Source organism: Pleurodeles waltl, chromosome 9 (genome assembly GCF_031143425.1).
Source record: "Pleurodeles waltl isolate 20211129_DDA chromosome 9, aPleWal1.hap1.20221129, whole genome shotgun sequence".
Classification (NCBI taxonomy): Eukaryota; Metazoa; Chordata; class Amphibia; order Caudata; family Salamandridae; genus Pleurodeles; species Pleurodeles waltl.
The window spans coordinates 395,623,335-395,767,513 of record NC_090448.1 but is presented as its reverse complement, the minus strand read 5'-3'; the positions used below and the strand labels follow the sequence as shown (position 1 = coordinate 395,767,513).

At 45.1% G+C, this 144,179-nt stretch overlaps 1 protein-coding gene across 1 annotated transcript; it reads right to left on the bottom strand.

Moving 5' to 3' along the window:
• Positions 1-24,537: 24,537 nt before the first annotated feature.
• On the bottom strand, positions 24,538-113,366 carry SNX15 (sorting nexin 15). Its single transcript, XM_069207098.1, has 8 exons — positions 113,199-113,366; positions 106,296-106,331; positions 95,163-95,283; positions 94,711-94,826; positions 87,669-87,942; positions 44,479-44,613; positions 30,410-30,694; positions 24,538-25,315 (listed from the first exon to the last, which is right to left on the bottom strand). The coding sequence occupies exons 1-8, from the start codon at positions 113,349-113,351 to the stop codon at positions 25,209-25,211; spliced, it is 1,227 nt and encodes a 408-aa protein (XP_069063199.1). The 5' UTR covers positions 113,352-113,366; the 3' UTR covers positions 24,538-25,208.
• Between the last annotated feature and the right edge of the window lie 30,813 nt (positions 113,367-144,179).

Here is a 144,179-nt window from a genome sequence, read left to right as displayed (position 1 = left end):
AATCCTGAACCCTGTGTGTGATGGTAGTATGTACGCCAACTGTGGTGTTGGTGCTGTAATTGACCTAGTGTTCCCTTTCTCTCTCTCCCCCCCTTTTTTCTTCTGTCATCCTGTCCATGTGTGCCCTAGCATCATCTGGCGGAGGAGTAGGGGCACTGGCGACTGAGAGAGCTGCATCCCACTGGACCCAGGAGGCAGAGTTCACCGACGCAAAGGGAACCAGTTGGACGGAGGGCGAGAGGAGCACCACGGCGGGGACAGGAGGTGACAACACTGACTCAGATTCCTCCTCCGATGGGAGCTCCCTGGTGGTGGCGGACACCTCTGCGACCACCCCAGCTACAGGTACAGCCGCTACCCCCGTACCAGAACTGCCCTCCCAATAGCCCCTCACCGACTTGCCTGTCCCACTCACCCAGGAGGGTGTGTATCTCCTTCGCCCCAGGCACCTCAGGCCCTGCCCCAGTGAGCCCTGCATCCCAGATGCAGCAATGCAATAAATTCCTGGAGGGCATCCACTTTAGATTGGCGGCCCAACAGAGATCTGTTAGACCTGGCAGCTTTTTGGCATGTCTCCCCAGTCCTTTTGCCTTCTGACCTCCTGGTTTTATGGTGTACTGGACTCTGTTTTTGCTGGCTTATTGTCAATGAGCACTTTACCTCTGCTAATCAGTGCTAAAGTGCAAGTGCTCCCTATTGAAATTGTACTGTTGATGGGTTTGTCCATGATTTACTGGTAAGTCCCTAGTAAAGTGCACTAAAGGAGCCCAGGGCCTGTAAATCAAATGTTACTAGTGGGCCTGCAGCACTGGTTGTGCCACCCACATTAGTAGCCCTGTAACCCATGGCTCAGACCTGCCAATGCAGTGTCTGTGTGTGCAGTTTTAAACTGCCAATTCGACTTGGCAAGTCTACCCACTTGCCAGGCCTAAAACCTCCCTTTTACTACGTCAGGTACCCCTAAGGTAGGCCCAAGGTAGCCCCAGGGACAAGGTGCAGTGTATGCTTAATGTAGGACATATACTAGTGTATCTTAACAGTGAAATACTGCCAAATTCAATTTTCACTGTGCAAGGCCCATCCCTCTCATAGGTTAACACGGGGGATGCCTTTAAATATCCTTTTTAAATTGTCTGTTTGGAAATGCCACTTTTAGAAAGTAGGCATTTTCATGCTTAAACCATTTTGTTACTCTGCCTGTTTGTGGATTGTCTGTCTGGGTCAGTTTGACAGTTGGGCTGTTTTGCACCTCCCTAAACAATAACACAAAAGGGAGTGGGGGTGTAGCCTGCATATCCCGATGAGCCATCTGAGCTAGAGGGGAGGGAGGAGTGGTCATTCACACCTGAAAGGACTGTGCCTCCCCTCACACAATTCAGTCTCCGACCCCCTGGTGTGTGTTGGGGGTCTGGCCTGGACAAGGAAGGATCTGGCAAACACTTGAGACTTTGCTTTGAAGTTTGCCAACTTCAAAGGCAGAAAGGGGTATAAGAAGAAGACCCAAACCCCCAGTCTTTTAAAATCTTTCTGGAATCAAGAGGAACCTCTGCCCAGTAGAAGAGCTGAAGAGCGGAAGGAGGAGTACTGTCCCTTTGCTGTGTTGCTTTGCTGGACTTGCCTGCAGCTGCTGCTTCGGCCTGAAAAGAGTGCAAATGGTGAAATGTGCTGTGTGTCCTGCTTGAGAAAGTTCTCCAAGGGCTTGGAGTAGAGCTTGCCTCTTGTTGGAAGTCTCAGGGACACCAAAGACTTCAATTTCCTCAACCTGCAGCACTGGGAACTGTGTGTTTTGTGCTGTTCAAGAGGAAAAACAACTGCGATGCCGCCAACGAAGCCGCTGGCCGCACTGTGACCTACCGCCACCACACGAAGTTGCATTGCCCCACTTCGCACCGCGACCCTGGTCTCACTGATGCCATCGTCAGACGACTTCACCGAGCCACTGCTCGCACCGCGAGCTGTGGGCCTGCACTTCGTCATCGCCTGCTCACACCGCAGCCTGGGCCTCCCCGACACGCCACTCGTGCTGACACCGGTGCCGCTGCCTGCACCGGGGGTCTGTGGACACCACTTGTGAGGAGCACGAAGAACCTTCCAGTCCCGCACTGCAGCCCCGGTCCACCGACGCCAGCACCATCAACTCTGGGGTTGTCACTAGGCATCCCTGCCTGCAGCATGGTCTGTGGACACCACTTGTGAGGGTCACGAAGCACAGTCCCATCCTGCACCGCTGGCTTGGGCCTACCGACGACAGCACTTCCACAACAACAACACCACTGCCTGCACCGTGACCTGTGGACACCGCACGTTGCACCGCCACGCTTCACACTGCAGCCCTGGTCTCACTGACGCCGCTGGACGCCGTCACCGAGCCTCTGCCTGCACCGTGACCTGTGGGCACCGCACGTCGCATTGTCCTGCTTCACACCGCAGCCCCGACACCTTCCACGCCAGTGCTCCTGACTTCATCAGCCCAGAGTTCGATCTGCAACACGTGTGACTTCAAGGGCCCAATGACTCCTGCACCGACTCTGGAATCAACACCGCGACGTCAGCGATGCCGCTCTCCGGAGCCCACCGCAAGGATCACGACGCCCTACAAATCCAAGGTACTGTTTGCGGGTCTTCCCGACACTGTTGTTGGCCTGCGATGCCACTGCCGGCCTGAACTGTTGGTTTTGATGATCACGATGTCGTGATAGCCCCAGGTGGACCTATTGACTTCAAGCAACTGTATTATTGAGTAAATCTTGCAGAATTTATATTTTTATTACTGTATGTTGGATTTTTATCACATTTGGTCTTGTTTTAAATACATAAATATTGGCTAATTTTCTAAAACTGGTGTGGTGTCTTTCTGTAGTGTTTCCACAGTGATTGGTGTACACTACTACCATATCATGCCACATACAGATTTTTGTTTTTAATTTTTTCTCTTTGACCTATTATTGACCTTGAGTTCAAATGAACTCCAACAACATCATGTCTCAATCAAGAGCATCTTCAGTTACATCCCAGGATTTGGTTTTTGAGAAGGATAGGTTGGAAACCTATACCATGAAGGAACTGAAGGCAGTTTGTAAAAACCTCAAATTCAGGTCAGAGGCCTCACCAAAAAGGAGGAGCTACAAAAGGCGCTGAGGGCCTGGGTAGCTGCCAGAACTGCCAGTGTGCAGGCTGAGGATCCAAATGGAGAGTCTGCTGACACAAATTCTAGGGAAGATGTACTGAGGGTGCAGGAGCTGCCAGGAAGGAGGTACCCCCTGTGCCAAGCAGCAGTGATGGATCAAAAGGACTGACTCCAGAGGAGCTGGAGGACAGGAGAAAAGCCAGGAGGCACTAGTTTGAGTTGGAGAGATTAAAAATGGAGGCTCAGAGGGAGCAGTGAGCCATGGAGGAAAGAAAGATGCTTTTGGACCATGAGCTCATAGTGAAAGAGATGGATGTGAGGAGCAGGTCCAGCCAGGATGGTGGCAGCTATGCATCAGTGCAGTCAGACATAATTGTGCACTTTCCTAAAAACGTAGGGAGAGAGTACAAGAAGGGAGATAACATACAGAGGTGATTTCAGGGATATGAGGCATCCATCCACATGAATGGGGTCCCTGAGAAGAATTGGGGCGGCAGAATTGTGGAACCACTTCACACAGGAGGGATGGGACACTTTGCTAGCTTTGGGTAAAGGGTTCAACCTCACCTACGCTGACATGAAGGAGACCCTTCTCACTTGGTATGGTCTCACTCCTGACAAGTACAGGGATCTGTTTAGGCAGAGTAAGAAAACTGAGCCCCAGACCTGGTTAGAATGTGTAGATTCGTTTTGAAGAGCACTGGGTGGTTGGGTGAAGGGCAGCAATGTGACAGATTTTCAGGGGTTGTACAACTTAATTGTGTGGGAGCACTTGTCTAGTCTGTGTTTTGCAGAGCTGCGCCAGCATTTGACTGATAGTAAGCTGACTGACCCCAGGAAGCTTGCTACGGAGGCGGACCACTGGGTGAGTACCAGAGTCCACAAAAAGGTATATGGGGGAGATTCTGTCAAAGGTGAGCAGGGTTTCCAGTAGCAGAGTTGGGGGGACAAGGGTAAACAAAAGGAGTCTCCCAAAGGGCCCCAATCTGGTAACCCGGGTAATAAATCCTACCCCCCAGGAGATAAGAAACCATGGGCCTCTTCAGGAAAGCCTGCAGAGGCAGGGCACCGTAAGTGCTTTGCTTGTGACCAGGAGGGTCACATGAAGGGAGATCCCAAATGTCCCAAGTGGACACCACCACCCAGCGGTGGGCAGACCAAAGGGTTGGCCAGTGTAACTAGCGCTTGGGGAGGAGGTGGTCCCAGGTGGGTGTGGGGATCCCATAGAGATGACCATTGTCTCACTAGGGGGCAGTGAGATGGTCTAGAGAAACCTAATGCCTGATAACACTAAGAAATACAGGCAGTGGGTGACCATCAATGGGCAGAGGGTAGAGGTTCTCAGAGACTGGAGCCAGTGTGACCACGATCCGGTGTTACCTGGTGTCTGAAGAGCACATAGTCCCTGGTGTATTCCACCAAATAGTTGCAGTAGACAGTTCAGAGCGCCAATGTAAGGTGGCGCAGGTTCCCTTTGAGTGAGGAGGGGTCTCAGGTTCCTTGAGGGTAGCTGTGAGTCCCACCATGCCAGTTGACTGTCTGCTGGGCAACGACCTGGAGACTTCCTCCTGGAAGGATATGGAGCGCAGGTCGCACTAAGGGATATTGGGGTTGCCAGAGTGGGCATGCGTGACCACTCGGTCCATGGCAGCCAGTCAGGGTGATCAGACAGACCTGGAGCCTGAAACAGTGGCCAAGGTGACTGCCGAAAGAAAGGGCAAGGGGTGAGGGAAACCCACCCCAGAAGTTCCCACAGGCTGGGAGGAGGCTGACCTCGAGGGGGAAGCCCGGCACCTACAGGGGAGCAAGTGGCTGAACTGGGAGACCTACCTGAGCTGACCCATTGGCAGCAAGAGGCGGGTCCCACCAGGGAGGATTTTTGCACGGAGCAAAAGGTGTGCCCTACTCTCATGGGTCTCAGCAGTAGGCCGAAGACCAGGCAGCTGGTGCTGAGCCCAAGGATCACCTGATATACTGGGAGAATGATCTCCTGTATAGTGAGCCTCAGGTTGCTGATCTTGGGGCAGCCTGTGTGCTGGTGGTACCCCAGTGCTTCAGAGCCTTCCTACTGGGTTTTGTCTCATGATGTGCTTCTGACAGGACATTTGGGGCAAAGCAAGACCTTTGACAGTCTTGTCACCCACTTTCATTGGCCACAAATGAGAAAACATTCAGATAAGTTCTGTAGGTCCTGCCAGACTTGCCAAGCAAGTGGCAAAAGTAGAGGGAAATGTAAGGCCCCCCTCCGACCATTTCCTGTTGTGAGCACCCCTTTTGAGCGGGTGGGCATTGACATAGTGGGGCCTCTGGACCCCAAGACAGCCCTAGGCAATAGGTTCTTCCTGGTCTTGGTGCACCATGCCACCCGGTACCTGGAAGCTATCCCTCTGAGAACATTGATAGTGCCCATTGTGGCCAGAGCACTGACGGGGATCTTTACCCGAGTGGGTTGCTCCAAGGAGGTGGTATCTGACCAGGGTACCAACTTTATGTCCACGTACATAAAGGCCATGTGGAAGGAATGTAGAGTGAACTACAAATTCATAACTCCTTACCACTCCCAAAGTATCGGGTTGGTTGAGAGATTCAACCGAACCCTGAAAGGCATGATTGGGGATCTGTCATGAGACTCCCCAGGGGTTGGGCAGTCCCCACTACTCTCACCTGGCGGGGGCATGTGTTAGACCTGGCAGCTTTTTGGCATGTCTCCCCTGTCTTTTTGCCTTCTGACTACCTGGTTTTATGGTGTATTGAACTCTGTTTTTGCTGGCTTATTGTCTCTGTGCACTTCACCACTGCTAATCAGTGCTAAAGTGCAAGTTCTCCCTATTGAAATTGTACTGTTGATTGATTTGTCCATGATTGGCATATTTGATTTACTGGTAAGTCCCTGGTAAAGTGCACTAGAGGTGCCCAGGGCCTCTAAATCAAATGCTACTAGTAGGCCTGCAGCACCGGCTGTGCCACCCACATTAGTAACCCTGTAACCATGGCTCAGACCTGCCACTGCAGTGTCTGTGTGTGCAGTTTTAAATTGACAGTTCGACTTGGAAAGTGTACCCACTTGCCAGGCCTAAACCTTCCCTTTTACTACATGTCAGGCACCCCTAAGGTAGGCCCTAGGTAGCCCCAGGGGCAGGGTGCAGAGTATGTTTAAGGTACGACATATACTAATGTGTTTTATATGTCTTAACAGTGAAATACTGCCAACAAGGTCCATCTCTCTCATAGGTTAACGTGGGGGATGCCCTTAAATATCCTTAAAGCGCACATTCCTTTTGAAAGCAGATAAAAATGTGGAGTTTAGGGACTCTAAACTCACAATTTAAAAATACATTTTTCAGTGAAGTTGGTTTTTAAATTGCCTGTTTGAAAATGCCACTTTTAGAAAGTAGGCATTTTCTTGCTTAAACCATTCTTTGACTCTGCCTCTTTTGTGGGTTGTCTGTCTGGGTCAGTTTGACAGTTGGGCTGTTTTGCACCTCTCTTGACAGTGACACAAAAGGGGGCGGGGTGTAGCCGGCATATCCTGATGAGCCATCTGAGCTAGAGGGGAGGGAGGCGTGGTCATTCACACCTGAAAGGACTGTAACTGCCCTCACACAATGCAGTCTCCGACCCCCTGGTGTGTGTCGGGGGCCTCGCCTGGACAAGGAAGGATCTGGCAAACACTTGAGACTTTGCTTTGAAGTTTGCCAACTTCAAAGGCAGAAAGGGGTATAAGGAGAAGACCCAAACCCCCAGACTTTTCGAATCATTCTGGAATCAAGAGGAACCTCTGCCCCAGAGAAGAGCTGGAGACCTAAAGGAAGAGTACTGGCCCTTTGCTGCGTTGCTTTGCTGGACTGGCCTGCAGTTGCTGCTTCTGCCTGAAAAGAGTGCAAAGGGTGAACTTTGCTGTGTGTCCTGCTTGAGAAAGTTCTCTGAGGGCTTGAAGTAGAGCTTGCCTCCTATTGGAAGTCTCAGGGACACCAAAGACTTCAGTTTCCTCGACCTGCAGCACTGGGAACTGTGTGTTTTGTGCTGTTCAAGAGGAGAAACTACTGCAATACTGCCAAAGAAGCCGCTGGCCGCACCGTGATTTGCTGAAGCCACACACAGTCGCATTGCCCAACTTCGCACCGCAACCCTGGTCTCACCGACGCCGTCATCAGACTCCTTCACAAAGCCGCTGCTCGCACTGCGACCTGTGGGCCCCGCACTCCGGCATCGCCTGCTCACACCGCAGCCTGGGCCTCCCCAACGCCGCCGCTCCTGCTGACACCGGTGCCGCTGCCTACACCATGGCCTGTGGACACCGCTAGTGAGGAGCACAAAGCACTGTCCCGTCCTGCACCGCAGCCCCGGCCCACCGACGCCAGCACCATCGACTCCAGTGTCGTCACCAGGCATCCCTGCCTGCACCATGGCCTGTGGACAGCGCTCATGAGGGTCACGAGTGCCGTCCCGTCCCGCACCGCTGGCTTGGGCCTACCGACGACAGCGCTTCTGCAACGATGCCGCCGCTGCCTGCACCGTGACCTGTGGAAACCGCACGTTGCACCGCCCCGCTTCACACCGCAGCCCTGGTCTCACCGACGCCGCTGGATGCCGTCACCGAGCCTCTTCGTGCACTGTGACCTGTGTGCACTGCACGTCGCATCATCCTGCTTCGCACCACAGCCCCGATGCCAGCCATGCCAGTGCTCCTGACTTCATCAGCCCGGAGTTCAATCTGCAACACGTGTGACTTCAAGGGCCCGACGACTCCTGCACCAACTCTGCAACCAACACCGCGACATCAGCAACACCGCTCTCCGGAGCTCACCGCTAGGATCTACAAATCCAAGGTACTGTTTGCGGGTCTTCCCGAACCGTAGTTGGCCCGCGACGCCACGGCCAGCCTGAACTGTTGGTTATGTTGATCACGAGGCCTTGATAGCCCCAGGTGGAGCGATTGACTTCAAGGAACTGTATTTTGGAGTAAATCTTGCAGAATTCATATTTTTATAACTATATGTTGGATTTTTATTGTATTTGGTCTTTTTTTACACAGATAGATATTGTCTATTTTTCTAAAACTGGTGTGGTGTCCTTTTGTAGTGTTTTCACTGTGTTACTGTGTGTTATGTGCAAATGCTTTACACATTGCTTCTGAGATAAGCCTGGCAGCTCGTGCCAAGGTACTAAGGGGGTGAGCAGAGGTTATCCGAGCAGGTATCTCCCTTATGCTGACTAGAGTGAGGGTCCCTACTTGGACAGGGTGCAAACCGACTGCCAGCTAGAGACCCCAAGGCTAAGAAGAAAAAAAGATTGTTCTAGGCTCTGGCCTCCTCGCTGATGTCCTTGTCAGGATCAACCACAAGTAACTATTATCAACCTGTGCATAACCCTCTGGTAGCTTGGCACAAAGCAGTCAGGCTTAACTTAGAGGCAATTAGTAAAGTATTTATGCAGCAAAAAACAGCAATAGAGTAAAAATATATAACAAAAGAAAACAAACCCCAACCAATTTAGATAATTAGAGTTAATTTTAATAAATAAAATAATACCAGAATGACAAAAATCCAATCAGTAGAACCGGAGATACTCAATTAAAAGGTTTTTAGTGAAAATAGCACCTAAAAGCACAAAACATCACTTGTAGTCATCTGGTCACGCTGAACTGTGGGAAAGTCACAAGCTCAGATAATCCACAATGAAGCGCAGGTCGGATACAGGGACCAGGTTAGTCCTGTTGAAGAGTTATCTTCTCAAGTCTGGCTTACAGAGTTCTGTTTGCACTGGAGGAGGCCACAAGGAAGAGACTTTCAGCACGGAGAGCAAGTAGACCATTGCTGACCACTGCAGACGCTCGTTGCAATAGGGGGAAGATACGGTCATCGCCGACTGTAGTTGCTGTAGCGTGAAGTGCAGGTCTGGCGTTGCCGGGTATCATGGTGATTGCTGTTGGCACGAAGAGCAGGTCTCACTGGAAGTCTGCATTGGTGGTTGTCGCAGGCAGCAGATCTTTGGGGCGAACAGGCCCTTTCAGAGTTGCTATGAGCCCAAACTTAAGGAATTTCACCTTTTCCTCAGGAGGAATACACTCTGGTGCCACCCAAGGGTCCAGGACATGGGGCAATCACCTCTTGGGGATCAGGGCACACTCCAGCAAAGGCCAGCAGCAGGGCTCAGGCACTTCCAGTTATAGCTGGCCAGCTAAGCAGTTGCAGGTAGGCATCGGAAGCTTGTTGTGTCCCTGTAACTCACACAGGTCAGCCAACTGATCCCTGAAGTTACTGTGGGTATCCTGGGAGCAAGGCAAGCAAGTCCTTTCTTCCTTCTTCAGACTCAAAGGCAGCCCTTCAAGCAGCAGGACATTCCTTCTTCTGAAACTACCATAGGTCTAGGAGTGTTCTCATGAGTGGCTCTGGAAGTTTAATATTTATAACTAGTGCCAGCCTTTGTGGGGGCAGGGCTCCCTGTCCCACCCCCTACAACTGATTCTGGAAAGTTCTTCCCCTTCCCCTGATGAAGACTCCAAACTGTCTGGGTGTCAAAAGACAGGGCAGACCTGGCACCAGGTTCCTTTGTGCGTTGTAGGCAAAGCCCTAAAGTGTTAGTGGGGCTGGGTACAGAACCCCCCGCCATCCTGTCAGGATGGCCCATTCTGTCCACACCTAAGCACCCTTTGTCACACTTTCTGGAAGTAATACACAAAGCGCAAGAGCAGAGCCATTTACACTCATGTGACCCAGGGTACTGGGAGAAAGACACACTTGGGCCCATATGTATACTTTTTTAGTGCCACATTTTCATAATGTTTTGACACAACAGCGGTGCAAACTTACAAAATATATATTTTGTAAGTTTGCACTGCTTTTGCGTCAAAAAAGTACACAAATACAACACTAAAAAAGTATAAATATAGGCCTTAGTTGGGAAAAGAAAATACCAACTTTCTAAAATAGCATTTCCAGAATTGTTACTTGAAACCCGACCTTACTATTAAAGATGATTTTAAATCACAATTGAGTGTAAAAAGCGCATCACTATCTGCTCCAAATCTAAAGTTACTACTTATTGTAGGACATTACCCTCTTTCTTGGCATGGTTACCCCCTTTTTTTCTGCCTGATGCCAGTGTGTTTGACTGAGTTCACTGGGATCCTGCTAACCAGGACCCCACTGATTGTGCTGTCTCCCAAAACTCTGTATTTCATCCCACAATTGGCACACTGGTGCCCCATTATAAGTCCCTAGTATATGATACCCAGGTACCCAGGGCATTGGGGTTCCAGGGGATTCCTGTGGGCTGCAGCATATATTTTGCAACCCATAGGGAGCCCAAGCAAAGGGTTCTGAAGGACTGCCATTGCAGCCTGCGTGAAAGGGTGCAAACACCCTTTCACAGCCACTTTTCACTACACCAGGTCACTTATACGTCACCCCTATGGCAGGTCTTTCACCCATAATGCAGGGTGCAAAGTACTAGTGTGTAAGGGCACCCCTGCACTAGCAGAGGTGCCCCCACAAACTCCAGGCCCATTTTCCCAGACTTCGTGAGTGCGGGGACGTCATTTTATGTGTGTGCTGGACATGGGTCAATACCTACGTCCAGCTGCATAATGGTAACTCCGAACATAGGCATGTTTGGTAGGAAACATGTTGGAATCATACCCGAATGCTTTTGCAAGCATTCGTTGTATGATCCCATGCACCTTGGGGGCTCCTTAGAGTACCCCCATTATTGCCATTACAGCCTTCTGAGGGTTTCCAGGCAGCCCAAGCTGCTGCTACCTCCCAGACAGGTTTCTGCCCTCCTGTTGCTTGAGAAGCTCAAGCCCAGGAAGACAGAACAAGGGATATCCTTTAGGAGGGGGCTTTTACACCCTCTCCCTTTGGAAATAGGTGTTACAGACTTAAGAGGGGTAGCCTCCCCAAGCCACTGCAATGCTCTGAAGGGCACATTTGGTGCCCTCCTTGCATAAACCAGTCTACACCAGTTCAGGGACCCCCAGTCCCTGCTCTGTAACGAAACTGAACAAAGGAAAGGGGAGTGGCCATTCCCCTGTCCATCACCACCCCAGAGGTGGTGCTCAGAGCTCCTCCAGAGGGTCCCTGGGGTTTGCCATCTTGGATTCAAGGTTGGCAGAGAACTCTGGGAGCATCTGAGTGACCAGTGCCAGCAGGTGATGTCTGAGCCCCCTCCTGAAAGGTAGTCACCCAGCTAGGTGACCAATCCCCCTTTCCAGGCTATTTAGGGTCTCTCTGCTGGGTGATTCTTCAGATTTGGAATACAAGACTCCAGCAGGAATCCTCTGCAACCTCCACTTCGACATCTGACCGAAGAAACTGCATCTGGACACTGCAACAAAGAAGCAGGACGTCTCCTGCAACATTGTATCCATGGCTCCTTCCAGCAACTGCAACATTTCCCCGGCCATGCATCCTCTGAGGACAGCCCGTCTTCAGACTGCATCAGAAGGAAGAAGGAATGTCCCTGGGGTGAAGGCGTCACTCCTCTGCTTCTGCAGGCACCATCTGCGACGATGATCGGCTGTGTGGATCCCCTCTCCTGCTGAGCTGCATGGATCCTGCATCACGGATGGTAGACTGAAGTGGTCCCGACGGTCCTCTCTTCCAGCTGTACAACTTGGGTGGAGGTAAGCCCTTGCCTGCCCATGAAGGACAGGAGCCCCGTGCACCGCGTCCTTTGTAGCTGTCAAGGCTTGTTGGCAACTTTTCCACAAGATCTTCAGGCAAGCACCAGCTCCCAGCACACCATCCTGTGACGCATAGCTCCCTGAGTGGTTCTCCGGTGGCGTGGGAGCCTTTTTCGTAGTGCTGCGTGGGCCTCTTTCTCGACTTTCGTGTCCCCGTCCTGTGGGACTCCTGTGGGTGCTGCCTGGTCTTCTGTGGGCTCTCTGTGTTGCTGAGGGCCCCCTCTGACTCCCCCCTCCAGGGTAGAGTCCACATGGTCCTCCCTGGTCCCCGGCAACTCCACTTTCCGCTAACTGCAAGTTTTGCGTGTGCCAAGGCTTGTTGGCGGAAACCGAAGACGCAAACCAGACTGCAATACTCTTTACGGCATGGGACATCACCTGCATCCTCCAGGAACTCGACTTCGGCTTCTTGGGTGCAGTACTGACTCTCCTTCTTCACCATCGACTCACCTCTTGCACCTTCAGTCTGGTGGGTAGGGGCTCCTGCCCTTCCTGGACTCTGCTGTGCTTCTTGGGCTTGGTCCCCTTCTTCCACAGGTCATCTTGCCCAGGAATCCACTGTTGGTGTCTTGCAGTCTCTTGTGGGTTTTGCATTATTCTTCTTTTCTTCTAAGTTGGTGTTCGGGGGAATTTATAGTGATTTACTCTTGCTTTCCTGGTTGCTGGGGTGGGTTGTCGTACTTACCTTTGGGCTTTCCTAGTACTCCTAGCTCCCCTCTACACACTCCACTTTCTAGGTGGGTGGGGCTGACTTTCGCATTCCACTTTTTTACTATATGGTTTGTGCTCCCCCTACGGCTATTCCTCTCGATTGTGAATTTTCACTATTTGAACTGTTTTCTAACCGTTTTTATGCCCATTTCTGCATACTAGTGTATATAGTTTGTGTATTACTTACCTACTAAGGGAGTATAGCCTCTATGGTATTTTTGGTATTTGTGTCACCAAAATAAAGTACCTTTATTTTTGTGACACTGTGGCCCTCATTATGACATTGGCGTAAATCCCACCTACCGCTGTGGTGACAGCCACCAACATATCGTCGATGAGTTGAACATCCGTTCGCCTTATTATGACACACACACACACTAAACCGACAGAATACTGCCATAAACACATTTCCCCGAGACCAAAGGTAAGTGTTAAACTGTTGGTACGAACACCCATACTGTCATGCCAACAAAACATTGCACTCCACATTATGATCCACGAATCACCACAGCCGATATTCAATGGCGGTAAACCATTGGCGGTACACAATGGCGCGGTCAGAATGGCCACCCAAATACAAAACAACACAACATTGGCCAAAACTAAATTCACACACCTGGCACTGATACACACACACACACACACCCACAGCACTATAAAACACACACCCACATTACCCACAACCCTTTACGAACACAGAAAATAGCCAAGAGATAACCACACAAATCATAGACAGAACTACAAACACACCACAAATACCCATTCATCCGTCACACACCCCACCACATTACTCAACACCCACTGCACAACATACACCACACAACACCCATGTCCCCAAGAAGGCACCCCCGTTTCACTGATGAGGAGTTGCGGGTCATGGTGGAGGAAATAGTCAGAGTAGAGCCAAAGATGTTTGGAGCACAGGTACAGCAAATCTCTACTGCAAGAAAGATGGAGCTATGGTGTGGAGTGAACGCCGTGAGACAACACCCAAGAACAAGGGACGACACCAGGAAGAGGTGGAACGACCTACAGGGGAAGGTACATTCCATGGCAGCAAGGCACCAGCTCGCCATCCAGAGGAGTGGCAGGAGACCCCCACCTCCTCCCCCACAACTGACAGCATGGGAGGAGCAAGTCTTGGCAAGCCTGCATCCTCAGGGACTCACTGGAGTTGCAGGAGGACTGGACACTGGTAAGTCAATATTTACTACCTATCCCCTCACATACCTGCATGCCACCACCACCCCTCTCCCTGATACCCATCACTCCACTCAATTCCTCCCACAGTGCACCACCACAACATACTAGCCTGAATGCCAAGCCCTGCATGCCATACCCACTCCATGAACATCCCTCCCAGCCCTGCATGTACACCCACCACCAATGCATGCACAGCATGAAGAACTAACAATCCCACAATCCATCACCATACACAAACAAAGGTGGCAGGGCAACAGCAACAATATAGGGGAAGCTAGGGGTGTAAAATATGTCAAAGACATGTAGCATAATACACCACTTGCATCCCCACAGGTGCCCCAGCCAATCACAGCAGGGAGAAGGTGCCACGGCTACCCCAGTCCCCACCAGAAGATGCCCCCAGTGATGACAGTAAATCTGGACTTCTGGATCTGGATGAACTTCCTGGCTTATCAGGGACCACTGGTCAGTCGGATACCCCAGCCCACACACACAGCACCACAGAGCCTCCCCCATCAGTATCCAACACCACAGCAGCCACCCAACGTCCCCACACCTCTGTCCCCAGGACACGTCAATCAGCAGTGTGCCCACCTGTACAGGGACCCCAGTCCACACCTCACAGCCAAGGAAATCAGGATCCTGGGGTCAATGGCATTGGGCACACAATTCAGGGGACACAGGGACAGGGGGACAGGGACACTCGGAGGACAGCTGTGCGCCAGGGGGAGGACAGGCCCAGGGAACCGACTGTTTAGGAGGCACTCACTAATGTCCTGGGGGCTTACCAACACTCCCAGGACAAAATGGGTCAGATGTTCAATACCATGCAGGAGAACCAGCGGCTCCAGGAGGAACACCACCAGGAAATCAGGAAAGAATTGCAGGCCCTCAACACCACCATGGTCTCCATAGCAGGGGTGCTGGGTGATAGGCCAACATCATGAGTGACTACACAGCACACCAGCGAGCCCCTTCCACCAGCCCTTCACATCTGCTGCAGCTAGTGGACAGGTGGCCCTGCCACAAGACCCAATGGCCACCAGCACCCCTCGCCCTGCAGAAGGTGAACCACCCTGCAAATGTTCCCTGCGACCCAGACAGACACCAGAGACACTTGCCAAGACCAAGACCGCTGCCAGGAAATGAGACCCTCCTGAATGTTCCCATTGTGTTCTACTCTATCACTGTGTCCACTTTGAACTGCCATTGCTCCTCTTCCTATGGCCCCTTGGACACTAGACCTGTGCTATAAACAGACTGGACCAATACCCTGGACTTTCCTCTACCACCACCCCATTACACTGCACCATTCCTCCTATATTTGTCACTTCAATAAACACCCTTGAACACAACTTGAGTGATAGTGCTTTATGTAACATAAATGTGCAATAATGTAATAGTTTCATCTAGTGCAATTGTCCAGAACTTTGTGATTCCATACACAAAATGGCCTGTAAGTCATCACATCAGTACACAGTTGTATCCACACCAACATCCGCAACATGAGAAGGCATAGGAGACAGTCAGTTAAGATGCTAAGGAAGTAACTGCCATCATGCTACAGCCATACAGAAAAGATAAATAATCAGAGGAATGGTCAGTTCCACGGTCTTACCTGCGTGTCATTGGAAGTACTGCTATATGACTGATGTCGTGTTGTCCACATCCTCGTCCTCTGCCTTCTCATCCTCACTGTCCTCAGGGCCCACTGCTGCCACAGGAGCATTTCCATCCTCCTCCTCCTGCAGATAGGGCACAATTCGTCTGATGGCCAGGTTGTGCAACATGCAGCATACAACAACTATCTGGCAGACCTTCTCAGGGGAGTAGCAGAGGGATCCACCTGTCAGATGGAGGCATCTGAATCTGGCCTTCAGGAGGCCGAAGATCCTCTCAATTATTCTCCTGGTTCGCCCAGGAGCATCAATATAACTATTCTCAGCCCATGTCCTGGCACTCCTTACAGGGTTCAACAGCCATGACAGGTTTGGGTAGCCAGAGTCACCCACAAGAGGTGAGGGACAAACATTAGCCTTGCACAATGGTATGGGGGAAGACTCCTGAAGCCATACACTGATATGCATTGGGTGGGGACTCAGGCTCACCTATTAGCCACACCCTGTGCCTCTGTAGTTGTGCCATCACATGTGGGGTGCTGCTATTCCTCAAAACAAAGGCATCATGCACCGACCCAAGATACTTGTCAGTGACGTTTTAGATGTAATGGTCAGCCAGGCACACCATTTGCACATTGAGTGAGTGGAAACTCTTTCAATTCCTAAACACCTGTTCATTGTGCCGGGGTGGGGGGCAAATGCTATATGTGTGCCATTGATGGCCCAAATAACATTTGGAATATGTCCCATTGCATACAAACCAGCCTTCACATTGGCCAAATCATCCACTTGGGGGAAAGATATGTAGCTGCACATGTGTTTGAGCAGGGCAGACACAACCCTTGCCAGAACTATTGAGAACATTGGCTGTGACATTCCTGCAGGCAGGCCCACTGTCACTTGGAAAGAGCCAGTTGCCAGGAACTGGAGCACTGATAGGACCTGCACAAGAGAGGGGAGCCCAGTGGGATGATGGATATCAGATATCAGATCAGGCTCCAATTGAGCACACAGCCCTGTGATTGTGGCCCTGTCCAGTCTATAGGTTAGTATTATGTGCCTGTCCTCCAGTGTAGCCAAGTCCACAAGGGGTCTGTACATGGGGGCTTGCCTCCTCCTCCTATTCCTCTACAGTGGTAGATACCTAAGGGACACAAGAGTGAGAAGGAAGTGACAAACTGAACAATGGAACCACCACTTCAGTGTACATTGACTATGTATGTTACTGGACTATGTGATTGCAATGTATGTACAATTGACAGTAATGACGCAGTTTTCAATTTCAGAATGTCGATCTGCACCATAAAATGGCGCCTGCCTGTCCTGTAAGTAGCGTCATGGCGAAAGACGGTCTTGGACCACCGTGCTATTCCTCATTGGCTTACATGGGGAACTATGGAGTATGGTGTCTAATGAGGATCACCGGCGGTGATGATGGTGTACACCGCACAGACGTGACCTCCATTTTCTGACAATAACCACACTTGATTCCTGACTTTCCACAGGACAACACCTCCACTACGTGTGCTACTGTGACCTCAGTCTGGAACCTGCCATGGCCCATGTGAAAGGGGAAAGGGCCCCTGCCTTCACTTCAGAGGAGTTGGAGCACCTGGTGGATGGGGTCCTACCCCTGTATGGACAGTTGTATGGGCCTCCAGACCAACAGTTGAGTACAGCATGGGGACGATGCATGCAACAAGGTTCAATGGAGATGTGTGTGTGCTGGCAGTGTCATTTGGGTTTGGGGTATGGCTGGTGGTAGTGTACATGCAGGGTTCCAGGTGATGTGTGTGCCATTCGAAGGGAAATTGTATTTGTGGGACATATGTGTGAAAGGCTGGATTGTATGGTTAATGATGTCCTCCTGTCTGTGTTTCCTCTGCAGGTCAACGCCCATCATTAAAAAGGGATTGTGGCGTGCCATCGCCAAGGACGTGCAGACCCTGGGGGTCTATAGCAGGTGGAGCACCCACTGCAGGAAAAAGTGGGAGGACCTGAGATGCTGGGCCCGGAAGACCGCGGAGGCCCAGCTGGGAATGGCCTCCCACGAAGGAGGGGTGCCCATCGGAACCTGACCCCCCCGATGGCCCACATACTGGCAGTGGCCTACCCAGAGCTGGATGGGCGCTTGAGGGCAGCACAGCAGCCATAAGGGGGTGAGTACAGTGTGTGTAACACCCATCTTTGTTTCCTGGCATAGGATGCTGGTGGTGGGTTTCAGTAAGTGGGTGCCCCTTCATGCCAGCTCATACATTGCTGCGTGGTCTAGCTCAGGGTAAATGGGTGAATGGCAAAATCTTGTTAGCTAGCTAGGTGGCATTCCATATCAGACAGGGCTTAGTAGGTCCCAGGAGGGATGCAGATGGTGTTGGTGGCTCTCATCTTGCTGAGGTACCTAGCCAATGGAATGCCAGTGCAGTGGATAGTGCTCAATTTTGATCCCTGTGTGTGATGGTAATGTGTCTGCCATCTGTGGTGTTGGTGCAGTAATTGACCCAGTGCTCCCTTTCTCTCTCTCCTCCCCTATTTTCTTCTGTCAACCTGTCCATGTGTGCATTAGCATCATCAGGCGGAGGAGCAGGGGCACTGGCAAGGGAGGGAGCTGCAGCCCACGGGACCCAGGAGGCATAGTCCTCTGATGCCGAGGGGACCAGTGGGATGGAGAGCGAGGGAAGCACCATGGCGGAGACAGGAGGTGACAACACTGACTCTGATTCCTCCGCCGTTGGGAGCTCCCTGGCTGTGGCAGACATCTCCAGTACCACCCCAGCAACAGGTACAGCCGCCACCCCGGTACCAGCATCGCCCTCCCAGCAGCCCCTACCAAGTTGCCCTTGCCTGCTCACCCAGGAGGGTGGGCATCTCCTTCACCCCAGGCACCTGAGGCCCTGCCGCAGTGAGCCCAGCTGCCATCAGTGAGGAGGCTACTGACCTCCTGAGATCCATCTCTGTAGGGCAGTCAACCATAGTGAATGCCATCCAGGGGTTGTCCGATTTCCTTCTGTGCATGTTCCTCTCTGACAATTTGGAAGTGTTGTCCAGTGTTTTCGACATAATCTCTAACCGACGCGCTCTTCAGTCCGGAGGGTCTTCTTAGATCAAAAAGACCTACAGACGTTGCAGATCTCTTCCTTATGTTCCTGGGACAAGCACAAGTTACACACCAGGTGTTGATTGGTGTGTGGAAATTTGGAATGACATCGAGGACAGAACCTAAATGGAGTCCGTTCCATCGGTCCTGCATATCGCGACAGCACGTAAAGGAGTAGGCCCAAGAAGAAAGTTGACACCCCGAAGGGAGGTGAACCGACTCCAGATGCAGAACTTCGGTTTGAGTACGTTAAGTTTACAAAAACGCGATTGATATACTATACAGAAGCTGAAACCAAGATGGAAAGGAAGAGTTTGGGATACACCGAGCTGAGGAATACCGGAGCGAGAGGAAACACATCCAAACCCGAAAGGAGAGAGAAACCATTCTAACAAAGGACTAGATGCCCACTCTGGACAGACTGCTTCTCAGATGGAGGCATCTGCTCCTGAAATTACATCTTTGGAGGTTGTACTTTCTCAGGTGCCCTCTAGCCTGCCATTTTGCTGCTGTGGAGGACCGCCCATGGAAAGCACTAAAGAGGCACCACCATCTTCTCTGTTGCTAGCTCCATCCCCTTATTAAATTGTTCTTGAATTGTTGAAATGTTTTTGTCAGCTTTGAAAGCTCATGATATGTTGGGCATATATTGGCTATGGGAGGACAATGTGTATACACCTATAACCCTACAGAAATTAGTGTATGCTTTCACGATATAAGGGTAAATGATGTGCATATAGAGGGGTGTGGATTGGGGCGTCAAGATGGCAGCAGCACTCTGAGAGTGCTCCAGACCCCTCTGTCATCCGCCACCATCTAAGCCGCCTGGAGACCCATCTGACCTACTCTGCTGGCCTTGTCTTGCTGCAGAGGAGCTGCGAACTAATGGGGCCTTCCTTCGGACACTGGGGTCCGGGTGTCCGGTGAGGCTTGGTAGCAGAGAGACAATATGACGGGCGCCCGCTAGGCCCCTCCTGCTGCGGCCCCACATTCTGGGTAGTGGTGATACTCCTGCACCGTGACTACCCCTTAGTGGTGCAACAGACATGGTCGGACCCGCAAGGGAGGTTCTTTGCCCTGCCAGACCCGGTGGACAGGCACAATATCAACCTACTCAGTATGTATACCCCCCTACAGCACTTGACAAGTTTTTCTCCACACTCACAGCCCTGCTAGCTGCTAGCTCAGATGCCCTTGGGTTCCACAGTTGTTAGAAGGGATCTGAACATGGTCCTAGATCTGTGGCTTGACATCACCGGCCCCGTATCGGATGCCCGTCATAGACACTCTACACCCATCAACAAATGGTTGACGAGCCTCGGCGACGTGTGGCGGATATGACACCCACACTTATGCCACACACCATATTCATGCCTGCATAGACACGATCCTTATGCCTGCCACTGACCTTGCCCTGGTTACCCAAGTGCAGATACTTGACCATGGCCTCTCTGATCACGCCTGATCCTCCTTAACACTGGCCACTGTGACCAGAGTCGAAGGCCCATGTGTCGTATCAATGCGTGGTTCTTGCAGGATGAGACCTACTCTACTGACCTCCACAAAGAGATTAAACACTACTTCTGAGACAATGAGTCTACAGTTGTCTAACATCACACTCTGAGCGGTGGGCAAGGCTACAATCCGCGGCCATGCTAAGGCCCTCCTACAGCAGCAAGAACAAGAGAAACAGGCACACATAACGACTCTTGAGGTGGGGGCACTCAAATTAGAGCGCAAACTGGTTGAGACGGGAGGGGAGACAGATAATAGTGCCTTAGAGATGGTGAGAGAGGAGATTAAACTCACTCCCTAGAAGAGGCGAAGCAAATCTGGCGGGCATCACAGGCGCGGGTGTGTGGCAAGGGTGATAAGAATAGCAAGCTACTTTACTGGCTAGTGAACAAACCATTGATGGGGAGGGTGATCCCCGAGATAATAGATGAAACGGAGACGACCTATACAGCCCCCCAGGACATTTATATATTCACTCAATACTATGCTGCTCTATACACAGCGATGCCTAGACCAACCATTGAACAGCAGATGCCACTACTGAATGAAATAGATATACCTACTCTCCCAGCCCCCGTTATTAAAAGTCTTGGTGATCCTTAAACCATAGAGGACATCAGTAAAGCTATTACGATCTTGAGGTCGGGCAAAACTCCTGGCCCAGACAGCTAACCTGGCGTAATACTACTCTAACTTTCGGACATACTGATACCTCAGCTTCTTGGTCTCTACAAACAGCCTATGGAGAGAGGCACTCTTCTTCACGACCTCCATCAGGCCACAATAGTGGAACTTCCTAAGTCCCGCCCCCCACTCTACGGCCTGTGCAGACTGCCGGCGATATCACTAATCAATAGAGAAATTAAAATCTATGCCAATATACTAGCTACCCATCTAAGGACAGTTTTGCACCACCTGATTCACCCCGATCAGTGCAGCTTTATGCCAACCTGCAGCACTAGACACTGCCTGCAAAGGCGACATGTATCCCTGCCACATAGGTGCATACTCCCCTCCCCACTGGCCCTTGTATTAATCGACTTCAAAAAAGCATTCAACACAGTGGACTGGGGGTACCTGAACCTTGTCCTTCAAAAAGTGGGTCTGAGGCGCTCTTTTTGACACATGATCCAACTTCTCTACCAAACACCAACAGCCTGTGTCCTAGTGAATGGGATGCTCTCGGAGGCCTTTCCTGTCGGGAGCGGTAGAAGACAGGGTTGTCATCTGTCCCTACTTCTCTTTGCCCTAGCCATAGAACCATTCGCACAAATGATCCACCGAGATGCCTTCTTTCTGGGATTGCAATGGGTGGGGCGGGAGGAAGATTGTATCGCACTTTATGCTGATGATGTGCTGCTCTATCTGCCACAGCCGGCGGGGAGTGGACTCAAGTGCCTCCAGCTGCTGCACATATTTGGTGAGGCCTCCGGCCTCCAAGTAAATAATAAGAAATCTCTCCTTGTCCCACTTTCGGACTCCCATGACCTTGTTGACTGGCATTCTAATATTCCCATCCGGCATATAAGTTTTACCTACCTTGGCATCAGAGTGGCGATCGACCCGACTATGACTTGGGCTCTTAACCTTACCCGTCTTACCCGTAGGGTGAAGGCGGATCTGGGGAAATGGCAGACACTGCAGCTGAATGTTATGGGCCGTATAGCACTCTATAAAATGCTCATCCTGCCCGCTTCCTCTATATCCTTCAAAATCTCCACCGCCACTGGTTTCAAGAGGCAGACACAGTGGCTCGCTCCTTCATCTGGCGTAACGGCAGACGAAGCCTATCCTAGGATACATGACAGCGCGTCGTCTATGATGGTGGTCTTGCTATGTCCAATTTATACTTTTATTATTTAGCTGTCCAGGTACTCACCGCCAATGAATGGCTCACTGGGAGCTGGGATGATCCAACCTACTGCCTAGAACTCTCCATGATGGGGTTCTCACACATTGTGGACATGCACTATGGAAGTCACATCCCCAGAGCCACACTAGAAGGAACAAGTCAGGTCCTATACGGTTGGAGCACAGCTGAAAGAATGACAGGGTGGTGGGGGCGGAACACCCAACACACCCTTCTATGGCAGGAAACATGGCTGCTGGAGGTTGCAACTCTAGAGGGCTTCTCACGATGGGATGCTAGAGGCCTCATGGTGGTTGGAGATGTCTGGGAAGGCACACAATTGATGTCCTTTCAAAAACTCCACAAAATATATGCACTGGCCCAGACACAATTCCACAAGTTTTTGCAACTGAGACACACACTGAGGGCAGACATTTCCAAAGATACCCCATACCTGAATTCAGCCCTATGGAGGCCAAGGCGATGATGGGGGCACTTGGGGTGTGGGGGATCTCACAGATATAATATTCCCTCCTATTGAATGCCTCACCTTCTCTCCAACCCCTGTGGTCTTGTTGGGAGGCCTGGACCGGCCTGCTGGATGACAGACTGGGAAGACGCACTGATGGCGCCATGTGTTATCACAATCTCTGTCAGACTCTGATTGGTGCAAATGTACTACCTACATTGTGCCTATCTAACCCCAGCTAGGCTCTTCCGTGCCGAGCTAAAGCCGAACACTCAGTGCAACAGATGTCCCTACTTACCTGACGACTTTTTCCATGTAGCGTGGTCCTGTCCCAATAGCCAGAGGTACTAGGTGCAAATCCTGAACTAACTCTCCACGCTGTTGAATCTCACCCAGGAGCCCTCCTCAAAGATGGTCCTATTGGGGGTTATGGAAGGTATCAGAGGCTCTTGAGCACTCCGAACATTTCTGGGCACTGGCCAACTTATATCGAAAAGAGATGTTGCCGGGGATGGACATCCAAGACCCTCCTTCACTGCACCAATGGAAGAGAGGGATGGACTGCTGCGTCCAAATGGAGCGCCCCGCATATATCAGGCGAGGGGTTGCTTGGGGAAATACACCAAGATCTGGGCTGCATGGTTGGGCCGTGCACGAGCAAAAATACTTTATTTATCAAGTGGGTTTGTTCATCTGTAAATTGACATTTGATTGTGACATTGAAATATGCCTTCCTCTACACGTGACATGTTGTGTATACAAATCAATAAAGTTGGTTATCAAAAAAAAATTAGGTGCATATGAAAGTTCAAATAAGTAATGGAAACATCTAGTAAAGAGCTATAAAAAGTAAGTTATTACTCAATTTATAGTATGGTACAAAATGCTTTAATCTTGGGTGCCAGAATTCCTGCATTAGAAGATACTGTGCTATAAAATACCCGCTGCAAAATTAATATGCAATTGTGTTTGCAATGATGCAGCTATGGAGCAGAATAGTTATTCCCTTGAATATGGCCAATGTCAACCCTACACCAGAGAACATGAACATCAAAGTTCACTGTGGCAGTAGAATATGCCTTAATGGGTTAGAGGAGTGGCTCCCAACCTTTTGACTTCTATACCCCCCACTTTATCAATACTGGAACCTGGGGACCCCACTGAATCATTATTGGAAAACGGGGACCACCCCACTGAGTCATTACTGAAAGCTGGGGCCCTAATAATTTAGTATTATTTAATTTTCTCAACAGTCACGGACCCCCAGAGGAGCCTTTGTGGCCCCTCCCAGGGCCGCGGATCACAGGTTGGGAACCACTGAGTACTAAAGAATGTGCTAATTAGAACATCAAAGCCACTAATTTCCCCATGAGAAATACTGCATGCTAGAATCATTGTACCCTATAAAGTTTCTCTTGGTATGAAAAAACTACCTTTACTGTAAATCCCTCTTTCGTATCCTTTGAATCTCTCCTAGCACAAACTTATGGGAACTGCTGATACGTTTTAGCGGACTTAAACTGATTTAAGTATAGAATAGCATATGGTTGACACTGTGCATGCGAACCGTCCTCTCTGCCTACCCTACCAAGAACCTTCACTTCAGCAATACTGATGTTAGCAGAGTGGAAATACCCTGTGCGTGGGGGTGCAGATACTTCCAAATGTTGGTAAAGCCACTGAGTCCAAGGACTTCGAGTGCAGCACATTATGGAGTTAACTTGTTCTTACTTTCCCCTCCAAAGACCTCAGCATCTTTATTGGCTTTTGAGGGCTTGCTGTACTCACATCCACCAGCATCTAGCAAACTATTATACATTCATTCAAAGACATTAACTTCCATAGCGCAGCCCTAACCGTAAGGCTGGTTATCCATAGTATTTTCCAAAATGGTAAGCAAGCTCCGACATCAATAGCCTGGAGTGGCTCTGGTAATAAGCGTACCACTGTTGGATTTTCAAACGTCAATTATATTTAAGAGGTAGTCATGAAGGCTGTATTGCAGCTTTTTTTTGGAAAGGGTTCTCTAAACGTACGCTCTGCCCAACAACTCAAAGACTGAGAACTGTGCAAAACTTAAGAATTTGTTTAGAAAATTTGAAAAGAGACCAGGAGTATAAAACTGCCTGCTCTGCAGGCGTGTTTGCATGCAGAAAAACGTTTCTTCATAAAGTTCAGCAATCAATTCATATGTACAAGTGGTTTGTGTATTTTATATTCCTTTCATCAAAACAGTGACCAGAAAGAAAAAAGGCAAAGACACATAAAACAGAAATAGACGTTTATCTGTTTGATATCAGTCTCGTAAGTATCACAATGACTCAAACTTCAGTTCAGATGCATCCTTATTCTCGAAGCCAGTTGAACAATATTATGGCAACTTGCACTGGTATTTGCCAGTACAAAATCTCGTCTCAGCATCTCCTAGCAGAGGCAACGAAAAGCATCCCGTGGGATAGCCACTTGTGAATGCAATTTCTAACACAGTAGCTGACACAGGCATCTCCTAACACAGTGGCCTAGTCTGGACCAGCTCAAACTCTCCGTATGCGTTGACCTCCAATACACAAACTTCTCACAAACGGCCCCTTATCGGACAGGCATATTTTGCCAGAAGATTTGATGTTCAGTCTACGATCTAGCGGAGGAAGGTTTAAATCGGCAAAAGCAGGCTTTGAAGCTGTTATGCAGACCCACCTTTTGTGCTTTTCGCAGATGGCACCGAGTAATGATTACAATCTGGTAAAAAACAATTCAAACCTTTGAGCTTGGCCAACAACAGAGCGGACAAGTGGTGGTTCTGCCAACATCACAAAACGAGGAATGAGTTTTCTCCACCCCAAGTAACAATGGAATGACTGCTTTGATGACAGCCAGACTGGTTCAGCCTTGCTGACCCCGCAGGATGACATCACATGGGTCACTGGCCCAGCAATCAGGGCTGATTCCCCTTTAAGTGTAGTTGGTAAAGACCTTCAGCATGCTTCAGGTATTCCGCCATTTTCATTTTGACAGCTTCTTTCCGGGCTGCGTTTGTATCACCTGGGGAAGGATCGTAAAAAAGGAACAGTTAAGGAAAGAGAGTAAAGATCTTTTGGAGTTATATTTTTTAGATTTGTTGCTGACAGGTTCAGCTGTGGGTTGTGTTATGCAGAGCTAGTGGGGTGCGAGAGAAGTAAAAAAAAAAAGGGGACAGAGTCGGAGGAAAGAAACAATGCTGGCAAGAGATACACAAAAGAGAAGGGAATAAGAATAACAAAATTAAAAACGAAAATAGGAAACGTGGGGAGAAAAGAGAACAAGATGGAGAAAAATAAATAGACAGACAAGGGACATGCACAAGAAATAAGTAACGATTGAATAAAGAAAGCCAAAACTGACACAAGAGGAAATAGCAGAGAGAGTGAAAAAGAAATATTGAATACCAGGAGAGAAACAATGGTTCTTTAAAAGATGCTACGTTCTAGAGATGGACAAGGTTGAGTCTGGTTATATTAAAAGCTTAAACTACCCCAGTAAACCATTGATCCAGCAGAGATAATTTGATAGCACGGACATGTCCTCTTCTCCCAACAGGCTATCAGGGAAAAATATTAGGACTGGCAGGCCTGGTATTCTTTGCCTCTAGTCAGAATAAAAAAAGATGGAGTAGGCCTCATCAGAGGGTACATTTGAAAGAGAGAGATTTAAAATGTATTGCAGGGATGGAATATTTTTACTTACCCGAATCAAGGCCAGATGGGGGTTTTAGGAAAAGAACTTAACAACCCTTGATTAAACTGTGGAAGTTAAGGAAAAGGTTTTAAAATGGTAGCAACTAGTAAATGAGGCAAATTGGGTATAACCACATGGCATACAAGAGTAGTTTGCAGCAAGGTTTTCAGGAGCATGAGGCAAAAAAAATGGAACCTTTTCCACAGTATACCAGATTGACGGGTGTGTAGTGGACTCGTATGGACTATGTTGTTTTACCTCTCAAAGCTCAAAAAGCTGTTGGACATGTTTGGTGACCTTTTCCAGAAATAGCGCTGAAACAAGAGGATATTTGTGGAAATGTCCTCATTTCAGTAAAAGGCAAGGTTGATGATATCCCTACAGCTAATTTTGTTTTAAAATGAGGAAAAAGGCAGAGTTTTCCTTTCTATGCTTGTGCTTGCAATAGTAGTGGAACCACTGGCCTGTTCAGTTGAGGAGAATGTTCAGCAGCAGAAGATCCAGTGTGACCTCTTCGTTTTCACTGAACATAGCCTTATGTACTTAATAGACCCGTCAATGTCAGTCCTAGAAGTAGATCCAAAGAAAAGGACCCCTTTTACGACTTATCATTTCTTAAAGATCTTTCTCTTTCCTGTCATCAACAGAATAGAACACAAGAAACATTTGGAATTTTCTTAGAGTGACAAGCTATAATATCTAGGAGGGGTCTGGATTCCTGGGGATGTGCCTTGACTGTATGCAGCAAATTATGGTTGCAGCTAATGGCTTGCAAAGATGTCTTTCAAAGATGAGCCTGCCTAGCCATTACGTGGTCAAGTCATTTGCCTTCTATAAATATGAAACTATGTTTGGGTTCAACTTTCTTATAAATGTTATCCGGTATCCTTCTTTACAATGGCACAGTTTATCCTACATGAAATGGCAAAAGAGTCAGCATGGCAACAACTACATTAATGCATGCCTAGTCTGAGTGTAGCTTGTCATTCCTAAGCTCACAGAGCTTTAGCCATGCTGTCTACATGAGGAATTAAGTAGCCCACAAACCAGACATAATAGAGGAAGTATTTTGACTACTGCTGCATCGTCCTGTAAAGAGTGAAAGACTGGACCAGGGCACCAAAAAACAGATTCCAATCAGTACTGTAGCCTATATCCCTTCACCTTTTATGGGCTAGAATTTCTCCACCTAGCCCTCTGTTTACATTCTACAAGGATGAACCTGCACATTTTCAGAAGAGGCTTCACATGGAAGACAAACATTTGTGACAACTATTTGGAGGCACAAAGATACTTTTACTGGAACAGGAAATGGGTAAGAGAGTATTCTACGTCTTTCAGCATCTCTGACTAATAGAAGAAATTTTTGATCGATGGTATGGAGTGAAACTCCACACCTCATCTAACTAGAAAAATTAAAATACCACAAGGACTAACTGGGGGTAGATTTCAAGGCTTTACAAACTTATAGGCCCTCATTATGAACACAGCGGTAAAAACCGCCTGTTTATGCTGGCAGTCAAAACACTGACCACCAGCGTCCCTGGATCCCAGCCGGCCGTATTAGGAACATTCCTGTGGAACGGTGGGCGAAAACATTGTTTCCGCACGCCGGCCCACAGGAAGGCCTGGCCGGGACATTGACGGTTGCTCCATATGGAGCCGCCGCCAATGCCTCTGTGCGGCGGGTGCAGCTGCACCCGTCAAGCAGATCAGTGCCCGAAAATCGGGCAGTGACTTGCACGATAGGGCCCCTGCACTGCCCATGCCAAGTGCATGGGCAGTGCAGGGGTGCCCCGCTGCACCCCTTCCGCCAGCCATTCCCTGGCTGGTGCCTGAGGAAACATTATCCGAGGGGCAGCACCGATGCCCTGTCGGCTAATTTTTTCTGACCGCCGCCAGGCTGCCTGACAGAGGCAGCCTGGCGGTGAGTGAGGGCTGCCAATGGCGGCCCTCATGGGGTACATTATGTGGCGGTGTGGCCCGCCATGCCGGCTGGCGGTTTTACCCACCACCGCCGGCATGGCAGGCCGCACCGCCATGTTCATAATGACTGATGAAACCGGCACACCATATTAAGTTCACACAATCATAAAAATGTGGGAAACTGGCAAGGGTAGAATACTTCTTGGCAAACTGAGAAAGAAAAGATGGGATGCGATATTAATCTCTAGCCACACACAAGAAGACACAGGTTCAAGATACTGCATAGGAGGCGGCATGATCTGGTGAAAATATCACTGAAGATATTCAGGGATAGCCTCGTGGAATCCCTAGGGCATATTCAGCCTCTGGTGATAGTGTTGTAGAGCCTGATGATACATTTTGGCATTCCATCCAACAGTCCCGGCTTTAGGGCAGTGTAACTGATGGGTATTACATGGTGAAATATATTATGGGGTTAAAGGCACAGACTTCAGAGTACCTCGTGTTCCAGCAATAATAAACATGCCAGTTTAACTCTGGTTAATAATGTGTATCTTTTGGAGAGAGGTAAGTTTTGTCTAGTCCCAGTTTCGACTCATCATAACGTTAAGCAGAGGTATAATGAGCACCCTGCAAAGCCCAAAGTGTAAAATGCAGATCAAAGAATTGTTTTGTTTGTACATAGCCGAGGGGTTACTGTTGTCACAGAGTTATTTTTGTTACTTGCAGTTTGTAAATTACAATCCTAATATATCACAGTGGGCAATGAGCCAGAATCAAATAGCAGTATGGAAACTGCAAGGTGGGGTTTAGATCGTTATAGTTTTTCACCAATCGTTTGTTATTCTAAGTTTGCTAAATATGGTTAATTTGAACAATAATAAATACTTATTAGTAAAGACAACCCCAACCCCTATGTTACGTTTTAAATCCAGACTTTGTATTACTCCAGACCAAGCACTTTTAACATATAATACCTACAAGCATGGATGATATGCGACTACTACACCTTGTAGTCCTCATTGCCTTATGTAATATTTCCTATACTTTGACTTACACACTTGTATGAATCATTGTCTCTGTATATAATGTGTGTGATGTAAAGCACTGACACCCTACACTGGGATGAGTAGTAGTATAAAAGAAATTAAAAACACACAAGAAAGGATCTCTGAAGCGATGACAGGCACCTTTGGAGGGTGGTAGAGAGGGAATGCATGAAGAAGGAAGTCTTTAGGGGTGCGGGGGGTTCGGATAACAAAGACTGTTTCACCGGGTGCCACTAGCACTAAAGCTAGACCTGCCTTCCAAAGAAACCAAACCCGGGAGGCTCCAAGGATGGGCAGAATGATATTTATTGCAATGCTGCTGGCTAAGGTGTGGACCTGGAAGATAGATGTGTTGTTTTTCAAATTACTGCATAACATTTCAGACTTCTTTACATGGAAATATGTAAATCCTTGAAAGAAGATGCTTTCCAATTTATGAAAGATTCGTGGGCCTTTCTCTAGATAAGCATATGCTTATCTCTGTAGATGTCAAAGACGCTACATATGTTGTAATAACAATGAGGCCACAAAGATCTCCACAAGCATGGTTTTCCAAAAGGAGCAAATGACATGCTAGCCAGATCTGAGATGACTCACATGGGAAAAAGAAGTCACATGGAGATACCGAACACTTGGGCTAGGATAAGGAATTCAGGCAACAGGTTATTCTAAGACTGACAATAGAGCCAACTGGCTTTGTCACTCTAGTGCTCCAGAACCATAGACGTGCATAGTTTGCAAGGATAATTTACTTCCCTTCCTTTTGGTACCCATAAGGAATTACTGGTTCAAATCTATCTGTATTGGAACTGGTAAATCTCACTTTCCATTATCACTACATGGAGAATGCATTGTCCTTGTGAAAACCTTTAGTAAGGCTGCTGCTGATCGCTCACATTCTTGAAACTAAAGTCCGTTTTTTTTTTTTTTTTACCTCTGGCTATGTCATGATGTTGAATATCTCTAATCAGATATGCAAGAATACACCTGTGTTTTGATAGGCTGAGCCATCCCTCAAATGTCCTTCGTTACACTTCATTGAAGGATTGTTGTGCAATAAAAAGTGTCCTAGTAAGCAAAAAAAAAACAGATTGGCCTTCATGACTCCACAAGTAAGCAAATGGGTCCAGGGGCTTTGGAGGCTGGAGGATTCTATTATACACAAGAACCAGTTGCTCTCAGTGTGCTCCAACAGGCCAAACTGCTCCTAGAAGCCATCCTTTAAAAGAGTAAAATTGTAAATTTGAAGAAAATCCATCATGTAAGTAAAAATACTGATTTATTCAATTCCTGCCTGATGCTCAAGGTTGCATTTCATTAAGTTTAAAAGTGTATTTGGCTAATGCTCTATTTTTTCCAGCATGGTCGCACAAAAGACTAAAATGTATTTGTATTAGGAGTCACTAGTACTTTGAAAACAATCTCACGTTTACATTTGGTCACTCACCTTGTACCCCTTTCAGAAGAAGGTCCACTCCGTCCCTGTAGCTCTGGATTGCACCTACATAGTCCTCTGCACCTTCCTTTTCCAGGGCCAGCCTGATCTCCTCAGTGGCCAGTCTCAGATAATTGCCTGACCCTTGAGATTCTGCATTTGAAGTCTCTGGATTGAGCTGCTTGTCCCAAAGTGCATTCTGGGCTGCCAACCCGAGCTGAAAGTTGTCTGGTAGCTCAGAGTTCACCACCAGAGATGCCAGTTCCTCTTCGTGGAAAGAAGCAGATGCAGCACTTTCTGAAACAGAAAGGTACACAGGTACATCATCATTTTTGAACAGACGTAATTCACTGTTGATCACACCTCCCTCCTATGCCAGTTTCCCTGCGATCCTCTTGTTTGCATAGTAGCAATATCACACCTAGCCTCAGGCCCAGTGCCGGCACATGCACCTATCATGCCCAGAAGAGACCCCTTAAGCTCCCCTATTATCCCTTAACGGGAAACCCTGCTAATGACAAGCAATACTTTAGTTCTAATCCATCCTATTTTTGTGCACTCAGATTTTTGAAAACGCTCTGCTATGGTTGGCTTTTTCCCCCCAACTATCCTATAAAGTAAGTAGGCTTGAATCAGAAGTGTGGTTCCCAAATTTAGCCTGATTGAATTACTGCAGTCTACTATATCTAATAAGAAAACTGCAGGTAATCCTGTGTCCCAAATCGACACTCATGCCCCTAACAACAACGCTAATCTAGAGCTCAGGTTGTTAAAAAATTACTGTTCATCGACAAATAGAGTATTCAGCAAAGATGCTCTGCTAACGAGTATTTATTTTCTGCATATCCACTGCTGTGGCACTATATCATGCATTATCCTTGACTGCAGTATTCCTGTACATTGTTATCTTAGTTGTGCAACATTCTTAGTGTTATCAATGGCATAAATTATGGCCATCTTTAAAGGCCAAACAATCCAACAAACTTAAGCCTCAAAATGTCTCAGAACTGCATTATGTATCCAAATGTAATGGTTACAAGTGTTCTTTTTTGAGAAACGATATTGCACAATCCTGTAATCTGCAATGTTACTGCCGTCTTTGCTGTATTTAACTACAAGTTCATGTTGAAAAGGCAACATTTCGAAAACAATGAAATAAATTGAACTGAATCTGGAGGGGTAACAACTAATCCAAAGAGGGGGAATAGGGAGGCTCTTATGAACAGACAGGAGCGACCACAAATGTATGCAGTGCCTTCCCTTTAGCAGCCACAAATAAATAATGTAAAGACAGACTTGATTTGAGGTCTAAAGACAAAGTAGTCTGTCTTTGAATCTGCAGGTGATCTGTTTTATGCAAAACTTACTGCTGTGGCAGTGCACAGTGCATTACTCTGAAACTGTGTTTCCATTTGCTGTAGTGTACTGCACTACCCTGTTTAGCATTTGTCTAGTTTAACATTTGTAACATAGCTAGTTTACCAAATTGCTAATAAACCTCAAACTTCAGTTACACAGAATTGAAATAGGGGGACAAACCAACGATTTTATTACAAGACCAGAGGCTCATATTATGCTTTCTTTTCTTGCTTTAATAAACACAGTAGCCAAGTAACATCGACACCCAGAAACCCAGGGAAAAAAACAACAGCATTACATCACAATAGATAGTCCAATCACACATCGAGTAAGAGCATAACTATCTTGACTAAGAGCAACAAGTCCTGTTTTCTTGCTGCTTGCAGTCAAGATAAGTACCCTGCTTACTTATTTTATTTATTCATGGTGTACTTTAATTTATTATAACGTTTATATGGTATGTTCAGTGTTACTGTTGCATTTCTTAAGCTTTCTTACGTCGCATGTACGCTCTGGAATTTTATCACTGTTCCTTCCTTAGCGCTCCCTCTCCTCACAGGGTAGCTTCGAACATCTTCAACACTTCAGGAGTTTTACTGCCTTCAGCCGGTCGCCCTTAAAAGTTGTGGTGTGCCTTCTTCACTCGCGTTAGCGAGTTCCTCATCGAAGTGCCCGCAGCCTCCGTGTGCTTCTATGATGAAGCAACTACTAGTGGGCATTTCTTATCTTGTTCGCTTCATAGTTGCTGGCCCGCCTTTGGTCACGCATCTTTAGGCCTGCCAGACACTCCCCCTTAAGTTTTTAACCCCTGAGGAGTGGGTCTTTTAGTTTAGACTACAGTCAGGTTTTTCCTTAGGGTTTTTAGTCGCTCCCTTTACGTTTTCTTCCAGTTTCTTATTTTATTGATTTATATATAATCTATCCTAATTAAGAATACATTTTTTAACCATGTCTGATGATGAGCAGGCCCAATCTATAAAGGACAATCTAAAATCCTTTATAAAGGATTCTGTCCAATATGCAGTATCTGTGTCCATGTTAGACATATCAACACATTTAGAGGCTTCTATTTCTTAAATGTTGCAAGGCCCTTCGGATGTTCCTTTTAAAAAAGGAAAGAAACATGCGGCTCCCCCGTGTGGGCCTCATAAAGGCATTTCAGTAAAATTTGGGCCTCCCTCACAAGAGCCAAATAATTTGGGGCTCCCTACTTCCCCCTTAACATTATGGAACTCCACGACACTGACAGTGATAGGAATGATGGTTTGGATGATTTTTCATCTCATTGTGATTTACAAGATGACAATTTGAATTACGTGCCTTTGGAGAAAAGGCATAAAATTTCTCCTCCAGGTGTTTCTTCCCACACTATTATTTTTTACTATGTTTGGCAAGAATCCCAAGAAAGGGGTGGACAGAGTCTGGTCAGATTGCCAGGACAGACTTCTGAATATGTTCAGGCTATTAACTAGAATTTTGGATTTGGCCTAAGAGGCCAAAATGGAAGGTGAACATGTGGATCCCGACACACTTTCTAATTTGGCACAGCTGGCAAGCTGTATGTTAGGGAACGCTAATTCATACATCTCTCAGGAGCGGTTTAAGAGTCTTCTTTTAAAAACCGACCCAAAACTGAGCAGCTTGGTAACCAAGGAGGAAGGTTCCGAGGCAAAATGTCTGCTATTCGGTGACTCTTTTAACAAGCAGATGGGTAAATATGTTTCCACCTTCGCTGCTACTTTATAAAGCCCTGGTCTTGATGAAGAAGATTTTTCCCATCGGGTTTTTGGCAGGAACGGCAAAGGGAAGAGTTGTTTTGCTGGCCCTTTTGCATCAAGAGGGCAACCTCTCAATAGAGGCTCCCACAGTGATAACTTTCAACAAGACTTCTACCAAGGATGCAAACCCCAATTCTATCCCCGATGCTCATGTGGATTCCTTAACAGGGGTTCCAGAGCCAAAGGAGATCATATTTCAGGTAAGAACTTCCAGGTGTGGCCCTCCTCCTGTAGGAGGCAGATTGCAAAATTTTCTAAATCCTTGGTTGTCTCTGACTTCAGTCCCGTGGGAGATTCAAACTGTACAGGTTTACTGCATAGAACTTTACCAAATTTCTTTTCAAACTCAACTTCCTTGACCTCTACTGTTTTCTCGAGAACAATTTATTTTGGTCCAAGAGCAAGTTCAATCCTTACTTGCAAAACAGGCTATAGAACAAACCCCTTTCAATCAATCGGGTTTCCTCAGTACCATCTTACCAGTAAAAAAAAAAAAAAAAATCATCCAGTCATAAATCTCAAGCTCTTCAACAACTTTATCGTTTACCATCATTTCAAAATGGAAACCATTTTCTACCTCAGAGATATTTTACTCCAGAGTGACTGGCTGGTCCATCTGGATCTACAGGACGCTTACATGAAGGTTCTTATCCATCATTCGTACAAGAAGTTTCTACAATTCCAATGGGAAAATTCCTTCTTCTGCTTCAACACTCTTCTTTTCGGCCTTCCCTCAACCCCTTGGTGTTTCACCAAAATTCTAAAACCCATAGTGGCTTTCCTAAGGATTCAGGGTGTAAGACTCAGTCTGTCCGCACGATTTTCTGATAATGGCTTAAGACAAATCTCGTCTCTTGCATCATCTCACTCTTTGCCAAGATAGTTTATCAAGCCTTGGTTTTCTGATAAACTTCCAAAAATCTCAATCTCTTCTCTACGCCTTCCCTCAATTCCTTTTCATTGCAGAGTCCTCAGGCTCACAGAAAACAATGATCCCCAGTTCTCATCACTCCTTTCTGGCAATCCCAGCCTTGGTACCCAATGCTGTTGGAACTAGCTTCAGACTTCCTGATTTCTCCTTTTCCAGATCTACTCCTCAATCTGCAAGGCCTCAGACACAATCTCATTCTGAAAGGCTCTCTGTACCTAAAAGCATGGAGGATTTGGGGTCTTCCTGGAAAACCCCAGGAATTTTTAGAGGATGCTGTACAATATATCCAACAATCCTGGGCTCCTGGAACAACAGAAGTATGCAAATAGGCCTGGTGGCATGGTGTAACTGGTGTTTGGACAGGGATTCAGATCTCCTTTCAGCAAATGTCACTTAAATGGTAATTGTTTTAGCCTCCCCAGCATCACAGGGTAAAGCTTATAGGACAGTTAATATCTACAGATCTGCAATCTCTTCTGAGCATGTTAGAGTGGACGGAAGACCCATTGGAGAACATCCAGTGGTGTGTTGTCTTTTGAAGGGATTACTTTTTACTATATCCCCTTTACCCAAATATAATGTTATGTGGGATTTAAATTTGGTTTTACGACTGCTTGTCTCACGGCCAGATAATGATGAGTTATCGCTTAAACATCTATCTGTGAAATTAACCATGTTGTTAAATTTGGTTTCTATCAAACGTGTATCTAACGTAAAGGTTCTTGATGTTTCTTCTTTCCATTACTCGTCTCTGGGAATCTATTTTCAGGTTCACAGACATACCAAAATTATTTTATCAACTGTTCATTACCCTTTTTCCTTTCTCAACCTAAACTGTGCATTGGCAATGGCTTTAACTGTTACATTTCTCGAACTGCAGGTCTCAGAAGTAGTTCCTCTTCCCATCTTCTTCTATCTTTTCAGAAACCTCACAGACCAGTGTCTGCCCCTACATTAGCCCATTGGGTTAAATGGGTGATTGCCCTACCTGGCATTTCTACCTCTTCATTTGGGGCCCACTCAGGTAGAGGAGCCGTGGCCTCTAGAGCGTTTTGGGTGAGTGCTAATTTACAGGACATTGTCAGATCTGCAGATTGGTTAAACGTTAACACGTTCAGAATTTTGTTTTGTAAACTGCTTGATCATTCACCTGAATCGGTAATCTCTCTGCTTTAAACAAGCATAATTTGAGCCTCCGTTCTTGTAATAAAATTGAGATTTTCCTAGCCTTGGTGTCTGAAAGGCTAGATTTTATTAAAGACATGGAGGAGAGTATTATCCCACCACAGTTTTACAACCCAACCTATTCTTTTTCTGCGGTCCCTATGCCTTCATCCGTCTCCGCTGCATCCAGTTAATCCACAAGGATCATCCTGTGCCGGATCCCTCCTCTTGGATTTCTGCTTCAGCTCTACCACGGCTGCTTTCGCCATCTGTTTCCCTTATGGACACCATCAAGGACTTGTTATCTGCATTATTGAGTGTTTTTTTTCTTGATTTTGCTTTCCCCTTATGATAATGACTGACGCTCGCAAGAAAAGAGGATTTGTTGCTCTTAGTCCAGATAGTTATGCTCTTATTCAACGTGTGATTGGACTATCTATTGTGATGCAATGCTGTAGTTTTTCCCCAGGGTTTCTGGGTGTTGATGTTTCTTGGCTGATGAGTTTATTAAAGCAAGACAAGAAAGCATAATACTCGCCTCTGTGTCTTTAATAAAATCTAGCCTTTTAGACACCAAGGCTAGGAAAATCTCAATTCCAGAGATGAAGGAGCCTTGCCGCAGTACAGTGGGTTTTCTTACATAGGGATTAGTGGTTCAAAGTTTAGTTGTTTTTGCATGTATGATTGAGCTTTGTTCTTGTGTCAGGACATTTTAGGATTATGTTAGTATCACTAGGCCATCTAAGTAAAGGCAAATTATGTTTATTCCTATTTTCTGCAGTTCTTACACATCATTTTAAAAGACAGCGTGTCCTTGCATTATCTGAGCCTAAAATGTGAATTATTAAATTTGAAAAACAAAAAATGTGTATCAGTACCATTGAAACAATTTTGAAAATGCGTGTTTAACATAATAAAGATAAATGGTTTGAAACAAAAGATCTGAAATACTTTGCATTTGAACAATTTTTATTTCTAAGAATAAAACATAACAGTTTAACCCCCGGGTTCACCCTTTGGACCTCTTATTTCACCACTCAGAAATAAACACCTGGAATGGCAACGTAAAAGGAGGCACCAAAAAATATACAACACTGGTCCACTCACTACAACACCTCTGAATTACAAACTTCTAAAGTACCCTGGCACTGTACAATTATCGGCAAACTCATCTTGATGTATGCAAGGCAGTGTAAAGTTACCATTGTCCAAGTTTATTATATATGCACTCTACCTACATTCAAGCTAGTTAACTTTCAGCAGTATTCCCTCTCACTGATGGACCAAAGAGCTCAGCTGCTCAAACTGCATGCAGGAGGGTCCTTCACTGTCCCATGCCTCCCTGACTGCACTCCTGCACCAGACAGTCTTGATGAGCTATGTAATTCTCCAATTTTTTGTTTCCCAGTCACAGCTTAGTAGGGGATGCAACGGCTCTCTCCACCTACCCCCTCAGTAGTAGCAATTTCTGATCCCAGGGCAGATGCACAAAGCATTATAACAGTCCTAAATGTACCAATCTGGCATTTGTGACAGTTCAATCAATCAATCAATCAATCATAGTATTTATAAAGCGCGCTATGTACCCGTCAGGGTTTCGAGGCGCTGAAGGGGGGGGGGGGGGGGAGCGCTGCTGGTTTATCGGTCGAAGAGCCAGGTCTTGAGGAGCCTTCTGAATGCGAGGAGGTCCTGGGTCTGGCGAAGAGATGTGGGGAGAGAGTTCCAGGTCTTGGCGGCGAGGAAGGAGAAGGATCTGCCGCCGGATGTCTTGCGCTGGATTCGGGGTACGATGGCGAGGGCGAGGTTGGCGGATCGGAGTTGACGTGTTGGAGTGTAGAAGTTGAGTCTGGTGTTGAGGTAGGAGGGTCCGGTGTTGTGAAGTGCCTTGTGAGCGTGGGTCAGGAGTTTGAAGGTGATCCTCTTGTCTACCGGGAGCCAGTGGAGTTCCTTTAGGTGAGGGGAGATGTGACTTCGGCGGGGTATGTTGAGGATCAGTCGGGCGGAGGCATTTTGGATACGTTGGAGGCGTTTGATGTCTTTGGTTGGGATGCCTGTGTAAAATTTGTTTTTATGTACTAAACCCATTTTAGGAGTTGGAATTATTTTTCTCTCTGGAAGGGGCGTGCTGTTGGCGCCCCCTCCAAATAACAAGTCAGCATCTGTTTCAATGTTTCGCAACCAAAATCATGGTCGCATAGGTTTACTGACACTTCAAAGAAGGTGGTAAAGCAAAGCAGCCTCTTCCATTTAGAGAATATTTAAAAAGGGTGCTGAAGAGCAGACAGTAAGGCAGGCACCCTCTGTCAACCCTTAAACAACAACCACAAAGTCAACATTTATTTTTAAAGGCAGTCCCATTTCCTTCAAGGAAAACGAGCTGCATTAAAAGATTTGCTTTGTTAAAAACAATCACAGGCATGATGGTCTATAGACCCCAGCCAGGTCACCATCCCTGTGTTATCTCCAATCGTAGTGAGATGCAATTTGTGTCCTACCTCACAAATATTCTTAAAGTATGTATGATTCTGACACTACAATTAGGATTTTTAAGAACTGACCTATTAGTACATAAAATGGCTCTTAAAAATCTTCACTGGTTGCAAAAATACTAGTGGCAGTCTGGAAACAGTATTTTGCAACCAGATCTTCGTACACCTGGCCCAAACTACCTTGTATTTGTCCGACATACTACCAAGCAGACGACCCTCGTAGGTTTTAGCCTTATCTTGCCTATATTTGGAACCTTTGACCCAGCCATTGGCTGATTCTTGGCACAATTAACTGCTTATCCTAATGAAGAGCCCCAAGTTGTTATTGGTTACAACGCTTTTGACATTACCCCATATGTATCTCACATGATCCATTCTCTATCTGTTTGTAATCAGAAAGTATTCTTCTGAGACTGAACAAGACTTCCTTACATGTGCAAATGCGCTGTTCACCCATCTTCATCCACTACCATTTAGCGTGAACCACCCTGCACTACTCACCATTTCTACTACTACTTGTTTCATAAATGTATTCAGAACTGCCAGCATTGTCTGCACCTTGATTATGTGAAGTTTCGTTCAAATTACATTAATGTTTTTCAGTGTCTCATTGTATCTCTCAGGTTCGTTGACATTAACTGTATATCACAATCAGTGTCATTTTAAATTACTTAAGCTAATCTATTTACAGGAACCACTGTATATTTTACTGCCACGGGTTACTATAAAACATATTGGATGTACCCTTGAATATATTATACATTAAAGAGAGGATGTGGCATCATTTCCAGAGCATCTTCCTTTGGAACTGGGGAACCAGGTTTCAGTCCCAGAGTCGGCCAACATTTTGTGATTTTGGACAAATCACTTGCTCTCCATGTGCCTAAAAAAATATGTCCTTGTGTAATGTAACTGGTACCCGATGTAAAGCACTCCAAAGCTCATGGGCCACGTTTGAGCTAAATACAAATGGGAAAAAGAGGTCATAGCTGACAGATAGATAGTTTGGGTAGATCTCAGACGTTTATAAAGGCACCAGGTGTAATATTTTAAGTCCTGGTGAATCCATAGATGATTTTCTTGTAATTGTTTTTATTGGTTTCATTCCATGAAGAAGAAATAACATATAAAATTACATCAGGGTGAATACCAGTTACACATGAACAAAACATAAGTCACTGCCGACCCGCTACCTCTGCTCTGCAAGGTCATCATGGACATATTAGTATTAGTATCACCATCATTCTCTATGAAGCAATGCCTTATGGTTTATCCATTATGTTAACATTACTCCTGTGTGCGTTTAGTCTAAGGAATCAATAACATTCGATGGTTCCACAGTGCTATCCCTCCTTCTCTGTCTCTCCCTCCAGTCCCACCCCCTCTCCACCCACGAACTTCAGTAATAAATTCTTCCATTTTTGGAGATCCTCAGCTTCTTTATCATCATGTCTGCATTTTCGTAATCCGACTTCTTCCGGCACCACCATTCAGACACATCTTTTTTTTCACCCATCGATACCTGGACCCAATTGGCTCAACCATGTGATGGCTACCCTCCGTTTAGCCAGCAGTAGTGTCAATTGAGTGAACTTGTACACCATTTTCCTACCCTTACATGGCTTAATGTCTCCCAGTAAACAGACCAAGGGTTCTCGAGGGATGGTGATATAGTAGTGGTCAGCTAAATGATCTATGACTGTGTTCCAAGTTGGCCTGTCCGCCATCATAGCTGTATATAAATAATATGTCTTGTACCAATGCAATTGAGCTTAAATCTTATTTTTTCAGCGACATGTTGACTTCTTTTAAGTGACTCAAGTATAGGGTGAAGTGGATATTTACCTCCTTATTTTAATATGTGGGTGGAAGATGAGGAACCAATGCATATGTTTACATAAAGTTTGATTTGCACAGCATCCAGGACCACACTATAAAAGAAAGCCAGAGGTTTGTAGTAGTTTGTAGATGACCCACCAGTGCTGGTACACTGGGTGTTTGATGAACAATGTGCACTTTTACATTGAAGAGTCTCCAACCGGTGACACCAGCACACCGGCTTATCTTTGTAGTCAAGGCTGCGGAGGGAAAAATGACTCAAGAACAATACTCATATAGCCGAGTGATAGATTCACTTAATAATGCAATGGATTAGAACTCAATTTTGACATACCCGTCAACTATTCAGCAGTAATGTTGATGTACATGCCTCTACATTTACAGTGCCAGGTTTCAACAGAATTCTGTAACTCTGTTTTTGTAGTGAGTGGACCTGTATTGCGTTTTTGTGGCACAAAGTGGTTTGGGAAGGCATAATGAAGTTGTCTATACCTTCTCTTTCATGTGATAGATTAGAGCTTAAAACGGTGGACAAGTATCCCTCCGACCACTGTATGCTCCATGCCTCTGTCACCTCCTCTACAAAATAATAAAAATGTTTTTACTGAATTAGCAAAGCACTATTCCACCCCAACACCCGTTATGCCCTCTGGACTCAGGCCCTTTTCTATATAAAAATATGTGCCCTCCTTCCATTAAGAAGATGCTAAAAGCTATCCCATGAAAAAAAAAGCCAGCCCTATAGACTAGGCAAAGTGAAGTATAATTTAAAAAGGTTATGACTTCTTGTTTTGACAAATTCAAAATATATCAATCCAGTTTTATAAATACTTTTCTAATAACTGCTTTCAGGATTTTTTCTCTTTTTTAGGTCGAACGCGCAAACGCTTTCCAACCTGTTGTTATCTATCTGGGAACTTTTAACCACACCCTTCACTTTCAACCGTTCATGGGCTTGCTTTTCAAAAATCCATTGATGTCATTGGTAAATGCTTTACATTTGTCCCACCTTGGGGCGGTTTTGTTACCGCCTTGCAGACTGACCCTGTCATATGGAAAACTGCATGATTGCCGATATACTTCAGCATGGGCCAACTGTTTTTTCTTTTGTCTCTCCCCTTTGTGCTCCATGGCGGCCACGGCCCTCACAGCGCAAACTCCATCTGCAGTATTGAAGCGCTGGTCACATTGTTCACACTGTTACCTAATCAGAGTAATTTCTTTTGACTCTCCCCTTCGCGCTCCATAGCTTTCCCAAAAACACTTTTAATTCATAAATGCTTTATTTAAAAAAAAAAAACAGAAATCCTAAACGCAGCTCTCCAGACACACTGGGAGCGCAGATACTAAAATATTCACTGCACTCAGAGAAACTCGAACCATAATGCTTTGTAAGCATTCTTTTTCACAACTTTTTATTTAGTCCATAGCTCAGCCTGTGGTCAATCAATCAATCAGTGTTTGTTAAGCGCAACTACTCACCTGTGAAAGTCTCAAGGTGCTTTTTTTTGGGGGGGGGGGTTAGGGGGGGGGAGCATCCATCAGTCTTCAAATAGCCATGTCTTCAGCTCTTTCATGAAGTTGAGGAGGGATGTAGTCCGTCTGCAGTGGAGCAGTAGGGCGTTCCAGGCTGTGGCGGCGAGGTAGGAGAACGAGCGTCCCCTTGTTCTTGTTTTTCTGATAGGGGGTACTTCTGCGAGAAAGAGCTGGGCTAAGGGTAAGGTCCTGTGGGGTACGTGGAAATTGAGTCGCCTGTTCAGGTAGGCTGGTCCAGTATTGTGGAGGGCTTTGTGTGCGTGGGTGAGTATCTTGAAGGTGATTCTTTTCTCTATGGGGAGCCAGGGTAGTGTGTACAGGTGCTGGGAGATGTGACAGTGTTGAGGTAGATCAAGGAGCGGTCTGGAGGCGGCGTTCTAGATGTTCTGTAATTTGCGGGTGAGTTTCTCGTTGATTCCGGCGTAGAGCGTGTTGCCGTAGTCCAGTCTGCTGGTAATGAGGGCGTGTAATGGTCTTTCTGTGTTTGAGGGGGATCCATTTGAATGTCTTGTGTAGGAGGCAGAAGGTTCGGAAGCAGGTGGACGCGACTGTGTCGATTTGGCGGTACATGTTGAGTTTGGAGTCCAGGATGATTTCGAGGTTGCGGGCTTGGTTCATGGGGGTGGGCGGGCTTCCGAGGGTGGGGAGACACCAGGAGTCGTTCCACGCGTCGGGTTGAGAGCCCATGATGAGTACTTCAGTTTTGTCTGCGTTGAGTTGTAGGCTGATGCTTTTCATTCAGCTGGCGACTGCTCCCATGCCTTTGTGGAAGTTGTGTCTGGCTGTGTTGGGTTTATTGGATAGCGAGAGTTGGTTGTCGTCAGTGTAGGAGACTATGTTGAGTCCGTAGTTTCTGACGATGGCGGCTAGCGGGGCCATGTAGATGTTAAACCTGTGGTGAACCTAGGACAATAGGACCACCACCAAAATGTTCAGCACCACACACTCTTTCTGTTTAGGTCATCTCTGGGTCCCCACACTATGTTAGTAGGGAACTCAAAATAATAACCCCTGCCACCATTCAGTGCCTTTTCAAGCTCTCTTACGGCTGCAACTTTTCTTTTACAGCTGGAAGTAGTTTGCGTTCTAAGGGCCTTAGTATTGCAGTAGGCTTGCTAGACCTTACTTGTGTAAGGCACTATGCCTTCTCTGGGTTAAATATATGGTTGCACGGCATTACATTCTGCCATTCTGTTTTCAGGTGGTTATAACTTCTAGGGGCTAACTATATGGTTGCATGACCGTGTTTCTTACAAAGCTATTTTTATTTTGGTGTCCTCTAGGCGCTGGTCTGAGCATCACAGTCAACATACTAGAATATTCGCTGAACGCGGTCGTCCCAGCTTTGCAGGACATTCTTTTACAAAATATTTTTGCTCATAACTCAACTTGTGGTGCTCCTAGGACAATGGGACCACCTTCGTTCACCACCATGTGCTCTTTCTGTCTAGATCATCTCTGGGTTCCCACAGTAGGTTAGTGAGGATCCCAAAATAATAACCCCTCCCACAATTCATTGTGCTTTTAATCTCGCTCATCGCTGGAACTTTTGTTTTATAGCTGAGAGTAGTTTGCATTTTAAGGGTCTTGTTTGTAATATCATTGCAGTAGGCCTTCTAGCTCTGAAAATGTGTAATGTAATATGCCCTTTAGGGGATAAATATATGGTTACACTGAATTACTTTCAGTCGTTTTCTTTTCATGTGGGTTTTGCCCTCTAGGGGTTAACTATATTGTTACATGACCATGTTTCTTACAAATGCTATTGTCATTGTGGTGTTCTCAAGGGGTTTTTCTGAGCAGTACACTGTAACGCCAAAAGTGTATTTCTGATAAAGATTTTTATTGGGTTTATATGATAATTGTATATGTTTTATTAATCTCTCCTTATTGCAATTATGACCATGATTCAGGCAAATTTAACATCCGTATTACACTATAACTGTCTGAACACTTTTGATATGTTTAGGTCACCCTTCTAGTTTATTTTTCTCGTTACTCCTCCGTGGCTATCTTGTGTCTTTTTGGGGGAATTGTGTTAGCAAGCCAGCAACTCTTATGGTGGGGTGGTAAATTGGTATTCTATTGGAAATAACATGGCAGATTTAAATTAGGATGCTACATGCCAACATCTTCATTTTGGGCTGCAGATGGAGGAAGAAGGTACATGGAAGTGCTCTAGTTATAAGCAGGGCCACTGTAATTATATGGCAGGAAAAGATCGAATTATGAGGCAGGGTTGACCAATTTATGTGGTAAAAAGTCAATTTATGAATTTACACCACCAATAGCTCCAACTCAAACAAATGTGAGACCCATTGCATTCCAAATGCTTGTTTCAAATGCATTGTTTTCCTTATAATGTACTACAAAGTGCTCACTGAATTTGCTGTGCTTTGAATCCCTTCTTAATGGTTAACTGTACCAATGACAACTGTCACTACCCAAGTAGGTGAACAGGTGCAAGATGCATGTGAGAGGCACCTGGGTATAGAACCTTGATGCTTACATTTGCATCTTATCCCTAACATATTTATATTTGTGACCCATTTTTGTCCCCTTACCGTTCTCTAGGTGGGATTTAGGCTGCAGCTATCAGTGCTATGCACATAATAGCCAATTGCCAGGAATTGTTTAGGAACTCTACTGTCTGAAAACAGGAGTGTCATAGGTAATGCACCACTCTATTCCACCATTTTGTGGCCCAGGAGAACAAAGTCTGGACTGCTCCATGAAAGAACCACCAACCAAATAATGAAAGTACCCATCACTTAAATGATTAACTTCACCAATGAAACTCCGTGGTCACTCTTGCATCCCACTTCAAATGAGGAGGGAAATCACAGTTAATGGAGAGTTCGGTACTTGTGGAACCCACCACCACATGATCACATTCCTGTAACATGCTCCTGGAGCACCCATATACAAGAAGGGTTGAAGGGAGCAAGAAAGAAGACATGGAAATGCAAGCAGAAGCTTTCTCACCATCTTTACAGCAAGGATCAAACAGTGCAAGTTCGTTATCTGGCAACGGGCAGTGTGTTGGAGATATAGGCTCCTCCTCTGTGTAGTCAAACAGGAGGTCCAGGTCCTCGGAGGCCTCAGTCTGCAGGATCTCTTCTGCGGGGCAAACACAAACTCTTTAATAAATTCAGCTTTACTATCCAAAAGACAACTGCAAGACAGCCCATACAGAACAAACTGTTTTTCTCAATCCACCAACTATGGGGTATAGCAGATCACAGCCCAGCTGCTTTTGCTGTAGGACACAATTTGGCCTTGTGTTTAAGTTATCATATTTGAGACTGGAGTACTAACAGACTGCCAAAAGAAGAAACACTTCAAAACTTGACAACAACATTATGTGATGTAATAGTGCATCTCCTTTGGTGACATTTAACTATTCGGGCAAAGAAATGTTTCCTCTGGAAACGTGGTGAGGGGGAAGGCCAGGTCATAAACAGTGACACACTGTGCAGGCGCTTCAAGATTAGATGCATAAATACACACTTCTGACGTAAGTTGTCTTGCTCTCAGAGTTAGCTTGACGGAGCAGTCACTGGATATGTCAAAAATAAAGCTGTAGAAAAAGCAGTCTATTCAAAGGATTTAATAGTGATACAGGAAACACAGGATCTAGACAGAGAACAAAATGCATACTGTCTTTTCTGTGTCCTCCCTACAACTCTCTCTCTCTCATTCTCCATTCACACACTGAGGGCCTCATTAAGAGTTTGGCGGCGGTCTAACCGCCACCTCAGCCCTGGCAGTCTCGTGATCACCAAGGTCGTAATAAGGGCCCGGCAGTCTACTCTACATTACCACGGCATCATCAATCTCCTCATTCAAAACTGTCTTGTGAAAGTAATGTAGTACAAACTGTTAAAAGTATTTTTCATGCGACATAGACAGCAACGGGTGGAATAAAAATCAGCCTAGTCTAGCAGGATGGGCACTTGGCATGGATCACTGCGTCTATAGAGATTCCTATATACACCAAACGTGGCTGCCTGAAAAACACATGAAATATGGGGATAATGAATTGACTACCAGGGATTTGAATGGGAGCTGCACATTGATGTATATAGTCATGAATAAGGGCCTATGGAGATACTGGGCCCGATTCACAAAGGTGAACTTAGACCAAAAGTCTAAGTTTACACCAAAAATCCACGTTTAGACCTAAAGTCTACCTTTACTCATGGTAAGGTTAGACTTTTGGTCTAAGTTTAGACTTTTCATGTAAGTTTAGACCAAAAGTCTAAACTTGAACCAAAAGTCTAACTTTATTCATAGTAAAGTTAGACTTTTGGTCTAAGTTTAGACCAAAAGTCTAAACTTAGACCAAAAATCTAACTTTACTGCAAGTAAAGTTAGACTTTAAGACTAAACTTAGACTTTTGGTGTAAACGTAGACTTTTGGTCTAAGTTTACCTTTGTGAATCTTGCCCACTGATTGCTTTTAGTAGGTGCTTATTCATGATAAAAAAGATCCTGTGTTGCTGCTTCCTTGATGTAATGAACTAAATGACAATAAAAATACTACTTTCCACTTAAAAAACAAAGGTTACAGGGACATTTAGTTAGGCTCAAATTTAAAACGTACAAAACCATAGAAATGCACCAGTTATAGACTTACCTCTAGTAACTATAACTTGTGCCCTAAGGTAACTATAACTTGCGACCCTGCCATGCACAATTTTCTCATCAAAAGTTTCACTGCAGATATTACATTGATATTAGTAATGATGTTATCCAAGATGTCATGAGTGCCGTAATTTGTGGGGTAATTAGAAGTAACTGGCAAGGAAACAAGTTATAGTTACCTTAGGGCATGAGTTTTATATATCTATCTATATATATATCTATATCAATCTATATATATATATATATATATCTATATATATATATATATATATATATAGATATATATATATATATATATATTTATTTTACCTAGTGGTGGTCTATATAAAAAGCGTTTTTTTAATTTCCTATTTCTTCAGTGCTGCATTACAAATCTTCACAAAACTTTCCCCAAAAATGTGACAGACACTTTAACTGCCGTCTGGAAAATTTTAGGGTGATCTGTCTCGTTGGAAGGTTTGGGGGTGGGGAATAGGGGAACGAGGGTCATAGGGATTTTGAACAGTGATAGCGCAGAAACTTCTGGATGGAATTACATCAAATTTGGCAGAATGGTAGGTCCTGGTCCAGAAACAACCTTTTTGTGTTTTGGTGTAAATCCGTTCAGTGGTTTTGAGAAATTAAGGGGGAAAATGTGTGTGTGTGTGTGTGTGTGTGTGTGTGTGTGTATATATATATAGTTACTTTAGGACAAGAGTTACAGTTACTTGAAATAACTCTATAACTGGTGAATTTCTCAGGTTTTGAACAAGTAAATCAGTGCCTAACTCTAACGTCCCTGTATCCTTTGTTTTTTTTTTTAAGTGAATTTATATTTATTTATTTTTTTATTCTATTTCCAAACTTTAATGTCCCTGTGTGTGTGTGTGTGTGTGTGTGTGTGTGTGTGTATATACACACACACACACACACACACACACACACACAGGGACATTAAAAAAAACAAAGGATACAGGGACGTTAGAGTTAGGCACTGATTTACTTGTTCAAAACCTGAGAAATTCACCAGTTATAGAGTTATTTCAAGTAACTGTAACTCTTGTCCTAAAGTAACTATAACTTGCGCTCCCCGCACACAATTGTATATTTACCCCAGGGGGATCCACATATAGGGTGTATTTAGCCCTGGGGAGGTGGCGGTCTCTGCGGTACCCCCCCCTCCCCAACACAACTGTATCTTTGCTCTGGGGAGGTGGCAGTCCCCGGGGCTAACAGAAGCCCTAGGAGGGGGCCGCATTCATCCCCCTCCTTCTTAAAGCCCCCAATGCCCCAGGACATGGCCCACCCGGGGCAGATTAAAAAAAAAGGCGGGATATGCGGATTTTCCCAACATTCTTTTTAAAAAAATGCTTTTTAGCCTTGGGGGGTCACTGAGGGTCCCCTAGACAAGGGCTAGGGGACCAGGGTGTCCCTACTCTGGTCCCTTTTCTTTTTTTTTCAATTTTTTGTGGGACTCGGCTGAAGCCAATTCAAAAGATGGCTGTCAACATCCTGGTTGAAGTGCTGGCAGCCAATTAGATATCAACACAGGACAGCTGGATCCACGGAGGATCCGTGTCCCTAGATATCTGTATTTTTTTTTAACTCTAGTATCTCTAAAATTACTGAAGGGATTTACACCAACTCACAAAAAGCACGCTTTCTGGACCAAGAGCTAGCTTTCAGCCAAATTTGGTGTAATTCTGTTCAGTGGTTTAGGCTGAGATCATGTTCAAAAATCCTATTGATGTAGAACGGGGTAAAAGTGTTTTGGGACCCCTCTTTTTCTCAGCCTCCGCTTGACTGATCACCCCGAAAACGTTCAAGGCAGCAGCTGAACTGACCAAAGTATATGTTTTGAAAATTTTGTGAAGATTCATCCAACAGCGCCAAAGTTATTGGCAAAACAAAAAACGCTTTGTCTATAGAAAAAATGGTCCTAACTATAATGACCTAGAGGCAACCGCCACTAGGTTTTTTATATATAATATATTATATATATATATATATATATATATATATATATATATATATATATATATATATATATGGAAAATGTCACTTACCCAGTGTACATCTGTTCGTGGCATGTTCCGCTGCAGATTCACATGCTGTGCACTGTTCCTGCCATCTAGTGTTGGGCTCGGAGTGTTGCAAGTTGTTTTTCTTCGAAAAAGTATTTTCGAGTCGCGGGCCCGAGTGACTCCTCCCTTTCGGTTCCATTGCGCATGGGCATCGACTCCATCTTAGATTGTTTTGCCGCAGAGGGTGAGGTAGGAGTGCTAGAATGAGAATAGTAAAGATGTCCATGCAATGGAATAGATAAGTATGTACATAGTTTGAGGTAATGGAATGTTTATTTACATATATACAATGTTAATTGTAGATTAAACAGCTACAGGCTCACGGGGAGGAGGGAGGGCGCATGTGAATCGGCAGCGGAACATGCCACGAACAGATGTACACTGGGTAAGTGAAATTTTACGTTCGGTGGCATGTGTAGCTGGAGATACACATGATGTGCATAGGCTACAAAGCAGTAATCCTCCCAAAAGCGGTGGTCAGCCTGTAGGAGTTGAAGTTGTTTGAAATAATGTTCTTAGGACAGCCTGTCCTACTGTGGCTTGTTGTATTGCTAGGACATCTACACAGTAGTGTTTGGTAAAAGTATGAGGTGTGGACCAAGTGGCTGCGTTACAAATCTCTGTCATTGGAAGGTTACCTAGAAAGGCCATTGTTGCTCCTTTCTTTCTAGTGGAGTGTGCCTTTGGTGTAATGATTAGTTCTCTTTTGGCTTTAAGGTAACGAGTTTGTATACATTTAACTATCCATTTGGCTATGCCTTGTTTGGAGATAGGGTTCCCAGCATGGGGTTTCTGGAATGCGACGAACAATTGTTTTGTTTTACGAAATGGTTTTGTTCTGTCTATATAGTACATTAGAGCTCTTTTTTATATCTAATGTATGCAGTGCTCTCTTTGCTACTGAGTCTGGTTGTGGCAAGAAGACTGGGAGTTCCACTGTTTGGTTCAAATGAAACGGTGAAATGACTTTTGGCAGAAAGTTTGGATTTGTGCGGAGAACAACTTTATGTTTGTGTACTTTTATAAAGGGTTCCTCAATAGTGAAATCCTGTATTTCACTAACTCTTCGTAATGAAGTGATAGCTATTAGAAATGCCACTTTCCAAGTTAAGAATTGGATTTGACAAGAATGCATGGGTTCAAAAGGTGGACCCATGAGTCGTGTAAGTACAATATTAAGGTTCCACAAGGGTACTGGTGGAGTTCTTGGAGGTATGATCCACTTTAGTCCTTCCATGAAGGCTTTAATGACTGGTATTCTAAATAATGATTTTGTGTGTTTAATTTGCATGTAAGCTGAAATGGCAATGAGGTGTGTTTTGATGGATGAAAAGGCAAGATTTGCTTTTTGTAGGTGTAGTAAATATCCTACGATGTCCTGTATGGATGCATCCAATGGTGTGATGTGTTTCGCTTGGCAGTAGAAAACAAATCTTTTCTATTTATTAGCATAGCAATGCCTGGTGGTAGGTTTTCTTGCCTGTTTAATGACTTCCATACACTCGTTTGGAAGATTTAGATATCCAAACTCTAAGACTTCAGGAGCCAGATTGCTAGATGGAGCATTGCTGGATTGTGGTGTCTGATCTGTTGTTTGTGTTGTGTTAACAGGTCTGGTCTGTTTGGAAGTTTGATGTGAGGTACTACTGATAGGTCCAGCAGTGTGGTGTACCACAGTTGGCGTGCCCACGTTGGTGCTATGAGTATTAGTCTGAGTTTGTTGACTAGAAAAGGAATGAGTGGGAGAGGGGGAAAAGCGTAAGCAAATATCCCTGACCAATTGATCCATAGAGCATTGCCCTTGGACTGAGGGTGTGGGTACCTGGATGCAAATTTTTGGCATTTTGCGTTTTGGTTTGTGGCGAACAGATCTATATCTGGTGTCCCCCACTGGCGAAAAGTATTTTTGTAGTACCTGGGGATGTATTTCCCACTTGTGAGTTTGCTGGTGATCTCGACTGAGATTGTCCGCTAATTGATTGTGAATGCCCGGGATGTATTGCGCTATTAGGCGAATATTGTTGTGAATTGCCCAATGCCAAATTTTTTGTCCTAGGAGGCAAAGTTGTGATGAGTGTGGCCCTCCCCTTGTTTGTTTAAGCTTTTAGTGCCAGAAAAACTGCTAGTAGTTCTAAGTGGTTTATGTGTAGCTGTTTTTGTTGATTGTCCCATTGTCCTTGTATACTGTGATTGTTGAGGTGTGCTCCCCAGCCTATCATCGATGCGTCTGTTGTGAGAATGGCGTGAGGCACAGTGTCTTGAAAAGGCCACCCTTTGTTTAAATTTATGGGGTTCCACCATTGAAGCGAATAGTGTGTTTGGGGGTCTATCAACTAGATCTTGGAGGTGACCCTGTGCCTGCGACCATTGTTTTGCAAGGCACTGCTGTAAGGGCCGCATGTGTAACCGTGCGTTTGGGACAATTGCGATGCAGGATGCCATCATGCCTAGGAGTCTCATCATAAATCTGACTGTGTAATGCTGATTTGGTTGTATTTTTGGTATCATGGTATGGAATGATTGTACCCTTTGTGGGCTTGGACTTGCAATCGCTTTTTGAGTGTTGAGTGTAGTTCCCAAGTATTGCTGAGTTTGGGATGGTTGCAAGTGTGACTTTTGGTAATTTATAGAAAACCCCAGTGTATGTAGGGTATCTATTACGTAACGTGTGTGATTTTGACACTGCTGTTGAGTGTTGGCCTTTATTAGCCAATCGTCAAGATATGGGAACACATGCACGTGTTGTCTCCTTATGTATGCCGCTCCCACGGCAATGCATTTTGTAAATACACTGGGGGCTGTTGTTATCCCGAAAGGTAATATCTTGAAATGGTAAAGTTTTCCTTGCATAACAAACCTGAGATTATTTTCTGTGAGATGGATGGATGAGTATATGGAAACACGCATCTTTTAAGTCCAGTGTTGACATGTAATCTCCCTGCTTCAGTAATGGGACTACGTCTTGTAGTGTCACCATGTGAAAGTGTTCTGATTTGATGTATAGGCTGAGGTTCCTGAGATCCAATATTGGTCTTAGTGTTTTGTCCTTTTTTGGAATAAGGAAGTACAGGGAATAGACCCCTGTTCCTTTTTGTGGATGAGGTACTAGTTCTATAGCCTGTTTTGTTAAAAGTGCCTGCACCTCTGTTTGTAACAAAGTGAGATGGTGCGACAATAGTGTGTGTGTTTTTGGGGGAATATCTGGAGGAACATCTGTGAATTCTATGCAGTAACCATGTTGGATAATTGATTGTACCCATGTGTCCATTGTTATGTCTGACCATTGATTGTGGAACATTTCCAGTCTTCTTCCCACAGGGGATGTGTGTTGGGGGAAGGTGATGGCAAAGTCACTGCTTGGTGTCCACTTGTGTGCCAAATAGCTGTTGATGATTGAATGGCATGTTGAGGACAGCCTGTTGAATCTCTGGTTTGAAACCTGAGGATCTCAGCCAAGCATGGCGTCTAATTGTCACTGCAGTGTTCACTGTTCTTGTGGCAGTGTCAGTGGAATCTAATGCAGATCGTATTTGATTGTTAGATATTGCTTGTCCCTCCTCTACCACTTGCTGAGCTCTTTTCTGGTATTCCTTGGGGAGATGTTGGATAATATCGCTCATCTCGTCCCAATGAGCTCGGTCATATAGTGCGAGGAGGGCCTGAGAGTTTGCTATGCGCCACTGATTGGCAGCTTGAGACGCTACCCTCTTTCCTGCCGCATCGAACTTCTTACTCTCCTTATCTGGAGGTAGTGCATCTCCCGATGACTGAGTTAGATCTCTTCCTCGCTGCGCTGACCACTAGCGAGTCTGGGAGCAGCTGCTGGGTGATGAATACTGGGTCTGACGGTGGTGGTTTGTATTTCTTTTCCACCCTTGATGTTATGGGTCTTCCCTTCACGGGCTCCTGAAAAATTTGTTGGGCATGTTTAAGCATGCCTGGGAACATGGGCAGACTTTGATAAGAAGCATGCGTTGAGGACAAAGTATTAAAAAGAAAATCGGCCTCTAATGCCTCTGTGTGCATGCTCACACTGTGGAATGCAGCCGCCCTCGCCAAGACCTGAGTGTAGGAGGTGCTATCTACGGGTGGAGAGGGTTTCGAAGGATAGCACTCCGGGCTATTGTCTGACACAAGGTCATCATAGAGGTCACATGGGTCCGTATCCTGTTGCGAGTGCACAGTGTGTGTGGGTGACTGTGCAGCGGGTGTTGTAAGGGGAGAAATAGTTCTCTGAGGAGAATGCGGAGGAGAATGTGATGGAGAAAACTGGCGTGGCAAAGATTGTTCTCTAGGCACTTTAGCCTTTGGGTGCTCAGTGTCTGAACGTCCTTGGAAAGCCAGTTTCCTTTTGAATTTGAGAGGAGGTGACGTTTGGATCCTCCCAGTATCCTTATGGATCTGTATCCTTGCCTGTGTTTCATCATACTCCTCCATTTGGTGAAGTTCCTCCTCAAATCTGTCTCTCTCTTTCATTTGTTTTGAGAGTCCATGTTCCTCGGTGTACAAGGCTTTTTTCGGCTCCGAAGCCGTTTTTTTCGGCACCGAAATGCCCATGCTGACAGTAGGCCTTGGCTCTGAAAGACTCTTTTGAGGCTTCGACTCGACAAGTCGATGTCGAGTTTTCTCGGACACGGTTTCTCGGCTCGAGTCCGAAGACTTCGGCATGGATTTGGCACTTTTTCGGTGCTGAAGGTGTTGCTTGGTCACCACTTGATTTCTTGTGGGTCGAGCCATGGCCTTCCGGCAGTGGCGTCCCCGAGGCCTTTAGTTTTGTTTTGGACTGACTCTGGACTTGGTCAGGGCAGGCGTACTCACGTGCTGGCCTGCTGTGGGTGGTCGGTCTGCGTCAGAGTCGTCCCAATAGGAACCTTGGATGGAGATGGCCATCTCCTCTTCCTCGACGTTGAGGTGCTCGGAACTCTTTGACGCCATTTACAGTCGGCTCGCCCTTCGATCCCTCAAGGTCTTCTTCGAACGGAAGGACCTGCAGGCCTCACAAGTATCCTCTTGGTGGTCCGGTGACAAACACAGATTACAAACCCGGTGTTGGTCTGTGTAGGGATACTTGGCGTGGCACTGTGGGCAGAATCGGAACAGGGTCCGGTCCATTAGGCTTTGACGTTTTCTGCGGTCGGGCTGACCAGGCCCTGGCTGGGCGCGGGAGCCCTCGAAGGGCAACCGAAGGTGTGTTTCACCAGTGTCGAGGTGTCTGTGCAAGATGTTTCGCGATCGAAAACAATACCGACGATTTTCGGTGAATTTAGACTTTTTCCCACTCGAATACCTGGAGTGAAAAGGAACACGTCCGAACCCGATGGCGGAAAGAAAACAATCTAAGATGGGGACAATGCCCATGCGCAATGGAACCAAAAGGGATGCGTCACTCGGTCCTGTGACTCGAAAAGACTTCTTCGAAGAAAAACAACTTGTAACACTCCAAGCCCAACACTAGATGGCAGCAACAGTGCACAGCATGTGTATCTGCAGCTACACATGCCACCGAACATATATATTTATATATATATATATATATATATATATATATATATAGTGCAATGATTAGTACAAATAGACAGTGAGGTATGAAAGTCGGAGGACACCTGATACAGATACAACACTACACAGTGAAGATGTGGTTTGAGGGCTTAACTGGTGTGAGGGTAAGAAAACAGTGGAATAGATAGTAGAGATAAAGGACCCAGTTGGCCACTGCTTTGTCACCTCTATCTTCCATCTATATTTATGCCAATTCTTTCAAACATCTGTGCCTTTTGACGTGCCTTAGCTGGTCCACCTGCGTCTCCTTTCACACATACCCTGACGGATCTAATACAAAAAAAATAAAAATCAGGAACCCCTCAACATCTGTACTTGACTCTGATCTTATGGTAACTTCTGCCTGGATGCAAGCTAAGTGGCTGCTACTGAACCCTAACGAAGTAGATACCTTTGGAGGATAGGGGGGACAAGAGAATGATGGACACAGAGTTTCTGCTTAGAATCCACGGGCCTCAGTCATGTCCCAGGATGAACAGAGAAAGGCATCTTAACTTCCAAGTTTAGAGTTGTCTGCACTAGCCACTTATGGCAACAAGGGCTCGGTTTGAGGCCGCCATCTGCATCATCTGCGGGGTCTTCAAGTCACCTGTTCTCTCATTTCTTGTATCATAAATCACACATTACACAAATTACCTTCTCTTGTTCCTGCTGGATGAAGAGACCTTGCAATGACATTCTATAGCATGTTACGCAATAGAGGGAAGAAAAAGGGATATGATTTTCAGGCTTGGCTGTCATTCTGTGAGGGCCATTTTTCGCAGGCCTCACAGTGACGGCTTGTCATGTGTTGGTATATACTGGACCTGCCTCCTTTAGTATTATCAGTCAACAAGGACTTACTGTGTTTAGAGAAAGCAGCCAACACCAACCTTTCCCAAGGGAACAATGGGTTGAAGTGTGGGGTGCAGACCTGTAAGAACTCCCAGGGTCAGTTAAATGCCAACTAACTAGTGTTAGGGATAAAGAACAATAGTATGAACAATGATGAGCTCACGTAAAAGCGGTGCAGCAGTTTTCTGAATGTTACCCAGCGGTGCATGTAAGACTATGGAAACACTACATGAAGCCTGAGGGACTGAAATATTATGCACGTTTAAGTATGTCCGTGGTATCTCACACAATGGCTGAGGAATGTCCCCACTGTCAGAGAGAATGGTGATTGACAAGTTTTGATGGCAACAAACCAACCCATGCTGCTTCAAAACATGAGACACGTTCTATTTACTGTAGGGCTTGAGAAGCAGCAATGCAGTGAGTTAATGTATTTTCTGTGAAGGTAGTGCACACAGGGGTTGCAGCACTTCATACTATCACATACCTGTTAAGATCCTGGAAGCCTTGAAAGAGGAGCTCAATGTGCATCAGTGAAATCAGTGATACCAACTTGAAATGTATTATCCCAATGAGGCTACTCAATGGGATGGTTATTACTGCTTATGAAAAAATTAAAACAATAAAACTAAAACAAGGAAGGTTACTTCTGTCAGTGGGGCTGTGACCAAAACATTTAATTTCGGTCCTTTTCGTGCAGCACTGCAGCTTTCTTTGTCAAATAAAAGACGCTCTGTGATTTAGCTAAAAGACTCTTCTATTTATGGGTCACTCAATATATATTTTGCAGACACATGTACAAAGGAGTTCATTAGTAGGAGTAAAATCGCCTAAAGAAAAGAAAGTCAGCGGCAGAACTACATCACTGGAACCGCCTGGAACATGCCAAGTCTTACATTGTGTTATGCTAGCTCCCTGAGATTTGCTTTTTAAAGCTCTGAGTCCTCCTCAGACTGCTGGAAGGAACAAAGGATGGAAAAGAGGGACAAGGAAAATAGGAATTACAGAGATTGAGGGAGAAGCAGCAGGAACAGAATAATTTTTCTCCCAATGCTCTTACCACACAGGCTGGGGAGAAGCAGTACATTATGGGAGAGCTCTAAAAATTTTGGTCAGATAAACAGGAAGCTGAAACAAGAGAGAAGGAAAGGGTGTGAAAGTGAAGATGTAAGCAGTGGGTGAGAGTAAATCAAAATGATGACAGCGGCAGAACCCAGACGAGCAAACTAATGTCCAACACAGCGTTTATCTTTTCAAGAATGAAAAGTACTTCAGTGCACACTAGAAATAAATACTATACACTACAACTCTTTCTGCAATCTACCCCGGTTCTTCCCGCTGTTTCAGGGGGTTCCCTTCCTCTTCTGTGGTAAGAGATATAAGTAGAACCTCTGGAATCATTTGATTTTGTGACTAGGGTATTTTCTGCCTAATTATAGATTGTCCACATTTGCCACTTAATCTATCCTCTGCTGCACAATCTGCACATTTTAACAAACAAAAAAAGGTTGTTTTAAACCTTAAACGGATAAAAAATTACTAAACGAGAGGTGACACATGCAGCCACGCACTTGAAGGCCCTTTGCAAGAATTGACTGGTCCCAATTCTGCTACTTATTGTGTATTTGGTGTTAAACTGGTACTAATCAATTTTTTTGTTATTTCTTTGTTGGTGTGGTACACCTTTGTCCCCTGCTCTTTTATGCACATGAGTGTTTTTTCGAAATGTAGAATAATTTCCCTAACATGGCTGCTTTGTTTGGCTATGGTGTACATTTCAAATATGGCCACCGATGGGGGCCAATGACGAACAGTGGTAGTTATTTGTCCAGTTGGCAGTGGGCGGAGACAGCTAACGCGATGACACGCTGCAGTCATAGGAAGAGCATTAGAGACTGTTGATTCACCTGCCCGTTTCCACACACGAAGCCGGGCGGCGGTGTATGAGGCAGCACTGGTCCCTTGAAGAAGTAAGGAGGAGGGGGAGGGCCTGAAGGGGGATGTTTTTTGACACCTTTGGACGGGAGGGGTCGTGTTGCCTATTTGATTGCATTTGGACAGACATTTCTCTCGAACATTAATATTATAAATGTTGGCGGCAATGAAATAATAACGACTCATGAGGGTCAACGGGTATAATGTATATTATGTGAACCTAAAGAACTCACGATTTTTGTCGGGGACCTGTGGTCTTGATATAAATAAGATTTTTTGCTCCCGTTGAGTGTGTGAATACAGGGTGGTGCTCCCACCAGGCACCGGTTTGCTAAAAGAGCCAATGAAAACTCGGTGAGTGTAAAATCCATTTAATTCAAATTTGACAAACCTACACTGTGGTGTTGATCCTGGGTGATGGTTAGAAATCATGGTGAGTCCCTGTGGTGATAAGGAACTTGTGTGAGAAAGGGAAATAATTGCACGCAGCTACATGGAGATGTTACAAAGCAGATAATAAGAGAATACTTTGTAGTGTGTAGGGCGAGAGTGGATAAAATGTACTCTCATACACAATACGAATATTTGTTTGTGTGATTTTGTGTTTCTCTAACTTTTATATTATAGGTAATCCACAGTGTGTATACGAACAGGGAGAACTGTTCCAGGATACACAGAATGATATAAATCCTGATCAATGACAGGTAGGGGAGAATTATAACGGGCGCTGTAGAGGTCCTGAAGAAGGCTGATTGACTTAAAGGAGCACCAAGAACGGCCGAAACATGTTGACTTACATACGGAGACTGGGGTGAAGAGGTAATGATATCCTGAGATCACCACCAGGGGTCTATTTTTAATCCTGTCCGGGCGGTACTATAATAAAATTAAGAGAGTGACCATGTCCTGAGACAGTTTTATTGTACTGTTGTTTGTTTTGGTCACGTTTTTGTGTTTTATGTTTGCTGTGTGACAATTTATGTTTCCCCCCCCTTTCTGCTCCACTCCAATTTGGGATTACGTAGGAGTGTGTTAGCAGCGGCCCGATGATGAAGCATGCCACAATTTGTGGGTGAGAAGTCAGTACAGTCACCATGTTTATACTGCATGCAGCTTGTGTAACATGGAAAGGCAACTTCCTACCTGTCCCAAACATTGGCCATGTGAACTGCCTCTGTTCCTGCACGTAGATAATGAGAATATAGCCACCTTGCCTGTGTTATTACTCAGCGCACACATAAATGTCGCCACCTAACCCGTCTTTCTGCTTTCCAGTTATGTAGCATGCTTACTAATTTGATTGCATCTGAATGGAGTCACACTGCTGGTTTGGTGGTTTGATGCCAGGTGCATGAAGGCAATGTGAATGAATGTAGGAGTCCTACCTGGGTTGCTGCATGGCGTACATGTGATACAGTCACCTTTCCTGTGTTCCTCTTTGGCGGTCATGTTCACGTAGCAGCCTTACCCGTGTTGCTACAGAAAGGACACGTAAATGCAATATCCTTTAAAGGTGTGTCTGGTGCACGTGTGAATGTAGCAGCCTTCTTGTGTTGCTGCTGCTTGGCTGACAAATGAATGCAGCCTGTGTTGCTGCTCAACTGGCTTCATTAACTTAGCCCTTCTCCTCACGTACCCCAACTTGCTGACAAGACTGTTGCGTAGGCGTGTTTTCTGTCTGTGCCACTGCGCGAATTCTATATATGTCTTTTTTGCGTAGTATAGGTTTTCCTCGTCTTAGATTGTAATCAGTAAAGTGTGTACGGCTATCACAAAAGCAAGCAACTTTTCTTCCGATACAATAATGTTACGCTTCCAGAGGTTCTTCTTAGAGGACCGGCCATTTCCAACTACTAAAAGCTAGATCTCGGGGCTCTAGCCGCGGTAACTACGACAAGCCACGAACGTAGCCAAAAACATCTCAGTTCACCATTTAGAACTAAAATGACCGCCACAAAAGATAGTCTGAAAAAAGCAGTTGACAGAAGAGCATGGGGTTCAGCAACCAAAACACGCCGCAAGAGCGCAAATAAACGAAACACGGGCCTCTTTGTAAGATGTCATGTGCTCATTCGTGAATGAGGAAACAGCGGTATTGCACAACTTCGCCGGGGCACAACTGTAGAACATCACTGCACACCACAGTTTAACACGTCCCCGGTCTGTTCCAGACGATTGTGAGCAGAGGTGGAGTAATGTCACTGCACCCCACCGAAAGTGCCCAGGGTCACATGGCCGCCGGACCCTCCTTTCACCGGACAATCATGCGCCTCGGAGCTTTGTCGCCTAATCCACGGCTCCCATTCTCGCCGGAATCCCTGGAGCTGCAGTTTGAAGGTTTCCGCCGAGGCCCCTTTGTCAGCACAAGTCTTGCCAATGAGCACATCACAAAAAGCGCAGGGTTTGGAAACTGGAAATAAAGACAAATGTGACCCCTGGATGCACATTTAGCTGCCGTGAGGTAACCTCCGCCGGACTGCTGACTCGCCCAAATCCTTTATCTTCTCACTGAAGTGAAACATAATCCCCACAATTATCGACTGGTCTTCAATACAATAGGATTCTGGGTACAGGCAGCATCTGAGACAAACAGAGCTCTAAAAACATCTGTGGTTACCGGCAAAACCCTTATGTCGAATGTCACCGCCAAAAACTGCTAAAAATGCCTCTATTTTATTTTCTAAATTAACTTTTAATAAACTGTCATTCAACAATGAATATATTTAACCAGTCAATGCCAAGGCGTCTAAGCAAGCTGCAGCTTGGCTCATGATTATGATTACCCAAATGGGCAAGACAATGGTGAGGTAAACATCGGCATCACATGGCGCAGTTCGGTAAATACCTCCTATTTTAAGTTTTCCTCTAGAAAATGCAAAATGAAAATTTCTAACAAATTCGGCATGTATCGGAAAATACCGCTGAAATTCATCAGAGGAAATTAGCGGGAGGGGAGGGCTACCACGTTTCTTACCTGTCTGTACAAAAAATGCAAACCAGTAAAAAAAACTGTTATGCTGTAAGCCTAGGTGGAAAAAAGGGGTTTGCACAAGTTTGTCCACTATCTCAGAATCAAGCAATAGCAGTGATGGCAATTTTCTAAACTGGTACCACTAATACTGAAGCGTGACAGTCCGTGTTGGACATGATGATCTTTAGCGTAATATTCCCCAAGATTTTTTTTTGCCTTCACAACCCTATTTGTTAAACCCATTTTTGTTGGCTTTAGGACTCTGCACACTTTACTCCTGTAACCAGTAGTAAAGTGCTTGTGCTTTCCGTTCCAAACATGGTAGAGTTGGTATACACATAATTGGCACATTTAATTTACTTTAAAGTCCCTATGGTACTACATGTACCCAGGGCCTGTAAATCAAATGCTGCAAGCGGGCTGCAGCACTCATTGTGCCATCTACTAAAGTAGGACTTTAAAACATCTCAGGTCTGCCTCTGCAGCCTGGCATACAGTTTAAAACCGCCATATTGATCAGGCAAATAAACCTTTTTCTGGCCTAGACCATCCTTTTTAATACCTACTAAGACACGCCAAATGAAGGCACTAAAGGCTAATAGGGCAGGGGGAATGGTATTTTAAAAGTAGGACATGTGTACTTAAGTTTTACATTACCTGGCAGTGAAAAACTCCCAACATAATTTTTGACTGTAGCAAGGCTAACCCTTCCATAGATTATCACTGGGTCAAATTTTAAATTACTATTCAGAAAATTGCACTTTTAGAAAGTTGCCATTTTTCTGCCTAAACCAAGTGTGCCTTCTGCCAGTGTCAGATGACTAGTACTGGCTCCCCTGTGGTATGACGTGTATTTTTTCCAGATAGGGGGCAAAAGGGCCCCTGGATGTTGGAAGGGGTGTTCCTCTCCGGAGCAGCATGGCTTAGGGGGGTTGTGCTCAGCCCTTCCGGAGCTTCAAAGGCTAGGCTGTGGGCTGTGTCCAAACCTCTGCTGGCTTCTAAAGCTGCCTGCCGTGTAACTAGCAAATGCCGCTCCCACCTGGGCCTGCCTTCTCTTTGTCTCCCTAAACAGATTGGAGCCAGTCCCAGGGGAAAGAGAAGAACTGGTCAGAATCAGTTTACGGTTAGACAAAGGGGGTGACACCCCCACTTAGGCTGGCATTGGGTATAAAACGTGACACCCTCAGAACCTCTCATAAGAACACTCCTGGACCGGTGGAGACTCAGATTAAGGGCTGTCTGAGGCCTTAAGGAATACTGGACCTTCTTGTCTTGAACCCAGGATCCCAGAAGTGCCTCCAAGGGTAATTTGGCTGACCTGTTTGAGCTACAGGGACACACTAAGTCTCCAGAGAACTTCCCTGCAATTGCCCAGCGCCAGCTGCTTGTACCCTGATTCTGGCCTCTGCTGGAGTGAGCCCTAACCCCCAAGAGGGTGCTCCCCAGGTCCTGGACCCTTGTCTGGTGTCAGAGTGTACTACTCCAACCTAAAAACTGCCCAAACTGGACTCCAGGTTAAACTGCAGAGGTCCTGGGCTTTGTGTTGAAAAATAACTGTCCCAGTTTCCTTGCCAGTGCAACCGGACTTCACTGAGGCCAAAACGGAACCTGCATCAGATTGCTGATGTGTCCTCTCCGACTCCAGACATCACTCACACGGTGCTCTTCGCATCATCAGTAACAACCCTGTATTTCCTGTCAACATAAAGCTCTGACTGGCAACCAGCTCTTTGTGCCCACAACAATCTCCTCGTGGTCAAACATTGACCAGGGACCAGCTCTTCGCGCTAACAAACACCTCTTAGCAGTACCGGGCCAATGCGAAGCTCTGACTGATGCTTCTCATGTGCAAACTGGACTAGGTAGAAGGTAAACTTCCCATCAGGACCTGCCTGGTCCCTGTATCTGACCTGCACTCCAACATAGTCAGTCTGAATTTTTGACTTTGAACCAATCAAGTGTGACCAGATAACATTCATTGGCACTTTATGCTTCTTGGCCCTATTTTTTTCAAAAACCTTAAAAATTCATACCTCTAGGTCTGCCTATTGGATTTTTACATTTTGGTGTTATTTTATTTATTAAATATGACTATTTTTCTAAATTGGTTTGGTATTTTTTTGTTTTGAGTATTCACTTTATCACTGTTAGAGTACTGCATAAATACTTTACACATTGCTTGTACGTTAAGCCTGACTGCTTTTGTGCCAAGCTACCACAGGGTTAAGCACAGGTTTATTTAGTAACTTTTGTGGTTCACCCTGACAAAGACTGCCTTTATTTTTTGAGTGTGCCTCTCACCTCTCTCAGTAATCCGATTTCTTACAAAAGAACTGCAGAATGTGATTGGGTTTTGTGTAACCGTGAAGCTATTGTGTGGATGCCCCTTTCCAAGATTTTACAGGGGAAGTAGAAAGTTAAAGATTGAACAGTAGTTAAACAAGAATTCCAGGTCAGCTGCTGGTTTATTCACAGTAGGTATCAATGCAGCACGTCAGCAGCAACTCTTTTGAGGAGAGTGGAGGGGTCCTACCTCAATATCAGGAATGAACTGCTTTGAGCAATGAGACTGGGTTGGGCTCTGCAGGTAGGTTGAATATTTTTGATTTTTGGTCTTCACAGTACTCAAGTCCCAGAGTTTTTAAGGTGTGTGGTTGATTATGCATTTGATTATGCATTTGATTTGTGGTCTCTGCAATTCTTTTATCAAGGCAGGTCCTTTTGGCTTTCTTTACTGCCTTTCCCTGCATGTTTTGCAGCAAATCTTATCAGCTGCCATTGTGCACCACTGACATTCAAAGAATGGGTAACTGATTACTGCTCACGGTGCTACTTGTTTGTACATTTGATGCTTTTATTTCATTTTCGTGACCTGAATTGAGCTTTTGACTTAAACTGAGGAAGTTCTACCAGTCTGGTATATTTGTGTATAAATGTTCCTTGAGGACATTAGGGTAGGAAAAGTTTTAGGAATTTCACTTATCATAGTTAAGTAGTCCCTGACTGATGAGCTTAATGTCGTGCTTTAAAATGGAAAGGGCTGTATAGCAGGTTTGTTGAGTGAAGGGAAATGAGAGAGCTTTTGGAATAGGCCTGTAGTTTCATCAACACCTTGGACATTTTTATATTATGGGTGAGTACTGGTTTTACAGCATTTCTAGCTGTGATTAGGTCACACACAACCTAGTTGATACTCGACACATGCATGCTACAAAGGAAGAAGGTCACCAATTTAGACTCAGCACCGTTGACCTACTCTCTGAAACCACCCAGAATCAAGATATGTAGCTACAGTATGCCGATGAACAAAACAATGCCCAGCATTATAGGAAATGTTATTCTGCACTACTGGGGTAAAGAAGATGAACAAATGCATATGACTCCAGGTCACTAGATAAGCAATGTAGTGGCCAGTTTTAAACAATATAATTAGTCCACTACGCCCAACTGAATTAGTAACATATACACTGATGTCTGCCCATCCTTTCACCCATACTATCCTAGTATCTCAATTAGAACATCAGGAGATATGTAAGTGAATTATCACCTACAAATACATCATGGATCATAGCCAAAACACCAAGATTTAAAAACATGCTTATCACTTTAAAATACACCCATTAGAATATTATTTTTTTACTCAATAAGAAATCACTGTACTCCTAACTCACAAACATATGGCGCAAGCTACTCACACTTGGAAACTTTATGTGAAGATTTGTATGATCCATTGGGGAATCAATTTGCAGATCATTAAACTGTGTGTACAATTTTGCTGCTACTACAATGGAATAACAAAAACCCAACCAAATAACCAACTGTGGTGTGAGTTGTCAATAGACAGAAATAGGGATGGACAGACCAGGAAACCGGAGATGCACAGCATCTGTGAGCAATGTAAAACAGATATAACAGAACATGAAACTTACTATCTTGTCTTCTAGACTCCAATACAAAGCAACCAGAAAACACTATTTCATGTATTTAAGATGAGTCACAGACATTAAAAAATTGAGTGATGAACATAATTGCAGGTTTTGCTCGGAGAAAGCTATCACAAGTCAAATAAGCTGCTACATGCCAGAAAGCATGAGAAAACAAGTCCTCAATGGTCATTGATAAAGACGGCCCAAAAGTCTATGGATCAAAGACAATTTTAACAAGTTATAGAGAGTAGAACAAGTATCAGTGCCTTTTTTAAATATATAAACAATATAACAAAACTATACAAAATAAGTTCTTGTAAATAATCAAGCTAAAGATGATATGTGCATGCTGAATTGGTTTGTAAAACAATATTATATTATGCTGTACAATAAAGCAAAGTGGAAGACACCTGAGCCACAAAAGCTGCCAAGACAGTAAAGGGAACAGAAGACTCTCACCATGAGTTCAAGGGAATGAAGGAGAAAATTGCATTCCAGTATGGTTCTCTAGAGGTGTCTAGTTGATTGGGGTCAACCACAGCAGTAGCTACAACTGTAGGGAAGCATGTAAACCAGGGTGCTTTCATAGGACTAGGTTCACTAAGACAGGAAGAAGGCAACAGAGAACCCAAAGGTGTGTAATTTTCCCTGTCTCCAGGAACACCAATTGCAACCTGGAACCTCACATCACTGAACAGCCTGTAGTGTTCACAGGAAAGTGAGACAGACGAGCAGGAGAGTGAGACACAACAGGTAACACATATGTGTTAGAAATGGGGTCTCTGGCTCAGGTAGGCACTTAAGCCAGGCAGGAACTACCACTCTAGTCAGGGCAAGGGAACTACATACCAAAGATAACCTCTGCTCACCCCATTGGTAGCTTTGGCCAGAGCAGTCAGGCTTATCCCAGAGGCAATGTGTAAAGCGTTTGCACAACACACACAACCCAGTGACACAATACATATACCACAAAAGGTTATATAAAAATAAACTGTATTCTATAAACATCATAGACCATAAACAAAATGCATCCCTAATAGTCTGACATTGCTTGCATAGAAGAGTATTATCATCATGAGTGCTACTAAAAAGGAATACTCTCACAGTGCATGTCATGTAATACATTACCTCCTACTGTATATGTGATCATAAAACCCTCCGTCCCAATGCATGTACTGTAGACCCTGAAATGCTCCTTATTACAACACAGCAGAAGGTCATAATAATTTACTCCAGATCATAACACACAGCATACAGGAATATGAGGGTATAAAACATATTAGAGAAATGCAGAACATTAGGTAATCACTAGAAACACCTCCTGCCTGGAGGCCAAAGCGCATCTGCGCTTCTTTTATAAGATGTACAATAAGCAAGAAACCCGCCACGTCAGCATAGGAGCTCCTGCACTCCTCTTGCAGTAAACGTGGCAATTTTCACAAGGAAAGGGAACCCATTACTCTCATGGGGGCCGCAACCACACAGAACAGCCCCCCCGGACAGGTGTGTCCTCGGCAGGGGAATGACAGGGGAAACCCTCCTTGGGCTTCCCTGTGCAAGGATCATGAAAGGGGAAGTTGCCTGCCGAGATACAGTACCGTGGCTCAGGGAGAGGTAGCTCCTGCAGGCTCTTTCTCCCCACACAGAGGGAAAACCACGCGGCATCCGCCTGAGTCTGCGTGGCTGCTGTCATTCACCCGGCGCTGCCTCCCAAGTGTAGCACATCCAGAGCACTCTAGGGCCTCCTGGGCTGCTACCTTCTTTCCCTAGGGGTGTGCCAGCCCAGGGAAGCCTCAGGCATCTGTGGCCATGAGCCGGCTGCTCTGCGTCTTCAGCCCAGGTCACGGCGGTGAATTCCCACAAATACAAAAGTAGATGCCCTCCTGTGCTCCAGGAGCAGTTGACAGAGTGCGCCTTGCCCATGCTTGTCCAAAGGCTGCAGGGGACTCCCCTGCACTCCTCAGCCCCCCACGGTCCTCCTGACAAAAAGGGGGGTGGAAAGGACAGCCTAGGCAGGGACCCACAGCAACAAGAACAACAGGGGTGCTTTCCTCAGGCGCCCTCTGATCAAAACAGCACTACCCTCGTGCTGAGTGTGGGTCATCTGGCATGGGGAGCATACAGCACTCAACAAGCGCTGGAGAAGGAAAATCTGGAGCACTCAACACACGCTCACTTTGAGCCAGAGGCAATTCAAGGGGGAATCCTCTTGTGGTGCACCCCCAGCTTCAGAATGAACACAGATAAGGGAAGCAGCCCACCAGTCCCTGGAGAACACTGGGGGCATCAAGCAAGGGGCGTGCAGGCAGGCCAACTCCAAGGGTCCGATGCACAAAAGTGGCAGTCCTTCTTGGTGACCTGGTAGGCCACAGGTCAGCACATCAGCAGGGCTGATCCTAACAAGTCCTTCCAGCAGCACCTGGAGTCCAGCCACACACTGTCTAAAACATGGGGAAGAACCCCTGTACTTATACTCATTTTGTCTTTGATCTCAGGGGGCACTTCAAAGGCCCTTTAGAAGTGCACAACACCCACCTTCAAATCCAGCCCTGGCTCCAGACATCATTAGTGGGTAAACAAGCCTTTTGTGTGAAGGCAAGACACAGCCTAAACAAATGTAAGTGTACCCGCCTCTCCCAGCTCAGGAAGACCATTCAGTATGCAGACGTAATCCTGTAGCACCTCGACTCTCCCTGTGTAATGGCTGTCTGGAAAGTAAGCACAAAGCCCAGCTGTCACTGTACCCTAGACGTGGACTGGAGTCAGGCTGCAAAACACAAGAGACATAAGCACAGTGAAATGCCCACTTTCTAAAAGTGGCATTTCCACAATAGTAATAAAAAAAATCAACCTACACCAATAAGCAGGATTTCTCACTACCATTCCAAACGTACCAAACATGGCCATGCTACTCCTCACAGATCAGAAAATACTGCTTAGAATATGCAAGGGCATTCCTAATGCAAACCTATGAGAGAGGCAGCACTTACAGTACCGAGGTGCCAAATGGGCTGTTTGTCACTACCACGGCAGGCCACACAATAGGCACATGTCCTACCTTTAACCTACATAGCACCCTGCCCATAGGGCCACCAAGGGCCTACCTTAGGGGTGACCTATATGTAGTAAAAGGGGAGTTCCAGGCATGGCAAGTATATTTAGATGCCAAGCCAATGTGGCAGTAAACTGCTCATGCAGGCTCTGCAGTAGCAGGCCTGAGACAGGTTTGAAAGGCTACTTCTGTGGGTGGTGCAAGCTATACTGCAGGCCCACTAGTAGAATTTCATTTACAGGCCCTAGCTATTAGGGATACCACTCAACAAGGGACTTACAGATAAATTAAATGTGCCAATCAGGTGTAAGTCAATCATATCAAGTTTACAGGAGAGAGCACACGCATTTTAGCACTAATCAGCTGTGTTAAAGTGCCCTCAGTCCCAGAGCCAACAAAAAGAGTTTCAGAAAAACAGGAGGAGGAAGGCAACAGGTTTGGGGATGACCCCGCAAAAAGGGCCATGTCCAACAATATGTCTGAGTAGTTTTATGCACCAAACTAGTATCACTGAAAAATTGGAATGAAGAACTAGTTGACAGATAAACTAAGTCAATAACAAATATAGCTTTTAATTGCCACTGGCTGATACATGAGCTGACTCCAGACTCATGAGTGTGGTTGCTAATCAGAGCTTTCTGACCACCAGATTCAATGTGTGTTTCCTTACATGGTAGATGATGAGAAACAACTGAAATAATTTCACTACGTATCTTCTTAACATTACAAACAGGCAACTGTCTGTGGCACTTTTTACAACACTAATGTCCAACTGCTCATTGTAAGAACTCAAAAGACTGCAAATCTACTTCTGAACAGAACAGTGCCTCTGTACCACAGGTCTGATGGAAATCATTCATGTTACCATTACTATCACCTCCCTTAATCACATAAATGAAACAAAGAAACATTACCAGAATGTAGAGAGTCTTAGGGATCATTCACTTTTTTCAGTTTTTCTGTTAGTAGAGGGGACTTCACCAAAACTGCATCACACTTACTCCACCATCTTCCATCACACACCTTTGTTAACAACATAGGTGGAAGAATAAAATTGAGTGTTGTTTCTTACCTAAACCAGGTTGTTTGATTTTCTCAGTCATCATAGTAAATTTAGTTTTTTTCTTGTACTCTACTAACCTTTTCCTTTACCTTCTGTAACCTATCATGTAGTGCCCTCTTTACAAAAACACCTAACCATTCAGGAAACAAGTTAGAAGATGGTTGTCTGCATCACAAAGATAGTGAGGTGTGAGGCCTGTAGCAGAGAGTGTGGATACATTGTAACCTGCTGTTTACATAATTTGAAAATCTTACTCGCGCACTTGACTAACCTGTTTGCTTAGGGGCCACAGAGGGGTACACTCAAACATTCCACACAAACTCCAAAAAATCTCCAAAAATCATTTGACAAAAACTGAACCCTGTTATCAGAAACAATGGATTTTGGATCAATTCAACTGTACAAAGATTCTTCCAGAATGTAACTGACGTTCTGGCCTCTCTTGAAATAGTAAATGGATAATAAATCGACTGGGAATGGTAATCAATGAAGACCCAAAGAAATCTGGGACAATTAGTAACAACACTAACATGACCATAAAATCTATTGCAGTTTTTATCCCAGGAAAGCTCTGTATATTCAAATGGGTTTAGTGGGGGTTTCTTCTCCTAAGTGTGTCTTTGAGTATTTTTACTAGCAAAACAAGAGCAAAAGACAAAATCCACAAATGGTTTTACACTGGTTTATCAACAGTATGTTTTGTAATCACTTTTTTATTGATGCAGGTCCCAAATTCCCTTATGTGATAGCTCAACCAATTCCATTAGTGGAAACAATCCTATCACCTCTCATAATATGTTCATCCTGTACTTCACTCAAGATTCAATTCACCCAACAAGTTTCTTGTTTTGGGGCAAGTATTCATAATGTATTTTCTAACAGTCTTAAATTCTCCCTCCTTAGCATCTACTTTTCTCCAATCCTCGAAAACTGACCTACCTAATTCCTTCACAACATCAAAAAAACATTTGCTATCATATGCTAAAATGTCATGCCTTTTGGCTGAAACTGGAAGCCTAGAAGAAAATCTGCTTTTGCTTTCTTCCCTCCAAGAATATCAAAATGTTTCAATTTTTTTTTTTTTAAAGAGTTTTTGCATCACAAAACAGTTACAGAGCTTAATAACACATCTGTATGACACCTTCATAATGCCTTCAAAGACAGTGGTAGAGAATAGCTTTAACCGCAGTGTTCCATATCAGTCATATACAAACTAGTAATCACAGTTCCATTATATCACACGCGACTCTTCCATCATCAAGGTGTATCCAGCAGTGAAGGTCAGCACATATGTATGCAATATGTAGGTAAAAGGACAGAAATACAGTAAACATAATCACAATACCACCAGTGCAAACAATGGGTTCTAGGTGGGTTAGCATCCACCACATCTAACAGACGGGAGTTCAGGTGTCATGAGTCAGAGAAGCTCCAGGAATATGAACAATGTAGAAATTCCTGGAGACATGAAAGTAATCTCATTAATCTTGGACTCTCTTTACCTGTGCCATTCTCAACAAGAAGACAAGCAGTTTGTGATCAGTGCAAATGTCAAATCCTTTCCCACAAGGAGGTCTTGAAATATTCTCCCTCTTTCACACAAGATAAAGCTTCTCTCACAATTGTACTATTGTGTAATTAAGATTATTCTGAACATGTAGAAGCAGATCCATTTGTGTTCCTTTCCTGCAATACTTCGTGTTAACACTGCATTGCTTCCTGTACCATTGAGATCAACTATAACAACCCAATCAATGTTAGGAATGAATGGCAGGAAGAGCTGGTGAATTGCTTATCACGGATTTAATTTGTTCAAAAGACCCATTTTCTTGCCTACCCTTGTGCAGAAGCCTTTTAAACATTTTTCATCAAAGCAAAACCAGGGACAAATAAAGCATAATACCTGCACAACCTTAAAAGACAATTGTATCTGACCCTTGTAAGGAGGAATAGATGTAGCCCTAATTTTACTGAAAAAGTCATTTTGAAGCCCGATTCCATCAAATGTTAGTAAATGCCCCAAGTACTCAACCTTGTTCAAAAGTAACTTACATTCTCTTTCTTTATGGTAATTCTGTGAATCTGAAGAATGCTGAGGACTCTCCCTAGTTTTGTGTTCACTGATCGTTTTAACAAAATTATATTCTTGTACAAAGAGATAGTGCATTATCTTTTTGGAAAACGGCACAGCTGATCTGAGCCCATTGGCATATGCAATTGCTGAAAATTTCCAAATGGTGTAATTTAGATTTTCCACCGCCTGATGGGCAGAAAATCTGAATTTTATTAGAGACAAGGAGGCTAGGATTATGCAATCTCTTTTTATTGCCCGCTCACAGCAGCAACAACAGTAAGAACTTAGAACAATTTAAACATTCTACAGAACTATAAGGTTCAGCAACCGGCAGCCATCTTCCTTCTTTTGGACGCTGCGAAAAAGATACATCCAAAGCAAGAATTATTCATCCAAAAAAGAAGGTTCCAAATGCCCATACTCCACGAAACATCCATTTCAGGCACAATCATAGTCTGAAAGAAATTACAAATCATCAGAGAGGGTTAAAGAGGAGGGATAATCCTAGCCTCCATGTCTTTAATAAAATCCAGATTTTCTGCCCATCAGGCTGTGGAAAATCTACATTTTATGACATGACACAGAGGCTAACATAATGCAAGTTTAAAGCGCAGTGAATACATAATACCATTAACCACAGCCTTGAAATAAAAGGCTTTGAACATGTTTTCATTTGACCAATCTGAGGCTTTGAAAATATCCTGTAGACTACCACCTAAAACGAATGCTTTAAAAGCAGCTGCACCTCTAATCGAATGAGCTCTAAACCTACTAACATCCACGCCAGCCTAGCTCATGACTTCTTTCACCCATCTTGCCAAGGTTTGTGAGGAGATGGCCTTACGAGGCTATCTGTAGGAAAGAAGTAGTTGAGCAGTACGATTTCTCAAACATGCAGTCCTGCTCTCATATTCTCTCAAACATTTAACCACACAGAGATTCTCATTCCACACAAAATATGGATAAAATATAGATGTAGATAGTGTTTTAGTCCTCCTCGTTAGGTAGAAACAAACTCCCTTCAGTTGATAAGCTCTAGTAGTAATATCCAGAGCCCTTACATCGGGAGATTTTCTGAACGAAATCAGGCAAAGTAAGAGGGTCAATTTATAAGACAATAGTTTGAAAGTTAGATATGAACTGGCGCCCCTACTTACCACAGTTCTTAAGACCAGACTAACATCCCACAATGATGAATATTTGGGAATCAGGGTTTTGAGCACTCGCATGCTTCACATAATCCTTTTGATTATTGTATTCTGACCTACAGAGACACCATTTACAAGGCAGTGACCAGCAACAACTGCCAAACGATAAACATTTACAGTTCTATAAGACAAACCAGAACTAAACAACTCAGTTAGAAAATGTATTACTTCGGCTAAATCAGTTGAAACGGGATCATAATCCTGACGAACACATGACCAAACCCATTTTCTCCAAGCCAGTCTATATGCTTTCTTGGTTCCCGGTACCCAGGATTCAGATTTAAACTTGAAAGTCTCAGAAGAAAGTCCTGGGATTTCCCAATGTCTCCTGAAACCCTCAAGGCCATCAATTTTAGAAGTCCCTGCTCTATTAGAGGGCTATAGTCTTCTTTTGGACCTAGAATTACTTCTCTGAAAGTAGGAATTAGGAGGGGGAAATCTATAGCCATTTCCATTAGTATTAGAAACCATGCGTGTGACCTCCAAATCGGGGTCACTAATACGGCCATTTCCTTGCACTGGCGTAAATGGACAAACACTTTGGGATTCAAAGCAAAGGGAGGGAAGGCATAAGGAGCTAGGTCTTTCCAATCTTGTAGGAAGGCACCCATTCCCCAAGCACCTGGGTCTGAAGAATTTCAGAATTTGCGCATGGAGTCTGTCCGCAAAAAAGGTCTACGCCAAAAGGACCCCACCTTTCCCGAATGCCCAGAAATATCTCGCTGTTCAGCCTCCAACTGCTGGAGTCTTGATAATTCCTGGATGACCAATCTGGCACACCACTGCTTAGACCAGGAATATGGTCCGCCACTAAATGGATGTTCTTGTTTAAACAATAATTCCACAAATATTTGGCTAGATCCGCTAAAGCCTTGAAAGGAGGGCCGCCTAATTTGTTGGCATATCTCACTGTGGCCACATTGTCCACATGGAGCAAAATGGAACAATTCACCGTTCCCCGGGCAAAGCAGCGAAGTTCAAACAAACCTGCCAATAAGTCTAAGCAACTGATATGTAACCTTCTCTCTTGAATTGACCAATGACCATCCGTGGATGAATTCCCATATCTCGCACCCCATCCTTCCAAACTTGCATCTGATTCTATCACTCAGTCGGGGTTTTTCCTGAAAATTGCTCTGCCATTCCAATTTCCCACAATCGGCTCGGGAATATTGCCTTGACAGTGGAGAACAAAAGCCCTAGAATTCTTGCCAAAACCCTTCATGGAATCACTTTCGACTCTAGCACTTTTTTCAACTCTTTTCGCAGTCTCTTTAGTTCTTCTCTTGGTAATCTCAACTCTCATTGAACCGTAGCTACAAAAAATCCTAGTAACTGAGGGACTCATAACAAGGCTGGCAGACTTAAAACCGCCAGCCTCGCATTGGCAGTCAGGAGCGCTGCTGCTGTGGCAGTCTGACCGCCACATAAAGAACCTGGAAGTCAGACCGCCAGGGTGCAGCCATCTCCACTAGGATTGGTGATCCTGATGGGTTGACGGCAGGTGGAGGTCGTAATCCGCCAGGGCAGCGCTGCCCTGCAGATTACGACCTCGTTCTCCACCAGCCTTTGAACAGGCTGGCGGAGAACAGGTGCCAGAGGCAACAGGGGGACCCCTGCACTGCCCATGCACTTGACATGGGCAGAGCAGGGGTCCCCCTGTCCAGCACCCTCACAGTGTTCACTGTCTGCTGTGCAGACAAACATTGTGAGGGTGCTGGTACACCCTGCAGGTGACAGCATAGCCGCTGGCTCTATTACGAACTGGAGATAATATGGCTGCCTGTTTCCCGCTAGGCTGATGGGTGGAAACCTTCGTTTCGGCCCATGAGCCTAGCGGGTAACACCTAATAGGTCCGGAAGGGTGGTCAACACTATGATGGCAGCCATCCTGTCAGGAGTTTGGTGGAAAGGCTTTCCTGTCCCCCAAACTCAAAATGAGGCCCGGAGTCTCTCAACTCGGGATCAGGTAAGATTTCTTTATGTTTATCACAAAGCCCAGATATTCCAGTAACCCTACCGTCATCTGAGTATGTTCCCTTACAACATGTTTGTTTTGAGCCATAACTAGAATGTCAGCCAAATAAATTACCAGTCCTCCCCTCGTGCACATAGCCAGGTCTCCAACGGCCGAAGAACCTTGGTGAAACACCAAGGGGCTGAAGAGAGACCAAACAGGAGATTGCGGAATTGACACCGTTTTCCCATCAATCTGAACCTAAGGAACTTCTGGTGAGGGGCCTAAATGGGTATAGTCAAGTATGCATCCTTTAGATATAGTCTTGTTAACCAATCTTCTTTCCTTAATACATCTTTCAGCAGATGAATACCTTCCATTTTGAAATGACGATATACTATCCACTCGTTCAAACTCTTCAAATGTATTACTAGACGAATACCATTGTCTTTCTTTTCGACCAAGAAGATGTTGCTGACAAAACCTAAGACCCCTTCTGTTGCCTCCCGGATTGCTCCTTTCTCCAATAAATCCTGTACCTCTTGGGAAACCATTTCTGAGTCTTTTTCGGAAAAAAAACAATTCTTGGGGAATAATTGTCTAAACCAAGGTTTCTACAAACTCCAATCTGTATCCCTGGACAGTTTCTAGAACCCAAGAAACTTGTGTGACTAATGCTGAAGTTCCACAAAACTGGGCTGGTCTGCCTCCCACCTTTATAGGGATATGTGAAAGGTCTTGTAAAACCTGTTCCTGAAGAGACTCCTTTTGACCTGCTATTTCCTCTAAAGGGTCTGCTGCAGATCATCTGTCTCGGAGAATAGAATCTCTGGCAGGATCCAAAAGGCAACTGTCTAAACTTTTAACGTCCCAAATAGGGTCTATAACTCGACTGTCCTTGGCCAGGGAACCGACCCGCATTCTTCTGGCCCTGGCAAAAACCTTGTCTTGGAATACCTTTTTGATATCTTTTTGGATCTTTTGGATGGATCTAAATACCCCCACATATTTTGCCATATCTTTCATAAAGTCGTCTGCGTACAGATGTCCTTGTGAGGAGGTGCCTCCTTCCTTATTAGCCAGTTCTATTAACTTAGGGTCAATTTTAAGAAAAATACTTTTTCCTTGTTTAACTTAACAAGCCCCTATTGGCATTGCCAAAAGGCAAATCGCTCTTTACACCTGCTGGCATAATTCTTTGGGATCCACGCGAGCATCATTCAAATAGGGCTCCTCAGCCAATTAATGGCTCAATTATATCCAAAAGGCAGTCTTGGCTACCGAGATATTTTCTTGGGTCCTTTCCACTGTTAACGATAAATGCAAAAACCTTAGCATCCAAATTGGGTGTCTCAGTAATTTTATTTGGGAGAGGCAGTTGTAGCAATTCCGACCTCAAGCGAGATCTCACCTCTTTAGGGATTTCCCTTGTTATCCAAAAGGAAATATAATCCACTATATGTTTAGATGGAGCCCATTCATGTGAAAAGGGATGCTTTATCAAGAGAGGATCAAACATCTTGTGGCCCAAAGGGTAGAGTATGCCCATATTTGATCCCGAGGCCCTAGATGCCTTCTCTGACGTTCCCGTATGTGTGACCTCCAAACCCTCCGGTTCCGAATCAAACTCAGACGAGTAACGGAGGTCAATTTCCGTGCTCAAATCACTATCATCTTCAATGGGTACAGGAACGTTTGGGCCTTCTTCTTGCTCTTCCGGTGCCAGTAGCACTAACTTCAATGTGATCACCAACAAGTGTCAAATCAGGACCTGCCAATGTAGATTTTTTATTTTTAGTATTATGCTCAGCTCTAAAATGTCTTTTCCTTAGCGATTTTGTGGAGCATTCCAGTTGTTCACCTTCTTTAAAATATTTATCCTTTTAAGCTAGAACTTCAATCTTTTGAGTAACGGTCTCATTTAAAGACCCCATTAGCTGACCTAAAGCATAATTGAACATCCGTTCCAGCCTTTGCTGTAGGTTCGCCTCCAATTGGCTCTCAGACATTGTTCAAAAAAATATAATTATACATAATAGATATATTTAGGGTAAAAACAGAATTGATCTAAGGTACTTTCCTCTAAAAAGAAGGCAAATAACGAATTTTGAAGGAGGTTATAAGGTACTTTTCCTCAAATACTAAAGGGGAAGTGAATATTAGGTATTCCCTACACACAGGAACAAATTAGAGCGTGCGATCGGTAACAAATCGCAACTACTCACTCGATAGAAAACCAGAAAAGGCGGCGAGGTGGAAGTGAGTAACACCCACAGCATCCAGTGACAGTTATTCTCTTTGTTTACTTTCCATGCGTTTTGTAGCGTGACACTAGCAAGTGTTCATTGTTAGCATGTGCTCTATTCACTGAAAGATGCACGGATTAAGAGCGGAAGTGTCCTTCGTGAAAGCACAATGGGACAGAGAGGTACGCGCAGCTCAAAGCCGAAGCAGCCTCCTCGCCGGGGTACCATGCACTGAGTGAGAGTACGCAGTCTCATTGCCGAAGCGCCCTCATCACAAGCTGGCAACCTAAGTTATGTATGTCCCAAACTCGAGGCACAAACTTTAAATAAAAATATACGATGCAGAACCAAGCCACTCCAGTTCAGGATTCAATAAAATTGAGCGCTCCGTTTTACTGTGAGCGCTCGATTTCCAACCTTCAAAATAAAGAGCAATTTGATACCATTACAACCAAACAATAATATTATACAACAAATAAGGATATCTAATATAAATACACGTAATCTAACAATATGTGCAGATTAATAAGTGATAGTAGGAACAAAATAGTCAAAGGTTAGAGAGGTACTTATCTTGTAGGCAGCAGCAACAAAAGAAGGAAGATGGCTGCTGATCCTTATAGTCCTGTGGAATGTTTAAGTTGTTAAAAGTTCTTATTATTGTCGCTGCTGTGAGCGGGCAATAAAAGGAGACTGCATAATGTTAGCCTCCATGTCATGTCATAAAATCAAACTAGTCAAAAGGTTTGGAGCCCTCTTACAACGTAATTTGATAGTACGCTGACCTAAGATCAACAGACGAAAATATTTATTTAGCATTTCAGAACTTTGCAGGTAATTCCTTAATTTTTGAGAGAGGACGGCAATCAATTACAATGTTTTTATTCAATGATCTAAGGTCAGTGCATAAGCAGATTTTCCCAGTTTTCTGTTAAGCCACAAAATAAGAAATTTAACCAGAAGACTTAACACTTTAAATAACACCATCAGAGAATAACTGCTCAATAGAATTTTCAACTTATTTCTTACATCGAGTGGAACATCTCTAACTTTGTGAGCCATGGGCGAAGAGTCACTTTTTAGTGCTTGAATTCACAAACACATCTTTAATTGTTTTCAAAGACACTGCCATTTTTTTAAAAATAGGTCATGCACATTATGGGAAGGAATCTCCATCAACACAATGGGAATCTTCATTAACATACTGATGCTATCACCTCAATTGGTTTCAACTGAAAAGACAAATTAGCATTTTTCAGATTTGTTGACTATTGAAACTTCTACTATAATATTAGCCAGTATATGTACACCAGTGTTGTGACACAAATTCATACACGGATTCCCAAGTGCAGGACAAGACTTAGAATTTTCAAGTTGTGATTTCGAACCATACTTTTATCATAAAGCTTCATCTTTTTGTTTCTGGTTTCTTGTCTTTAAAACATCAGGTCTGAATCATTTGTAGAATTTAGATCCTCACACGCTTGCACAATGTTTAATACCTTGTACCAATGTCAAGGTCTCACATACATTTCGAGTTTTTCAACAAACTAAACTTTCTTTTATCTTCTTGTGAAACGCAAATTGAAAACTTGATCATGCACATACTGATCCACTTGCCTCTCAAATTCATAAAAGCCCGCAAGGTTTCTCAGTGGTGCTACATAGTCATCACTGGAACCATGGCCAAGTTGTTTTCTGATGAAGACTCTCTGAGACATTCTAAAACAATATTTGGTTCTTCGCAAACCGTTTCTCAAAATGATGCACTGCTCCCACATATTGGACCCATCCGCCAAAATTATTCAGTGGTTTGGAATGATCTCAGGTAGATAGCCAAAGGTAAGATTTTTTGACCACCTGAGCCCTAACAATTATAGAGAAGCGCAAATTTCCTTTTTCCTGATTTTTTTATTTTTTTTGCTTTTCACCTCCACCAAGTAGTTCTAAAATGTTCAAAACCACCGTTTACAGTGCACTGGTGGGTTTCCAGAACACTGAATAGAACAAGTAGGCAAATTTACATTCTGCATTTTAAACTTTGAGATTACAAAGACAAAGTAAGTATGTGAAGTCATACCACAATTATTAGCCAATCTTAATATTGTTCTAGCTTGTACCATTCTCAAAGAATAAAAATGATCAATGAATACAGTCTTTGTAGCTAGAACAGATAGGCAAAATCATCTACATATCTCAGCTGAACGCTCAACAAACAGCACAAAAGCTTCGCTTGCTAGCCTCAACAATTGCCAACAACATACTAAAGCATACATTTTGAAAATTATTCTTCAATTCCTGGTAGCGTGTGCAATTGTGATTGTGTGAACACAGCCTGAACCTGTATTCCTCCGCTTACATACGGGCATACAATTGTCTGCTTAGATTAATTAAGTGCTTGCATGAGGCCGGGCTGCAAGTTCATTTTTCTAACATAATTTTAAATTATATAAAAAATAACAAGCAGACCCACCAATTCAGCACCACTGGTTACGACGCTGAGACGAGAATGAGCTCCTCAGCCCACATGATCTAATTATCGACCTCATCGACAAATGTAAAGATGTATGTAAGTCAGAATGACTTCATAAGAATAGGTTAATGAAGTTAATACGTTGGCAACAGAAGAGCTCAGGCAGTACAACCTTCCCTGACTCCAAGACCAGCAACTGCAGATGCCTATGACCTGGGACTCTTTAATTGCAGAGAAACAACATGCAGTGTTCAGAATTCATACAAGAATGCCAGATACTGCAGACAAGTAGTAACACTTACATATGAGCAGCTTCATGCATCAACCTAGTTTCAGAATAATAACATCAGGACATCGGGCTTATAATGGAGACTGGCATAGGTCAATGAAAGACACAATAGTGTGAGAGAAAAAGAAAACAAGTGGAGGGTGCAACAATAAGAGCTTTGCTCTGCATATGTTTAAGAATACAGCAGAGGGGCTGAGGAAAGCGGACTAAAACGGATGCATAGTGAAGGAGTAGATGCAATTTTGAGAATGGTGGCTCCTGCAAACTGTCCCATGGGAGAGTTAGATGGCCAGATGAATACCGTTGAAGTTTGAGTGATGATGCCCTAGCTTCCATGAGGCCCAGGAGGGAAACAGCTGCTTGGAAGAAGCACATTTGTGGGCTGCTAAACAGCCCTGAGACAAGTGGGAAATTCTCACACAGCCATATGAACAGGGTGGTCTGGCTGCACCCGAGTTTGAGCTAGATTATCTAAGGGAACAAGCACAATATGCATATTATTGGCTACATCCTCCATCCTATATGGCATACATTTCTATTGAAAATGATGTGGCCTTTCTGGTCAGTTACTGACGTGTAAACAGGTTGAAATCCACACAGCATGCATTTGCATTTAGCATGGAACAGTAAATGCAAATGTTACAAAGAGACAGGTTGTACTCGCCCTATCAGGCTCTCACATATTTTCCCCTATTGTTCAGAATGTTCGGTTCGGATATACTGGCCAGGCTTGCCTCTTGGGGTTTCAAGACCATGGGTGACGTGTTTGTAAAAGGCGAGTTCTTTCCGGCCTCGGCTGTGCTGAAGCGGGCAGACACCAATGCCTTAGTCTCGTTTCTCTACCTACAGATCCAGGCAAAATGTAGAGGACTACCCTAACTTTCTGCGAACACCGTCTGAATGTCAAGCCCTAACAGTCCTACTCACAGCAGCTGACACATGATCACACGCTTATACACCACAATCCAAACAGCAGCCCTGATTACAACGCTGGAAACAAGGGATGCTTGGGAGAGAGATTTGGGTGACACTATTGCCCCAAAGAATGGGTCTATTGCTGCATGCAGAATGGAGCTCTAGCCCCTAACAACTGTTTGCACCCAATTCATTTTAATCTCCTTCACCAAGTTTATCATAACCCGCTCCAGATGTGGGGACTGAGATAGACTACCGATTGTGTCTGCTGTGTCATCTCTGAGACCAACTTTATCCATGGTGCTTGGCTCTACCACCTTATAGCCACATACTGGTCTCCATTATTTCAAGCCTTGTCTGAAATAATCGATATTCAGGTATCGCCATCACCTACACTTGTCCTACTGGGTTGTACCTAAAACATAACGCAGGATAAACGTAGGTAAGTGTCCCTTGCTTATTGCTGGCACAGCGGTGGGTGGCTTGCTACTGGGGAAGGGCCAATCTGCCAGTGGTGGCTGACTGGCTTCGTGAAAGCATATTGTCAAGAACAGTTGGACAAATACCATCTTTTGATCCCTCCCATAAGCTGACCAAAAGATATATGGGGTCGACTACATCGCTATCTCCTCCAGACAGAAACACATGCCTCTGTTGGACACTCTGGCTAAGGGCATACGTGCCTGTTCCCTCCGCTGTCAGCCACGCTGAGACCACTGTTAATAGCAGCCCTAGTTCAGGATGGACACTATTCTGATAGTTGTAAATGCTGTCTCCAGAGCTGTTGATCTCCTTTGTACTCGTGGTGGGTCATTCATGGACATTTAGCCCTCTTGAACTGTCAACATAATTCTTTGCTCACCTTAACAAAAACAGTCATATCAATACTGTCTGTTATGTTGTGCTATGGTGCGAAGCATCTTACTGGGCAATGTTTATGGCAATGTTGTTCCTATTGCTTGGTTCTTTTAAGAAATTATATTTACGCCTCGTGTCTTAATAAATGAATAAATAATAATAAAAAAAAGTAGTACATGTATGGCCTAGGCACAAGACTGCTCCTAAGCAAGGTGGGTTTGGCCAAGAGCACATATTTTGTGTTCAGTGGGCAGCATCACACAACAGTGCACGAGAAATGAGAACACCTGTTGCACCAGTGTGATAAGTGAAACGGTAATTGGGTGATGCTGCACCAATGCAAAGGCATTCCCACAGTTACTTTTCATATTTGCGAGTTAGGTTCTTTATCGTAACTAAACAGAAAATAACTATAACCAAATAAGAGCATAATGGTGGATTGTGCTGGGTATGTTTGGTGGAAATGCGAAGACTTTTTTTGCAGATAAAAGTAGGTACCTTAAGGATACAAAGTAGTGTTGTAGGGATTGACAAATGGACAGACTGCCAAAGTTTCATCAAAGGTACCAAAACAGTAAAGTCAGGTCGCAGGATTCTTATACAGCTCTGCCAGTGTCACTTCTACAGTTGTCCATTTAAATGTAAAATGTTGGTGGGTGTCTCAACACTGTATATCTAACTAGTGCCTAGCTTATTAATCCAAGCCTGACTTTGCATATAAATCAAAGAAGGACAAGAGCTAAAACTGCACAGTGGGAAATGCCTCCCATTATAGATAAATCTTTTAGGCAAACCCCTTGCAAATTCAAAATCAACAATATGTCACTCACCCATTGTTAACAAAATTAGGTCTCTAGCTGGAAGGGGAATGTACCCTGTCCAAGTAGGGGCCACAATCCTCAGGGTAAGACAAATACACAACCTAAATTAAGCTGTGCTCACCCTCTGTAGTTTGGCACAGAGCAGGCAGGCTTAACTTAGAAGGCAATGTGGAAAGTGTTTGTGTGACACACATACAACAATCACAATGAAAACACCCCAAAAGAACTCCACACTGGTTTATGAAAAATAAAGACTATTTATCTGAATAGAATTACGGTAATGTTACAAGTATTATGATTCCTCAACAAGAATCGCTGTGACGTTGTAGGTAGGGCCGTTCAGGCCTGTTCTGGCATCGAGGTGCACGGTAGGACAGGGCTCACACCGCTGCAACAGCGGGACATAAACACAGACACCTTGGACCAGGGCTGCGTCAGGAAAAGCGATGCAGTGTGTGGCTCGCAGGCAGACGGAGTACACCCTCTCCCCACTGCAATCGTGACCAGACGGGCTCTGTGGGCTGCAGCGCCGGAAACGCCATGCTTTGTATGGGAATCCTCAGCGTGGAGGCCCGCAGATCAGTAATGCGCCAAGCTCTAGCTGGCTCACCCGCAGGTTCTCCACGAATTAGGCGTAGGTGAGTGTCGACGGGGCTGCTCATGAGTTTTGGGATGGCCGGAGTGGCGCGCTACAATGAAGCTGCTTTCGGGATGTTAACAACACGGGGCAGCAGGCCTGGACGAAGCCACTCCCTGAATGGGAGATGAACGGGTCAAAGAATCCCAAATGAGGCTACTCTCAAGGGTGTTTGACAAATGAGGGCGGCAGGCTCAGTTGTAGCCACTTCCAGAATTATTAAAATTGGTGCAGTGGTTTCAATGGAGCTGCTCACGAGGTCTTTGATGTCCCTAAGACCCCGAGGGAAAACAGTGGGCAAGTCGGAATGCCCTTAGAGTCACTCTGGGTGTAGTTTATAGCTCCTCTTGGCAGGACATAGGTCAGCAGGCATCAGGGCAGTGCAGCAATGCAGGGCAGCAGTTCCTATGAGCAGTCAGTTCCAGAAATGGGGCAATCCTTTCAGCGCAACAGCCTTTACTTCAGCAGAGGTTCATCCAGGTCCAGGTGTGATCTGATCTGAGTGGGTCATGGACCCAGTACTTATTCTGAAAAGTGCCTTTGATGCGGGGGTGACTACAAAGAGTTCTTGTGAAGTGCACAAGCCCCCCCTTTCACGTGAGCCGCGGCTCCAGGCTATCAGTGGGAGGTAATCAGCCCCTTTGTGTGGACTCTAGTCACTAGCCTTTGAGGTGTAAGTGCGAACCTTTTGCAGCCTCCTCCCCAGGAAGACACATCACTATGCAGATGCATGCAGATGTAGTGGAGTATCATGTGTTGTGAATGTCTGAAAGGAAAGTGTAACCTAGCCCAAGCCAGATGTGTACTGGAGATAAGTTGTGGGCACACAGGACAGTAGGTGCAGAGAAATGGCCACTTGGCATTTCTAAAATAATAATAATAAATCAGACTTTACAAGTAAAGAGGATTTATTATTACCATTGCAATGGTACTAAACATGATGCAACTATTCCTCTCAGATCAGAAATCACAACGTAAAGGTAATATAAGGAATTCCCAATGCTGGCCTATGAAAGGGACAGGTCTCACAGTAATGAAAAAAGACTTTGGGATTTTTTAATTTCCAGGACATGAAAACTTAAAAGTATATGTCCTGTCTTGTGCTTACATGGCACCCTGCCCTATGAGCTACCTAGGGTTACTTAAATGTATGAAAAGGGGAGTTATGTGCTTGGCAAGAGGTTTTAAATGCCAAGTAAGGGTGGCAGTGACAATGCACAGTGAGGCTCTGTAGTGGCATGCCTGAGACATGTTTACAGGGCTGCTTAAGTGGGTGGCACAATCGATGCTGTAGGTCCACTAATAGCTTTTAATTTACAGGCCCTTGGTATATGGTATACCACTTTACAAGGGACTTATAGGTAAATTAAATATGCCTATAGGGGATACACCAATGTTACCATGTTTTAGGGGAGAAGCACATGCACTTTAGCACTGTTCAGCAGTGTAAAGTGTGCAGAGTCCTAAAACAAACAAAAAGATAGAGCAACAAAACAGGAGATAAAGGCAAAAGGTCTGGGTTAAGACCACCCTAAGGATGCCAGGTCTAACACTCATTTAACGCAGGGTCACCATCTGTCATTTATTTCTTGCATAAACTTTGACAATGTCATCATACAAAAAAAAGAGAGACTCATTACACACAGAACTCCTGCCATTAGAGAAGTGGGGGGTGTTTCAAAAAGGTGTCCACATGGAAAAGTAACTTGAGGTAAGAAAGATACCAGTTCAATGTACAGGCATGTTATTAAACCCAGAGGTTCACTATTTACGTAGGTGCTCATTGTATGAACCAAGTTAGAGTGAGGTGTCTCAGGAACATTTAAGGCAAATCAGTATGGTTGCCCTATCACACAAATGAGACAAACAGAAAACCCACATTTCTCACCTGATTTAGTTTGGTTACTTTAAGTCTGTGTGGTGCATCACTGAAAAGAAAGTAGCAGGTTCCTGATTTTCCTTTAGCGACACACCACATTCAGTATGAGAGCAACACTGGACTTTCACTCCATACATATTTTTTCATTGAGAACGTTTAGGACCTGGGAGCATCTGTGATCAGGTAATCCTATTTGTATAGATCTGTGGCTGAGCTTTTTAATGAGGGGTTTTTAGTTTAAAAAGTGTCAGATCCAGGTTTTTTGGAGGCTATCCCTACTGATCGAGCTTTTAGTGCAGGTAGTTACATTGTATAGTCCTCAACGTAGGAGGCAGCCTTTTGAGAGTAAGCTCAGAAATGGTCCAGTGAAGTGGATTAGGGGAGATAATGGGAAGGGATATGTTGAAGTTATTAGTAAGTTATGGATAATTAGTACGATTTGTCATAATGTGTTCTTTACAAAATTCAATAATTGCAGAAAAAATTGAGGCAATGTTCTCAGTTCTTACCTATCATGTACTTATTCTGTCACAAGCTTTTCCAGATTTTGATGGTATTCCAACTAACGTTTGTGACAAAAACACTTATCGGACCACTATTGGAGTTCTGATCAGATGACTCGAATTTGCAAGAACGTCTATGCAGTTTAGTGATCCTAAAAGCATGTTCATTACCAGTTTCCTATACAAATTAAAAACACTTTACCAAGAAGGATGTTGCGGCTTCTGAAACAGGTATGCTCAGGGGTCTGAGGGAGAAGAGGTGTTGAGCTTAAGTGAACCTTGGCCAAGCTATCACCTGCAGAGGCTTGATAGCACAGAAATAGGTGGTAGTCCTTCAAAAGTGCAGACCAAGGCCCTCATTACTACTTTGGCAGTCTTTTTAAAAGACTGACGAAGCCGCTGCAGCCAGCATACCGCGAGTACTGGCGGTATGCTGCCTGCCCTGGGAGGTATTAGGAGTTTTCCGTTTCCACCCGCCGGCCCAGCAGAAAACTCACCACAACACTGACGCAGGCTCGTAATCGAGCCGGCGGCAATGTTGTGGTTCGGCAGGTGCGACAGCACCCGTCACACATTTCACTGCCCGTAATTCGGGCAGTCCGTGAAAGGCGCGACGGGGCTGCCCTTGGAGCCCCCTGCAATGCCCATGCCAAGTGCATGGGCAGTGCAGCGGCCTCCATGGGGCCTCTGTGAGAAAGTAGCCTCTTTCTAGCCTTGTTACCCCCACTTTTGGCCTGTTTGTGAGTATATGTCAGGGTGTTTTCACTGTCTCACTGGGATCCTGCTAGCCAGGGCCCAGTGCTCATAGTGAAGATCCTACGTTTTCAGTATGTTTGTTATGTGTCACTGGGACCCTGCTAGCCAGGACCCCAGTGCTCATACGTTTGTGACCTATATGTATGTGTTCCCTGTGTGATGCCTAACTGTCTCACTAAGGCTCTGCTAACCAGAGCCTCAGTGGTTATGCTCTCTCTGCTTTCCAAATTGTCACTAACAGGCTAGTGACCAATTTCACCAATTCACATTGGCATACTGGAACACCCTTATAATTCCCTAGTATATGGTACTGAGGTACCCAGGGTATTGGGGTTCCAGTAGATCCCTATGGGCTGCAGCATTTCTTTTGCCACCCATAGGGAGCTCTGACAATTCTTACACAGGCCTGCCACTGCAGCCTGAGTGAAATAACGTCCACGTTATTTCACAGCCATTTACCACTGCACTTAAGTAACTTATAAGTCACCTATATGTCTAACCTTCACCTGGTGAAGGTTGGGTGCTAAGTTACTTAGTGTGTGGGCACCCTGGCACTAGCCAAGGTGCCCCCACATAGTTCAGGGCAAATTCCCAGGACTTTGTGAGTGCGGGGACACCATTACACGCCTGCACTACACATAGGTCACTACCTGTATAGCGTCACAATGGTAACTCCGAACATGGCCATGTAACATGTCTAAGATCATGGAATTGTCACCCCAATGCCATTCTGGCATTGGGGAGACAATTCCATGATCCCCCGAGTCTCTAGCACAGACCCGGGTACTGCCAAATTGCCTTTCCCGGGGTTTCACTGCAGCTGCCGCCAACCCCTCAGACAGGTTTCTGCCCTCCTGGGGTCCAGCCAGGCCTGGCCCAGGAAGGCAGAACAAAGGACTTCCTCAGAGAGAGGGTGTTACACCCTCTCCCTTTCGAAAAAGGTGTCAGGGCTGGGGAGGAGTAGCCTCCCCCAGCCTCTGGAAATGCTTTGATGGGCACAGATGGTGCCCATCTCTGCATAAGCCAGTCTACACCGGTTCAGGGATCCCCCAGCCCTGCTCTGGCGCGAAACTGGACAAAGGAAAGGGGAGTGACTACTCCCCTGACCTGCACCTCCCAGGGGAGGTGCCCAGAGCTCCTCCAGTGTGCTCCAGACCTCTGCCATCTTGGAAACAGAGGTGCTGCTGGCACACTGGACTGCTCTGAGTGGCCAGTGCCAGCAGGTGACATCAGAGACTCCTTCTGATAGGCTCTTACCTGTGTTGCTAGCCTATCCTCCTTCCTAGGTAGCCAAACCTCCTTTTCTGGCTATTTAGGGTCTCTGCTTTGGGGAATTCTTTAGATAACGAATGCAAGAGCTCATCAGAGTTCCTCTGCATCTCTCTCTTCACCTTCTGCCACGGAATCGACCGCTGACTGCTCAGGACTCCTGCAAAACCGCAACAAAGTAGCAAAGATGACTACTGCAACCTTGTATCGCTGATCCTACCGCCTTCTCGACAGTTTTCCTGGTGGTGCATGCTGTGGGGGTAGTCTGCCTCCTCTCTGCACTAGAAGCTCTGAAGAAATCTCCCGTTGGTCGACGGAATCTTTCCCCTGCAACCGCAGGCAACAAAAGACTGCATCGCCGGTCCTCTGGGTCCCCTCTCAGCACGACGAGCGTGGTCCCTGGAACTCAGCAACTCTGTCCAAGTGACTCCCACAGTCCAGTGACTCTTCAGTCCAAGTTTGGTGGAGGTAAGTCCTTGCCTCCCCACGCTAGACTGCATTGCTGGGTACTGCGTGATTTGCAGCTGCTCCGGCTCCTGTGCACTCTTCCAGGATTTCCTTTGTGCACAGCCAAGCCTGGGTCCCCGACACTCTAACCTGCAGTGCACAACCTCCTGAGTTGTCCTCCGGCGTCGTGGGATCTTCTTTTGTGACTTCGGGTGAGCTCCGGTTCACTCCTCTTCGTAGTGCCTGTTCCGGCACTTCTGCGGGTGCTGCCTGCTTCTGTGAGGGCTCCCTATCTTGCTGGGCTCCCCCTCGGTCTCCTCACGCAATTGGCGACATCCTGGTCCCTCCTGGGCCACAGCAGCATCCAAAAACCCTAACCGCGACACTTGCAGCTAGCAAGGCTTGTTTGCGGTCTTTCTACGTGGAAACATCTCTGCAAGCTTCTTCACGACGTGGTACATCCATCCTCCAAAGGGGAAGTTCCTAGTCCTCTTCGTTCTTACAGAATCCACAGCTTCTACCATCCGGTGGCAGCTTCTTTGCACCCTCAGCTGGCATTTCCTGGGCATCTGCCCAATCTCGACTATGTTGCGACTCTTGGACTTGGTCCCCTTGTTTCACAGGTACCCTCGTCCGGAAATCCACTTTGGTTGCATTGCTGGTGTTGTTCTTTCTTGCAGAATTCCCCTATCACGACTTCTGTGCTCTCTGGGGAATATAGGTGCACTTTACATCTACTTTTCAGGGTCTTGGGGTGGGCTATTTTTCTAACCCTCACTGTTTTCTTACAGTCCCAGCGACCCTCTACAAGCTCACATAGGTTTGGGGTCCATACGTTATTCGCATTCCACTTTTGGAGTATATGGTTTGTGTTGCCCCTGTACCTATGTGCTCCTATTGCAATCTATTGTAACTTTACACTGCTTGCATTACTTCCTTTTGCTATTACTGCATATTTTTGGTATTGTGTACATATATCTTGTGTATATTTGCTATCCTCATACTGAGGGTACTCACTGAGATACTTTTGGCATATTGTCATAAAAATAAAGTACCTTTATTTTTAGTATATCTGTGTATTGTGTTTTCTTATGATATGGTGCATGTGACACCAGTGGTATAGTAGGAGCTTTGCATGTCTCCTAGTTCAGCCTAAGCTGCTCTGCTAGCTACCTCTTCTATCAGCCTAAGCTGCTAGACACCTCTTCTACACTAATAAGGGATAACTGGACCTGGTACAGAGTGTAAGTACCCCTTGGTACCCACTACAAGCCAAGCCAGCCTCCTACAGCCCCCAACACCCTCTTTCCTGCAGGCTTGCATGGCGGTGGAACCGCCATGCAAAGGCTGGTGGAAAGGGGACTCGTAATTCCCAGGACAGCGCTGCTTGCAGTGCTCCCCTGGCGGATTGAAACCACCAAGATCGCCAGGCTGTCGACAGGCAGCAACCTAGCGGTGCTAGTGGTAAGACCGTGGCCTATCTGCCACGGTCATAACAGGGCGGTCAGAACACCCTGTCTGTGGCGGTCCAACTGACAGCGCGAGTGAGACGGTTTTGGGACTGCCACACTCATAATGAGGGCCCAAGTGCTCTACAGTAAGAACAATAATGAAGATGGATTTCACCTTACCAAGCAAGACTGAATTGTGACAGGAACAGAAGGTCCACAAAGTTCTCTGCTGATTCCTAGATACCTGTTTGCACTCAACCTGCATAACTATAGGCTCTCATGCTGTACTCCAATAAGAGAGGTACATCTGGCCAATATACGCAGGAGGCAGCAGGTACTCACCCTGCAGATCTCCAAAATCGTTGCTGTCGCTTCTCACAAGGCCACATTCCCCTGGTTCTTCCAGGCTCAAGCCTTCTTGTTTCGCAATTTGCTCCTGGATGGTCTCTTCCACCACATCTGCTGTGGCTGCTCTTTTGCAGCTTGCTGGCTTGGGAGACTGGTCACTCAAGTCCTTAACAGCAGACAGCAGGGGAACAAGAGGAGGGGGCAGCACGTCCTCGCCACAGGCCTCCACTGCTTCTAGGACGCCAGACCGTCTTTTTACCTCTCCACCCTAGTAAAAAAAAAATAATAATAATAATAAGTAGGTATGTGGGCATAATAGAATTTGTCTGAGCTCAGTAAATTATCAAGTGGAGGGTGGATGAAAGGCTTATAGAAACCTCTGTCACCAATCCTTGGAATAACCGGTACGTAGATAGCCCTCCTCTGTGCACCTTAAAGCAAAGCAGAAGAGTTTGACATTTTCTCTTGTTAGAGGCAAAACCACAGAGGTCCTCTAGCTATCCTACTAAGAGCTTTGAAATGAGCTTTGATTAATGTAGTTGAATGGATCTCTTTCTCAGTATATCTATCCCTTCACATATCTATGGAGAGAAGCTCTGATGACACCGAGCCCTCAGAGTAGAGCGCAGTAATCTCAGAAGCTGTACTGTATGGCACACAGCACAGACTTGTGACTGTTTATTGATGTAAAGCATTCCCATCCTGCTGTCAATGGGCTTAAAGCTTTTGACTAATATTAGGATTTGTGGCAAAAAGGAGATCAGGGTTGGAATGTCCACCTTCAGCCACAACTCAAAGAAGAGGAATTCCATTTCCTTGCAGGTTTTTGCTGAGAGCGCATATCAAGTGATGTGGTACTGCATGATCTAGGGCACTGTGACTGGATTTTAGGGTGAATTGTGGTGAGGTGAGCAATGATGGGCCACAGTGCAGATGGAACTGGAGTGATTATAATGGGTGTACGTACACACACACAGTAGAAATGAACAGTAGGAATAAAGTGAAGATTTCAAAGGCAAACAGCACCAGCACTTGAAGCACCCTGCTTGAGGATTCTTTGGAGCATGTTAGAATGCTGCTTCCCTGGGATGCCAAAGCGATCCCCAGCGACTCAGAGTGTGGAACTGATTACTCTTAACCACAGAGGATTAGATGGGGATTAAAAAGAGGTATGCAAGGTAGACAAAGAAGGCTCACCGCTCACTCCTGTGAACAGCAAGTTTGGAGATACACCTGACAAATGAGGCAGAAAGCTCCTCTGTCAACCATTTTCACATGGGCCCCCTAACTCGGTGCTGAAAATAGAGAACAACGAAATTGCAACCCATGTGTCATACACAAGTCAGCAAAGAACAACCAGACGTGCACAACTAAATAACATTCAAGGGGAAAATAAGAAGAAGCAGAACTGCAAGTGTAAGACCTTAAAGTCTATCAAATAAAGGTGGTGTTGATGCAGGTGGAAGTGCTATTGGAAAATGAAACTAGGTACTGCTAAGTAACAATATTTATCATTTGACCCACATTATCAAAAAAATAGCAGTCACAAAGCAATAAGACCTAATATAAAACCCAAATCATATATTTACCAGCTAACACTATTTTGCCACTGTGGAACTAACAGCCACAGCATAGAGGAGGTGGATCCAAAACCAGAAAGGAATGCTGATGAAAAACCAGTTAGATTTGACTCACAAAAGATACAAGACACAATGGAAGGACTTGCTACTCAAGACCAATAAAACAGTACTTCTATAATGGCATGATCCAGGTTAGAGGTGATAAAAGCTGTAACAGCAGAGAAATTGACAACAACTACGGAGATGTTACACATATTTTATGCCTCAATCCCAAATGCACATTGAGGCCCGTTAAACCACAGTAAACCAAGCGGCAATTTAAAGCTACAAAGAAAGGGCTAACAGAATAAACAGAACATTAAAGAGAGTGGTAAATGGAAAGGAAAAGGTGCAAGCAAAGAGCCAAAAGATATCAAAGTGACAACTGAGTGACTTAAGACTTCAAATATAACCCCTTTTGAAATACATCATGCTGCAATATCAACAACCCCAACAAGAGGGTACAGAAGTGATACAATTAGAATAAAGAATTGTTATGAATACAGACCTGATTCACCCCTAAACAACCATAATAACAAAGGAAAAATATTAGGTGGCATAATCCATGCGTTCTCTCAGACTTTGCAGCAGAGCACCACAAAAGCTCTGAGTATGTCAGAGGATGTTTTTATTGATGTTTACAGCAGCCATTCTAACACAAAGAACAAAGCAGGAGGAAAGAATGGAGAAAGTACGAAGGGACCTTAAAAACCCACTTAGAGAAACTGTGGAGGCCGATTTGGATTAGCAGCGAGATAAGCATTGTAAGGCCTAAGAGGAGAAACAATGGAGGTGAAATAGTTGACACAACTCTTCCGGAGCCTGAGCCATCTCCAAAACAAAAAAAAAACACAGAGCTCTGACTGGTGGCCCTTTAGGTCTATGGGAATAGTTGTTAAAAAAATTCCAGAACAAGACCAGGATGTAGACTGTATGGAGAACACGAGGATAGGCACTGATGAAAAATGGTAAAACAAGATCCCAAAAGTAGAAAATACGTAGACTATGACTTGCTTGTAAGGAAAGAAAAGTCAAGCATAGCTTTTTCAAGCTTAAATGTGGACCAGAAACACAGGGAGGAAAGGCCTGGGGTAAAATGAGTGGTACCAGAGCGAATGAACTAGATGAAAGGGTATTAACAATTAAAGAATCCAAAATCAAGCCACGGAAGTAAACAATCAGAATCATCCCTGGTCTAAGAATGGAAGGATGAGAGTTAAAGTAGTGGAATTAGACATAATAACAAGTGCACAAACACCTAATTGAGGACAACAAAATTTCAACATCAGAAAGTGTCACAAATCAATAACAAGGCTTTGAATTGCAAACATCAAGAGTTGTGCAGGACCCAACAATGGCGAATAGATAAAGGAATTTTTGGGCTTAAATCCTGGAGATACTCAGGCCCTCATTTTAACATTGGCAGTAAAAAACGCCTACTGCTGCGGCGACGGCTGCCAAAATACCGTTGCCGCGGCTATCAGCCGCCCAGCAAATTATGACCGTAGCTGGAATTCCGCCAGAAGGATGGCAGAATTCCGGCTGCGGCCATGGCGGCGGATGGCGGTAAGGTGGCGCTGCTGCCAGCAGCAGCGCCACACCAGTAGACCGCCGTAGACCGTATCATGACACATGATACGGCCTGGCGGTGTACTGCTGGCGGATGCTGCTGCTGGCAGCAGCGCACCGTCCCGTCTCCTGCCGGAGGATCCCATGAAATCAGTTAAGTCGGTGGGGGGTGTTGTGTGTGTGTGTGTGTGGGCGGATGTGTGTATGTTTGCGTGTGCATGGATGTAAGTGTGCATGTATGGACGTGTGGGTGCGTGTATGTTGTGTTGTGTGACTGCGTGTGTGCATGCATGTAAGTGTGTGTGGATGTGTGTGTGAATGGATGTATGCATGCGTGGATGAATGTGGGTATGAGTGTGTATATGCGTGTGTTCGATGGTGCGTGAAGGTGCGTGTATGTCGTTGTGGGGTGTCTGGAGAGGGAGGGAGGAGAAAACCTGGGGTGGGGGAGACCCCTATCAGAAAGTGATTCCCTGTCACTGCTAGTGCCTAATGCCATGGTTTTCGTGGTGGCTTGGAAGCCACGAAAACCATGGTGGTGGGCGGGGTCATAATCCCGCGGGTGGGCTAGTGACGGCCGCCTGGCTGGAGACTGAAGTCTCCAGCCCGGCGGCTGTTACCGCCATGGCGGACGGAGTGGTACATTGGTGGTTTGGCTTGAGTCAAACCGCCAATGTCGTAATATGGGGAAAAGTACCGCCAGCCTGTTGGCAGTACTTTTCTCCATTGTACCACCGTCCGCCAGGGTTGTAATGAGGGCCTCAGACTTGATAAAATAGTTAAAAAACAGATATCTTCTGGGCAGCTGAGAAATGAAATACCAAACATAAGCACTGATAGTCATAGGCATGGCCAAGACACTAGGATAAGCGATAAAAACTCAAGCAGAAAAAGTGATTGACAAGGAAGTACACGTGCACCGAATACTCAGGCAATTCTCAAGAGAAAAGGAAAAAAGCACAAGAAGCACACCCCACATATTCGAGATGGAAGAGGCAGTCAGGAGAAAAATGCACCAGCAATATGGTTAAACCTAGGGGGACAAAGAGATGTGTCACAGAAGCAGTCACTGTGAAATAGTAGGAGCAAAGGGAAACGTAGTGAAAGCCCAACACATGGTTCTTCTTGGGACTTCTATTTAGAGGGAAGGGAATAATAATATTCACTGGTAGACAAAAAAGGCAAAGTGCTACTACCACTGATAAATGGTCACAATTTGCCTTCGTTTAAAAATCATTCCACATCCGCTTAGAAGAATGGTTGGTCAGAGTAGTGAGTCTGGAAATCATGTCATCATAATCATTCTGAAGGGATATCATAGCTTCAAGAGTTCACCCTGCACCAAAGATATGCCTGCAATCATAATCTGATTTAGTCAAAATGGAACACAAGAGTCTTACTTGCTGAGCCTTCATTACTGAGGGAACTGATCTCTAGGCCTGCAATAAAAACACTCTCCGCAGACACCAGCTAAATAGGTTGCAAATTACACAAGAAGAGAACAAAAGATTAAGAGACTCACTAGAGAAAAAGCACATAATAGCCCTAACATCTCACATTTGTGAGGCAGGTAATGGAGAACTCAGCTTACAAGCCTTTCAAGAAAAAAACTGCTTTTCTTCGTCATTGAAGGTTCCCCGCACAGAAGAAAAAACAATCCACTAAACAAGACAGAAATGCTCTGGCTAGATCTAAAAGAAAAAGAAGTGAAGGAAAATCTGTAGCCAAAAAATAAAACTGCAAGAAGCTTGAGATAACAAAAGGGCCAGTAGAAAGGGATAAAAGAAAAAGAATGAGCACACAGGGAAAGAATCAAACTCTGGTTCTTTGGGGCTTCAAAGGGAAAAGATCTATGGAAACAAATTCCTGGTTCCCAAGACACAACTAGTAAGTAAACAAAGAAGAAAAATTCAGAAGTTCAGTGGCTAGAGCATTTTGAGATTCTTTTCCAGCGGCAAACGTGAACAGACAATCCCCAGATATTCATCCATCATTTCAGCAAATACAAACAAACCATACACGCTATGGGTAGCTAGCAAGAAGATAACAGCCATTGAGGATCTTAAAAGGAACAAAGAACCTGACAAAACATGGTCATTCCTAAATGTTTTGTCTACTTATTAGTTAAATGGATCACAACTGTCAGCAGTTTTAAATGTAATGATCATGTCACTCATGTGATGATAAAACGTTGTGTATTGTATTCCAATTGCATTTATTTAGAGCTTACTATCCCTGATGATATGTTGAAGCACATTTCTGTGAGTAGCACACTTCAAGGAGCCCAGGAGTAGTGGTTAGGTAATTGTTTAATGTGTTAATTAAAATTTAAATCCACTTGTACTCTTCAGATAAGACCCATTTACTTCATTATTTTAGGATTCCTGTGGACTAACGTTAATAGGTTTTAGTCTTATGTTCTCAAGATGAACCATGTAATGCGTTACATCTAAGATTGTTTGAGACTGAACTTATTTTTTTGATTGGTAAGGTTAAAAATTTGAAGAATAAGTTAGAGTTATAAATTAAGTGACTAATTACGTTAGTGGGGCAGAAAAGTCAATGCTCGTAGGAGGTTTGTACGTTTTTGCAAAAGTGCGCAGGTGGATGGTGGACCCAAGTTAAAAAAAAAATTAAACAAAGTAATATTAAATCATAAAAATCCACAAGTTTGTAGAATGTCGACTAGAAAACTTCACCAAATGTGTTTTATGAATACTACATGGCAGGCTCAAAGGAAGCAAGGTAAAAGTTTCTGCCCCAGGAGGGTTTAGAAAAGAGTTGGATGCAAAGGTGTGGTGTGGTGTGACATTGTCGGATGGTGGTATTATTTTGTTGCAGGGAGTGATAGGGTGTTATATCTTGGAGTCTGTTGTGTACTGTTTTTAGGTATAATATTGTGGTCAGAGGATGATGATGGTGTGATGTTCCATTGTGTGGTGTTGGATGGTGTGATGTGTTTAAAGGTGAAATATAATGTTGACATCTGGTATGTTGTATCAACTGGTGGGATTTGATATGTTAAGGCAGCAAGTGGTTTGACATCATGTGGCAGGGTATTTTGTATAGCGTTGGACTATGTGTTAATGTATTATATGTGCTACAGTGTAGTGTGATCTGGTACTGTATGGTGTGCTGAGTTAGAGTGTGTGTGTGTGTGTGTGTGTGTAATGCAGGGGTATGTAGAAATGCATGTTGTATCATGACAGAGTGACAGACTGTCTACAACTGTTGCATTATAGCTCTCCCTTTCTTGCATTTATAGTCTTTGTGTAGACTCTTGCTGGATTTATAGACCCATTGTGATTGAATATTTTGTCCATATTTCCTCTCCCTCTACACTATTTATGCTAAGGCAATATTTAGAGGTCTTCGAAATACCTCTGCCTTCACTTTTGCTATGATAAATAAACCCCCTTTTCTCATATAAAATATTAAACCTAATAACTTTGAAAATGCCCCTTATGTTTCCCCTCTCAGTTCTGTTTACCAGGCTGGAGACTTAAGACCTTGCATTTCTACTCACAACATCTCTTTTGCAGATGTTGTGCTATCCTTGCCTCCAGTCCTCGAATTGCTTAAGAGTGTTGTATATAAATCAAGAAAGGCATTTTACGCCATTTGTTGAGCTTACATTTCTCTTCCACAGAAAAACTGATAATGTATTAACGTGGGACATAGCAACCCCATTTTGCCTTCCACTGGCATTGCCTTCCAGTGGTTTTGTGTAGGGCAGATGTCCTCCTTAGTATAGAATGGTATTTAATTGTCCATTCTCCGTACTAGAACGAGTTTCTGCTTTAAAAAACATTGCAAGCAGAGCAAAGTTACAGGATAGTTACACATACCCGGAAGAAATCCTTCAGCTGTGGACTGTTGCTGAGTGCTGGGATGTTCACAGTAAATGCCAGCATGGTTTCAGCACCCTTCCTGCGCTCCTCAATAACGGCTTCTTCAAATCGGCCTGCAAAACAAAAAGACTTAAAGTGAGAGGCAGAAAACAGAAAGCAGTTAAAGGCAGAGGCATAGGAACAGTAAGCAAGTTTGGGAGCCCCCTATTTCTACTTAAAAGGACAAGAACACTTAACGTTTTCCGAAGTGTTAACTGTACTCTTGTCTATAGTCACATCGTTAACTTCCAATTTTGGAGGCAGAATATGCTAATTTCTGTCATAGTGACAGAAAATGGATGCTTCCTGTAACAAGAGGGGGGACTCGATGTTTAATGGCTTTGATATGAAAACAGAATTTACTGCAGCTCTAGTGACAGCAAGAAGAAGAGAAGAGGAGCTACAATTACCAAAGACCTGTGCTTTGGGGAATGGTGGGAATTCTTCCATTCTGCGAAACAAGTTGCGGTGTGTGTAGGAGAGCTCGCTGTGCAGCTTCTTCAAGTCACTGTAGCGTTTCCACACTGTGATCTGTTGGGGATAGGTAGACAATAGGATATAGTTTACCAAGGAAAACCAAACAAATCTAGTCAGAAAGCAGGTATTGAGCAACCATTGTATAGCACTAAAACTGAAACTGTAAATGTGTAAAAATCTCCCAATGTGTGTACTGTTGAAATACATTCAACACACAAGTAAGTACAAGCTTCCTTGACCAAGTGAGAACATGTGCTTGTATAAGTATGTCTGTATTTATGTATGTGTATAAATAAACAGTATATATATATATATATATATATATATATATATATATATATATATATATATATATATATATACACACACATATACACACACACACCAAAACATTTTTTTAAATACTCTGTTAGGGAAGTTGTGGTACTTTATATCAGAAGGTGAACCTTTATTATAAGGCAAAAGCATTGCAATCTAAAACTTTCAGTTGTAGAGGATGCTACAATGCCTATCAACCATTCAAATGTGTCAGTTGCTGTGAGAAATGCAACCATAAATCTCTCTAATCTACCGTTCACGATCTCACACTAAGGAGTCATTACAAAGTGCCCATTATTTGGAAAGGTAACACCACATTTGGTTGATGCTGCTACTCAGGGTGCAATATATACTCAGTGTGGAATTACTACATCCTTTAGATTTCTGCACCTTAAAATGAGGTATAACGTGGTTATGCCGCACTTTTAAACCATGTTCTAAAGGTGAGAAACTCCAACAGTGGTTCAATTGAAAATGAAATCCTGTGTGCGTGAGCTCAGATGGTATAGTACCTGAATATCATGTTTTAAATATCATCCTACTAAATATCAGACCCAGAATATCAATTACCAATATATGATGGTAAGTGTTGGGAACGGAATATTCCCTGCACTGTATACAGGCATATACCCCCTCCCTGGGTACTCGACTGTATGGGAAACTGGTGTTCTGACTCTTTTGTTGGGCCTGCAGTCTCGCTAGTTTAGTTGGTTAGCAGCGGCATAACCCTGTCCTTAGTAGCTCAAAGTCCAGAATTGGTTCTGTGATCCAGAAGGGCACACCAAGATAGCCTGACATGGGATAACTGTTCATGACCTGGGTTGATTAAATTAAGCAGTGGTAATAATGTACCATGTTTTGAGAATTCTACAGGGGGACCGGCGGCGAGGATTATGCCTTGCTTTCTTCCTTTAATGCACTTCCAGCAGCTTCAACATTGACAGAATACAAAACTAACTTTCCCATAAGTACCAGGGGAAGAACTACACAAACAACAAATGAGCGTGCAGAGTCCTCTATATACCGGGCCATCCTCCCCCCCCCCCCCCCCCTCCACGTAACACCTTCTTTCTTTCCCGCTTCCATTGCAGCTAAGTACACATTCTGTTCTCTCCTGACGCCCATTGCCATGAGTGTGTTCTGCTGTCACAAGAAGTGCTTCATTTTCTCACACCATAAGCCCCGTTGAGCTATGATAAGTACGCGGTCTCCGCGTTCCATTGCTGAATAAGGAACCGGGCCCAGGTGATTATCAGTGTCTTCGCCCTCTGAAAGTACATGGTGAGTGGGCCCCTGGGCTGTGACCCTATTACCACTTAAAAACTGTGCTAGCTTGCCTAGCTCTGTATATGCCTTCAGCACCCAAGAGACCCTCTCTGCTTACCCTGGCTTGACTCTGTGGCCTGCGCCTGCCTCCTATAACATCACAGGTGGTGCAGTCAGGTTGCTTTGCGCTCAAAGGGGTTTCACCCTCTCTATCCCACGCCTAACACTCACTTCCCTGCTCCACATAGAGCTAAGTAATCCCCAGTGAGGGAAATTTGGCCAATATGGCAGAGAAATATATAGAAGGGTCCCTTTTATCTATCGATAATGAGTTTTGCCGCTTCCGTAAATCAAACAGTGGCGGTAGCTATATAACCCTTGGAGCGCCGCCCATTGAGCTTCCTTACGCCTGCCCTTGAGCTTTACAGCTGACCCCCGTCCCGTACCACGCACGCCCCCCTCGCGTAGGCCAGCATCGAAACGTAAGGGCAATGCGGCCATGGACCTAGGGGCTTTTGGATGCCTGAAAAAAGCTTTCCTCTTTCTCCCTGAACCCTCTGGGGAGGACGACGACTCTGGTGCACTAAAAGGGCTGCCCCTGTCACTTGACCCAGACGATGGCAAATCGCCTGACGAAGTGAGCCAGTTCTGCCCCTTGCGTCCCTCCCCGGTCCCTGCAGACCCAAAACCCCAAGAGACCCCCTCAGACATGCTGGAGCCGGAGGACCTTATACACCCACCCTACTCCGATTGGACCCTACAGACAAGGTAGCCAAATATGTGTATAGTCGCCTCAGAAAACCTCTTGACAAGAAGGTCTAGGCGTGATTAAAAGCTGAACGTCCCCGTCCCTCTCTCCCAGGGAAGGTAGCCCTCACTCCCAAGTTAGATACCCACATTGCCACCTTCTTTCAGAAGTACATTAAGATCCTAAAAAAGATACCAATGGGTCCTGGCGTTCTTGCCAGGGCAAACTCTTGAACGTCGGCCGTCCACTCACAAAACTCTTGGACCTGGCGGAGGAGGCCTAAGCTACAAGAACCCCCATCTCCCAGAAACCATCTCAGGATGGGCGCAGCGAGTGGTCTTTTCTTTAGGGAACGCCAATTGCACCCCATCTGCAGAACATTGCCGCTCGTTCCCACTAAAAGTAGACCCCAAACTGGGAAACCTGGGCATCCGCGGAGGCGGGGCCAGCAGTGTAGGAAGGACTTTTTGGGGAGACCTTCATAAAGGAGCTTGGCAGGTTCGTGGCCACCTTTACCTCTCTCGACAACAAGCAAACCTCTATTAAAAAGATTTTTCACACAAAATCTTCATCGGGCCGGTAAAGGCAGATGGCGCTTGGCTAGCTGCTTTTACACTCAAGGCCCTCCCAGAAACTCCAAGCGGCCACAAGACAGTCCCATCAGGGAGAATTCTTCGCTACGCAAATAACCTTTCGAGGACATAAACCCAGAGGTTTCTCCAGGCACAATTCCAGGCTCAAACAGGTAAAAGTTTGCAATTCTTCCCAATTAAAAGTGGGAGGCAGGCTCCCACTCTTCAGACACAACTGGGAGAGGATCACGTCCGATGCATGGGTTTTACAAACCATTCAGGGGTTCCACATAGAATTTTATGGCACTTCGGTGCAACCTTTTCCTCCATGCTCGCTGACTCTTGCAGACGATCAGGCGGCCTTGACAGACCTGGAGGTTCGAGGATCTTCTGCAGAACGACACAATTTCCAGAATGCAACTCCACAATCTTGGACCTGGCGGAGGAGGCCAAATCTACAAGAACCCCCATCTTCCCAGAAACCCTCTCAGGATGGGCACAGGTGGGGTTATTTTTAAGGAACGCCAATTGCACCCAATATGCAGAACAACGCTGCTTGTTCCCACTAAAAGTAGACCCCAAACTAGGAGACCTGACATCCACGGAGGCGGGGCCAGCGGTCCAGGAAGGCCTCTTTGGGGAGGCCTTCATGAAGGAGCTTGGCAGGTTCGTGGCCACCTTGATCTCTCCCGACAACAAACAAATATCCATTAAAATGATTTTCCACCGCAAAATCTTCATCGGGCCGGTTGAAGCAGAGTGCACTCGGCTAGCCGCTTCTACACTCAAGGCCCTCCCGGAAACTCCAAGCGGCCACAAGACCAGTCCCGTCATGGAGAATTCTTCGCTACACAAATAACCTTTCGAGGACGTAAACCCAGAGGTTACTCCAGGGCACAATTCCAGGCTCAAACAGGTAACAGTCTGCGATTCTTCAAAACTAAAAGGGGGCGGCAGGCTCACACTCTTCAGACACAACTGGGAAGGGATCATGCCCGATGCATGGGTTTTATAAACCATCCAGGGGTTCCACATAGAATTTTATGGAACTCCGGTGCAACCTTTCCTCCACACTCGCTGGCTTTTGCAGACGATCAGACGGCCTTGATAGACCAGAAGGTTCGAGGATCTTCTGCAGAACGACACAATTTCCAGAATGCAACTCCATCCCAGGGCTTCTTCAGCAACATTTTCCTGATGGAAAAAAGGGATGGGGCCAGCAACTGGTCATCAATCTCAGAGTTCAATGGATGGCTCATTTATCACCGTTTCAAGATGGAGGGCATCCATCTTTTACGCAATCTCCTACAACCCAACAACTGGATGGTCCAGCTGGACCTTCAGGACTTCTATCTGACTGTTACTGACCTTTTCTCCCCGTTGCAGATTCCTGCAATTCTTGTGGTGAAACCAAGTTTATGAATTCAAGATATTGCCTTTCACGTTGTCGTCCACCCCGTAGTGTTTCACAAGGTCCTCAAGCCAGTGATGGAAAACCTGAGAGCTCAGGGTTTCCATCTTCTAATTTATCTAGATGATATGTTGATCCTGGATCAATGTCCCCATCACCTGGAAGAGCAGCTCCAAACATCAATCCACGTACTAGAAAGACTGGGCTTTATCATCAACAGATGGAAATACCTCCTTTCCCGAGCCAGATGGACTACATTTCTCAGGTTTGTCATAGACTAGTAAGAAGAGACTGAGTTTACCTTTGCGCAGGTATGCAAAAATCCGTAGGGAACTCAAGAGAACCCTTTCCAAGAAGGTAACCTCTATGTGACAGATAGCCCGGATTGTGCGATTGCTCTCCTCCTCCTTTCAGGCCATCTTTCCGGGCCCTCTTCACTACAGGGCACTTCAGCGCCTCCCACTTGCGCAGAGGCGTACATTATTCAGAACAGGTTCCTCTAATGGATGACCTCATAGACGCAATGAGGTGCTGGCTGGCGCACATGGAGGCCTGGAATGGCAGGCCCATCTTCAAATCCGAACACAACTTAATGACTGAATCCTACACCAGCAAATCCGGCTAGGGTTCACGATGTGCAGACTCATTTACAGTAGGAAAATGGTCCCTGGAGGAACAGCATCTGCATATCAACAGCTCTGAAGATGGATGACCTATCTGCTGTTCGATATATCAACCGCCTTGGGAATGCCAAGTCTAAAGCTCTGGCAGACTTGGCCAAGGAACTTTGGGAGTTCTGTCTGGGCAACAACATCTTAGTCACAGCAGAATATCTTCCCGGAGTATCCAATACTGTAGCAGATTGGTATTCCAGGCAATGGTCCGACACGAGTTTGTGGTGACTGAATCCACTGATTTTCAAACGATTTGAAGCCCAGTGGGGGCCTTTCTCAGTCGACCTTTGTGCATCCAGGCTGCACCACCATGTCCCCAGGTAGTCCAGCTGGTGGCCAGATCCCCTACAAACTGCGATGGATGCTTTCCTGCAGGATTGGTTGAAGGAACAGGGGTACTTGTTTCCCCCCTTCACGATGGTTATGAGAGATTGTCAGGCCAAGTCCGACGGCAGGAAGCCAGAGTACTCCTGATCACTCCTTATTGGAGATGGCAAGTGTGGCTTCCAGTCCATCTGGAATTTTCTTGGGATTCTCCAACCTTTCTACCCAGCATTCCGGATCTCCTTCAGAATCCTCTGGACAACTGTCACCCGTTGGTGATTCAGGGACGAATGTCCCTGATTGCCTGGCAGATTTCAGGCAATGCTGGAGAATCCCAGTTCTGTTGATCGAAGCTGAGAGAATCCTGATGGCTGCCTGAACAGACTGCATCAATAAACATTATAGGTCTGCACGGGCTAGATGGGTGCGTTCAAAATAATAAGCATCCCATAAGATGTGAAGTGGTCCACATTTAAACATTTTAGGCCTCACTACCTTCTCAGGGTTTGGTGTACAGGACAATCAACTCATACAGATTAGCCATATCTGCAGGACATCTTACCTTGGGGGGGGAGGAGAGGGGCTCTCCTTCGGGGGGGAACAGCCCTTGGTGTGTAAGCTGATGAAAGAAGTATGTTTGGCTCTTCCTCCCAAGCCTAGGTACTCGGTTCTCTGGAACGTCAATAAGGTCCTTAACATCTTTTGCTCTTGGCAGAGGAATAGGTTTTTGTCACACAAAGAACTGTCTGCAACACTGGCTATGTGACTATGCCTGGTGTCATGCCGTCGGGTGTCAGACATTCGTGCCTTGGATCTCAAAGGCCAGACTTCCAATACGGATGGGGGTGACCTTCCATAACTCTAGACACACAAAGACGAATTCTAGAGTGGTCTCCAATCCATTTTTCTAAATTGTGTGTGGTACTTTGCCTCAAGGCATATAAAGATGTGACAGAAGAATTCCGCCCTCTGGGAGAACAACAATTTTAATCTTCCTCAGGAAGCCTTACAAGGCGGTCACCTCCCTCACCATCGCCAGATGGATCCACTGGGTTATGTAAAAAGCGGGTATTGATATCACACCTTTTGGTGCGCACCCTGTGAGAGAAGCAATGGCTTCTTGCCTGGGAGCTCGACTGGAAGATATCATCAATGCAGTGGATTGGTCATCAGATTACATGTTAAAGCAGTTTTACTTCTAACTGGTGCTGGACATGGCTTCTTTGGTGGTGGATAAGCTTTGAACGGGCATAATCCTCGCCTCCGACCCTGCCATAGAATGTAAAATCTCCTAGTAAACATGAAGGAAAGTTTCAATTCTATTAAGGACATGGAGGCGAGGATTATTCCCACCCAAGGCTTTAGAGAGACATTTTTTCCCCTACCGGAACGTTTACTTTCAATACATTTCCAGAAGGGACAAGCGTAAGGTCAAAATATTCTGACTTCCTGGTTTTCAACAATTTCCGCAATTTGTCAGGGATCTGGACTTTGTGATTTTAACGTTGTGAATTGTTACCATTATAACACTTTCTCTTTAACTGTTTTCATACTGTGACTGTCTGTTTTTCTGTAAGATCGAATGGTGGTTTTACGGCCTTGTCTCTTTTTTCTGATTTCTTCTTAGGCTCCAATGGGACCAAAGGAGAATTAGAGAGAAAAGGAAGAACGCTCTTGTTGCACTTAAGAAAGAGGATGTTACATGGGGGATGTCCCAGCATATAGAGGACTCTGCACGCTCACTGGTTGTTTATTGTGTAGTTCTTTCCCTAGTGCTGAGGGGAAAGTTAGTTTTGTATTCAATGTTGAAGCTGCTGAAAGTGCATTAAACGAAGAAAGCAAGGCATAATCCCTGCTTCTGTATCCTTAATAGAATTGAAACTTTCCTTCGTGTTTACTAGGAAATTTTACATTATTAGTCTTGATCAGACCTTTTTTCTGTGTCAGAGTGGAGTGTGGTCTACTGATTCCGCTCGTACAAAGATCTGCTCTAGTGTGACCCACAAATACCTGAACTGACATTTCATGTGTGTACTGTGTGCATATATGTCCAGCAGATGTAACACGTGTGGTTGTAAGGTGTGTCTGCTGAGAGTCTGAGTACATAGAACACCAGATTCCATTCTGGATAATCCCTGGTTTAGCTTAGCGCAAAATGAGGGTGAAAAGACAGCAGAAGTATATTAACTGCATTGTTGTGGCTGGAGGGTGGAAAACCAGACACTAAAGTGAGGGAGGACAGAGAGAGAGCAACCCTTAGAAATCGACTGAGGTCCTTGTTAGCAAACAGTTGCTGATTAGTTTTCCCTGAGCATTGCATGGTCAGCAATTTATGTTAAAAGGTGAGGAGCTTTCTAGGCAGTATCTGCCTTTCTGTCTGTCCTTGATTACTGCTTCAGGAAGGCTGACAGCCTTCTGCAAAGATCTCACACCTAATTTTATCCTTGTTTTGGATACCTGTCATGAGAGCCAGCACCTTGAACAAAGGCTGAGTTTGATCTACAACCAGAAGATTACATTTGAAAGAGAACCATCCCAAAACAATTCCAGGACTTTAGACAGTGGATCTACCTCCCCTAGTCTTGAAAAGGAGTATGAAACCTTAATCTACTCTATGCAATTCCACTTTACAACACTCTATGCCACACTATAACACTCTACTCCACTCTATACCCTGCACTCCACTCTACACCGCTCTACTCCACTCTGTTACTGACACTTTACTCCACTTTACAACACTCTATGCAACTCCTTCTACGCCACTCCAACCCACTTTACTCAACTCTACTCTGATGGCACACTACTCCACTACACACCACTTGACCGTATGCCACTCCATTACACTCTACTCCACTGTATGCCCCTCCACTCTACACCATTCCCCAACACCGTATGACACTCTATGATACGCCACTCCACTCCTTTGTACATGTCACTCCACTGTATAATACTCTCCTCCACTTTACTCTACAACACTCTACTCTTATAACTCACGCCTTCTCCATACACTTCTTATAGCTTTCAATATTACATCACATATAGCATGTTAAATGTAGCATTCATAACACAATTCACGACATGTCTAATGACATAATTCAATGAGAACACTGCGTGGTAGAGTGCAGAGTTATAGTTAATGTAGTGTGGCTAGCAAGCTCACAAATCTGTCTATGGAGATGCGCAAGTTATATTTTCAGATGGGACACAAATTATAACTAAGTTATAATCTTAGAATTTGTAAATGTTGTGTAGTGTATGTTAGTTTTGTATAGAAAGAATAAATAAGGTTTTCCTAACAATTACTAATATTTGTGCTGCATGACAGTATCTCAAAAATCCCACCAGCTGCATGGTTGCATGACATGCCACATAATACTCAGCTCTTTATTGTGCCCGCTGCACCAACTCCCTTTCCCAACTATCGGAGTTGAAAAGGACCGATCAAAGGGCCCTTAAGTCTAAGAAGGACCTAGAAAACCAGGCAACTGCAAGGTCATGTGACCTGCTACACACAGGTTTGGCTTCCATTTGGCAGTCAAGGCACCTTTCCCATGATAAGCCAACTTGAAACAACTAACCAGTTGGCCCCCAGCACAGAGAACACCCCAGAAGACCACACAGATACAAGGTCACAAGCCTGCAGTGCACAGCATGGCTCCCTTATACACGGCCCAGTGCACCTTCCCAGCTGCTCGCCCAGTTGAAAGGGACCAATCGGAGGGCTTTGGCCCAGACAGTGCCCCAGAAGATCACACAATTACCTAGGTACTCAACCTCCTGTGCACCACTTGTATTGCCCTACTTCTAACAGACCCAAAGATCTTTCTACTGAGAAAGGCAAAGAATGCCTCCTGTCTATTGTATAAAGCCCTGGAAAAGGCAAGAGCCAACTCCTCCGCTACTCTTAGCTCTAACAACATCACTGTACTACATCACATATTGCCTCCTACAGCACCTGGCACCACCTCTACCATCACTTGCCAATGCAGCCTACCCAAACCCATAAATCACTCTAATACAGCCTCATTCACATTCCATTTGGCACCTTTCTTAACAAACACATTCACCTCATTCCAATTAATACCTGCTCTGCAGTCAGGCATGTAGCATACATTGCTGATATCATCACCTCTAAAAACCTGGATGCCACTTCCATCGAGATTTGGCTGAGACCACCTTTCACCCACATCCCTAAAATTCTAGTGCCACCAGACTGGAGCATCAAGCATATTCACCAGTCCAACAAAGCAGAAAAAGGAACTACAGTCATCCACCACTCATCCTGGCTTAGTACCCTTTAGAGGTAACAGGCCTTCAACATGTGAGAACTCCTATTCAGTTATTTTCCCTAACAGCAACAAAAACTCGGGTTCCATCTCATCTACAGGCCTTGTGAAGCAGTCCACCATTCAGCTCCAAGTTATCCAGTGTATCATAACAGATTCTACGATCTTCATAAACAACCTTTCTTGGAAAGGTTAATCTCAAAGGTAGCTTTTCAACCAAGACCATAAAGAGAACCTTCCTCAAATTAGCCAGACATTGCCAACATTGGCCAACTTATCACATTGCCTTTTGACACCATGGAGGAACATATGGGATCTCATCTGCAATACTCAGCCAATTATCACCAGCCTGCACCTCAACATATGGACTTGAATGATTATGTAACTACTGCATTTCATTTGACCTTCCCCACCCCTATTCTACCTGCAGAGGCCAAACAAAGCCATGGAAAACAATGAGTAGATTCTCAGGAAACTTCTCAATGTTTGAGTGACTTCTACAAAAGCTTCAACGAAAGCGAATGTCCGCTAATTAAACCACATTCTATTATATTCAAACCCTTTGCACCATGTTATAATCAGGAACTCAGAGGGAAAAGGTGGAAGACCTCTCATATTAGAGGCCAATACCAAGTAGAAGACCATCATCAGTGAATCCTTCAACAGAGGTAAGGTACTCTTCACTACAATCACTGTGTGAACTAAGCAAGTGGCCATCCACTGTAGAAACAAAATGCACAGCAATCAATATTCCAAGGCAAAGATGGACAAAATATGATAACACATCAACAAAGCAACAACAGTGGACAACACCACATCAATTCCTGCCAGCAATGAACACAGATAGCCCTTCAACACCTTTGTAATTGAAAAATTGGTTATGCTCTTTCAATTCCTCAAACGTAATATGTAAACCACGACATCCCATCTTATTTTGTGACAGAGATCAGTGGGAAAGCATCAGCATCTCTACTTACCATCATCAAGACAACTTGAGAGTATGTTTCCTCAAGTAGTTCTTCCATGTATCTTCTGAAGAAGCTAATCCTCAAACTAAATAACCTTGCTAACTACTGTTAATTCACCGTACTTCCCTTCCTCAGTAATAGTACAGAGGATGATGTTTCCACCTAGCTTCTTAAGAAGAGATGATGTCCTCCTGCCCAGCTACTACGCTGGTTTCAGACCAGAATATAGTACAGAGGAAGCCATCACATTCAAGCAGCTGATAATGTTCTCTTGATGTTTCAGAACAACAACCATACTTCACATTTATTGGTAGCATTTACTCAATCAACTATAAGCCATTCTGAAAACACTTCCATTCTGAATGAACTACTGACTTGCGCCATCAGCCTCCTACGAGTAACCTACACTGAGACCATATTCCTTGTCTATACCTTTTCACAGAATGGCAAAACTTACCTTCCTCGGATATGCAAAGAGAAAAATAGGAAAGGTACTTACTTCTTTCACATCCTGTGGATTCTTTTTTGAAATGAACTGCAGGAAAAGAAAACGAAAAGAGGGTCAGATAACGTGTTTAACAGAGCCAAAATCCTTGATCATTCCATGCTTACAGAGATGCTGAGTGTATGTTATCTGCCCATAACATACGACCAAGAAGGGTCAGCTAGTAGGGACTTGGGAACTATGGTGATGTGTGTGCTAGCTACTGCGACTGCTTCCATGAAAGGCCCGCGACATGCCTGGGGCTAATCTGCCCAGAGTTTTCTTTGCATTTTGGCTGTTTTCTAGACAAGGTCTTCACCCAGCCCGGTGAGTGTCCTCTCTAGACACCCTCTATGCTACCCTCTATACACAGTTTCCCATCCTTCATTAGCTACCCTTTCTACACCATTTTTGCCTCTCCATTTTTATCCACTGTACACATTTTCCTTCCAGAACTGGTCATCTTAAGTCAGGATCTTATTTCTATTTGGCAAGAGTCTTCCTTATCAGCGGTAGTGCTCTGTAAAGAGGTGTTAGCCCCCAATCAGCTGCCCTCTATAAACAGGTTGTTTAGCTGAACAGGATGTCATCTCAAGGCAGGTACCCCTGTCCCACTGGATGTCCTCTGTCAACACGGTCTCCACTAGTTATCCGTTGACCTATTTAGACAGCCTTTTAGACAGTCTTCCTCCATTGGATATTCTTGTTAGACAATATTTTATTCTCTTTTCCTACCACGTATACACATATTGTCTACTTAATGATAATTCTATTCTGCATACTGTCCTAGCTGACTGCCTGTCCTATGTCGGGAGCTTCCCAGTCTCCCCTAGGCTGCCGGTGATCAGTTGTTTGTCTCAATTCAATAAGACAGTTGTCAACTTATTTTGCGGCTTTGGTATGTTATGTTATCCAAAGTCCTTTTCTTATTGTTTCTTGTCACGAGATATGCTTATCTTGTGTTATGTAGAATGTGTATGTTCAATTATTGTTCCACGCTCTGAGTTCTTGTTACTGCTTGGCACTCAGCGGTATCTTGACAGTTGCCTTTGAGAAGCCGAGCAGCGTGTGAGGTCGTCCGTGGGCTCTTTGCTATTCTTCAAGAAAATAAAGCTTCACTTACTTTTCCTGCTGTGCTCCGCATTTATTATTCTAGGAAAGGCACATTCAAAATTTGGTGACGACGACGTGGAAAATTATTGGATTCATTTACGTGAGCCCATTGATTGCCTCTCTCTACTTGGTTGACGTCGGCCACTACTTCCACTTTCAGGATTTCTTGTCAAGCTGCTTCATTCTCGACGACCTGGTAGCCTTACCTTGGCTACTTGTGATACCAAAGTATTTGGCAACGTTGTCTTATAAATTGAAAATAAATATAGCTGCAAGGCACCAGAATTGGAATTTCGCCTGGAGGCATTTCGCACTGCAGCCTGTTGACGCGCTCACGGCTGGGTAGCCTCGCACTTCACCACGAGGGATTCTGCGCATCACCTAGGTAATGCGTCAACATCACCTGTAACACAATCTGAGGCTCCTGCACGTCCAGAACAGGCTGACGTGTTCATACAGACAGGAAGTTATTTGCATCAACTTCCAGGTTAACATGCTTGGCTCAGCACACCTGACCTGGAAAACGCCCTCAGGAGCGTTTTCAAACACTGCATGTTTGATGTACTGTAAGAAGCAGCAAGTCTTCTGTCGTTGACAGGCACACCACTTTTCTGCCTGGACTGTTGATTCATTGGTGACAGGCACACCTTAAAGCCTGTTTTAACAGTGGTATTTATTATACTGGTTGTCCTTGGCGGTGACAGGCACTCCTTGTTAAAATTGAAGTTTGGAAGATTTTGGATGTTTCAAATGAAGTAAGGATTAAACTTGTGTATTTCTTCAAGTTTCTAATTGATTTTTAGGGACATCATTGTAATATAGTTGCCTTTGCTTGTGTGCATTATATTTTACTGTGTGGTATTTTCTTTTTTAACAGATTAAGGCCTTACAACAATATAGCAGGTAATTCTCTAAAATGTGTACAATTAACTGAAAATTATTTTGTTGCAATTGATGCCACTAAATCTGAACCCCAAAGAAAAGTGGCAATTTTATTTAGTCATCTTGGTCATGAAGGGGAGCAGACATTTGACAACTTACTGTAGCGAGTGCTCCAACGGATGTTTAGGGGGTCATGGAATGTTTATACTATGGCTGTAGCTAGATTAACTAATAAATTCTCAGAACAGCCCTGTGCACTGCTGGAAATATTTATTTTTTTCAGATGTAAACAGTCCACTGAATAATCTGTTGAGGAAAATATCTATTCTTTAAGAAGTCTGGCAGCTTTATGCAATTTTGGAAATTCACTTGACATCTAATACGAGAAATTTGTGTTCAGCTGTGATTTTAGTAAAATTCAGGAGCATTTACTAATTTCTACAGATCCCACTTTATCTGAAGTGATTAAAATAGCTAAGCGTATTGAAAGGTCTATTATATTGAGTAATGTTATAGCCTAAGTTCATCACAAGGTATCTCAAATGTAGATGTGTTTAGTGATACTAACAGTATTTCTACGGTTACAGTCAAACTAAAGCCTTCTAAAAATTATATAGAGAAAAAGTTCTAATGTATGTTACACGTGTGGTTCAATATCTCATTTAGCTAATAATGACAATTGCCCCTCAATTAATAGGAGATGTAACAAATGTAACCAAAGAGGTCACTTTCAGTCTGTATGTACAAACACCAGGACTAATATAAAAGTTGGTTGTGTTGAAGTTGATACTGATCAACACTCGCAGGTGTTCCCCAAGGTAGTATTAACTATCAGCAAAGAAAACAATTCTGAAATTAATGTCAGAAGACCTTGGTGTTAACATCATTAGGGAAATGTCTTTAAGTAGTATGGCAGACTCAAGGGCACCAATTACTATCATTTCGTACAGTATGTACTATGATCAGTTTTGTGAGGTTCCGTTATTTAAAACAGATTTAAGCTTTTGGAGAGCAGGACATAGACATGCTAGGGATTTTATTGATACTCTAACATGTTTAGATAGACAAATTGTGACAAAAGTCTATGTAGCTCACAAGGATCGCAACATAACTGAATGGCACGATTTGGCGAGACTGGGCACCATGCTGGTTCCTGGTGCGGAAAATCTAACTGACAATGTTATTTCTTTTATTGAACCTGTTGAAGGAAATTCTATCAACAGAATAGTATGTATGTTCCCAGACATATTCACAGAGAGTATTGGAAATATTACTAAATTTTAACATTGTATTAAATTGAAACAAACTGCCACACCAATAGCACACAAGATTTGACCTGTACCCATGGCTCTCAAAAACTAATTGAAAACTTTGCTGGTCAAAAATGAAAGCATCATTCAACCTACTGAGTCCTCTGAATGGGTGATTCCACTGGTAACTGTAGAAACAAATCTGGTAAAATCAATTTATGTGTGGATCTAGGTACAATAAATGAGAATATTATTGTGGACTGTAACCCTTTACCAAAGGTTCAAGATCTGTTAGCAAATCTTGGAAGGTCTAAGGTGTACTCATTGTTGGACCTCAGATCTGCCTATCATCAGATTCCACTTGCTACAGAAAGCCGAGACTTCATCAGTTTTATCACACCATTTGGTTTCTTAGAATGCCGTTTGACTTAGCTTCTCCAGGAAGCATGTTTCAAAGATTTATGGATACCATTTTGAAGGGGATTCCAGGAGTTCAGGCGTTCCAGAATGATGTCCTCATTTTTGCCAAAACAGTTAGGGAACATGACCTCATATCAGAAAGAGTTTTGTGCAAATTTCAATAAGTTGGCATCACGTTAAGGAAAGAGAAATGCAAGTTACTCGTCAAGCAAGTAGATTACTTAGGTCACTGCATTTCAGACCAAGGAATTAAACCCCTATTGTCTCTAGGCAAAGCAATTCAAGATTCGAAACTTCCCCAGAATAAGGATAACCTTTGATACTTTTTGGGCCTTTGTGAATATTATTTGTGTTTCATTTATGGTTATGCCTGATTGTTCAACCTTTACGATCCTTAATCAAGAAAGGGCAGAAATTTGTTTGGGAGGAGGCTTGTGATGAAGCATTGAAGAAGATTAAGATTCTTATTACTTCTGCACCCATTCTTGCAGTGTTTTCGGCAGGCAAGCCCTGTGGTTTGATGGTGGTTGCCAGCCAGATGAGTTAAGGGGCTGTCTTATCTTAATGGGTAGAAAATCAGGAAAAAAACAATTGCTTTTGCATCTCGTACTTTAACCAAGGCAGGAGCCAATTATAGCACAATAGAAAGAGAAGCCTTAGCTTGTTCATGCACCATTGAGAAGCTCAGAACGTTTTTGTGGGGCACAAGGTTTGAAGTATGTGTAGATCACAAACCTCTGATTTACATAATTGATAGTAATGGTGCTGGAAAGGCATCCGCTAGACTGATCAGGATTTTGTCCAAGTTGCAAGAATATAATTTTTCCATCAAGTATTTACCAGGTGGCAAAAATACCAGAGCTTATTACCTTTCTTGTGTGCCTTTGGCAGTTGAGGAGTCTGATATTTCAGAGGATGTTGTAGAATGCGTTGTTGCACTGGTTGAAGACACTTGCAATACCAAGAAAATAGCAATTTCTAAAGAGAATTGGTTAGAGGCTCTTCAGCGTGTTGTGTGTCTTCTGCACGCAAATTTGTTAAAACAGATGGCCAAAAGAAAGGAATTTGGAGTCAAGCTTAAAACATATTCCCAGGTTGCTAGTGAATTGTCTATTGTTGATGGATTCCTCTTAAGACATGATTTATTGGTTCCTCCAGTGTCTTTACGAAAACTTTTGTTTGATATTGCTCATGAGGGGCATCTGGGAGTAATAGCAATGGTGCATAATCTAAAGCAATTTTACTGGTGGTCTTGCGTGGACAGAAATGTGAATTTGTGGGTCAATGATTGTGCTATCTTAGCTTCAGATAAACATTGGATGACATCAGAAACTTCTTTACATATGATTCCTTTGCCTGAGGGGCCTTGGTTAAAAGTTACCCTGGATTTTGCTGGACCTTTTAAGTTGTTTCCTATTTCAAAAAGGTATCTAATCGTTCTCGTTGATTACTTTTCAAAATTGTACTATTTTGATTTTGTACCTTCACCAGACACCGATACAGTTATTTAATTTGTGAAGAAAATATTTTATATTGAAGGACCACCTAGAGAATTAATAACAGATGGCACACATTTTAAATTAAAAAAAAAAAAAAAACTGTATTGACAGAATATTATGCACAAACAAGTTGCATTATACTCCCCATCTGCCAATGGTTTGGTTGAGCGTGTTAAATACATTTCTTAAAGAAGTAGTACAAACAGCTATTTTGACCAGAGTAGATGCTGAGAATTTTCTGAGAAAGAAGACATGGAACAATTTAACAACTCCACACACTATAACAGGAGTTTCTCATTTTAAATTGCTACGCCACAGATCACCTCAGACGATGTTGAACCCTGATTGGGTTTAAGTATGTAAGGGTTTAGACCATCATGTTAACTTAAGAGATGAAGTGCGGAATAAACAAAGTGCAATATAAATCTATTTCAATAGTAGACATAAATCAAACAAACTGAGTTTAAGGAAGGAAATTGGGTTAGTATTAAAAAAACCAACAAGGTTAAAAAGGGGAATCTAAATATCCCCTGCCTGTAAAAATTGCTAACGTTTCTAAGAGTGCTGTGTTGGTAGACGGCACAGGAGGGTGGAGTAAAAAGGAGTTTAGTTAAGGTATCAGCTGAACAAGCCCATAAAAACCTAGTATTGAAAAATGGGGGAATCAAATCATACCTTGATGATGCAAATTACACTGTATGGTTTCATATTTTGAATGCATGTTCTAACTCTATATGTTACATTATTCTGAATAGTGCAAACTCAGACACTTTGTCCAGTCCTTGGTCTTCTTCTTCTACTGCAGGAGAAATGGATAACCCTGAGGGATATTCCTCCCGTGGCATCATCACTAGCATTTCTCGCAATGTTTCTATTCTCACAGGGTTTAGGGATTACTATTAACAGTAATGTATCCTTTTGTTTTTTTATTTTTTTGTGTGTATTGAAGGGAAGATGATGTGGTATGTTATGTTATCCAATATTCTTTTCTTATTGTTTCTTGTCACGAGATATGCTTATCTCGTGTTATGCAGAATGTGTACGTTCAAGTGTGGTTCCACGCTCTGAGTTCCTGTGGCTGCTTGGCACTCAACAGTATCTCGTCAGTTCCCTTTGAGTAGCCGAGCAGCGTGGGAGGTCGTTCGTGGGCTCTTTGGTGTTCTGATGAAAATAAAGCTTCGCTTACTTTTTTTTGCTGTGCTCCGCATTTATTATTCTTCGAAAGGCACATTCAACAGCGGCTGCTCCTGCTATTGGGGGTTCTGTAGAGACAGGTTCTCTTTCCAATAGCTGTTCTTAGTAGAGAGTCTTTTCCACTTGTCATTTTCGCAACTCGGTTCTCCAGGACACTAGCAGTCTTCTTTAGGCAAAGCCTGTCACCATAACAAATGTTCTTATCACAGTTTCTGTCCCCTTTAAACAGGTTCTCAGACTACCGTACCTCCACGATGCTCTCATTCGATCGACTTACCTCTGTATTCCAATTTGCTCAACTCTGGCGACGTTGAACTAAATCCCTGAAAACATTAGGTTGCTAAAGAAAAAGCAAGCGCCGGAGAACGGTGTAACCGAAGACATGGAGTCACTTCCCAACGTGTGCACTTTAGACACGTTAGGAAGCAATGAAACGCCAAATATATAGTTTAGTAAGCAGGATTCCATAATTATAGTATATCTATACAGGCTAAACTTTGGGTGTCAAGTTATCCTTTCCCAGTGCTTGTCCTGTGCAAACACCCCATTAGTTACCTCACCTCTGCCTTAACGCAGTATTCCGTAAAGCCCCGCTCGTTGAGCCGGCTCTCGGTCACCTGGTACCGGCGATCGTACTCCTCCTTCGCCCGGCGAGACATGACCAGCAACAAGGACTTCCGTACACACACGCTGCGCATGCGCTCATTTCGCATCCTAGGCGCATGCGTTCAATCTTAGTACCAGTTTTGCTGTCGCCCTATGTCACGCGCTACCCGAACAAGTTTCACGCTTTCGGCATGCTTTTTGTTTCGTAATCTATACAGAGTTTTTATGGTCTGGATTGACAGCGGAGCTGTCGACAGACAATTATGCGACTAACATACATGCTAACATTTTAGAAGAAGGAAATGGGAGATTAAAAAAAAAAAAAAAATCGGGAGGATGCATGTTTCCCTTTCACTAGTATTGAAGGAGGGGCAATTTCAGGCGAGAGACAGCCTTTTGGCTTAAAAACATCAGGCACCTCCCTCTGAATAGGGTCTGTTGGCATGTTTGGTCTAACACCAAAGAGGAGCTTTGGCTCAGCCCCATGTTGGGAGTCAGGAGTACTTTTTTATTTGGAAGAAGTAGTGTGCTACCACAAACAAGTATTGGCAAAGCCAATCGGCTTCACCTTGGTCTTTTTTTCTTCTTAACTGGATTAAAAATATTTAAAAACTTATAGTAATGTTTGTTTTATATTTTGCAAAAACAAACCTCATTATAACATTTTCGAATATTTCTAAACCAGTTAGAAAAAAAGACAAAGGCGAAACGTACTGGCATGCGGCTTAAAAGAAAGAAGACAGCATGCAGGACGGAAGATGGGAGCAAAGACAGAAGCCAGTGAAGACAAAAGACGGCATGCAGGAAGAAAAAAGAAGTACCTTCAGTGTCGTAGCCAGAGGAAGGACACTGGCCAGTGTCCAATGGAAAGAGACCGGAAGGAGTACTTGAGCCACAGGCAACTCAACGGCAAGATCGGCGAAGAAGACAACGACAGGAAGTGGCGTGAAGACGACGTGCTGACCAATCCAAACGCATAAATCAAAGCGACGTTGGAGTAAGCCAGAGGTAAGAAATGGGCTGGTTCTAAGCTCCTTTTATACGTTTTTTTTAATAACTAAAGATTTTGCAAGCATGCGCGCAAGTGCACATGCAGGCAAAACCTAAAAAGTGCTTGCCCTCTGTGTAACTGTGGCCAATTTGTTTATTTATCCAGCTGGCTGAGCTTGAGTTTTCAGGGGCTTACACATAACATTGGAATGCCATTGAAGTGCCTTTGATAACCAGATATTTTATAGTGTTTGTCTTTCTCTGGCAACAGCATGGATGGGAGGAAGGTAGTCATTAACCTACATGGATTTTTAGGTCTAGCTTGATAGTGCAACTTTTACGTGGATTTTTAGGTCTTACTTGACAGTGCAACTTTCACTTGACCATTTAGCTGAAAGCAATATTATCCTTCAGTTCATTGCTTCCACAAAAATACATTGCCATTCCCATGCTATCTACTTGTGAAGCTTCACATTTCCATACAACATTCCTCTACAGCATTGCCAATGCTTGTTAGCAATTTTGGATACACCATTGGAACCTTGGTCAGTACCCATGATTGTAGTGTGTCAGTCCTCCCACTGTTGACATCTTTCTTAGGGGAAAAAAACCATTGTCTCAGCATCACTTAATCTCACCGTGCAAAAAGGAAAAAAAAAAAGAATGTGACCTGGTGCTAATATAAAGTGCTCCAATAGCCTCGGGTTGATGAGTCAAAATGGAGTCATCAAATGAGTCCCAAATGACAAAAATACACAGAGCTGGTATGATAATTGGTGAAAAAATAACAAGGTTTGATGTAAAGCTAGCTTCTTTGTAGTAGAGATGTCTACCGTGCTTTCTCAGTTTTTAAAAATCTAGACTTTTTTTTGATGCTGGTACTTGAGTAAGAATTTGTGCAGAATGGTTGATATCTATATTCTTTTTCATTTTTGCATGCTTTTACTAGGTGCAACAGAGACCAAACAGCAACATTTAACATAAAAAAAATTGCGTTTGTAGGCATTTGCATTATTTGTTCAATTTTAGATACACACACATGTTGCCCATTTGGTGCCTAGATTTGGGTGAATCAGGATTGTGTTAACCTCAATTTCACAAGGGAAGGTGTCCCAAAGATAAGGTACAAAACAGTATTTAAACATACAGTCAAAAAAGTAAGGACTGACTCAAAAAAGGAGTTGTAGAGGGGAATTTAAAAAAGCATAAAGGTTAATTACAGATTTCAGAATTACAATGCAGAATAATGGAATACAGAAGCTACTGGGTTACATAAATTCAGCTGCTATAAAGGCTATCAATGGAGATAATACAAAAATCAGAGAAATGCTAAGTTCCAAATGTGCAGGTAAATCAGTGAGAATTTGAGCAGCATTCCTAGATATCAGGAAAGGTCTTGTGACTCACCCCCTTATTCAAGTGTTTATATTCAGTGTATTTGCATAGAAAAGTACACAAATCTGCAAAGTCATCATGGCATGATCATTTCACCCACAAATCTTAGTGCTGCATTATTTAGCATAACATAGCCAAATCACCTAAGCACCAACCCACTACACGAATATTGATTCAGAAGGGATTAAATCATTTAATCCATTCAGAGGGGAAGACATAATTTCACCTGGAGGTATCAAAACAAACTAGTTACAAAAACAACAGTGAACCTTTGAGAATGAATGTATTATTGCATGCAAAACTTGTTACAGTAGACTAGAGAGCCTTCTTCAAGAGCAGCATCATTTGGAAATACACAAACCCTCATCTTGCTTATAAAACAAACAAAGAATAAACAATGTAGCATTGATTTTAAACAAGATGGTGTTGAGGCCTAAATGATGAGATGGAAGAAGATGCTAGAGACTAAGGGCCAGATGTAGCAAAGGGTTTTCCCATTCTGTGTCAATGGGAAAATGTGTTTGTACATATGGACCTTAGGGCCTAATTAGGAGTTCGGCGGATGGGAAAACCAGTCCCCTGAACTTTTGACAGGGAGGTTGCCGCTACACTGGCTACCTCCCCGCCGGACACATTAAGACTTTTCCGCCATTCAGCCTAGCGGGAAAGTGGCAGCCGGCAATGCTATCACCTGCAGGGTGCATCCGCACCCTCGAAGTGTTCACTGTCTGCACAGAAGACAGTGAACATTGCAAGGGTACTGGGCGGGGGACCCCTGCACTGCCCATGCCAAGTGCGTGGGTAGTCCAAAGGCCCCCTTGTGCCCTCCTGCACCTGTTCTCTGCCAGCCTTTTTATGGTGGTAAAACCGCCATGAAAAAGCTGGCAGAGAACCAGGTCGCAATGAGCCCATCGGGATCACTGATGGCCGTGCCCTGGCAGTCTGACCGCCAGTGTCTTAATGTGGCGGTCGGACCACCACAGCAGCGGTAGTCCTGACTGCCACCGCGAGGCTGGTGATCTCAATGAGACCCATAGGCTATGATCAGATTAAGATGTTGGAAGAATCAAGACACAAGAGACAGAAAGTGATGATAAAATCATCAGAGGGGGGAATATAAGGAAACAGTTTGAGAACGCTTTATGCTCTCAAAGAAGGTTCTCTAGCCTACTGCAACAAGTTGGTCAAGGTCCTTCTGCTTACACATCAACTGATTTCCACAAACCATGCTCTTCAAATACTTTGACTTCATGAGAAACGCTAGTAACACTAGCAATAAAAGCACTTAACACTTTACTAGTATCTTGAATGGAAGTACAGCACTCTCTCATCTTTAAAATCCTTTAGACTCTGCCTCTTTTGCAAGAAGGATATCTAGTGTAATGTGGTCCTGCATAATCATCACGCACATAGTAATTAACTCATTATTTATCTGAGTTAATGCACTGGCAGTGTTAGAATCAATCTACAAGCATAGGTAATCTTCGAATTTTCACATCATTCATAACCTCTCCAGTAGATGGAATCGTGGCTCCTCATACATGCAGCACAATTTGTCCAAATCTTTGTTTCACTCGTTTCAAACCAACAGCATCACTTATCTCATTTGCTTGGTAAACCCTCTGGCATACCAAAGCTAAGTAGCAAGAATCCACCCAATTATGAGGTAGGTTAAAATAAGCAGTCTTTTCACATACATAATTAATTCCTCTAAATATTGATTCTTCACCAACCAGAAGTGCACCGTTGCCAATATAACTCCTATCACACTCACTCTTTCCAACAAACTCCATTGATTTAGCTCCTATAGGGTCATGACACCACATACATAATTCACTCTTTCTCTCATGTTTCATTCTCACCCTTGGATGCAAATTCAGATTTGTAAATGTATCTTGAACCTCAATCTGTTCTCTCATCTTGCTCTCATAATTCCAATCTCAAAAGTTTCACTCACCATATATTTTATTCCTTAAGAAATTCACACTCCTGTGTACTCAGCTTAGAAACAGACCCCCTTTCAGCCATCTTAATATTCAAGTTAGTTTATGCAGTCACTTACAGATATTTGATATAGATCATCGAATGCCCAGAATTTTCAGAATCAGGAAGGTCCTTCCAGCGTTGAAGTCCAACAGGTATGGCGACACAAAATCTTGCTTGTTAAATATTGTTAGATTTGGCAGCTCTTGGTGTGTTTTCCATGTACGTTTTGCTTCCAACCTCTTGTGTTTGGACCCTGTGCTGTAATTAATTTTTGCTGGTTTTGATACTCTGGGCACTTTACCACTGCTAACCAATGCTAAAGTGCAAGTGCTCTCTGTCTAAAGGATGTTGGTAATTGGTTTTCCCTGATTGGCACATTTGATTTACTGAGAAGCCCATAGTAAAGTGCACTAAGGGTGCCTATGGCCTGTAAATCAAATGCTGCTAGTGGGCCTGCAGCACTGATGAATAGCCCTGTAAACATGTCTCAGACGTGCCACTACACTGTCTGTGTGTGTGAAGTTTTGCACTGCCAATTCGACCTGGCATTTGTACCCACTTGCCAGGCCCAAACCTTCCCTTTTACTACATGAACATCTCCCCTAAGTTAGGCCCCAGGCAGCCCCATGGACAGGGTGCAGTGTATTTAAAAGGTAGGACATGTACTGGTGTGCTTTACATGTTCTGATAGTGAAATGCCGCCAAATTTGTTTTTCACTGTTGCAAGGCCTATCTCTTCCATAGGTTAACATGGGGACTGCCTTTAAATATCTTTTAAGTGCGGTTTCCCGTTGGGAGCAGACGGAGATAGGGAGTTTGGGGTCTCTGAACTCACACTTTAAAAATACATCTGGTAGTAGAGGTGGTTTTTAGATTGTCTGTTTGAAAATGCCACTTTTAGAAAGTGGGCATTTTCTTGCTTAACCATTCTGTGCCTCTGCCTGCTTCTGGAATTCATGTCTGGGTCAGACTGACAGTTGGGCTGTTTGTGAATTCCCTCTAGACAGTGACACAAAGGGAGCTGAGGAGTGTCCTGCTTATCCTGATGGGTCTCCTGGGCTAGAGTAGGGAGGGGATAGCCGACACTTACACCAGAATGGGCTGTGTCTGTCCGCACACAATGCAGTCTCCAACCCCCTGGTGTATGTCTGGGGCCAGTCCTGGGCAAGGCAGGATCTTGTTAAAAACAGAGACTTCGGAGGCAGAAATGAGTATAAGTAGTGAACCCAAAACCCCATATTTTCAGATTACTTCTGGATCAAGAGGAACCTCTACCAATGAGATGAGCTTGATGCTTGATGCTTGAGGAGGACCTGCCACTCTGCCTGTTGCTTTGCTGTGCTGGCCTGCTGTTGCTGCTTCTGCCTTAAGAGGGAAAGGACTGGGCTTTGCTTACTGAAATCTTGCTTGTGAAGTTTCTCCAAGGGCTTGGACTGAGTTTGCCCCTGTTCTGAAGTCTCAGGGACATCAAAGACTTCATCTGCCAGTGCCTGGGCTCTTCTGCTGGGAATCCTGACTTGCTAAGTGGTGCCAAATCCAAACCCAGGGCCCTTAGAACTGTAAGCTGGTAACCTGAGGGGGAAAATCCACGGGCCCCTGTGTGAGCAGCAGAAAAATCGACACAGCACCTGCACTGTGGCTGAAAAAGCATCATGTCGTCGGTAAGATTTCCATGCATCGTCCCTGGGCGTCAAAACCTTCAACATCACCGCACGGACCTGAGACTGCTTGTCTGGAAATCAACGCATTTTTTCCCTTCAAGGAAAAAATCAATACATTGCTCGCCTGGAGGAGAAAGAATCAACGCACGGCCTCACTTGCGAGTAAGGAATCGATGCATGGCTTGCTTTCCCGATGAACGCTCGCCTGTACAGTTTTATTTTTGATGCTTACCAGGTACTTTGTGCTAAAACAACACATCCATTGATTTCTATGAATTAAGACTCTTTTTACTTTAAACATGCATATCTTTTTATTGGGTATGTTGGATTTTTGTCGTTTTGGTCTTGTTTAATTTAGATAAATATTGTCTGTTTTTGCTAAACTGGTGTGCAGTCCTTTTAAGGTGTTTTCACTGTGTTACTTGTGTGTTGGTACAAATAATGTACACATTGCCTCTAAGATAAGCTTGACTGCTTGTACCAAGCTACCAAGGGGGTGAGCAGGGGTTACCTGAGCTGCGTATCTTCCTTACGCTGAATAGAGTGAGGGGCCCTGCTTGGACAGAGTGCAAACTGACTGCCAACAAGAGACCCCATTTCTAACAAATATACTAACTAAAACTTTGCAGTATACATTATAGGATAATAGCAGTTGATTTTAGGTTGCTCTTTCGCCTGCAGAAGAAGGGAGAAAAGAGCAAACAAAGTAGTTCCCTATACCCATAATCCAGATGTGCTCACCTCATAAATCAGTATATATGTTCTCCTTATCCACTAATCTGTCTCTACCTGTTAATGTGATGTGGTCTACTTGATTATGTACTATTGTTAATTAATCTTATTACAAAGAGTCGTATCCAGCCGGACAAATTAGACACATTAGGTCATTCAACACTATTAACCTCTTAGTGCGGGCATTGACACACTCACTCCACAAGGCGTCTATCAGCCACTGGCCTACACTGGGGAGGATTTAAAGGAAACCACCTGTGATTTTTTTAACTGGGTGGAGGGGAGGCAAAATTGATTCTGCTCTGTCCCCACCACCTCCCTCCTAACTATGACATCTGTGACATCACAGATCCCCACAAAATGTGGGTGAGCAAAGAGGCAAGTGCTTTTTTCTGCCATACTGTGGGGTTTTCTTCGGCCTCAATGCCTCCCCACGCTTGAGGGAGGCATCAGTGGAAAAGGGAAAGGTTCCCCTTTCCAGCCAGTCCTCTCTCAAACTGTTTCCTGCTGATGAATCATAAACATGCTGTGATACACGAGCACAAAACAACTAGACACTAGAGAAAACACTAGAGAACCAGGGATATTGTGTTTTTAGGGGGGTCGATCCCCCTGGTGTATAAGACGACACCCACCTTAGGGAAATGATATATTTTTTTTAATTGTGTGTTTTTTCCCTGGGTGGTGCCATAGTGCCGCCCAGGGTAAAAAAAATATGGCGCTCAGACAATCTGGGAGTTGGCCCTACCCAAACACTGGCTGACTGACCCTGATTGGGGGCATCATATAGTGTGCATAAAGAGTTTGTTTTCTTCTGGGGGTGTGTGATCACACATCTCACAAATGTACACACTCACTGATAAGCTAAGTGCAATTAGGCACACCAATTTCAAAGTTGCACACACACACACACTGATTCAAAACCATACTTCTTCCTTCTACATAGAATAATGTATTTCAGAAGGAAGATTTTAGACAGCCAACTGTGATGGCGTTTTGGTCGGTGACTGTTACCCATTCCCTAACTTAAATTATGGAGGACAGCTTTGAGGCAGGATCAGATATTGAGACAGCATCTGCGGGAGAAGACAATGGGGCAGAATCTGGAAGCGATTTTTCATTCAGTGGTGTGCCATCTGATTTGTCTTCCAGTGATTCTGACGAACATGGTAACGGTACTCATGATGGTGCTTCACAAGCACTGTGTGTGCAACAGAGAAACAGTAGCACAATAGAGCAGCCCAGAGAACAGGCACATGTGGCAGTAAATATATACTTGAGTGCTGTCTTGGAAGCCTCCTATCTTAGTGCAGACCCAAATTCCCCAGTTCATTGCAGACCATGGATGTTAAGTCGATACAGCAAATTTTATGCCTATTGACTAGGTCGATCTCTTTTTGGATGTTGACTTCCTTGACAACATTCTGCATCAAAAAAACTTGTGGTTGAACAGTTTCTGAGGGAGCATGGAGGCACACTTAGGCCTCATACTAGGGCACACCAGTAGACACCCACTTCACTGGGGGAGCTGAAGAAATTTCTGGACCTGTCACTTAAAATGAGGATAATACACAAACCAGACATACATTACTATTGATCTACTCGTACGGGTTGGGTAACACCCAGCTTCGCACCAGTCATGAGCAGAAATAGTTTTTTGCAAATGCTGCATTTCAATGACAATTCTGCATTGGCCTGGGACCATGAAGACCATGGCAGGTTTCTCAAAATTCAGCCTGTTGTGGAACATTTGCCCTCAGGGTTTCCAGAGATTTAAATTCCAGGAAAGAATATAGCCATTGGTGAGTCCTTGGTCATGTACAAAGGACCTGTGCTGTTCAAGCAGTTCATACTGAGAAAAAGAGCATGATATGGTATCAAAATATACATGCAGTGTGAGTGCTGTTCTGGCTATGTATATAGCCTGAGAGTGTATAGAGGGAAGCTCTTTACTCTAACTCCTGTAGGTTGCCCTTCCACGCTAGGAGCCACAGCAAAGATTGTATTGGATCTTGTCCAACTGCTCCTCCATAAAGGTTATAACCTTTATATGGACAACTTCTGTACAGGAGTAGTGCTGTTCAGCAAGCTGTACAAACCTGGCACTGTGGTATTAGGTACTGTTCGAGGTCACTGCAAATTATTCCTACAGGAGCTTCTGTGTAAAAATATTTAAAATATCCCAGAGCACTGTTATGTCCAACCAACTGCTGGCAGTCAAATTCTCCAGTAGGCAGGATGTGTATGTGCTCATGATGAAAACGTTGCCCCATTTGTGTGGCTGGACCTAGTGCCATTGGTTTGATGCATTCCTGTCGCAGACGCTAGGCTCAGCCGCATAAGTAGGGCAGAATTCTTATCGCAACAAGTGGGGTAATGATGGCAGGTATCAATTTTGTGGATTCCTGCTGATTCTTGAAGTTTCGGTAACAGAAATGTAAGGAAAATGTGTGATTTTAAGCAAAGCTTGAGGTCTGCAGGGCATTGTGGGTAAGAAAACCTCTTGTGGGATCCACACAAGGCATACCACCCTGGAATCCCCTGGGTGTCTAGTTTTCAAAAGTGTCTGTGTTTGGTAGGATTCCATGGATGGCGGCCGAGCACGGCCCCAAATACTGCAGCTACTGCTATCGCTGATCTCTCTAAGTATCACTTCAAAGCTTTTTGTGTCAAGGTCTCTTGGCCCACTCGCACACATGGGATACTGTTGTTAGCGAGAAATGTGTGGGAACTCTGGGTGGTACAAAATATGTGGAGCTCTGCAGATCCAGAACGTTACATCACAAAAACATGAGGAAATTGTGTGTTTTGAGCTAAAGTGTGAGGTATGAAAGGGCTTCTGGGTAAAATAAGCTGGTGAGGGTCACGCAAGTCAGACCACAGTGTACTCTCCTAGATGTCTAGTTTTCAGAAATGTGCCTTTCTGATGGATACAACTACCTGTGGATTCCTCACCTCATGAATACTCCCATGGCGCCAGCATTCGACGGAAATCTTCTTACTAGTCTCTGCACGTCGACGAGGACGTCACTGTCTCGCACGCGACGCCGTCTGACGTCATACAGGCAATAAGAGGTCCTCGACGACGTGCAGACGTCAGTTCCCTTTTTTCCGTGCATTCGAAACGGTTATCTTCGAGGGAGCAACTGTTACTCTTGCGGTTACAGTGTATATCTTGCTGCGTACTCTTTCTCTGTGGAAATAATGTCGCAGAGAAAGTCTGGATTTAAGCCTTGTCGTGAGTGTGGAGGCAAGATGTCGGTGACGGATCCTCATTCCGATTGCCTTTGGTGTTTGAGCTCCGACCACGACGTCTCGACTTGTGATTCATGTCAGCACATGAATCCGAAGGCCCTTAAAGAACGCGAGGCGAAGCTGTTTATGGCCAAGTCAAAGGAGAAGCATCACAAGAAAAAGTCTTCTCCAAGACATCGGCGTCATCGAGACTCCCGGCGCCGTAGAGAATCTCGGCGTCATTCAAGGGAGGCTCGTTCCAGGTCTCCGGATTGGCGCCGGAGGACATGGGAGGTCAGCCCCACGGTGACGCCGCATCCTTCGACGCCGTTGCTCTCTCCGGCGTCTCCAACTTCGCCTGGACAGGCGTCGGTGATTGAGGTATTGGAGCCTCAAGTGTTTTCTCCGGCGCAGACGCCGAGGCCGGCGTCGGGGTCGCCTCCGAGTCAGGCACCCCAGTATCCGGCTTTTCCCACCCCTGGAGCCGATAGTTCCGCATTCTTGAATGCGATGTATGCCATCTTCCAACAGATGGCTCCAGGGGGTGCTCCGGCTGGGCCTTTGGCCTTTTCTTTGGGTGATCCTGCGCCTCTTCGGCCGGCACCCTTTATGCCCTTTCTCCCGTTTGGGAACGTGGGCTCGGCGCCAGTGTCGGCGCCGGTGGCCGCTCCGGTGGCTTCGGAGGGATTGGCCCCAGGGATTTCCATCCCGTCGACGTCGAGATTTCGGCCTGTGACTCCGGTGGGTCCATCCGTTTCAACTGCTCTTCAGTCGGCGCCGAAGTTACCTGTGGCGCCGGATGCGGCGTCGGTGGCTTCGGAAGATCGGCGCCGATCTCTGACTTCGGCGGAGGTATTGTCGACTCCGCGGATTGAGCAACGACTGCATTCAAGGAGGCGTGCTCTCCGGGTACTAGAGGAGCAGGAGTACCAACGAGCCCTAGAGGAAGGAGAGCTAGAGGACTCGGGTGATGGGCTGCGTGGACTGGAGTCGGCCAATGGGCTGGACACTTCCCCTGAGTGGGACCTTTCGTCCCCGGGGGAATATACCGAGGAAGCTGCTTCCTTTCATACAGTGGTACGGAAGGCAGCTAGGTTTTTGGACCTGCCTTTGCCGGTGGTGGAGGCGAAACATAACCTTTTGACAGAGGTGTTGCATCCGGCCTCAGCCGCGGCGGAGCCTCTATTACCTTTTAATGACGCTCTGCTGGATCCGGTTTTAGAGGTGTGGAAGAAGCCGGCATCTTCCCCAGCAGTTCACAGAGCCGTGGCCAGGAGGTATCGGACGGCTCCAACTGATCCTGGTTTCCTATCTAGGCACCCTACGCCGGAGAGCTTGGTTGTGCAGGCCTCCTGTTCGTCCAAGTCAGCGCCTGGTTCTTTTCCGACGGTGCCGGGGGACAGAGACTCAAAAAAGCTGGAGGCGCAGTCGAAGAAGATTTTTTCGTCCTGCAGTCTGGCTTTAAAAGCCACCAATGCAACCTGTATCCTGGGGAGGTATATTCATGCTCTGATGGATGACATCTCCTCTTCGTTTACAGAGCTTCCCCAGGGTCTTTTGGATCTTGTCTCTGATGCCCAGGCTGCTGCGACCCAAATTATCCAGACGGGACTGGATACCACCGACTCGGTAGCCAGAGCAATGGGCACAACTGTGGTGGAAAGGAGACAGGCCTGGCTCCGTAACTCGGGCTTTTCGGCAGAAGTACAGTCCACATTGTTGGATCTCCCGTTTGATGGGGACAAACTGTTTGGGGCTAAGGCTGATTCGGCCTTGGAACGGTTTAAGGAGAGCAGGGCCACGGCTAAGTCGCTGGGACTCCAAGCTCCTTCTTCCACGGCCTCTTCCAGATTCTTCAGGAGGTTTCGTGGATTTGGGCGTGGCTCTTCCTCCTCTTCCTTTCGGGGAAGATATCAGCAACCTGCCTCTTCCCATCCCTATAGATCTTTTAGGGGGAGGGGTAGGGTCCGCACCAGGGGAGCTTCTCAGCAGCACTCTGCCTCTTCCTCATCCTCTGGCGGGGTGCAGCAGGGGAAGCAGCCTTAGGCTTCCACCATTTCCCACTCACTCCTCTCCTGTAGGGGGAAGATTACAGCATTTTCTCACCAAATGGGAGACTGTTACGTCGGACACTTGGGTTCTCAGTGTTGTGGGAAAAGGCTACACCCTTCCCTTTCGGGAGTTTCCGCCCCTCATCCCGCCTCGCCCTTCGTATTGTTCACAAGAACACCTCCTGTTGCTAGAACAGGAGGTAGAAGTCCTCCTTTTAAAGGGCGCGGTGGAGTTGGTCCCGGAGCAGGAAAGGGGTCAAGGAGTTTACTCAAGGTATTTCCTGATTCCCAAGAAGGATGGTCGTTTGAGACCAATTCTGGACCTGAGGATCTTGAATTGGTTCCTCAAGCAGGAAAAGTTCAAGATGCTGACCCTAGCACAGGTGCTTTTGGCGTTGAACATGGAAGACTGGATGGTGTCTGTCGACTTGCAGGATGCTTACTTTCATATCCCGATACTCAAGTCACACAGGAAGTATCTCCGGTTTGTGGTGGGATCGCAACACTACCAGTTTGCGGTCCTTCCGTTTGGTCTTACTTCAGCACCTCGAGTCTTCACGAAGGTGATGTCGGTGGTTGCGGCAGAGCTCAGAAGGAAGGGGATAGCAGTATTCCCTTACTTGGACGATTGGTTAATCAAAGCCAAGTCCCCGGAGCTTGTGTTGCGTCATCTGCAGTCAACAACCCAGTTGTTGTTCGACCTGGGCTTTTCGGTGAACGAGCCCAAATCTCACCTAGAGCCCTCTCAGCGCCTCCTGTTCATAGGGGCAGTACTGGATACAACATTGGGTCGGGCCTTTCCTCCGCCTCAGCGGATTTAAGATATTCAGGATTTGGTTCCAATGTTTCGAAATGGAGCGGTAGTTCCAGTCCTCAAGGTCCTTCGTCTGCTCGGTCTTTTTGCCTCCTGCATTCTGTTGGTCACGCATGCTCGCTGGCACATGAGGGCTCTTCAGTGGTGCCTCCGAAGGCAGTGGTCTCAACACAGAGGGGATCTAGAGGGTACTGTCAAGATCTCCAGAGATGCTGCTGTGGATTTGAAGTGGTGGATTGCAAGCAACAATCTTTCACAAGGAAAGCCGTTCCAGCAGTCGCCACCAGTGGCCACAGTCATAACGGATGCTTCCACTCTAGGGTGGGGAGCTCATCTGGGGGATCTGGAGATCAAAGGTCTTTGGTCTCCAGAGGAACAGATTTTTCACATCAATCTGTTAGAGTTACGGGCTGTACGTCTGGCTCTCAAGGCCTTCCTCCCTTCCCTTCGTGGTCAGTCGGTACAGGTCCTAACGGACAATACTACCACGATGTGGTACATAAACAAGCAGGGAGGAGTGGGGTCGTACCTTCTCTGCAGAGAAGCTCTTCGACTATGGTCCTGGGCAAAGGACCATCGGATTTGCTTGATAGCAAACCATCTGGCCGGAGTTTTGAACATGCGTGCGGACAGTCTCAGTCGCCACTTCTCGGCAGACCACGAGTGGCGTCTCCATCCAGATCAAGTCCGTTTAATCTTCCAGAAGTGGGGGTTTCCTCGGGTAGATCTGTTCGCCACTCGAGAGAACGCGCATTGTCCGTTGTTCTGCAGCCTTCAGTATCCGATGCAGGAAGCGTTGGGGGACGCGTTTCAAATGACCTGGTGCGGCCAGTTGCTTTACGCGTTTCCTCCCATACCCTTGATTCCTCGAGTATTGAGGAAGATTCGCCAAGACCGGGCTCTAGTAATCTTAATAGCTCCGGACTGGCCAAGGAGGGTGTGGTACTCCGACCTTCTCCAACTCTCAACGTGCCCGCCGCTCCGTCTCCCTTTCAGGGCAGACCTCCTCTCACAGTCGCAGGGGCAGGTTCTACACCCCAACCTCCAGAGTCTGCACCTACATGCCTGGAGATTGAACGGGGCAACCTGAGTTCCTTCTCTCTCCCGCCTGAGGTAGTGGATGTTATATTAGCGGCCAGGCGACACTCCACTAAATCTATCTACGCTAATAGGTGGTCTAAATTTGTTGCGTGGTGTGGAGAGAGGCAGATTGATCCCTTGCATGCTCATCTATCGGACGTTTTGTCTTTTGCTCTATCTCTGGCGCAAAAAGGTTGTGCAGTGGCTACCATTAAAGGTTATTTATCGGCCTTGTCAGCCTTCATATGTCTTCCAGACCAACCATCTTTATTTAAATCCCCTATTGTTATCAGATTCTTGAAAGGTCTTCTAAATCAATATCCTCCAAAGCCATTCGTTATGCCGCAATGGGATTTGTCCTTAGTCCTGACTTTCCTTATGGGGTCCCCTTTTGAACCTATGCATTCTTGCCCCTTGAGGTATTTGGTTTTAAAAACAGTCTTCCTGATAGCTATAACATCAGCAAGGAGAGTGAGTGAGTTGCAGGCCTTATCAGTAAAACCCCCTTATACAACTTTTTATGGGGATAAGGTGGTGTTGAGGACCAAGGCTGCTTTCCTCCCGAAGGTTGTTTCACCCTTCCATTTGGCTCAGGCAATTACTTTGTCCACGTTCTATCCTCCGCCTCATCCTTCCAAAGAGGAAGAAAGACTGCACCGTCTGGACCCAAAGAGAGCGTTGAGCTTCTTTATCGATAGAACAAGGGATTTCAGGCTGGAGGATCAGCTGTTTATTGGATATGTGGGCAAGAGGAGAGGAAAGGCAGTCCACAAGAGAACACTATCCAGGTGGGTTGTTCTTTGCATTAAAATATGTTACTCTTTGGCAAAGAAGGATCCTCCTGAGGGCATTAGAGCTCATTCCACCAGAGCTAAGTCGGCCACTTCGGCCTTAGCCAGAGGTGTTCCTGTGGTCGACATCTGCAAGGCCGCAACTTGGTCGTCCCTTCACACTTTTGCAAAACATTACTGTTTAGATTCTGAGGTTAGAAGGGACGGCCATTTTGCACGGTCAGTGCTGCAGGATTTCTTGGTTTGACCATTTAGGCACCCACCGCCGGGCGTGGTACTGCTTTGGGACTCTATTCATGAGGTGAGGAATCCACAGGTAGTTGTATCCATCAGAAGAACGAGTTACTTACCTTCGGTAACGACTTTTCTGGTGGATACATTAGCTACCTGTGGATTCCTCACGGTCCCACCCGCCTCCCCGTTGCCTTTATGGTCTTGCCAAGTAATCCTTGAGTGCGCTCCTCTTGGTCTTTGAGGGTGCAATAGATGTATATATAATATATTTATATATATATATGTGTATATGTGTATATATCTTTATGTATATACTTGGTGTGTGTATATATTTTAAAAGAGAGAGTTTTATATATATATATATATATATATGTACATAAAAAGATTTACAGTTATTCATACAATGTGGTGTATTTTACAATATAATGGATGTTGCCTTGCTCTTTCATTGCATTGCCTGGTTGTTCTCATGCACGTAAAAAATGATTGGTACTGACGTCTGCACGTCGTCGAGGACCTCTTATTGCCTGTATGACGTCAGACGGCGTCGCGTGCGAGACAGTGACGTCCTCGTCGACGTGCAGAGACTAGTAAGAAGATTTCCGTCGAATGCTGGCGCCATGGGAGTATTCATGAGGTGAGGAATCCACAGGTAGCTAATGTATCCACCAGAAAAGTCGTTACCGAAGGTAAGTAACTCGTTCGTTTGGTAAGTTTCCCTAGCTACTGGCTGAGCTAGTGCCCACAATGTACAGCTAACCCAATTACAAATAAGGAGACTTGGGGGAATGCTAGGTGGTAGGAAATTTGTGGCTCCTCACAGATTCCAGGATGTGAGGAAAATGTATGTTTTTAGCCAAGGTTTGCAAGGGTTTCTGGGTAAAAAAATAATATTTAGAACCACAGGCGACATACCATCCTGGACACCGCAGGGTCTCTAGTTTTCAGAAATGTCTGAGTATGGTAGGTTTTCCTGGGTGACTGCTGAGCAAGGGCCCAAAATCCACACCTACCTGTGTAGTAAAAAAACATGGATTCTGCTTGGTAAAGCATGATGCCTCAGGTCAGGTTTCAAGGTGTATTGTGTTTGCAGGTGCTAGGCTCAGCCACAGAAGCAGGGTACCACTTTTTATCAAGAGACGGATGGAAACAGAGAATAGTAGAACTTTTGTTATTACCAATTGCATTTCTTTGCAATTTTGTCTTCCAAATGTAAGTCACTGTGAAAGAAGAAAGATATATTGCAAAAATGTCCTTGGAATCCAATGCTAATATGGTTAACCAGAAATTCAGGGATGTACAAATAAGCAATGATCCTAAACACAGCACCTCGTTTTAGAAATACATAGGTTTCCTTCATACCCATTTTCCACTCTTTATATTTTATTTATGTATTTAGTGCATTTGTAGAGCGCATGGCTGGCCAAAGGGCTTCCCAGCATTAAGTAAGAGAGAATAGAAGCACCCACAAAAGATTAGAAAAGCCAGGTTTTTTGTTTCTTACAAAAAGCCTCAAGGGAAGTGGCAGTTTGAACTCTAGGGGGAAGCGAGTTCCAGAGCTTAGGGCCAAGGCACCTAAAGGACTGGCCTCCCTGCCTTACCAACTTCACCCGAGGTTTGACAGCAAGGCTCAGGCTGCATGAGCGTTGAGCACACTTAGGGATGTGAGGAATGACTACCTTACAAATAGAATCAGGCCCTCTCCAGGCCATAGCCTTATACATAAACACAATGCCTTAAACTGGATTCATTTTTTAAGGGGCAACTAGTGAAGTTTGCGCAAGTGGGCAGAGACTAAAACATAACAAGGGACATGACAGAGAAGTCTAACAGCTGAGTTTTGCTGTCTGTTCAAAGGGGACTACGAGATTCCCAGATACAACATGTTGCAGTAGTCTAAAAGTGAAGCTATTAGGGCCTGCACAACAGTTCTCTGAGCAGGGACTGGCAGAAGCACCATCTTTTTTGCAGGCTTTTAAGTAGCCCAAAACATGTAGCACTTACCTTGTTAATCTGAGAGTTCATCCTAAGATTGCAGTCTAGGTAAAAACCAAGATCCTTCACCACCTGCTTGGGAGAAGGGATGGGCCCTACAGCTTCAGGCCAATCTGACAAGCCCTAAAGCTGAGGTTAATTACCCATACTAGGACCTCCGTTTTTTTATTTTACCATATGAGTTGCTCTATACTTCGTACACAATCAAAAAGCGTTGTAAGGTACAGCTGAGTTGTTGCCTCTGGGCACCTCAAGTTTTTCGACAGCCTGTAATCTCTATATATCCTCGCCACCAAAAGAGTCTAGCGGATGTACTGATGTACTGGTTGTGTAAACTGTTGTCTTATCCAGGTGACTGGTTGGCACCTGTTTGGTATAAGTCAATAAGGACGCTCAATGAAGGACCACACACCAATTATAAATACAATTTAGCTTTACTAGAATTGCAGGTAAATGTAGGCATTTAGCACATTAACAATAGTAGAATAAGAATAGTAATGAAAAGCATCTATTTATATATAAGTACACTACAAAGAGCATCTATGCATATATATAAGCAAAGAGTTCATTGACAGATATAAGTTTTCCAAAATGCATCACACTATGATGTTCAGGAAACAGAATATAAATGAGTTGAATACTTCAGATAAGCTTGGATTCAATGCACACCAAAATGCATGTTTCAATTACTGCAGCAGGCTCTCACTACGATGTTCAGGAAGCAAAATATAAATGAACTGAATACTTCAGATAAGCTTTGATTTACTGCACACCAAAATGCATCTTTCAGTTACTGTAGCAGGTTCATACTACGAGGTTTAGAAAGCAAAATATAAACAAGCTGAATACTTCAGGTTATAAACACAGTGCAAACATAAATAATCAGTCATAATAATATAGCAGAGAAACAAAGGCCTTTCCATCCCTGTGTGGAACTTAACTTAGTCCACGAAATGCTGGGAAGCCCTCTACCGCCTGCTTGGACCTCGCTCCCCCTCAAGCATCACGGTCAGCAAAACTTGGAGGCAGCGCTGGGCCATGGCAGCTTTCACAACTCCATCTGCGAGCTTCCAGTCCCTCACCCACACTTCAGTGCTTAAATAACTCAAAGCTTGGATTCTATATCTTTCTGGCATTTTCTAACTAATGTTATCAGTACTTGGCTGCTCTGCCCTTCTCCAGCCTTTGTTTTCATTCCATCTTCTCCCTGTACTCTCGTTCTCAAGGTTGAGAGGGAGTCTTCTACACAAACAAGCTTGAAAATAATATTGTGAACTTTTCCATCTTGTTTGGGGGGGTTTCAGCAGGCATCACCCTCATCTACACTGCTCAAGATAATTAACCCTTCGCGTCACAATGTCTTCCGCACCTTTCCCTATACTGATCAACTGTCCATTGTGACATAAAGTTACAGATGAAAACATTGTCACACACAGCCATTTTTTTCTAATCCATTTTTTTCTATTTTTTAATTTTGACTGCTAATTCCTTAGGAAAATCTCTGCAGATCTCCATAAAGGACCCCTTTCTGAATTTAGAATCTTGTCTACGATCCAGAAATGTATAGCCTTTTGGCATGACCCATGGGTTTTATACCTGCTTCCACCACAAACCGGAAGTAGGTTGAAACTACAAACATTCAGAAAAATTAGCTAATGCCTAAACTGTGGTAAAAAAAATGTTTTACCACACAGCTCTGTGTGCTCCTGAAAGTGGGTAAGATGGTGATTTTAGCACAGTAAACCTTTTGCTGATGCCGTTTTTAGGAAAATACACTGACACTTTTTTGTGGAGCAATTTATTCCCAATTTTTCTCAACGAAACCAAAATGTAGCTATATTTTGGCTATTTTCTCTGTCCCTCCAGAAGAATCGACAAACCCTGGGTACCTTTGGAATTCTCATAATGTTGAGAAACAAGGGCTCGAATTTGGCGTGAATACCTTAGGGAGGAAAAAGAGTTATGGAGGCCTAGATGTGAATCATTCCACATGGCCAACAAGAGAGCTCAGTCCTGGGGTGAAAACGCCTCAGCAGTTAAGGGGTTAATATAACAATCAGGTGAAATCATACTAAACATTTTACAGCATTTGCTGTATGCCATCTTCTGCTGACATCAAAAGCAAAAATTAAAACTCAAATCCAGGAATAAAAAAAAGCAAGCTTTAAAATCCTCTTTCTTCCGAAAAAATAATAAATCTTTCTTCTTATTTTTAAACAATATTCAAGAATCAAAATTCAACCTTGAAAATCTTTTTATAATCAACAACCACACGGCAAAATCAGACATTTTGTTTTTTTTTAATAAACAATCAAAAATCATACTTTTAGGATCTTCTCATTTCAGTTCTTTTCAGTTCAGTTCATACAGATTGAAACAAAGTTTAAAGTTCAGCTTTAACTGAAAAATTCAAGAGAACTTGCCAAAATTTTGAGGTGGGCTTCCATCTTCTTGTTCATCTTAAAAGATAATTTTACAACAGTTTGTTAGATTGCAGATTTCCGCATCTGACTTTTCCTCTGACACAGATGCTATATAGATAATTTCAGGCGATGCGTACTTCCTATTCAGGATTATTCTTGTCAGTCTTTTTGCCACAGGTGATTCACTGCCACTGTTCTCAGAATTGATTTCAATTGCCTCTGGTTCTTCACTGATTGACTGTGACCTTTAGTTTTTCCAGTGTTTCCTTTTACTGGTTCTTTTTGCTACTTCTGGACACTTATGTCCTTGATGCACCCTTTCGACTTTTGCATCTTCACATGTGACTATTGCTGAATCTTCTTCACACAAAGTCAAACTTGTGCTTTGATCAGCATCAACAACGTAACTCACTATGAATTGCTTTCTAGGGGGGGTTCTTGAGATTCTGATTTTCAGTCTGACTTTTCCACAAAGTGGATCAGAGACTGCATAAATCAAAAGGTAGCCAGGACAGATGTGTCAGCCCCTGAGTTTAAATTGTTCCAAAAACATCCTCAAAGTGCTCCAACTGGTGAAAGGGGTGGCCACTTTTGATCCCTTTGAAATCCCAGAACTCAGCCCAAATGGATTACATTCACTGTGAGCACTATGGAAGAACACTTTTAGGGTCTCGTTGTTGAAGTGTATATTAGTTGTTCAATATTTTATTGAATGCACAAGCCCACTTCTAGCACTGAGCTATCATAAGCTCACAGTGAATGTAATCAATTTGGATAAAATACTTTTCTTGATACTTATGACTTTGCAACCGTTCTTCAATCTGATTTTCAAACAGAAACTGACTACCGGTTGTAGGAAAGTACCATCTTGCCTGGCATGTTACCCCCATTTTTCACTGTATATATGTTGTTTTAGTTGTATGTGTCACTGGGACCCTGGTAACCCAGGGCCCCAGTGTTCATAAGTGTGCCTGAATGTGTTACCTGTGTAGTGACTAACTGTCTCACTGAGGCTCTGCTAATCAGAACCTCAGTGGTTATGCTCTCTCATTTCTTTCCAAATTGTCACTAACAGGCTAGTGACCAATTTTACCAATTTACATTGGCTTACTGGAACACCCTTACAATTCCCTAGTATATGGTACTGAGGTACCCAGGGTATTGGGGTTCCAGGAGATCCCTATGGGCTGCAGCATTTGTTTTGCCACCCATAGGGAGCTCTGACAATTCTTACACAGGCCTGCCACTGCAGCCTGAGTGAAATAACGTCCACGTTATTTCACAGCCATTTTACACTGCACTTAAGTAACTTATAAGTCACCTATATGTCTAACCTTTACCTGGTAAAGGTTAGGTGCAAAGTTACTTAGTGTGAGGGCACCCTGGCACTAGCCAAGGTGCCCCCACATTGTTCAGGGCCAATTCCCCGGACTTTGTGAGTGCGGGGACACCATTACACACGTGCACTACATATAGGTCACTACCTATATGTAGCTTCACAATGGTAACTCCGAATATGGCCATGTAACATGTCTATGATCATGGAATTGCCCCCTCTATACCATCCTGGCATAGTTGGCACAATCCCATGATCCCAGTGGTCTGTAGTATAGACCCTGGTACTGCCAAACTACCTTTCCTGGGGTTTCACTGCAGCTGCTGCTGCTGCCAACCCCTCAGACAGGCAGCTGCCCTCCTGGGGTCCAGCCAGGCCTGGCCCAGGATGGCAGAACAAAGGACTTCCTCTGAGAGAGGGTGTTACACCCTCTCCCTTTGGAAAATGGTGTGAAGGCAGGGGAGGAGTAGCCTCCCCCAGCCTCTGGAAATGCTTTCTTGGGCACAGATGTGCCCAATTCTGCATAAGCCAGTCTACACCGGTTCAGGGGACCCCTTAGCCCTGCTCTGGCGCGAAACTGGACAAAGGAAAGGGGAGTGACCACTCCCCTGACCTGCACCTCCCCTGGGAGGTGTCCAGAGCTCCTCCAGTGTGCTCCAGACCTCTGCCATCTTGGAAACAGAGGTGCTGCTGGCACACTGGACTGCTCTGAGTGGCCAGTGCCACCAGGTGACGTCAGAGACTCCTTCTGATAGGCTCCTTCAGGTGTTGCTAGCCTATCCTCTCTCCTAGGTAGCCAAACCCTCTTTTCTGGCTATTTAGGGTCTCTGTCTCTGGGGAAACTTTAGATAACGAATGCAAGAGCTCATCCGAGTTCCTCTGCATCTCTCTCTTCACCTTCTGCCAAGGAATCGACTGCTGACCGCGCTGGAAGCCTGCAAACCTGCAACATAGTAGCAAAGACGACTACTGCAACTCTGTAACGCTGATCCTGCCGCCTTCTCGACTGTTTTCCTGGTGGTGCATGCTGTGGGGGTAGTCTGCCTCCTCTCTGCACTAGAAGCTCCGAAGAAATCTCCCGTGGGTCGACGGAATCTTCCCCCTGCAACCGCAGGCACCAAAAAGCTGCATTACCGGTCCCTTGGGTCTCCTCTCAGCACGACGAGCGAGGTCCCTCGAATCCAGCAACTCTGTCCAAGTGACCCCCACAGTCCAGTGACTCTTCAGTCCAAGTTTGGTGGAGGTAAGTCCTTGCCTCACCTCGCTAGACTGCATTGCTGGGAACCGCGACTTTTGCAGCTACTTCGGCCTCCGTGCACTTCCGGTGGAAATCCTTTGTGCACAGTCCACCCTGGGTCCACGGCACTCTAACCTGCATTGCACGACCTCCTAAGTTGTTCTCCGGCGACGTGGGACTTCTTTGTGCGACTTCGGGTGAGCACCGTTTCACGCATCCTCGTAGTGCCTGTTTCTGGCACTTCTCCGGGTGCTACCTGCTGCTAAGAGGGCTCCTTTTCTTGCTCGACGTCCCCTCTACCTCCTGGTCCAATTTGCGACCTCCTGGTCCCTCCTGGGCCACAGCAGCATCCAAAAACGCTAACCGCACGATTTGCAGCTAGCAAGGCTTGTTGGCGTTCTTTCGGTGGGAAAACACTTCTGCACGACTCTACAAGGCGAGAGGGATCCGTCCTCCAAAGGGGAAGTCTCTAGCCCTTTGCGTTCCTGCAGAAACCGCAGCTTCTTCTGTCCAGTAGAAGCTTCTTTGCACCCGCAGCTGGCATTTCCTGGGCATCTGCCCATCTCCGACTTGCTTGTGACTTTTGGACTTGGTCCCCTTGTTCCACAGGTACCCCAGATTGGAAATCCAGCGTTGTTGCATTGTTGGTTTGTGTCTTTCCTGCATTATTCCTCTAACACAACTTCTTTATCCTTAGGGGAACTTTAGTGCACTTTGCACTCACTTTTCAGGGTCTTGGGGAGGGTTATTTTTCTAACTCTCACTATTTTCTAATAGTCCCAGCGACCCTCTACAAGGTCACATAGGTTTGGGGTCCATTCGTGGTTCGCATTCCACTTCTGGAGTATATGGTTTGTGTTGCCCCTATCCCTATGTGTCCCCATTGCATCCTATTGTAACTATACATTGTTTGCACTGTTTTCTAAGACTATACTGCATATTTTTGCTATTGTGTATATATATCTTGTGTATATTTCCTATCCTCTCACTGAGGGTACACTCTAAGATACTTTGGCATATTGTCATAAAAATAAAGTACCTTTATTTTTAGTATAACTGTGTATTGTGTTTTCTTATGATATTGTGCATATGACACTAAGTGGTACTGTAGTAGCTTCACACGTCTCCTAGTTCAGCCTAAGCTGCTCTGCTAAGCTACCATTATCTATCAGCCTAAGCTGCTAGACACCCTATACACTAATAAGGGATAACTGGGCCTGGTGCAAGGTGCACGTACCCCTTGGTACTCATTACAAGCCAGTCCAGCCTCCTATACCGGTACCTTAACCAAGACCTCCACATTCACCAGTTTCAGGATTTACTTCTCAGCCTCTGAATTCATTCTAGTTTCTGATTTCTAGTTGCAGATTCCTTACCTTAGAATTTCCCCCAGGCGTCAGACCAGCTCCGGAGACTTTTCTTCAAGCAGTACCCTTGTGCGCTGTTAGGTGGCGTCGGTTGACTTCTGTCGTTGGTGTCGGGGTCGAATATAGGCGCCACCTCAGTGCAGTGACGTCAGTTCTTTTCTTTCCGCTCCATGCATTGATCCAGAGAAGAGCTACCCTAGTCACTTTTTGACCAGCCTCCACACTATTGTCGAATTTTGTGATGACTGTTGGTGCGTCCAAGGATGTCCCCAAAGACCAGGTTTAAACCTTGCGAGAATTGTCACAGAGTGATATTGTGACGGATCCGCATCGGGTCCGTTTGTGGTGTCTGGAGCGCGACCACAACCCGAAGTTGTGCTCCGAGTGCCAGGCCATGCACCCGAAGGCTTTGAGGGAGAGGTCCCTAAAGTTAATGGCGGCCCAGACCTCAATTCCGCATCGTTCCCGGTCTCATTTGAGAGGAAGGTTTCGAGACCGGCCACGGAGTCACCACCACTAATCATCCTCAAAGTCATCTGGGCACTCAGGTAAGAAAAAGAAGAAGTCGAAGAAGGCCAGGCATTCTTCAACCTCACCCCGTCGCTCAGATGATGCAACGCGGGAAGAGCATCGACACTCTAGGCCTCAGTCTGCCGAGCCTACTTCTGGGACTGCTCCGCACCTCCCTGACATTCAGGGAGCCAGAATGACCTCTGCCCAACTAAAAGAATTTCATGAGGCCATGCGCCTCATTTTTGGGCAGTCCGACCCACCTATGGTACCTTTGGGTCCTGAGGAGTTGGCAGGGGGTGCTTCGGGTTCTGTGCCGCCAGCTCCGGCCACCGAGAGTCCCTCCAGATATGCACCGGTCGTACCACTGAGACCTTTCCTGGCAAAGTCGTCAACGCTCCCGACGTTGGTTGACCCCTCAATCAATGTCGACCCAATTCTGATTCTCGATGACCCGGAGATGATGCCGATTCTGACTTCGATGGAGCCTAGCAGTCCCAGGTTGGATTCAGATCCTTTTTTCTATGGGTACGAATACGAGGAAGGGTTGGAGGTGTTTCTGGACCTTTATGAATACCAGCAAGAAGACCCAAACATAGACTGGGCTCCGGAATTGGGCAGGGCCAGTGGTCTTGATAATTCCCCAGACACTGGCATGCTGTCTCCTCCTACTGTGGCTATGGCGGAGGGAGCTTCTTACTCCATGGTGGTCAGTAGGGCAGCCGAGGTTCTTGACCTTGAACTGCCTACTGTACTTCAGCCAGGGGTATCTGCTTCAGACCCTCTCCTTCCATTCTGTGAAGCCCTCACCAATGTCCTTCTGGGTACCTGGTCCAAACCCAGCACAGGGGCTCCCCCAGATAGGGAATCAATAAGACTGGGCCATCTTGGGAAGAAGATGTTTTCTTCCTCCAGTCTGGCATTGCGGTCGGTGAACACCGTATGCCATTTGGACCATTATACCCACTCCTTGTGGGACACGGTTCTGCCGCAGATCCCGGAGGAGGCCCGTGCTATTGTCTACCTGGCTGTTGCCGATGGGAGAGATACTCGTCCAAGTTCAGTGCTTAATTTGTAAATAAAAAGCTGCCGGTGCCCAAAGCCCTCCTCTTAAACACGTGGCTGCTGCAATTAAATGTGGGAACACGGAATACTGAGACGGTGTAATCCTGAAGCCATTTCGGGCCTCTTCAATCCACATAAAGCCACTCCCTGCCCCTTCAGCTCACTCTTGCAGATTTCGACTTTTTCCCTTCGTGACGCTTTTTCGTTTTTCCCTTCATCTGTCTTTCCCATGTGTCTTTTGCTCGCAGCAATTGCTTGAGTTAGAAGAATAAGCCCCGGCCCTCAAAAATAAGTGCCGGTGCTCAGCACCGGAAACAACAAGCACAAATTAAGCAATGACACGACTGACTCTCTAGGTAGATCAGTTGTGTCAACAGTGGCATTACAACTCCACACCTGGTTGAGAACTTCTGTTTTTTAGGGGGATGCCCAGCAGATCCTCATGGACATGCCCTTTTGTTGGCTCTCATCTCTTCAGAGATAAGGCTGACTTGGAGCTGGAGAGATTTAAGGACTTCCAGGCTACGGCTCGGTCCCTTGGACTTTCCACTGCCCCTTGTCCACAACGGTCGGCCTTTTGCACCGTTTGTGGCCACGGGAGGGGCTCTCTGTTGCGTCCCTTCCCCAGCCACCGTGCCACGCACGCCGTTCAGCCTCTGCATGGCCGGGGACGAGGAATCTCACAGGCTCGTGAACAGGGCACTGGAGGTCTGCCAGTCAACCCCGCCTCCCCGCTGCAGCCTCCAAACCTTCTTAATCTGTCCCCACACCTCCGCCCAGTTTGCTGCAGGATATGCTATCACCTGCCCCACTGGAAATCCATCATGACAGACAGATGGGTTTTGCAGATTGTCCGAAGGGGCTACTCTCTCCCCTCCGAGATTTTCCCTCCGGCCATGCCTCCATCTTTTGGCCGAAGTTGCGGCTCTCTTGGCAAATGGGGCCTTAGAGAGGGTTCCTGCGCCAGAAGTAGGCAGTGGTTGTTATTCCCGCTACTTTCTGGTGCCCAAAAAGGACAAGGGCTTACGTCCTGTCTTCGACCTCAGGACCCTCAATCTCTTCCTCAGGAAGGAGAAGTTCAAAATGCTCACCTTGGCTCAGGTCCTTTCTGCCTTGGACCCAGGAGACTGGATGGTGGTGTTGGATTTGCAAGACGCTGATTTTCTTATTCCTGTCATGCCTGCCCACAGGTGTTACCTACGATTCGTGGTAGGTCACAAGCACTTTCAGTTTACCGTGCTCCCCTTTGGTCTTGCCAGCGCCTCTCAGGTGTTCACGGAAGTGATGGCTTTGGTTGCAGCTCATCTGAGCAGATCGGGGATTTCAGTCTTCCCCTACCTCGATGACTGGCTGTTGAAGGTGGATACGCCCCAGAAAGTCGTCTCCCACCTTCAGACTACAGCAAACCTCCTGCACACGCTGGGGTTCACTATAAACATGCTGAAGTCACACCTGGCCCCCTTTCAGACGCTCCCTTTCATAGGAGCTGTTCTGGACACAGCGCAGTTTTGGGCCTATCCTCCCGATCAGCGAGTTCACGATATTCAGACTATGATTCCAATGTTACTTATCCTGGGGTTTTGTGAGAATGACTCTGAGGCTGCTGGGCCTCATGGCCTCCTGCATCCTACTAGTGACACATGCCATATGGCATATGCAGGCTCTGCAGTGGGACCTGAAATTCCAGTTGGCACAGCATCAGAGGAATCTCTCCGATATGGTCCAAATCTCGGAGGAGACTGCAAAAGATCTGCAGTGGTGGCTTTCGAATCAGGATTGGGTCAAAGGCAGATCCCTCTCCCTTCCTCAACCAGAATTTACAATAGTGACAGACTTCTCACTTCTGTGATGGGGTGGCCACATAGGAGAGGTGGAGATCAGAGGACTCTGGTAGCTGGCGGAGTCCGGACTTCACATCAATCTGCTGGAACTCCAGGCGATCAGACTTGCGTTGAAAGCATTTCTTCCCTCTATCAAAGGGAAAGTGGCGCAGGTGTTCACAGACAACACCACCGCCATGTGGTACTGCAACAAACAGGGCGGTGTGGGGTCCTGGAACCCTTGTCGAGAGGCGCTGTGCCTCTAGACATGGCTGGCACATCAGAGCATTTCTCTGGTGGTTCAACATCTGGTGGGCTCTCTGAACACCAGAGCAGACAAACTCAGCCGTCTATGCATAATCGATCACGAATGGCGTCACCATCTGGAGGTGGCACAAGGTCTCCTTCAGCAGTGGGGAGAGCCCTGGTTAGATCTGTTCACCTCCGCAGAGAACGCGCAATGTCGGCAGTATTGCGCGTTGGAGTTTCCTATGCAGTTCTCGCACGGCAACGCTTTTCGTTTCGAGTGGAGCTGAGGCTTCCTGTATGCCTTTCCGCCAATACCACTTCTTCCCAGAGTTCTAAAGAAGATCAGGAATGACCAGGCCCAAGCCATTCTTGTGGCTCCGGACTGGGCACGAAGAGTATGGTATCCAGAGCTATTGAGCTTGGCCACAGATCCTCCAATCGGACTTTCCCTTCGGGAGGATCTTCTGTGGCAGGAGCAGGGGACAGTTCTTCACCCAAACCTGTCCAGTCTCCTCATTCTTGTGGTGAGATTGAGCGGCGGCAGTAGACGGATTTTGACCTTCCACCAGATGTCTGTTATCTTGGCAGCCAGGCTTCCCCCCACCAAAAGGGTATACACCTGTTGTTGGCATAAGTTTGTGACTTGGTGCACATTCAAGTCTTGATCATCTCTCTGCCCCTCTTTTTCTGAGGTCCTTTTGTACATTCTTTCCTTAGCCTGTCAGGGTTCTGCCTTGGGAACTCTGAAAAAGGCTACTTATTGGCTATCTCACCTTTTCTTATATTGCCAGATCAACCTTCACTTTTGAAATCTACTATTGTGGGGAGATTCCTCAAAGGTCTTACTCATCTGTATCCTCCCACTCCATTCATCATGCCTCAGTGGGACCTCAATCTTATCCTTGGTTACCTAATGTGTGCTCCATTTGAGCCGTTACACAATTGTCCTCTGCGGCTCCTTACCCTCAAGACTGTCTTTCTGGCGGCTATCACCTCTTCTTGCAGAGTGAGTAAACTCCAGGCTCTTTCTTCGAAGCCTCCATTTTTGTCTGTACATCCTGACAAAGTAGTTCTATGCACAAGGGCCTCTTTCCTTCCCAAGGTTGTCACTCCTTTTCACATGGGCCAATCCATCACTATGCCTACTTTTTAAGCACCCCCACATCCTTCTCATGAGGAGGGGAGACTCCACCGCCTGGATCCAAAAAGAGCGTTGGCGTTCTTTCTTAATTGCACTAAAGATTTCCAGGTGGACAATCAACTCTGTTGGGTATGTGGGTGCAAAGAAAGGGAAGGCGGTGCAGAAACGTACCATCTCACGATGGGTGCTTCTATGCATCAAAATGTGCTACGCTTTGGCAAAGAAGAAACCTCCAGAGGGTTTGCATGCTCACTCAATCAGAGCAACTGTCTGTCAGGCAGCAAAGTGGGCGTCCTTGCACATGTTTACTAAACATTTCTGCCTGAACAGTCAGGTCCACAGAGAAGGCTACTTTGGGCGTATATATTCTAAGGCAGTGGTTCCCAACCTGTGGTCCGGGGACCCCTGGGGGTCCGTGAAGCCTTCTCAGGGGGTCTGCAACTGCTTAGAAAATGAGAAAATATTAACAAATATTGACAAATTAGGTCCCCAGCTTCCAGGAATGACTCTGGCGGGGGTCCCCGGATTCCAATGATTATTCAGTGGGGGTCCCTGGGTTCCATTAATGTTAAAATGAGGGTCCACATAAACCAAATGGTTGGGAACCACCTTTCTAAGGTAAGGATTCTGCAACTAGAAGTCTCTATCAGATGAACAAATTACTTACCTTCAGTAACAAATTAGACATATTCTAGTTGCAGATTCCTTTTCCGACCCACCCATCCTCGCCTCTTGCAAACTGATTTCTAGGGACAGGGATTACCCTTTTAGGGCCTTAGCTATGGTGCACCACTTCAGTGTTCTTCATAGCTCCTCACTTTGGATTGAAAAGTCGTGAAATGAAACTGACGTCACGGCGCTGAGGCGGCACCTATATTCGACCCCAACTTCATCATGGCGACCACGACGCCAACGATGGATGTGGAGCCGACCAACACTACCTAATGGCACACAAGGGTACTGCTCGAAGAAAAGTCTCCGGATCCAGTCTGGGAGAAATCCTAAGGTAAGGAATCTGCAACTAGAATATGTCTCCAGATAAATCGTTACCGAAGGTAAGTAACTTGTTTGTCACAAGCACAACTTAAATTGGCCTCTTTCATCGTGGCTCTAAGCTGCTCTTGCAAACGTGCTTCTTGATTAGGAGCCAATCAACCTGGTTGCAGTTCATGGCACTTAGTTTTGTTTGTTGGTGCTGTTACCAAATTCACCAGAAGAGAGACAAATTTCACCACATCAGACAGACCTTTGCAGTAATCCAATACATTATCTGCAGTTATACATACAAGTGATGCTGAGGAGCTATATGCAACTCTCATGGATCTGCCGATTAGGATTGTTTGGGGGGAAGAGACCAGTCTTTTTATCTGGAGTACTTCAGATGCTCATGAGAACAAGAGGAAGAGTATCAGGCTATTTAAGATTTGCAGAGCAACACACATTGGCAAGTTTCGATTTGATAGTGCCATTCATTTTCTCAAACTCTCCAAGTGCTTATGGTCGGTAAGTACAGTGGAACTTGTGTTCGGTTTGGAGAGCAGTGCACTGAAAGTTTAGGACCTCATTTTTAAAATGAGTTCCAGAGTCTGTCTTAAAAGAATTAAGGAGGCCAAATCTCTATATTAATATCTTCAAAAGGAATTTGGCCACAGTCATGCTGTTACTTTTCCTAGGCCTCAACCCATTTAGAAAACAAGCAGCCAATCACAAGAACATATCTAAGCCCATTATATGCAGGCATATCTATGAAATCTGATTCAGGACTAGTAAATGGGCCTTTTGATTTTCCTATATAACTCATGACAACCAAGGTTCGCTTTCCCTGATTATTTCTCTGACAGGTATTACATTCCTAAAAAGAACAGATGATGGACGGAATGTGGAACAAATCAGCCATTCACCCCCATTCACAGATCTGGGTTTAATCCATCAGTTTTTTTTGCTTGCCATGCCATTCCAGTTTGGACTCCCCCATATGCAAATCAGTCTTGATCCTGCTCCCCATGGAAACAGTTAGCCCAAACTGCCAGTCCAGGCTCTCCACGGACCAGAAACAAGCATCCTGGGACTGGTTTCGGGGTATCACCCCTCATCAGCCAGGCCAGCTTGAATCTGGTGGCATAGCAAGCACAGGACCCATGTCTGGGATACTCTTCCCACTTAGGGTGACAAATGCATGATGGACGGGGTGCGGAAGTATTACATTTCTGGCACAAATCGTCTGCTACACTTCAGAATTTGTTATTATACCAGTACTTCCTGAAAAATGTCAAGCATTCCATCCCATCCCACAAGTAGATCCATGCAAATATTTTACCATGGAGTCTGACAATACATATTAATGGTCTGGAGTGACCCACTAATCATCGTAGTTTTTCTTTCAGCCAGTTAATTCCATCTTTTCTTTTCATCCTGAGTTACTTTCTCTTGCAGCTCTTGTAACTCACTCATTGGTTTCAACAAGAAACAAGAAACAATAGACATTATTTGCATCATCATCATTTTTTACATGAGGTTCTTGTACACATTGTTCTAATTCTTGTATTTGTTCTCCTCATTTAATCTTATAAATGAGCTTTCAAATGTGAAGTATTTAGCAACCTCATAGGTGTAACTGTTGCCCATTATGTCTATGTCAACACCAGATGTTCAGTCTGGGGCATGAGGCATCCCCCCCTTCTGTGCCCTGACTGCTGGAAGTCAAAGCATTTACCAACTCAAAGGGTTTCTCCCCCCCCCCCCCGGATACTTCTTTCTTGTTTTTCAGCAGCAGGTTGGGACTCTTTCTCCTTCTCAGAAGTTTGAAGCCCTAGGGAGTTTTCTT

Bases quoted from the DNA above. Each gene is read 5' to 3' on its own strand.
- SNX15 (XM_069207098.1), bottom strand. From the start codon at position 113,351: ATGCGAAATGAGCGCATGCGCAGCGTGTGTGTACGGAAGTCCTTGTTG. The intron at 95,284-106,295 runs GTAAGTACCTTT...TATCCCCAACAG, and splicing joins ATCCACAGGATGTGAAAGAA to ATCACAGTGTGGAAACGCTA. The intron at 87,943-94,710 runs GTATGTGTAACT...TTTTTTTACTAG, and splicing joins AGCTGAAGGATTTCTTCCGG to GGTGGAGAGGTAAAAAGACG.